We start from the raw sequence: 144,179 nt of genomic DNA on the forward strand, positions 1-144,179 counted from the left end.
AGGACATAATAACAGAAACAAATATGAAATAATAAAGATTAATACGGTAAATAAGGTAACTATATCCATCGTGTGTGAGAAATTGGGATACTGGATTAAACTTTGCAAATGTATTTGTTTAATTCTTGGTTTTATATTTGAGACAAAAGTGACAAAAAACACATACAAGCAAATAAAATGTCACGGCTACAAATACATTGCTGCACAAAGTGGTCTCAACTAACAAGCTTTTAAAATGCTAAATGACCTCCATACAAAAACAAAGCTCATCAAGGATCAATTCATTTCAATGGACAAAACATCACACACTCCTCTCTGTGGACCTGAAAACCACAAGAAGAGAGAAAAGATGATTTATTCAGGTGATTACTCAGAATTAAAGACACTTTGACAACATTCACATTGTCTGGTACCTTTATTATCAGGAGCTGTTCCTAGATTTTGACTTGAGAATAAACAGTTTATTCTATGACTGCAGGAGATGGACTTCCTGTGAATGGAGAAACGATGAGGTGGAAATGTTCAAGATTATATTTATTACATTTCAGTTAGGATTATTGAAGAACATTATTGTATATAAATATTCGATAACCCTCCATAGGACAAGCAGTTACAGAAAATGAATGAATGAATGTTAAAAGTTGACCCCCTGGTATAATCCCATCTTGTGTTTACAGCTGAGGACCAGCAGAGGGTGCCATTAAGTCATTCATTTATCTTCCTGGTCATGTGTTGCAACCAAAGATGATAATATCAGAGCTTCACTCCAACCTGTCTGCTGGATTGTGCAGTATCACAGTGAACTGCTCCATTCATTACACAAAATGAATGAATGAATTAGATTAGATTACTTTAGATACTTGATACATTAACTCCATAACATTACCAGTGAAATTGAAGGGTTTGAGACACCAACACTGACCAAGATCTCTAACTTCATGAACCTGATGAAGCCTTGTGGAATTTTCATTAATGTTAGTATTTGTATATGATTTGTTTTTTATATAAAAATCTCTCTCTATTTTTTTTTTTCTCTATTTAGTTGGTTTTGTTGATAACAATCTGTTTACTGATCAGGAGCCAAACCAAAGAACGAAAAGATACAGGATTATTCAGCAAATCAGAATGAAGACAATTGACCCCTATGTTTTGCTGGTTTGACTTCAGAATAAACTGTTTCATCAGCGGTTGCAGGAGCAGATATTCCTGTCATGAAAGAGATCAGTTTAAAATGTTTGATAGTAACAGGCAACACAATGATTAATATGATTTGCTTTTGTACAAAAGTGTATAATAAACATGTTGCACAGAAGAAAATATAAGAGACAAGATGTTCTAAGTTCTAATATTAGCTAAAGTAGGTTCCAGTGAGTCACATTACTTATTAAGATCAACCTGTTACAACCATCACTGCTGCAGGTGGACGGAGACTTGACTCACCTTTGTCTCTCTTGGCTTTACCTTTATTGTGGAAGAGAACCTGTTCATACATCAGACCGTCATCTGAAACAAAAGCCACACTTCAGGTTTCAACTGTACAACACAGAAGAAGGATCATTGTCTAGTCAGGACTGTTGGAATGAATCATACCTGCAGATGAACCAATCTTCACAGCAGAGTAAACACAGCTCTCCTCTGGTTTCTGTTTCTTCTCTGTTAAAAGGATCAGATGATATTATCTGTTATTTAGATGCTACTGGTCTAGAAAAGTGTCTCAGCTACTGTTTGTTCTATATCTTGTACGTGGTTGTTTCTACATAAAACACTCACCCTTCTTAGTGATGTTTTTAAGCTCAGTCAAAGAATATGTGGCATCCCTGGATTCATCTGAAATATAGTGACATGTTTGAACTTCAGTCATTTACAGAAAATCATCTCATACTAGTATTTAAAAATGATTCATGTTAAATACGAGTTACAGGAGAACTAGCCATATTCTAGGGATTTCTGGTGTGAACTTTTCAGGTCATTCCACAGATTGTAAAAACAAACAAACAACAACAAAAAACACTGAGCCATAAATGTACATAATCCTAAAGGATCCACTCTCATTAAAGATTTGTCAGAAACAAGAGTCAGGGTTAAGGCTGACCGTGGAGAGGAGAAGGATATTCACTCTGTTGACCTTCATCCTGGTTGATCATGTGGTCTGTAGCAGAGCTCTGATTTGTGCTCTGAGACCTGGTGAAAGCAAAACATTTGAATACAGTAGATTTAATAAGAATCACTGGAAGTAATTCTAGTACGTTGAAAATGAGACAGAGGAGTGTTGGACCAACCTGATAAAGCAGGAATCTGTGAAAATATTGATTTTAATCTAATTGTTCTATTGCTTTCACAGTACTCATAGAGTAATCAGATTACATCAGTGATGTTGATCATTAGACTATAATCAATCTAATATCAGGAGGAAATGTTCTCACCCTTTGACTGTTTGTAGAGACACAACAGCAGCAGAAGAAGAATCAGTGAAATTCCACAAACCAGTCCAACGATCAATGGAACAAGAAATGAAGAGCTTTCAGACCTGGACACTGCTGGAAATAAATGATGAGATTCAGTTAAATGTAGCATGTAAAAAATGTCATCAGCACAATTTACAAAGATCCCTTGTACTATCAATAATAACTGAACAGATTCCTCACATGTTACAGCCATCCAACTCTGTGGTGATTGTTTTCCTGAGGACTGACACTTGTAGAAGCCTTCATCTGACTTTGACACTGCAGGGATGATCAGCTCCCCTCTGGTATCACTTTGGATGAGTTTGTCATTTTGATAGAAAAACACATTAGAAAGAACATTTTGTGTCTTCAACTTGCAGCCAAGAGTAACAGAATCTCCCTCAGTCACAGGATGGACAGGGCTCACCAGGATAATATCATCAGCTGGAAAACAGTCAAACAACATGACATTTAATGTAGAGATCAGCAGATGCAGGGTGATGACAGTAACATGTGATTAAAACTCACTCAGTCCAGTGATGTTGACTGTGTTGCTGAAAGCTGATCCAGACTCACACCAGTACACTGCATTACTGTCCCCTAACCTATTAACATTACATGTTGATCCAGTCATTGTCCCCCAGGTAGAACAGTGTGACAGGAAGCCATCATCAGTGAACCTCCTCACTCTCCACTCAGTAGAGTTTCCCTCACAGCTCAGAGAGAAAGAGTCAGAGGTGAAGTGCTGCACTCTGTCAGGATTCACTGAGAGAGACGCTGCTGAATGGAAATCTGAAAACAAACCAAGATGGAGCATCAAAACTAATAACTAACAATAACTATGGAATGAATCCTTCTTGTGCATTTATTGGCTATTCATAAAAATAATGTAAAACAGTAAAACAGTTCTTTTCCAACGAGGAAAGATAATTCAAAAACTACGGGGGCAATATTGGTACACCTAATGCGATGCAAGTTAAAAAGGAACAAAATACAACATAGAAACTGACCTCCAGACCAGACAAACTGAGGTTGACTGGAATCAGTGTAAAACACTGGGTCTCCTCTTCCAGCTCTACACACATATCCTGCTGTGTGTGTCTGTCCATCAATGATGTAGGAATCTTGTTCAGTTCCATTGATGCTACCAGGAAGCAGCTCATAGTTGTAAGATGGATACTTGTGTGATAGATCAGGAACAGCTTTATACCAGTAAAACCTCCATCCTGCAGATGGATGTTCAAGCTCACAGCTCAGAGTTACTGAGGCTCCAGGACTCAGCCATGATGGAGACACAGAGAGGACAGGTTGGGGTTTACCTGTTGGAAAGAGATTTTATTAGAATGAAAACATGTTAGTATGTACTGATGGTAGGTTACATGCAACACATAGTGTATAGTTCACCTAGTTGGCATTATTTCCTTTTATAACTGTCTGTTATGTCTAAAAGTCTGAATTGGAACTTGTAGGTTCAGTTAAATAACAGTCATGAGTGGTGAAATATGATGTGACTTACTGATGAATACAGTCAATCTGAAGGAATCACTCCACTCTGTTGAAGACTGTTGTCCACTTTTCATTCTGCCTTTACACTTGTAGTCTCCAGTGTGGAGTGAAGAATCAGATTTAATCCTGAATTCATTTAGATTTGGAGGTTTGTATGAACTGGTAGATCTCCATTCATACTCCCACTCAGTGTCTCCTCCATGGATCTCACATCTGAGAGTAATCTCCTCTCCACTGTAGATCTGAGGCCAGTTGGGTTGGAAAGTCACAGTCACCTTGTTAGGAACTGTCCATGTTCAAGAATCATAAATAAAGACACAAAAATCAACATCAACCCACTTTCATAAATCCACACTGGGTGTTTCTACATTTATTATTAATATAAAACTCTCCAACTCAACCACAAACTCACCATTTCTATTGATCCTGATTGAATCACTGTACTCTGTGTAGTAAACTGGGTCTCCTCTTCCTCCTCTGCACCAGTAGAGTCCTTCCTGTGAGACTCTGGTTTGTCCATTTGAATAGAAACCAGCATGTTGTGTGGTCAGAGGTTCAGAGGACTTCTCATCTCTGTACCAGTCATATTTCCATCCAGATGATGGCTTCACTGAGCAGGTCAGGGTCACACTGCCTCCTACTGGAATGTCTCTGGTGTCAGCATTCAGTTGGGCCTTTGGTTTAGTTGCTGTTGAGTTTAGGATAAATTGTCACTGTCTCTAACTTGTGTAAATGACAATTAATCATAGCAAAGTATGTAAATTCAAAGTCTCCATTCACTGGTTTATGTGACCCCAACAATTAATGTGCTTTGAACACACACTGAATGTAATGTTATTCTCCTGTTACCATTTGTTTAATGAACTTGTAGAATAGAACAGAAAAATATAAAATAATAATCCCTACTTTTTTATATATTTTTGTTTTCTCAGGTCCTCCACTATCATACTGCGAATGGACTTTTGCTGCATCAAAATACTGGATAGATTTTAGACCTTCCCTAGAGCTTGTGTCTAATCTTTACACAACTCATTCTCTGATATCTGGTCATCACAGAGTCAACACTGTTTTGACAGTTAAATGTTTTTTTGTGTAATAAAACTGTAATTGTAATAATTCTTACATTTATTTTAACTGAAACATGACTTACCAGATACTGACAATGTGATGGCTTTACTCCACTCCGTTGAAGAATATGAGTCATCTCTGTGTCTACTCTTACACATGTAGTCTCCACTGCTGGACTCAGAAGCAGTGAAAGTCCAGTATTTATTGTATGTCCAGTCTATAGATGACCTGGGTGTTCTCCATTCATACTTCCACTCAGTGTCTTCACCTCCCTGGTCCTCACATGTCAGAGTGATCTTCTCACCACTGAATATTTGAGGCCAGTTGGGTTGTCGTGTTACAACAGCCTTGTTGGAAACTGTTTCCACCAGATATGAAAAGTTGGGACACAAATAGAAACATGAAATCAACAGAGAAAACTGAACATTGTAGGTTTCATCACTAATTGTAGTGATAATCATGAAATCATGAATATTTCAAACTAAATAACTGAACTCACAGGTTATCTCAATGGTGACTGGATCACTGTGATCAGTGTAGTAAACTGGTTCTCCTCTTCCTCCTCTGCACCGGTAGATTCCTCCTTGTGATACACTGATAACTCTGTTTTCTCCATCATTTCTTCTGACTTGAACTTCAGAGGTGTCTGTGGTACGTCTGAACCACTCATATTTCCATCCAGCAGAAGTCTCCACAGAGCAGGTCAGTGTCACTCTGCCTCCTACTGGTATGGTTGTTGGTCCTGCTGTCAGTGTGGCCCTGGGTCTACCTGCTGTTACAAAAACAAAAAAGGTAACACATACAGTAGCGGTTTTAGGCACAGGCGAACCGGGCAGCCGCCCGGGCGGCATTTTTTCATGACACAAGGGGGGCGGCACGAGCACTTGGAAAAAAAATAAATAAACAAATACATCTGCGCCGCTACATGGTTTTCTATTATCTGTCATATCTGTGTGGGAAACTGGCAAATTGGCGCCCCCTGCAGCTGCAGGCGCCCCTGCTTGCTGAGAAGGTGCCGTGCACAGAAGGTGTGTGTGAGAAGGGGAAAGGGGAGGGGGGCACAGGGGACAGTCCACCTCTGGGTCTCTCCCAAATTGAACGGACGGGGGGATCCACTGTATAAAGGGGCTAAAGTCAGTCACACCTTGACTTTCTTCCATATAATGCACATTTCATTTATAATATTATAAATACAGGCCTATAAGTCCTGCACGTTTTTGTTTTTATGAATTGTGTGAAACGGCCAAATAAAAATAGGTAGGCTAATACAAAACGATTATGTGGTCACCAAGGTGAATTGGTTTAGTCTTGACTTCTGGTCGTGAGTGACAGCATTGGAGGATGGAAATCTGTTGATTGTCGAGTGTCAAATAAACGCAGAGATGGACAGAAAAAGAAAATATAAAGGTATGCTATGTTCTCTCTGTATGATTACAGTATCATGTTATGAATGAAGGGCTAATGTTAACTGGTGGTATACGTTTGTTAGACTTTTTGCTATGATGCTTGCAATGCTTTTACAACAGTAATTCGTCTTAACAAACACCAGATCTAATTTCACCTTAAGATTGTGCTTTGCAACAAAACTGTTCCAAGTTCAGTTATTATTTACTTCCATCACGTTGGGTCCTGTAATTAGCCAATGGAATTTTCATATTTGTACATTTCCCATTTGCTACAACTCTATTTCGTGTGAAAAACATAGTTTAACCAGTCAGAACTAAAAGTTCACAGAATTCGAGGCAGTAACCAAGGAGCTAATTGTTCCTCCCTGAAAGATAGATTATCTGGAATAAAATATTTAATAACTGGTCTTAACCTATCACTTCCACTATACAATAAAAATTCCTTTGTAGTTTTTATTTTTCAGCTGTGATTTGTGTTTATTTTATCATGCTGTCAGAGCCACTCAACTCAACTTTATTTATAAAGCACTTTAAAAACCACAACCACAGCTGAAACAGAGTGCTCTACATAGGTAAGAAGAACATAAGACAAACTATTAAAAACTGTAAAACAATGAAAACAATAAAAAAAACAATAAAAACTATAATAAAAAAATAAAAGCACTAAACAATATCAAAAACAGGTTCTCATGCTAGGTTGAAAGCCAAGGAATAAAAGTGGGGTTTAAGACAAGTTTTAAAAATTGACAGTGAGGGGGCTTGTCTGATGTGCAGTGGTGGACTAGTCCACAATTAAGGAGCAGCAACAGAAAAAGCTCTGTCCCCTCTGAGCTTCCACTTAGACCTCGGTGCATCGAGGAGCAGCTGCTCAGCTGAACTGAGACACTGAGCAGAAGTGTAAGGATGGAGAAGCTCAGAGAAGTAAAGTGGGGCGAGACCATTTAAAGATTTAAAGGCAAATAAAAGAATCTTAACATGAACTCTAAAATGCACAGGCAGCCAGTGGAGGGAGGCCAAAATGAGAGTTATGTGCTCACTCTTACGTGCTCCAGTTAAGAGATGAGCAGCCGCATTATGAACCAACTGAAGATGTGTGAGGAAGGACTGGCTGACCCCAAAATAAAGTGCGTTACACTAATCCAGGCAAGCCATTAACTCTGGTCTTAGAATCAGTATTACAGTCTATCCATTATTCAGCCTGAACACTTAATGTTAACGGACACACAGTGATGCGTTAACTGCTACACTGGTCTATCCTGTTTCTGGTTTAGAGAAAAGAAACATCCTCAGCTACAACCTATCAGTATGATGAGACCTTGATGTGGTGAGGTTGCTTTTTCTTTTTTTATGTTGGATATTTGTATATTCAGTGAAAAAAGTAAGGATTGAGTTGAAAACATACAGAGGTCCTAGTCAAAGTATTCTGAATATATCCATATGGCAAGTTTTACATTACATAATGGATTTATATGTACATATGAGCAGGGATGATTAATAACTTATGTTGTAGGATTTACCTGATACAGTTAAAGTGACAGTATTACTACACCTTGTCTGATGTGATCTCTTGTGGAGACCACAGCACACATATTCACCACTGTGACCTGTAGACAGAGGATTTAATGTGTAGCGTTGATGCATGCTATAGGGAGTAAATCCTCGATTAACCTTGTAGATTTTATAATCCCAGTCAGTGTCTCCTCCTTCCTTCATGGCACATATGAAGGTAACAGACTCTCCAGTGAACAAAGGTGACCAGTAGGGGTCAGTAGTCAGCACAGCATCTAGAACCAAACACAAACATCCATACAACACTACACAGTTAACAATATAAAATACCAAACTTGTATTGTTCTCTACAATCTGTGTTCCTACATGGATTATAATAATGAACACTCTGATAAAAGACACAGAGAGAGGATGTGACTGACAGGACTACGGACTCATTTTGAGTGAATGAATGAAGTAAAACAATGCTGTCACCTTGAGCATGTCCACAGTAGAGGAGTGTATTCATCGCTAGAATAAAGGTTGAAACTTTAGTCTTTATCAAAATGAAACAATCAAACAGGGAGTGGTATTCCATAAATTACAAATAGAGCTGAATATGTTAAAAACACATGAATTATAAAATCAACAGCTATTAAACAAATATTATCTTACCTGGATGATTTAAAAATGATCAGATCTACACTACATAGACAAAAGTATTTGGTCGCACCTGACAATTACACCAACAGCAACTACACACATGGACAAAATTGCTGGTACCCTTCCATTAAAGAAAGAAAAACCCACAAATGTAACTAAAATAACTTGGAACTAACAAAAGTAATAATAAATATAAATCTACTGAAAATTATTAAAATTCAGGCATTGCTTTTGAATTGAAGTTTAACAGAATAATTTAAAAAAATAATCTAATGAAACTGCCCTCGATTTTGTCGCACAACCTTTTCAAGCAATAACTGTAGGGTGCCTTCTCCACACTGCTTGTTTTCAGCTCCTTCCTCAGATGTTGAACAGGACTGAGATCAGGGCTCATGGAAGGCCACTTTAGAACAGTCCAATGTTTTGTTCTTAGCCATTCTTGGGTGTTTTTAACTGTTTGTTTTGGGTCATTATCCTGTTGGAGTACCCATGACCTACAACTGAGACCAAGCTTTCTAACACTGGGCAGCACATTTCGCTCCAGAATGCCTTGATAATATTAAGATTTCATTGTACCCTGTACAGATTCAAAACACCCTGTGCCAGATGCAGCAAAGCAGCCCCAGAACATAACCAAACCTCCTACATGTTTCACAGTAGGTACAGTTTTCTTTTTTTAAAAGCTTTATTTTTGTGTCTGTGAACATAGAGCTGTTGTGACTTTCTATAGGGCAATCTACAGACCCCGGATGATGATAACACGTGAGGCTGCGTTGCGGTGCCCTGATCACTCCCACTATATTGATATACGAAGGTCTAATTATCTCTTGAACGAGTGCAAATGAAACAAAAGTGATATTGGTGAGTAAATGATGGCATTTTATGCTGGAAATAAGGTCCAGGTTGTAAAAAACAGTAGTTCTCCTTTAAGTCCACTTTGGCTCAAACAACGACGGATGGTGCGATCTGACACTGATGTACCTTGACCTTGGCCGCGTCTAGGGAGGTTGTCTACAGTCCTGTGGACATTCAATTTTTGAATAATATGTGCAACTGTAGTCACAGGAAAATTGAGGTGCTTGGAGGTTTTATATCCTTTACCTTTAATATGCTTGTCTATAATTTTGTTTCTAATCTCCTGAGACAACTCTCTGGGGTTGAGGTCAGAGCTCAGTGTGGGCCAGTCAAATTCTTCCACATGGAACCATGTCTTTATAGTCCTTGCTTTGTGAACTGGGACATGCTCATGTTGGAATAGAAAAGGGCCTTCCCCAAACTGCTGCCACTAGGTTGGAAGGATAACATTGTCCAAAATGTCTTGGTATGCTGAAACATTAGGATAGTCCTTTACTGGAGATAGGGGTCTAGCCCAAACTCTAACAAACAGCCCCATACCATTATCCCTCCTCCACCAAACTTCACAGTTGGCACCATGCAGTCAGGCAGGTAACATTTTCCAAACCTAGACTCCTTCATCTGACTGACACACAGAGAAGCTGTGGAGAAGATTCCTCCCGCCACAGAACACGTTTCCACTGCTCCACAGTCTAGTGTCAGTGTGCTTTACACCACTCCATCTGAAGGTTGGAATTGGACTTGGTGATGTGAGGCTTGCATGCAGCTGCTAGGCCATGGAAACCCATTTCATGAAACTCCCACCGCACAGTTTATGTGTTTACATTAAAGGTGCAGTAGGAAAGTCTTATAAAACTAACTTTCTGTCATATTTGCTGAAACTGACCCTATGTTCAGGTATAATTGCATGAAGCAGGTCATTTAAAAAAAATTCAGCTCCTCTGGCCCCACCTAGAGCCTGTAGCGCGATTTGCAAGACATCCAACGCTCCACATTCAGATGCACCAATCAAGCCCAGGGGTGTATCTAACAGAGTGTCAATCACTGCTCATGGACACGCATTTCATAGCGCCCTCCCCTCCCTCCACCACCTCGCACCACTTGGCCGTGGGCGTGTAGAAGGAGCCGGGACGTAATCCTCGTCTGAGGCCTGTGCCTCAGCTTCACTCTCAAACGTCTAACCACATCAACAGGTAGCGGTCATATATCTACCACATAGCAAATTGATAAATCTAAACTGTGGAATAAAACGCCACAATGAATGCTTCTAACTGTTACTGATAGCAAACCGATGTAGGCTACTTTCAGAAACATCCTAACCTTGGTTTTGTCCTAAAGTTGACTATTGCTAAATATTTTGACCTAAAGTATAACGACTGTATCAGTGTACTTTAGGTCAAATTATTTAGCAATAACGAAGGGTATTATAAAAACTATTTTGTTGTTCTTACGTCGGTGTGTTCCATGCTAGTTTGTTTACTCGCTCTCTCTCGGCTCGTGCACAGTATTCCAGGGCCAATATGCACGCGCTCTATCGTGCACAGCTCTCCCTTGTGGGGGGAGGGGCTTGGGAGACCGTTTTGGGCTTTAGTGGAAAGTGGGGAGGGACTGAGAAGTTGTCGATGTTCAAATTTTTTGGCTAAGTCCTGGATCTTCGCAATCCTGCCTACTGCACCTTTAATGCCAGTGAAAGTTTGGAATCAGCAGAGTGTTGGTAACTTTTACGCTCCATGCACCTTATCAGTCGTTGACCAGCTCTGTGATTTTACGTGGTCTTCTGCTTCGTAGCCGAGTTGCTGTTGTTCCTAAACGCTTCCACCTTCTAATAATATCACTTACAGATGACCTAGAATATCCAGCAGGGATGAAATTTCAGGAACCGTCCTATTACCATCCTATCACAGTCGCACACTTGAAGTCACTGAGCTCTTCAGAACAACACATTTTGTATCACAAGTGTTTGCAAATAGAGACTGCATGGCTAGGTGATTGGTTTTATACACCTGTGACAACGGGTCTGATTGAAACACCTGAAATTCAAGAATTAACATGTGTGGTCAAATTTTGTCCATATAGTAGAACAGATCACCTGCCAAAACCCTGCCTACATGAACGAAGCTAAATAGTTGGTGAAAAGTCTCTGGTACTCACAGGTCAACAACAGCACAGACAGAAAAGTGTGTCCCATCCTCACATCCAGCACTGACACTCTGTTGATCTGACTGAGAAATACTTCCTGTTTCTATCAAGAGAAAGTTTCAAACTGCAGTCTATGAAGAGAAACAGTGAACTGTGTGGACAAAAAGAAGATTCATGTCAATATGAGAAAGATAGGGTTCTGCTTTTTTCTGTCTGGTTAGTCCATCCCACTTCCTTCTGTCTGTGCAGTGTATTCTATTCAGTGAACAAATCATCCCTCTCCATGAAAAAACATGTTGGCTTCATTAAGAAACTCAAATAACACAAACTGATGATCACTGAGTTAATAAAGAGAAAGTTGAAAAGAAAGCGATCAGCAAAATAAGTTTCTGAAATACAGTACAGTAACATATTCTGTGCATGCATTGAACAAATATATTTGTGTAAATAATCACTATTAAAGGTCCAGTAGTGTATTTAACTCTGAAGCAAACCAAAGTCAGCTTCCTTCTTTTTTTATCAGAACTAACACATCTGCTCTCGGTTTGACACTTTGACATGTCCTGTCCTGCTACTGGAAATACAGTTAACTCTTGATGGTAAAGAAAATATAGAACTAGTCAAACTGTGGAAGACAATAATACTGCTGGTGTTCTACATGTACAGTTTGTGTATATATACAAACACATGCAGCAGGTGGTGAATCTGATATGATCAATAGTATCAGCAGAGCTGTATTGTGGTGGTAAATGTGAGCATGCATAAAGATATTTATCTACCACACATGTTAAATATTAAGACATTTTATACACAGCTACAGTATTCAGTGAATCAATATACTTCCAATAAAAAGTTATGGATGTTGTATTAGCAACACATCAGCCTCACCAAGCTCAAGCAAAACACTAGTGAACGGCAGACATTTAGTTTGAAGCACAGGCTGCATTTCCTCTTTTCAAGGTGGCTCAGTTAGAAATGATGAGGTCATTGATTGTCAGTAGATAGAAATAAGCCTGGAGCAGAATGGACAGTTAGTAACTCCATTCTTTCTACTCATGGAGACACCTACAGGTCAGAAAACAATGTGCTCTAACAAAAGTCTTCCAGTCTTCAGCTGAGCTTGTTGCTGCTGACTGTGACCATAGACTGTTCATTGTGACACATGGTGGCAGTGCTGCACACAAGAAAAGCACTACAAGTAGAAAGGACAGTAAGAATGCAGCAAAAGCAGCACAAGAGACACACACTGATGGATACCAAAAACACTTCCAGGAAACTCAACAATGATTCAGTCATTTAAACATTGAATTCACTTTAATGAACTGAGTTATTGATGAGACTAAATAGAAATAAAGTAGAATATATATTATGTTACAGTATATAGATAATAATAATAATAATAATAACAACAACAACTTTATTTATATAGCACATTTCCAAAACAAGTGACAAGGTGCTGTACAACAAAACAGGTCAGATACCTAGCAACAGTCATAATAAAACCACCAAGAGAAATAAAATTGGAATTAAAATTTAAAATCACCCACCCACAACAAAGTAATCATACAACAATGATAAAACAAAATTATAAAACAAAATTAAGAAAAGGCCAATCGATAAAAGTGAGTTTTAAGAAGAGAGTTAAAGAAGCCACTGAGCTCGCCTGCCTGAGATCGCCGGGCAGGGAGTTCCACAGCTGTGGAGGATGGACAGCAAAGGACCGGTCACCTTTAGTGACAAGACGGGACCTCGGGACTGTAAGCAGGGCAGCGCCGGCAGATCTCAGGCAGCGGTCAGGCTCGTATGATAAAAGCAGGTCACGGATGTAGGCAGGAGCCTGACCATGCAGGGCTTTAAAAACAAATAGTAAAATCTTAAAATCAATTCTAAAACTCACGGGCAGCCAGTGGAGACTGGCGAGGGTTGGGGAAATGTGATCACTTCTCTTAGTGCCTGTTAAAAGCCTGGCAGCTGCATTTTGAATGAGTTGCAGTCTACGTACGTTTCCCTTGCTGATCCCAGCGTACAGAGCATTGCAGTAGTCAAGTCGTGACGATATAAAAGCATGGACAACCTTCTCCAAGTCAGCAAAACAGAGGAAAGGACGGATTATTGCTAGCTGTCTCAGCTGCCCAAAACCGGATTGTACAACCTTGGTTACCTGTGAGTCAAATGATAGCTCTGAGTCGAAAATGACACCAAGGTTGCGAGCCTCTTTCTGGAGACAGAGGGTAGAGGGGAGACTGTCGGGAATGCAGGTGCTGGAGCTTGATGGAGTGAAAAGGATGACCTCTGTTTTTGATTCGTTTAGCTGGAGAAAGTTGTTGGACATCCATGTTTTTATATCTGTAAGGCATGAAAGAGTGTGGGAAACATCTGAAGAGCCAGGTTTTAGTGGAACATATAAGTGGAGGTCATCCGCATATAAATTAAAGTTTATGTTGTGCCTTTGAATAATTCTCCCCAGGGGTAGCATGTAAATAGAGAAAAGCAGGGGCCCCAAAATCGACCCCTGGGGAACCCCACAGGACAGGGGAGCATGAGAGGAACAGGCATCACCAAGAGTCACAGAGAAGGACCTGTTTGATAAATAGGACTTGAACCAGTCAAGTGCCAGACCGCTGATGCCAATAAAGTGTTCCAGACGGCTAATTAAAATATCATGGTCCACTGTATCAAAGGCTGAGCTGAGGTCAAGTAAAATTAAGATGGAACAGAGCCCCGAGTCAGCTGCAAGCAACAGGTCATTTGTGACCTTAATAAGAGCAGTCTCAGTACTGTGCTGTGAGCGAAAGCCTGATTGGAACTTTTCAAACAAGTCATTATTATCTAAAAAGCAATCAGCTGTGTAGAGACAACTTTTTCTAAAACCTTTGATAAAAACGGCAACTTGGAGATCGGTCTAAAATTGTTTAAAACTGAGGGGTCCAAAGTGGGCCTTTTTAAAAGCGGATAGACCAGGGCATGTTTAAAACAGGATGGAAAAGTGCCAGTTGACAGAGATAGGTTAACAATGGCTAAAATATCGGGACCTATTTTAAAAACCAGGTGGGCAAACAGTCTGAGAGGCAGGTGGAAGATCTCGATGCTGTAACTATGCGCTCCAGGGAGGACAAGGAGATTTCGTTAAAATTAGTTAAAGGAGAATGGAGATAAGAGACTGTGTAAGCTTCTCTAAAAACGGTGCCAAACTGCTCTCAGATCTGTGCAACCTTATTTACAAAATGAAGAAGTAATTCCTCACATATCTCTGAGGAGGGATCAGGGAACTGGCTGGGTGCAGGTCGAGTCACAGAATAAATGGTTTTAAAAAGTACCCTGGGATTATGGCCCTGACTGGCAATCAAGTTAGCCAAGTATGAGTTTCTAGCCACTTTGACAGCACGCTGGTACGAGGACATGAGACCTTTAAGGGAAATGAGGGAGCCACTATGCTTGTCCTGTTTCCATTTCTGCTCTGCCTTCCTGCACTGTCTCTTTAAAAGCTTGAGATCTTCACTCAACCATGGGCATGAAGAGGGAGTCTACTTTTTATATCTTACGGGTGCAATAGAATCTATAATAGTAGTGCAAGAGTAATTGAAATCACTGACCAGTTTATCTACAGAGAGAGGGGGTTGTAGATGGTTACCACGCATTGAGGAAAAGGCATGGCAGAAGGTTGGAGCAGAGAGTGAGCTAAGGGGGCGAGAGCGGATATATGAGGTGGGTTTAGGGACTGGAGAGAGGTGAGGGATCTGGAAGAGAACTGCGTTGTGATCAGAGGCCACAAAGTCAGTCAGAAAAACATTGTCCAGACAGAACCCGTGGGAGAGGACAAGGTTCAGGGTGTGACCTTTAACATGGCTTGGTTGCTTTACAGATTGAGTCACATTAAAAGAGTTTATAAGAGTAATAAAATCAGAGGTGAACGAGGAGGCAGATGGACAGCAGACGTGAATATTAAAATCCCCTAAAATCAGAACTCTGTCGTATTGTGACATAATGAGAGATAAAAGATCTGAAAATTCCTGTAAAAACCCAACAGTGTATTTGGGGGACCTGCAGATTAAGACATAAAATTGGCAGTTTGTTCTTTAAAAAGAAGCTGAGACACTCAAAGCTGGAGAAGGAGCCCAGTGAGATGGGGGGGCAGTTGAACGCACCTCTATGAATAACAGCGAGCCCCCCTCCTCTGCCTGTCACCCTAGGCTGGTGGAAAAATGAGAAGTCAAGAGGAGATGATTCAATGAGGGGGGCACAGTCATCAGGATTTAGCCATGACTCAGTGATGAGAAAGAAATCAATATTGTGTGTGGCAATAAAATCCTGGCAAATAAAAGACTTGTTGGAGAGAGATCTTACATTAAGTAAGCAGAAGTGGGCTGAGTTTGTGACGGGGGCTGGAGAGGTGATATTAACTGCAACAAGGCAGGACCTGTGGGGAGAGCGTACTTTTGAAATTACACACTGCCTCTCAGAAATTCTAACAGGGATAAGAAAGTTGTTTGCAGAGTTAAAACTGGAGCTTGCAGCAGAGCTGGAACAACTAGCACTAGCACCAGCACTAGCACCAGCAGGGCCCGCATGGTCCAGGGTGGAGCAAAACAAGACTGGGCAAGAGAGCTGGATGGGGACCTGCTGGTAAGGATGTCAATAAGAGCAGAAGGCAATAAAGTCAATATAATTTTTGATCAGCCTCCTTGATCCCTTCCTGTTACGATGCAGCCCATCAGATTTAAAGAGATCATGTCTGGACCAAAAGGAGTCGAAATGGCTGATAAACCCAAGGCCAGTTGCAGAGGAGAAATTCTGCATCAACAGGTGCAGGTTGAAGAGACGGCTGAAGCGTTCCGTGCTGCCATGCAGGGTGGGAGTGGGCCCAGACAGGACACACCGCCTCCCCAGGCTCTCAATTGTGAAGGACAGGGATTCCAGCTCAGCATGTAGTTTTGATGATTGCCTAGACATGACATCATCTGTGCCCGTGTGAGTTATAACAGTGTTGATAGAAGGATGGAGGTCGAGAAGTGCAGGAATAAGCTCAATAAAATCGGCTGTCTTGCCACCTGAGAGACAGTAGGTGATAGCACCCGGGAGTAGGACAAATCTAATGATTGAGTCGCCAATTATTAAGAGTTCTGTTTTTTCAGTTCCCAGGTTGACCTTGTAAACAGCTAGTTTCGGGTTGAGAAGCTTGGGAGACCTTGATGAGACAGGAGAGCACAAGGGGGCGTGACAGGTGACTGCCTTGACCACGGTTTGTGTTGGGGGAGGTGTCGGGACAACAGGTGATCTGGATGAGGTAGAGGGGTGCTCGACCGCGGTTTGCAGCGGAGAGGAGGACGCTTCAGCAGGCACCGCAGGAGGACGCCGTGTGGGCCGCGACCGCAGGGGTGAAAGACAGGGACGTTTGAAGCATGGAGATGCCAGTGGAGGGGATGCTGAGTCCGAGAGTGAGGAGACACTGACGGGCGAGGAGCGCTTTCGGATTCGGGTTGCACTGCGTGGTGGAGGTGGCGAGACTGGCTCAGAGGGTAGTTTCGCCAGTGGCGAAAAAGTGAAAAAGTTTGCCAGAGTGACATCATTGGCGCTGGCGCCAAAAGGGTCGTACAGGGGCAGAGAGAGCTTTTTTTGGCCTAACAACACAGGCCTAGGATGGAGTGGAGGTTGAGCCGGGAACGTCGTCAGGAGCCGGAGCTGCCCCCGGGTTCGAGGACCGCAAGGTATCCAGAGACTTGAGCGTTGCCAGCCGGGAACACAGCATGGACTGCAGCATGGACTGCCGCTGGAGGAGCTCATCAATGAGGCGTTCTATGGACTGGAGTTCAGTCTTAGATGGTGTATTTAACCTGCAGATTGACTACATCAATGTAACAACATTAGATCTAATAATCAGACAGTATCATCAGTGTTGACATTGATCCAGACATTAAATCCAGATGATGTCATTCTTTCATATGATCTTCATCAATGACTGTGTGTCTGATGTCTGGATGGCAGCAGTTGAAGAAATGTTGTCAAACACATGTTTACAGATGAATGTTGTTTTTCAGGTTGTTGTCCAGACTTCTCTTGTTTCATTGATGATCCTCCTCTCTTTATGGACCTGAAATGAAACAACAGTCAACATTCGTGACACGAGAGATGTACAGCAGAAGGTCGTCAGCATGCAAAGACACTTTGTGTTCCTTGTTCCCCTTGTTTATGGAAGGATTAGACTATGGAAGGATTAGACTATGGAAGGATTAGACTATGGAAGGATTAGACTATGGAAGGATTAGACTATGGCCAAAGGCTCAATATAATGTCAAAACCATAGCTGAGGGCCTAGAATATAGTAGTTTGATTCAAGCTACAAAGACTGACCCACATCCAAACTTCCTCCAAGGTCTCAAAAAGGTAGCCCCATTGTACTCTGCCAAGTGTCTTCTCAGTAGCTAAACATCAAAAAGAAAAACATTTTACCTGTAGCTGAGTCTGGATTCACATCCTAGTAGTCAGAACTCTTCCCTGGATCACCATGTTTCCCTGTAAAGATTACAAAGAAAAAAAATAATAATAAATTTACAATACAAACAAAGTGTGTTACTTTGTGTTAACATCACATGTTCTGGGCTTGACCTTGGTTTAGAAACTAAAATTGAACAATCACAGACTGCATGTACAGGTATGGTATTCAGGTGTCCACAAACTTTTGGTAAAGTAACATATGGATATTGTGGTATTGTTGTTTCAACTGAGAATCTCCAATAATTCAGTTGTATAATGTTTTGTGTACTCACTCCTCTGTCCAACATCTCTGAGCTCAGTCTGACATTTGACATTTCTGCAGCCATCGGTCCGTCCAACTGAAATCAGAACATTTGAACTGGCTTGAATTGCAATCATATGATTTTGGAGAGCTCTGAATGGATCAAAGTTTCTACTGTACCATTTCCAGTGTTTTCAGGACCTCTGATTGACTCATAGACACAAGCATCACCTGTAGGTCAGTGAAAATCACCACAAAGGAAAATAATTTGAAAGAACCTGATTTAGTTCAGCAGGAAACATTGTTATTATTAATGTGACGGCTCATGAACTTGAAGCACATTGCAGCTCTGGAAGCAAGTTTGTTTTAACGGAAAGCTGACCGTGGAGAAGAGAGGAGTATATGTGCTGCCGATTTTCATCCTGGTTGACAGTCTGGACTGTGGCAGGGATCTGACTGGTTCTCTGAGACTGGGTGGACGTGACACCGGAAAACGATTCAGGATTCACGTTATTGTAGTCAGAGCTCTTCTCAGTGTCATGTCTCCCTGTTAAGATAAATGCATCAGATTATTTAATGACACTCACACTCTATCTACTATTAGAGACTGGTAGTTGAGCTAACAACTAATATATTATTATACTTCATATTTTTAGTAGTGACTCCTCACCTTGAAGCTGAAGATGAGATCTAATATTTCTGTATTCATGGTCTGGTTCCCCTGAAATCATAATGTTCCATGAATTTAGATCAGTCACTGATAATAATCTAATGTCTGACAGCTCCACATGAATCAAAGTTTATACTGTACCACTTCCTGTGTTTCCAGAGCCTCTGATTGATTCATAGACAGAAACATCAGCTACAGGTCAGAGAAAATCAAGACAACATCCAATGAGTCACTTCAGCTTTGGTTTGAAAAAGTCAAAGTGGGTGTTAGAAATAGTTGTGAAAAGAATGATTGGAAAGGCTGACCATGGAGAAGAGAGGAGTAAACTTGAGTTTCATTCTGGTTCACTGTTTGCTGTGTAGCAGAGCCTTGATTGATGTTCAGAGACTGAGTGAGACTAAAGCATGAAGGAGTTTAATAAGGAACATGGAAAGTATTGTTATTAGGATCAAAATGAGACAAGAGTGTTGGACCAACCTGTTACTGCATGCATCTGGAAAAGAGACAAATACAAATATGACACTGTTAAATGCTGATGTTATGACATGAAGTGAGGAACATTTAGCAGATAAAACAGTGATTTTTAGTAAATTCTCTCACCTTTTATTTCTGTGTAGCAACAAAGAAGCAGCAGCAGGAGAATAATCAGTGAAATTCCACAAACCAGTCCAACGATCAATGGAACAAGAAATGAAGAGCTTTCAGACCTGGACACTGATGGAATTAATAATGAGATTCAATTAAATACAAGTAGAAATCAACTTAAGAAATGGCCTTTTCATATGACGACTGCTACTATTAAAAATAAACTGAAAACTAACTCACATGTTACAGCCATCCAACTCTGTGGTGATTGTTTTCCTGAATGTTCACACTTGTAGAAGCCTTCATGTGTCTTTGACACTGCAGAGATATTCAGCTCCCCTCTGGTATCACTTTGGATGAGTTTGTCATTGTGATAGAAAAACACATTGGAAAGTATTTGTTGTTGTCTCAACCTGCAGCTCAGAGTAACAGGTTCTCCCTCAGTCACAGGATGGACAGGACTCACCAGGATGATACCATTAGAACCTGGAAAACAGTCAAACAATGATTTAGTCAGACTTTTCAAACAGCTGACATACAATGAGGAGAATGGTTTCTATATGCATACATATTATATCAGACATTTGGTTTCTGAGTAATTCCAAACTGCAGTATGAATCTTACAACTATCCCTTCACGCCAAATAACCAACAGCTTTACTACAATGTCCTTTAGATCACGTTGGACCTGTTGAGCCTCAGAAACTTCTGAACACTCCAAACCTCCACTAAAACAAACCCTCATCGTGATAAGTACCAATATGTGCTTGGAAAGTATGAATGTGATGATGAGGATGTTTTGTTGCAGCCACAGATGAGAAGTCAAATACGGGCCCATTAGCTACAGAACAAATATGGACATACAGTATTTAATAGGCTACAGTGGTTTTAGTTCAAAACTCAATCAATGCCTCCATTTGGAAAACAGTCAAAGCATTTTAAGTTCCAGTTTCAGAAAGAGCTCTGTATTGAACGAGAAAGGGAAAACTTCAATCAATACCAAGAAGTCTCACGTTGCCCAAGAAGTTTGGTTTTAATCCTGAGCCCTGCAAATGTTTCACACCAACCTAACTAGAATATTTTAGTCAGGTTCCTACTTGACTACAGCGTCTTTACATAATAGGCTGAAGGAACACTTTGGTGGTAGAAATGTTCTGCTTTTTAGTGATTTATTACAGAAATAACAAGAAAGAAAGAGAGATTTATTGTGGGACAGTTTGGATAGAAATAGTTTTGTAAGCAGATGATGGGAGTAAAGTAAAGCCTCCAACTAAAAGTAGCATGATGCTTAGTTTACTCTGATTGCATTAAAACAGGACAGACTATGAATAACTGTTGTCTGTTTTGTCACAATTATGTAACATGTCACATAACTGGGTCATCATGATGTGATGTTTTAATCATTTACAAAGAAAAGAAAAGAACTATTCTAACATACCATGTACAGTGATGTTGACTGCGTTGCTGAACTCTCCTGATCCAGACTCACACCAGTACACTGCATTATTAGACTGGTATCTGGATAATTCACATGGGAATTCTGTCATTCTCTTCCAGTCAGAACAGGACAGGTAGCGGTCCTCAGGGAAGCTCCTCACTCTCCACTCAGTCGAGTTTCCCTCACAGCTCAGAGAGACAGAGTCAGAGGTGAAGTGCTGCACTCTGTCAGGATTCACTGAGAGAGACGCTGCTGAATGGAAATCTGAAAAAGAGTCAAAGCAAGAAGAGTGATATTAATCTGAAAAAGGCCACAATGCAAATATTTATTGGCTTTAATTCTTTAATTTCTGTAATTTAGTGCAAGCATGACAAGGTGCAGTGTTTTGGTCAAACTATGAATAATACCATTGAAGTATATTTGAATTGATATGCAACAAGCAGCAGTCTGTAAAATTAGAAACTGCATACTTTTACCTGACATCTGTACTCTGACAATCTGATAAGTAAGAGCAGTAACATGAGCTGATGAAGTATCCAAAGATGAAGAGGAAAGATTCAAACACATGCCATTCCTTACCTACTGATACCAGAATATTCAGATTATATTATAATTTTATTGAACTTTCTTTTTTCCTCTTTCATTTATTTGTTTATTTTCTTCTCCTTTTTCCTCCTGTGCATACATATACTTTCTTCCAGACTCAACATATACCCACACAACACAGCACACCCTGAGACACCACATATAACCTCCTAAGTTTTAGAGACGTCCTGGACCAATTTATTTTGTCCCTGTCATGTAAGGATTTGAGTTTGTAGGTTTGTAAAAGTCTTGTAACTCTCTTTTTGTGTTTTTCATATTATCCGATTCAATGAAAAGCAAATATAATGGTAATAAGATAATTATTTTGATGGTAGCAAAAAAGAAAGATCCTGCTGCATTAGGAGAACATAAATGTGCACAGTCAATGAATTGTAAGCATGTGTTTTAGTTTTCAAGATACTGCATGTAGGTCACAGAGAAAAAATGAAAGGTGACATATAATCTACTTATTGAGAGAACAGATGGAAACAAACTGACCTCCAGACCAGACAAACTGAGGTTGACTGGAATCAGTGTAAAACACTGGGTCTCCTCTTCCAGCTCTACACACATATCCTGCTGTGTGTGTCTGTCCATCAATGATGTAGGAATCTTGTTCAGTTCCACTGATGCTACCAGGAAGCAGCTCATAGTTGTAAGATGGATACTTGTGTGATAGATCAGGAACAGCTTTATACCAGTAAAACCTCCATCCTGCAGATGGATGTTCAAGCTCACAGCTCAGAGTTACTGAGGCTCCAGGACTCAGCCATGATGGAGACACAGAGAGGACAGTTTGGGGTTTAACTGTTGAAAGAGATTTTAAACATGTTATGTCTCATCTCTTAACATAGAATACAACTTTTATGAGAACATTCACTTTAAATTAGAAACTTTGTGAGTATCTAAATATCATATTTCACATCTCTTCATAATAACAAAAACATACTTCAATAAGCTGTTATATACTTTGACTTACTGTCAGTTACTGTCACTGTGACTGAATGGCTCCACTCTGTTGTTTTATGTTGATCTCTTTTCATTTTTCCCCTACATTCATAGTTTCCACTGTGGGACAGAGAACTAATCCTGAATTCATTTTGATTTGAAGGTTTCCTGGAGCTGCTTGTTCTCCATTCATACTCCCACTCAGTGTCTCCTCCATGGATCTCACATCTGACAGTGATGGTCTCTCCTCTGTATATCTGAGTCCAGTTGGGTTGAAGAGTCACAACAGGTCTGTTTGGATCTGGTCATGTTCAAGAGTTTCCAGTTAGAACATAGAAATACCAACAGAAGGTCGTAGATGTATTTATTTATTTTTTTACTTTCATGTTGAATCATGGGGTACTTGGAGCCAAATGCAGGAAACCACATAAGAACAAATAGGAATACAATCATTCAGCTGCCCTGAACTTCACATCTTAATTTTGTCCTTGAAACCAGATGTTGTGTGACAACAGCCTTGTTGAACACACTTCTAGATATAGACAATGTAGAAAGAAACAACAAACAAAAAACTTCTATAGTTACCAGGTGTTAATGTAACATTAATCATGATGTTATTAATCATGAATGCAGGTCACATGTGGAGTTTGAAAACAAAACACAACACTCACCTGGTTCCTCTATTGTGACAGCATTACTGTCTGCTGTGAAGAACTCTGGGTCTCCTCTTCCTCCTCTGCAGTGATAGATGCCTCCTTCTGAAACACTCTCAGTGGTGGATGATGTTCCAGCTCTTACTGTCTCAGCTCCATCAGACTCTGATCTACGTCTGAACCAGTAGAACTTCCAACCAGAAGAGGATTCCACAGAGCAGGTCAGTGTCACTCTGCCTCCTGCTGCTATGACTCTGTTGTCTACTGTCAGTGAGGCCTGAGGTTGATTTGCTGTTGTGAAAAAAAATACATTAAATGTAATATTTATGGGATTTGTTTTATATTTTTAAAATCTAAATTCTTCCTCTTCTTCAAAATTTAAAATATATAACTGCTCTCCACCCTGAGAATCCCTCTATGTTAATTAATGGTTATTTTCTCTGTACTTTCAGATATTTTGAATCATCTGTGATTTGTGTCCATTTCATCAAGGTGTCAGAGCTCCATCAACTTTGGTTTAGAATCTCAAAATAAACACAGTATGACTGCTTCTGTAATAATTAGAACTAAAAAGTTATCTTGACGTGTAATCCTTGATATGTCCAGTTCAGTCACATCTTTTTCATCTTTTTCACATGCTTATCTACAATACCTTTTATTTTATATCAAAGATCATACGTGTGGTCATTCTAGATAACAGTATCAGGAACTGAGAAAAGTAGCTCAGGTCCTGGTCAAAGATTCAAGTTTTACAGTATTCTAATAAATGTTTAGAGTGTAGAAGTAATTAAATGTTCAAAGTATTACATAATTAATATGCATATTTCAACAGGAATCATTAATTAGTGTTGTTGATAAAATATCCAGGTCTTACCAGATACAGTTAAAGTGACAGTATTACTCCACTTTGTCTGACGTGATCTCTTGTGGAGACCACAGCACTGATATCCACCACTGTGACCTGTAGACAGAGGTTTTAATGTGTATCGCTGTTGTGTGTTGTAGGGAGTTAATTCTTGTCCATCCTTGTAGCGATAATAATCCCAGTCAGTGTCTCCTCCTTCCTTCACGTCACATATGAAGGTAACAGACTCTCCAGTGAACAAAGGTGACCAGTAGGGGTCAGTAGTCAGCACAGCATCTAGAAGCAACATGAACATACAGTTAGGAATGAAAAACACTTTTAGGAAATATGGTAGACACAATCTGTGTCAGTACATACAGTAAAAAGAAACATGATGCAGTAGGTTGAGATTAGTTTTTAGAGAATAATTAAAAACAAAGACAAGAAAGTTCAAACTGTTTAATCACCTTGAGCATGTCCTTTGTAGAGGAGTGTATAGAGCACTACAATAAAGGAGGAAATGTCAGACATTAAGAGACTAAAACAAACTCTAATATTTAATAAGAAATATTTAATGTGTAACATGAGCATGAAGGATGCATTAAAGGATCACTACTACAAACATAACCAAGTGTTCCTGAGATATGAGAGGAAAACTCTCTGAGGAATCTGAGCCAATGTGATGGCAGTATCTACAGCTCCACATTTGAAATAAAATATAGAGACATGCATCCACCCTCACAACATTCAATAGAGGAAGATATGTTTATGGCTGCAGACCCTCCCACACACTGCAGTGGACCAGGAAATGGACCAGACCATCACCTGTGATGTCATGGGGGGGGTCAGTAACATACTCACAGAATAAGCCCAGCTCAGAGAGCAAAGTGTGTCCCATCCTCACATCAAGATTTCATCTGATGAAACTGCAGAAACCACAAAAAAATTAATAACATTCAGCTTGTTCTGTCTCAGCTTCCTTCCTTTTGCACAAAGTTCAAAACTCACCATAGTCTGACCACAGCCAACCGTCTCATGGCACTGCAGAAATACATAAATATATCAGACTGGATCTCACACAAAGGTCTGTGCATCGCTTTAAATAAACTCAAACATGATAGCAACAGACAACAAGACATGAACAAAACAACTTGAGCATAGAAACATCAAGAGGTCAAGAACAGCCAAGAGGTTTCTGACACCAGAACATCCACATGAAAGAAACACCAAGTAAAAAACTAGAAATGTCAATTTATACACACAGTATACAGGATGGAAGTCACATGAAGGTTCATCTATGTATCCATCTTTCTACATTTATATCTTTGTCTTGACCATTCAGACAAGTTCAGCTGCTGCTGACATGCACGGAGTACTTGATAACTCACAGAAAGTGGTGGAAGTGTTAGAGAGGACACATACAATAAGCTACAGAGAAATAGATTGGAATTTTCTTCCTGCCACAGATATGATCATCCTGTAGACTACTGCTGTCTTACAAAGAGACAGTGATTCTTGAAGCTATTGGAAAGGCTGCTGCATAAAGTCATTACAATCACATGTTTGAAAGATACAATAAATACTTTTCCATGTAGAATGAATAGAGGACCTACTGATAACAAGAGGTGTCATACTCACTAAGTTCAGCACAGCAGCTGGAGGGAATCCATGCAGGTTTTAAACTACAATCTGAAAATATGATTATTCTTCATCTTAAATCCCAAAGCTGAGCTTCACCAGTGTAAAGTCTGTCAAACTGAACACTCTCTACATGTCTTCTCCTTCTACAGAAACTCTGGAGTCAAATGTGGCCATGACTTCATTCACAGGAAGTGATCAAAACAGAAATAGTGTTGAGAAAAAGGAGTGAACATGATGATGAAGTCCTTCCCCCTCTCCCAGCTCTGATGCATTAGAAGGAGCTGTAGCTCTAATCAAATGTGGTTATCATTAAGATGAGAAGTGCAGAAGAACCTGCAGAAGCTAGACTGATTAAACTGATGAACCCCTCTATGAGAAAGTACACCAGAAACAATGACACCATTTACACCAGAAACAACCTGGGAGACTTCTTCTCTTCTTGTTTTCATGCAAATCTTGACAAATGTTTCCAAAATCACTGTTTTCACTGATTAAATCTAATTTCTCCTGCTTCAGAGAAACATTTACCGTTTGCATTTGAGGCAACAACTCATCTGCAGCATAAGAAGACAAAGATAGAACTGAGAAATGTCTCACTTCCTGTCCAGCTCCTGCAAACTTACCTCTTGATGCAAAAAAACACAATGAAATAAAACATTTGTAGAAACTGATAAATCAAGATGGAACAGAGAATATGTAGTTTGAATTTGTCACAAAACACAAAATGTTTAAACCTATTTTTTTGCACTCATTGCATCAAATCCTATTCCCTGTTGTGTATTTAACGTTACACCCACTCCACCTGCACCCATACTGCTGGTTATCTAAAGGGAGGTGTGTGCAGATACAATATGTGTATGCATGCAAACAAAAACAGTAGACAGAGTAGTTTTCTAAAATGTCTTGGATGAATTGTTGGCCTTCCTGGCCATGTGTTGGCTCCTGAGAACAATAGTTTCAACACAACTCTATCACAGAGGTTGATCTGAGCACACGTCACTTTCACACATCAGTTAGGAAGTGCTGCTCTGTATAAATAATATCAGTGAGAACAAAGAACATGTGAACCATGGGGGAGCACTTTGAATGTGTTTAGAGATATGTGAGGAGGATCTTTAAATCTGAGGCCTTTAGAGACTTTGAATGAAGAAATATCTCTCCAAGAGATTTAGTGATGCTGTCATGTTGTCTGCTTGACAAACTGAATTAATGAATGTTAAGAAAGAAATGTTACTGAACCCTGTTATTCTAGTTTAAAGGCAGATTAAATGATGACTGTGCTCTTTGTCTGCATTCCTCATTCCTCTCTGCTGTGGGCTGAAAGCTGATAGTCAGCTTGTCATCTACTGAACAGCAGACATTTAGTTTGAACCACAGGCTGCATTTCCTCTTTTCAAGGTGGCTCAGTTAGAAATGATGAGGTCATTGATTGTCAGTAGATAGAAATAAGCCTGGAGCAGAATGGACAGTTAGTAACTCCATTCTTTCTACTCATGGAGACACCTACAGGTCAGAAAACAATGTGCTCTAACAAAAGTCTTCCAGTCTTCAGCTGAGCTTGTTGCTGCTGACTGTGACCATAGACTGTTCATTGTGACACATGGTGGCAGTGCTGCACACAACAAAAGCACTACAAGTAGAAAGGACAGTAAGAATGCAGTGAGAAGGCCTAGCTCACAATCTCTGTTCCAGTTCATCCCAAAGGTGCTCTGTGGTTTGAGGCCAGAGCTCTGTGTGGACCAGTCAAGTTCTTCCACATGGAACCATGTCTTTATAGTCCTTGCTTTGTGCACTGGGGCACACTCATGTTGGAATAGAAAAGGGCCTTTTCCAAGCTGTTGCCACATAGTTGGAAAAATATGTGGCAATCGTCCACAATAACTACACTTCCGGCGCCAGCACAAGCAGGACGCCGATCCAGTAGCTCCGTACGTGTCGTGTCGTTTTTAGTGCTTAAAGTGTGTTTTTTTCAACTTTTTTTTAACTACACTTGCTGTGTAACTTTATATATCCTATGGATACATAACTTGTTTATTCAAGGGAGAAGCTGCTTTTACTCCAAACAACGGGACGAGCCGGCATTGTTCACCCCATACCTGAGGAGCTGAGCAGGAGGCGACAAGGCCGCAGAGCCGGGACGAAGGTGAAGGCTAGGCTAGAGGCTAAGCGGTGGAAGTACAAGCCCTCGGTTCCTTCGATCATCATGGGGAATGTTAACTGTCTCACTAACAAGACGGACGAGCTGGCGGCCCTTGTGAGGACCGACAGGACATTCAGGGAGAGCAGTTTACTGTGTCTCTCTGAAACTTGGCTCACCCAGAACACACCGGACGCTAATGTGGATGTACCTGGATTCAGGGGCGTTTCTCGACTTTAAGGACAACCTGGGCTTAGCCCGGCTGGACCAGATGTAAATTTAAAGATCAACTTCCTTTCTAAGCCACGTTATTAACATTAGCCTAACTTACCTTTATGAAATGAAATCTGTTGGACATTGAGTTAAAAACATGCTAAATAAACATTACACCTGGAAAATGCTGGATTCTGTACCTGATATAAAGTGATCGCTACACAAGACAAATCCGTTTCTTGAGGGATTTCTCGTGTCTGCTTCTTGAGCGTTTTATTGCAGTAATCCACATCTACCGTCTTGAAGAATCTTGGGGAATCCTATAAAATGATTTCCCCTTTACCTGTCCCCGACTATTCTGACATCCTGGGGCACAACAGCTGACGACCATTTTTGGATGGAACTGGTACAAGGACAAGTTAGTTAGTTGCTGCAGTTGTCAACGCTGCGCTTTCCTGCCGATATGGTGGTGTTGTGATTGGCGGTGCAGGGTGACGTCAGCTACCGGAGCTCTATTAGTTGCTTCACTTCACACTTCATAACGCACCACATTTAATTGTCAGTAACGGCGGTAACTACATTACCGACGTCGGTAACGGCGTTGTAACGATGGAAATAGTAATTAGTTAGATTACCCGTTAGTGAAAAAAATAACGCCGTTAGTAACGCCGTTAATTTTAACACCGTTATTCCCATCACTGGTCAGACACTGGTCATTTGTCTTCAGTTTGTCACATGTAGTGGACGTGGGCACTCATCTGTGTGCTTGTGACGCTGCTGCTTCTTCAAAGTTCACTGCTCCGTGGTCGTGCTGAAAACCTGACACTACACTGTCAGGCTGCGTCTTGGCTCATTTGCATACTGCAACAGTGATTGGATGTTTGTGTGCTACGTAGCATGTGAATAAACACACAGCGGAGGGACAGAGATACGAGAGGAAAGCAGATGCTGTATCACGTGTGTCCCTTTTTTGGCGGATTTTCCGCTAATGCAGATAATTTTATCAACTTGTAATATATTAATTTTGTGAGTATATTAAAATGTGGCGCTGCCTCCTCGTGCCCCTGCGTAGAGCCGGCACCGGTTTCAACTGTTTTTTGCTGGCCATGTCTCGTCTGCTTTCTCAACTTAGCCTACTGCAACCTATGACGCTGAACTACCAAGTGACACAGATCCACTGATCGCGCGAAGCGCCTCTGCCCTCTCCACCCACCCCCACCCCCAGCACAGCCCAGCCCAGCCCCGCCCGTTCTGCTTCTCCTTGTCAGTTTAGTGTTCGGGATTCCTTGTTCTAACAGGCTACGAGGGATAGAATGCACAACGCCCCTGCCTGGATTCATGATGGTGAGAGCGGACAGGGACTGCAGATGCAGCGGCAAACGCAAAGGTGGAGGACTCGCACTGTTTATTAACATCAGGTGGTGCAACCCGGGGCATGTTACGGTGAAGGAGATTGTGTGCAACAGAGACATCGAGTTGCTGGCGGTAGGTCTCAGACCGTATTACGTCCCTCCGCGTGCACACGCCGAGACCGCGTGTGACGTCATCCACTCCACCGTAGCGGGACTGCAAACGCAACACCCAGACGCCTTCATTGCTATCTCTGGGGATTTTAATCATGTCACACTGGACTCCACACTACCAGACTTTCACCAGTTTGTAAGCTGCCCCACCAGGAAGAACAGGACATTAGACCTCCTGTACACCAACGTGAAGGAAGCTTACACTGCCACTCCTCTGCCCCCACTGGGAAAGTCTGACCATAACCTGGTCCTGCTCACACCACACTACAAGGCAAAGATCCAGAGACAGTCCACAACCACACGCTCCTTCAGGAAGTGGTCTCCTGAGGCAGTAGAGGCTCTGAGGGACTGCTTTGAATCTACTGACCGGAACGTCCTGCAGGACGCACATGGTGAGGACATCGAGGGGGTCACCCACTGCACTACTGACTACCTGAACTTCTGTATGGATGTTGTGGTCCCCATTAGGACTGTACGCTGCTTCCCGAACAGCAAGCCCTGGATCACCAGTGATGTCAAGGACATCCTTAACAGGAAGAAGAGGGCATTCAAAGATGGTGACAGAGACGAGCTGAAGCGCATACAGGGGGAACTCAAGGTCCAGCTGAGAGAGGCAAAGGAGGAGTACAGAAGGAAGGTGGAACAGAAGCTGCAGCACAACAACATGAGGGAGGTCTGGGATGGCATGAAAACCATCACAGGCTGCAAGAAGAAGGGCAGCAGCACAGAAGAGGGGGACGCTGAGAGAGCAAACCAGCTAAACCTGTTTTTTAACAGGTTTGATACTCCAGCTCCTACAGACAGTGACTGGCCACTCCACACCACCCCCCCCCCCCCCCCCCCCCCCCCCCATCACGTCCGTCATCACCTCGGACTGCAGAGTTCCCCCACCCGCCACACCTATGGACAGTTCAACCCACCTCCCCCTCCCCACCACCCCCACAGACAGTTCAACCCACCTCCCCCTCCCCACCACCACCACCACCACGGACAGTTCAACCCCCCTCCCCACCACGGACAGTTCAACCCCCCTCCCCACCACCCCCACAGACAGTTCAACCCACCTCCCCCTCCCCACCACCACCACGGACAGTTCAACCCCCCTCCCCTTCACCATCACCAAGGATCAGGTGAGCAGAGAGCTGAGGAGGCTGCGCCCGAGGAAAGCAGCGGGCCCGGACAAAGTGTGTCCAAGGATGCTCAAGGCCTGCTCTGCTGAATTGGGGGAGCCGCTTCAGCATGTCTTCAACCTGAGCCTGGAGCTGGGGAGGGTGCCCGTTCTCTGGAAGACTTCATGTCTCATCCCGGTTCCCAAAACAAAACACCCCAGGGAGCCGGGTGACTTCAGACCAGTTGCATTAACATCCCAGATCATGAAGACTTTTGAACGGCTGCTGCTCCAAATACTCAGATGACACTGCGATAGTTGGCTGTATCAAGGATGGACGGGAGGAGGAGTACAGGAGCCTGGTCGCAGACTTCATGAGGTGGTGCAGGTCCAACCATCTGCAGCTGAACACCTCCAAGACCAAGGAGATGGTGGTGGACTTCAGAAGGAAGAAATCACATCTCCAACCTGTGTCCATCAACGGGGTCGATGTGGAGGTGGTCAGGACGTACAAATATCTGGGGCTGCAGCTGGACGACAGGCTGGACTGGACTACAAACATGGACACACTCCACAGGAAAGGACAGAGCCGTCTGTACTTCCTGAGAAGGCTGGGGTCCTTCAATGTCTGCAAAAAACTGCTGCAGATGTTTTACCAGTCTGTGGTGGCCAGCGTCCTCTTCTATGCTGTGGTTTGCTGGGGAGGAAGCAGCAAGAAGAGGGATGCTGGACAGACTGGTGAGGAGGGCTGGCTCAGTGGTGGGCACAGAGCTGGACTCTCTGGTGACAGTGGCAGAGAGAAGGACCCTGGACAAACTGCTGTCCATACTGGACAACGCCCACCACCCTCTGCACAACACCTTCATCAGGCAGAGGAGTGTGTTCAGTGGCAGGCTGCTGTCTCAATCCTGCTCCACCAACACACTGAAGAACTCTTTCGTCCCCCTGGCCATCAGACTGTACAACAGCTCTCAGTGATGGCAGGAGACACAATAGACAATGGACATATCTTTTTGCACCAAGTTACTGGACACTCTGTCATTACCATGTCCGTCTACCTCTGCTACATGTGGTGACTGTGATTTTCATTCATTTTTTCCCATTTGTAGCTCTCATATTTATTAAAAAAAAAAAAAAAAAAAAAAAAAAACCTTCTACTTCTACTGGTCACTTTATATTTTTAACAGGTTACTTTATATTTTAACATAGTTTTTAGTTGTATAAAACATTTTAATTCTAGTCACTTTCTATTTTTTATATAGCTTTTGTATTGCATGTTCAATGTATGTTACTGCTACTGGATGCTTGAATTTCCCTCGGGATTAATAAAGTATCTATCTATCTATCTATCTATCAATGTCTTGGTATGCTGAAACATTAAGATTGTCCTTCACTGGAGATAGGGGTCTAGCCCAAACCCTAACAAACAGCCCCATACCATTATCCCTCCTCCACCAAACTTCACAGTTGGCACAATGCAGTCAGACAGGTGACATTTTCCAAGCCTGCAAGGGTAAGACGAGAGGAGGGGGCTTGTGCATCTATATTAACAACAGTTGGTGCACGGACACTGCTGTTATTGAGAGACACTGCTGTCCAGACCTGGATTTCTTACTGTTAAAATGCAGACCTTTTTATCATACCAGTGAAATCACTCAAGTGTCTGTAGCTGCTGTGTATATCCACTAATGCTAACGTAGCAATGAGCAGGCTGCATGACAGCATCAGCAGAACAAACACCCAGAGGGCTTCTTCATCGTGGCTGGAGACTTTAATCATACCACCTTAAAGACTGTGCTCCCCAGATTTTACAAGAATGTGGATATTAAATCAAGGAAGGGCAGAACACTAGACCAGGTCTAGACCAGCATTGTGGGAGCCTACAAAGCCCGCCCCTCCCCTCACCTCGGACACTCAGACCATCTTTCCCTGTTCCTGACACCAGTTTACAAGCCCCTCATTTGCAGGTCTAAGCTACAGTACAAGCCAGTGGAGTGCTGGACTGAGGAGGCAACACCAACATCAGAGCACTACTCCAGGCCAGGGATGCAGCACTGAGGTCAAGAGACAGGGAGGCCAACAGGAAGGCTAGAGCAGACCTGAACAGAGGCACCAAGGCTGCTAAAACAAGGTACAGAAAGCAGATAGAGGCCAGTTTCAAGGAAAACAATCCCAGCTCCATGTGGAAAGGCATCCAGCACATTACGGACTACAAACAGTGCGACAACACCCCCTCTCTACCAACACTTCTCTCCCAGACCAGCTCAACACCTTTTTCTCCTGCTTTGAAGAGGACGGCAGACAGACAGAGGACACACAGCTGACACCATCAGAGCATGGCCAGCCACCCACCATCCAACAACATCATGTACAGCTGGTCCTGCGCGGCATCAACATCAGCAAAGCACCAGGACCGGATGGAGTACCAGGGAAGGTGCTGAAATCATGAGCCCATCAGCTTGCTGCAGTATTCACTAACATCTTTAACCGTTCAGCCTGAAAACTGTCACCATAATCCCTGTGCCCAAATCCTCTGCCATTCCAGGGTTGAATGAGTACCAGCCTGTGGTCCTGACACCAGTGATCATGAAATGCATGGAGAGACTGGTGTTACAGCATGTCAAGACCCACATCCCACCAGGCTTTGACCAACACCAGTTTGCCTACAGGTCCTACAGATCCAGAGACGTTGCCATCTCCATCACCCTCCACACTGCTCTCAGCCATAGTGAAAGCCCCCAGACATACATCAGGATGCTGCTTGTTGACTTCAGCTCGGGATTTAACTCCATCAGCCCCAACTGCAACTTGGAATCTCCCTCTGTCTGTGGATCAACCTATCATCCTTAATACTGGTGTTCCTCAGGGCTGTGTACTGAGTCCAGTCTTGTACACACTGTACACCTGTGTCTGCGTCTCAACCCATGGCTCCAACAGCATGGGGGGGGATTATCAACAACAATGACGAGACACCATACAGAGAGGAGGTCCAAGCACTGGTGGCCTGGTGCAGCGACAACTACCTCAACCTCAACACCAAGAAGACAAAAGAAATGTTCTTTGCACTAGTTTTAATACAGACAGATCATTGCGTTAATAAAGAGGAAGTAGAAAATAAAGCAATCAGCAAAATAAGTTTTTGAATAACAATACACAGAAGTGTTTCCTCTATGTTGATTTTGGAGCGGCGGCCCGCCACGGTTTAATTTTCTGCCACAGCTGTATCAGAAATGGGGCAGACGCACAATAGTCGCGGTTGCCTTTTAAATGATCCTGCCGACATAATGCACCCCCCCGTTGGCTGCCGCTCACATTGCAATTTAACAAGTACAACTATTCAGAGGTTATTGGGGCTGTCCAGTTTAACTCCACATAGCCTACTGTTGTGTTGATGTAGCTTTTTGTCAAAACGTTAGCTTTCTTCTGAGTCGACTATTAAACTTAACAGCTCCACCAAAAACGTCACCACTGTGGGTCCATTTTAATTGGACAACGTTCAACTTGTCAGTTCTGTCAGCTCACGTCCTGATATCAAAGCATCTGGAAACAACGGTAAGTGAGTCACTAATATAATACCAATTGGAAATAGTCTATAGATGTAGTAATAGACGTAATGATGTTAAAGTAAATAGTTGTGTTGTATTAGCCTACACAGAAAAGTTTAGGTTTTAATGAATTAGGCTACACACACGCACAAAGGCCGCACGACAGAAACGTTGTTACCCCTGCTGCTAAATGTGAAAATAAATTAGCAAAAAGAAACGATTGTGAAGTGCGATGAATTAGGCTACAGAATGCTTAGCCTATATGTCAAGATCAAATTAAGCAGACAGTGCAGCCTACACGTGAGTGTCCTAGCCTAATCTATAGGCAAGGATAGCCTAGCCTACTGACAATTTACAATAAATTGTTACGTATTTGGCAGTAGCCTAGCCTATTTATGCCATTTAGAACATATTTTATGAGTGGAAGGGGTCTCTTTAAGTAGCCTAACCTTGTTTCTTTAGTTGAAATAAGACGAAAATATGTGCAATATTACATTAGCTATTAGACAGTAGACAACGCTGGTGTGACCCATTTATAGCTAGTTGTGCGCTCGTCAGTCTGGCTCACTATGTAACAACAGCACCCAAACGCTATTCGGCGCTGTGTCATTTCCGTTTCATACTAGGTGGGACGTCATGTTTTAGCCTGCAGGCCTGCCCCCACTGCTAAAAAAAATTCTAGAGGAAACACTGCACAGTAACATATTCTGTATATGCATTGAACAAATATATTAGTGTAAATAATCACTATTAAAGTCCAGTAGTGTATTTAACTCTGAAGCAAACCAACTCAACAACCAACATAGAAACCACAAGTCTGTGGTGTTCTTTCTGAGAGACAAACCTCTGACACTCTGTTCTTCTCATTTGAAACATTTTCCTTCATGTATACAATTCAAAGTGAGAAAGTGATGTACTTACACAATAACCCCAGCACACAGAGCAAAGTGTGTCCCATCCTCACATCCAGCTCTGACAACGTGTCACTCTGCTTCAGAGAAGATTTCAACTTCATACCAGGAAGCAACAACTGCAGCATCTAAAGAGGAAGAAAGAACTGAGAGAAAAAAAGAAGTTAGACTTCACATCACTCTGACATCATCCTCACATCCAGCCCTCACTACGTGTCTGTTCTATATCAAGATAGTCTGTCTGCTTCCTACTTTTTGTCAACAAACCTCAGACCTCTGCAGTGGGTTTAAAACACTGACGCTTCTTGTCCTGTTTCTGATCAGTAGTATTGATCTTTGAGCTTTATCTAATTCATGCAAAAAATATTCTACAACAGAGAACAGTTATCAATACTTTCTTCCGCCATGCACATAGTCGTATGATTAAGCCTTTAAGAATGATGCATTAGAAAACCGTCTGCTTCAGAAAGTAAAGTAGTAAAACTCTAATTAAAAATATTTTGTGCAGCAATAAATGTACCTCTGCTGTGAGCTGAAAGCTGATATCATACAACAAGTCATCTACTGAACGGCAGACATTTAGTTTGAAGCACAGGCTGCATTTCCTCTTTTCAAGGTGGCTCAGTTAGAAATGATGAGGTCATTGATTGTCAGTAGATAGAAATAAGCCTGGAGCAGAATGGACAGTTAGTAACTCCATTCTTTCTACTCATGGAGACACCTACAGGTCAGAAAACAATGTGCTCTAACAAAAGTCTTCCAGTCTTCAGCTGAGCTTGTTGCTGCTGACTGTGACCATAGACTGTTCATTGTGACACATGGTGGCAGTGCTGCACACAACAAAAGCACTACAAGTAGAAAGGACAGTAAGAATGCAGCAAAAGCAGCACAAGAGACACACATTGATGGATACCAAAAACACTTCCAGAAAACTGCCACCAGAAATGACAACAGCACCACAGAAAGAAGAATCAGAACAAATAATGTGTTGCAGTATGTCTACTGCTGTTGCATCCACTGTCTGTACTGATGCAGTGTGTGTTGTGTAGACATACCTACATACAGTATGTATATAGAGTTACAATGCACACAGATAATTACTGAAAGGATCAGTATTGACCAAATTAACGTTCCAAACTAACCTTTTAATCCTTCTACTCACGTCTTACTCTGTTCCCTTTGCATTTATCTGCATCTGGCCCATCTATAAAATGGGAGTACTGAGTAGAGAGAGCAGACATTCCTCAGTGTTTAACTTTTATTTCTACAGCAATCAATTAAACAAAGCACTAAAATAAACCATGTGTTGCTCAGTTGTGCCGTCCAGTTCACTTGGTAAGGATGGCCTGTAAAGAAACTGATAGTTCCTCTTCACACATAGAGGTGTGACAGCAAGTATTAGGCATCATCACATTTAAACCACAGCTAATGTGTTCACAAGAAGACAACAGGCGTCATTCACTGTGCTTACATACGTTTGCATTTCCTGCTTTATGCTGGTGCTAAACTGTCAGCCTCAACAGTTGCCTCACAGCAGTGTAGTGTTCTGTTGAATATGTTAAACAGTGGGTGATGAACAAAGTGTCTATATAAAACAAATAAAGATTGAACAGTGATTTAGAAGAACATATTTTTTTTATTGCAGTGAAAACCAAACACAAATATACAGGATATTATGGTGAATTGTGCTGAAAGATTAGAGTCGAACGAACCTTGCCGGTTGACTTTGAATAATGACTTGGTGTTGATCTGATACTGAATAAAAGGCTGAGGCAATCACTATTTTTCACTATTAACATAGTAATTACTATTACTTTAAAAACTCCACATCAGTAAACTGAGTCTCTGAGGAAATGGTAAGACTGAAAGAACTGGATGAAGATCGTTTCTGTACAGATTTCAGAAAAGTCAACTGTGTGACAAAACCTGAGTTATCCACTTCCATGGATGGAGGATTGCATGGATCGTGTTGGAGCAGCCACATTTGTTACAAAGTCAGATTTGCTAAAGGGATGCTGGCAAGTATAATGCAGCAGCAACTTTTCAGTGACTGATGAATGTTGTTCTTTGTGGTTTGTCGTATTGTGAAGCATACCTTGATGATATAGTTGTTTGTTCTGACACATGGGATGATCTGCTCACGTTTGTCTCTGCCTGAGGAGTCTCTTCAGCAACATTTAGAGAGGAGACTGACTTTTCATTAGATGTTATCAAAATGACAGAAATATAAAATAAAGAGAAGAAATGATCAATGGCAGCTGTTATTTAGTAAGAGGCAGATATGAACATAAGCAACTTATAAGGGGCTACGGCGCATGCTCTGCTGCAACGACACTGTCATGTCTGCCGGTGTCCTGTCGGCGTCTCGTTTGGTTTGTTTGTTTTGTTTTGGCCTTCGTACTGTCTTACGTCTGTTACTGTCCAGTCCGTTATTATTTAGTTCTTCAGTCACGCACTCAGGATGCCAGATCTGTAAAGGATTTTCTGGATTACATGTACGATCCCGGATCTTCAGTAACTGCTCGGCGCTGCAACCAGATGTTGGCGAAGACACACTACTCACCTATGGCCGACTGGAGCTTCTCCAACTACGCTCTTCTGGCCTCTGCAACGTAAAACCGGCAGTCAATCTTCCCCCAGAACTCCGTCCGAGGAAGAGAGGCAGGCGAGGAGGTGTACGTACCAGGCTGAGGAAGCGTCCCTTCAGACCCCCTCTTCCCTCCATCGTACTAGCAAATGTACGTTCCCTCCGGAATAAAATGGATTTATTACATGCTAAATGCCGGGTGGAGCGGGCCTTCAGAGATACATGCATCATCGCCCTGACAGACACCTGGCTCGACGGGGATGTCTCGGACTCGGAGGTCAGTCTTGACAACTTTTCCATCCTGCGGGCTGACAGGACCAGCCAATCGGGCAAGGACAGGGGTGGAGGTGTCTGCATCTTCATTAATAAGCGGTGGTGCACAAACATCAAAGTCCACCGCACAGTCTGTACACCTGACGTGGAGATGCTGACGCTGTCACTGCACCCCTTCTACCTCCCGAGGGAATTCCCCGCTGTCATTATCAGCTGTGTCTACGTCCCACCAAGTGCTAATACCAGGGCAGCAGCGGAGCTGGTAGCCGAGGGTGCTAGCTACATGATGCCTAAATATCCCGATGCCCCGGTGTTCGTGGTGGGTGATTTTAACAGCTGTAGACTTGACTGTGTAATGCCATCACTTCACCAGTACGTGGACATTCCCACTAGGATGCACAACACTCTGGACTTATGTTATGGGAATACTTCTGATGCGTTTATTGCTCACGCACACCATCCACTCGGCTACTCCGACCACAACGTTGTTCTCCTACTGCCACACTACAAATCGGAACTGAAACGCAACAAGCCACACATTCACCGTGCCACCCTCTGGTCGGAGGATGCCATTGCACAGCTACAGGGATCACTTGCATGCACTGATTGGGACATTTTCCAGGGCGATTTGGATCACAGGGTGGCAGTGATTACGGACTACATTGACTTTTGTATCTCATGTACCATTCCCATAAGAACTTTCAGGAGATATCCAAACTGCAAACCCTGGATCACCTCTCATATCAAGAACAGCCTAAGGGAAAAGCACAAAGCTTTTCAGCGCAAGGACTGGATTGCTGTCAATTTACTCAACAGACAAATAAAGAATGACATCATCAAGGCCAAACTTCAATACAAGGACAGACTGGAAAAGGAATTCAACAGCATGACCGGTCAGTTACCCAATCATGCTCACTCCGTGTTCACTGACCCCACCACTTTTGCTGGTACACTGAACACCTTCTACACCCGGTTCGACTCCCAAGACCACTCTGCCACATGTGAGGAGCTGCTCAATGCCCTCCCCCCGGACGCACCTGCAGCCCAACTATAGTCCTGTAATGGCTTAAGTGGTCATAATGTTTTGGCAGTCTGTGTCTGTAATGCTATAGTGGGAGGGGGGGTGGGGGGGGTTGGAGTGGGGGGGTCATAATGTCAGGTTCTGGCCCCCTACAGTACTGCAGTAATGGTTTGAGGGGGTTTTAATGTTTTGGCAGATCATGTTTTCCAGCAGCTGCGTGTGTGAACGTGTGTAAGCTGGTTGGGGTCTGGTTGTCATGGCTACCAGGGTCAACTGCTCCTGTCAGAATGTCAGTTGGAAGACGGGGAGAGAGAGAGAAAATGCTGAAAAAACGCCTCGAACAGGAAGGACTTGTGGCCAAACCGTATTTCCAATCATTGAACCGACTTAACTTTGGGCATCTTGAGGCTTTCCTGAACGTCTACATATGCAATTTGTGGGTAAAATGAAGAAATGTGACCTATTTAAAGCGATTCAAAAAAGGTTACTTCTGCTTTCCTCCAGAAATTTCCCTGCCTTTTTAACATGGCAGTCTATGGAGCTGTGGATGGGAGTTGCTGGCGCATCTTTGTGTCTGACGCCAAAACTATAAGACTTACAGCTTTAGCAGACGGATATGAGTGAGAAGACAAATTTTCCTACGTTTCTATGTATAAATTATGTCTGTCGTGTGAAATTTGTGGCCATGGGAGCAGTTTCTGTACAGTTTTTTGACTAATTTTCTTCTCTCCTCCTCACTCTAGCTGATGATGTCATCCACTCTAGCACAAACATTCCGCGCAATACACACCCATTATAAACCCTGAAATTTGAGTAAAAACCTACACAACTCTGAGGCTTCATAGTTTAAAAACGGTAAAAGTTGTCGATAAGTGAAGTGAATCTCTGAAGAGAAGGCAAGAGTACCTACGTTTTAAAGTTGAAATGAAGTCTCTCGGTTAAAGTATGCCAGAGCAGTTCATTGTTGAAAATGTCTGTTGATTTATTTATTTTTTCGGGCTTCTCCATTCATTTCAATGGGAAATTTATCGCGGTTGACTATGGGCTGCAGAATCTGACACTATGACCCCCCTCCACTCCATTTAAGCATTACAGTAATAGACTGCCAAAACATTATGACCCCCTAAACCCATTACAGGACTATAGTAGGGAGCCAGAACCTGACACTATGACCCCCCCCACTCCAACCCCCCCACCTCCCCTCCCACTATAGCATTACAGACACAGACTGACAAAACATTAGGGACTCTCAGACTGTTACAATGGGGAGACGAAACCGCGGAGTTAGCCTCGAGCTAACCGTGAGCTAGCCTCGAGCTAACGGCAAGCTAACCGGGATTTAACCGCGAGCTAACCGGGACTTAACCGCGAGCTAACCGGGATTTAACCGCAGACCCGCGGGAGTTTGCCGCGAGCTAACGTGGAGGCTAGTGGGGTTAGCCACTAAAACTGTGTCAAACTGAAAAATATATTATTCCATCACATAAAGTACGAAACGTTTATGGCTTGTAACAACATTAATGATAGTATATATATATATAATTGGAGTAATTTAATATAATATGATGTTTTTAATTAAATAAATAATGAGCTGTTGGACACTCATAAGAGTTATATTAAGTATGTTACATAACATTATTTGACAGGTCTATTTGTCTGCATATAGTATTCCTCCAGCTGATCCAGACAGACTGCAGTGATGTCCAACGTGAGACAAAGAGCTGGACTCACAGGACAATTTGAAGGTCTTCACTTCATCGCTGATTCCTTGTTACAGCCTGGATGTGTTAAGTTTAATATTGATGTTTTTCTAACTGTAAGACTGTGCCGTAAACTGTTCAACTATTGCTCAGGCAGGAGTAATGAGTTTTATTGTTAAAATTATTATGATTAACGATCAATTATCACGATTTGCTCGTTCTTTGTCTGGGGATCCTAGTGAGGACACCCCTCTTAAAAGTGGGGGTGTGACGATCCGTCCCGCTCTCTTCCTTATTTGATGCTGGCTTTCAGGTGGAGCTGGGAGGGGTCTGCTGCCTGTACCTGCCCTTCAGTTTGTAGAAGGCGAAGCATAAAGGACGACCCTTATCAGTGTCTCTCTGTCTCTCAGCCAGACCTACTGCATCCTCCTCATCCTGTTTGGTTTGTTGTACCCTGCATGACATCAAACTCACACCCCTCCTGTCAGTAGGAACCAGGCCTTAAATGACTATTTGAGTTGTGCTTTCTGTTATAGCTGCTGCTCATGGTAGTAAAGACATGCTACTTAGTAAAGACATGCTAATTGCTAACATTAGTGGCTAATGCTTTACTACCAAGAGCGGCCAGCGTGCTAGCTGCTCATGGTCGTAAAGACATGCTAATTGCTAACATTAGCAGCTAATGCTTGACTGCATGTAAAGACATGCTAATTGCTAACAATTGTGGCTAATGGTAGAATTAGTGGCTCATTCACTGCGGAGGATGTACGGCAGCAGCTGAGCAGGTACAAGGCCGGAAAGGCACCCCGGCCTGATAACATCTCAGCCAAGGTGCTGAAGTTGTGCGCCATGGAACTGGCCCCTCCTCTTCACTCTATCTTCTGGGACTCCTACCGGTCAGCATCCATTCCCACTATCTGGAAAACATCAACCATCATCCCGGTACCCAAGAAACCACGCCCCTCCGAACCAAATCATTACCGCCCGGTTGCACTCACCTCCATCATAATGAAATGCCTGGAAAAACTTATCCTCCACATCATCCTGCCAGCTGTCAGACCACACCTGGACCAGTATCAGTTTGCGTACAGGGCCAAGCGGGGGACGGAGGATACTGTAGCATGTCTCCTCCACCCCCTCCTACAACATCTGGAATCACCTGGCACCTTTGCATCCATCCTCTTCATCGACTTCAGCTCAGCCTTCAACACTATTCAACGCCACCAGATGATCAAGAAGCTCCTCAACCTCAACATATCTCCACTCCTCATCCGCTGGGTTCACAACTTCCTCACCAACAGACCACAGGCTGTAAGGAAAGGGACAGTTACATCATCAACCATCATCACCAACACCGGAGCCCCGCAAGGTTGTGTCCTCAGCTCTTTTCTTTACACCCTCTACACTAATGACTGCATCAGCCCCTCATCAATCACCACATATTACAAGTACTCAGATGACACTGCCATTCTAGGACTGCTAAGTGACAATAACTCAATCACTGCCTATCAACTTTCCATCTCTCACTTCACTCAGTGGTGCACCAACAACTTCCTAGAACTGAATGTGGATAAAACAAAGGAAATAGTCATCCTCAACTCACGCACACACCCATCTGGACTGGTCCCAACCTCTATCCATAATCAAACAGTAGAACAGGTCAGCCATTTCAAATACCTCGGACTCACCATCAACAATAAACTGACATTTGATCAACACATCACTGACATATACAAAAGGTCCCAGCAGAGACTCCATGTCATCCGCAAGCTCCGTGCCCTCTATGTTGCCCCTCACCTTCTGTTAGTACTGTACACCAGCATCATCCAACCCATCCTATTGTACTGTTCCCCCTGCTTCCACAACATGCTGTCCACTACCAACAGGAACAAGCTCACAAAAATCACACACACTGCATCCAAGATCATTAACCACCCCACACCTAACCTCTCAGAACTCAACCACAGAGCTGTCACACGCCTCGCACGGACAATATCCAATGACCCGGATCACCCCCTCAACCCACATTTCACACTGCTGCCATCTGGGCGCAGATACAGAACTCTAAAGTGGAGAAGGGCGCGCTTTAACAAGAGCTTCGTATCCTCCGCTATTATGGCACTTAATAATCTGCCCCATTAAACCTTGTGCGGACCCAGCCCTCCTGAGTGTGATGATATCATGTACTGTTGTTCAATGTATGGTTGTGTTCGCTTTTTGTTTGTATGTATATGTTGGTCATGTCTGCATTATATGCACTGTTTTGTGTTTTTCTGTGACAGACTGTGGAAACAAATTTCCTTATGGGATAATAAAGGCTATCTATCTAATACTGAGCAGTATAAAACATTTGAGTCATCTAGTCTAAACTGAGTCTATTGAAGAGTGTTGAAGTTAAAACTCTTCAAAAAACTCCTCCTCTGTCCTTGTTAGCGTTCCATACTAACACATAAAATAAGGATGTACTCACAGAATAACCCCAGCACGCTGCACAAAGTGTGTCTCATCCTGATCCAGCTCTAAAACACTGAAACTGCATCAAATGAAGACGACTGTTGATGATAAAATGACACTTCACACAGAAATGAATCCAACAGCTCTAAAATTCTGGGTTTGAGTTGTCTGGAAGCTTTTAGTCTACAATGCTGCAATATGCCAAACTACTAACACATAACTAATGAGTTGAAAGTTTAAAGTTTCTCAGCTTGATATCCCTCCAGCAGAGACTACTGCACAGATGTTGTGTATTTATATTCCAGCAAACACTGAGAAATGTACAGATTAAATAAAGATGAAAAGCGTTGGGGAGGTCACATGTCTTTAAGAAACTCTAGACAGAGTATCAGCCATTACGTTTTCTGAGCCCTTTTTAACAATATGAAGGTTGAAATCCTCCAGAAGAAGAGACCAGCGCATAAGCCGCTGGTTGGAGTTGCGCATATAGGCAAGAAAGTAACACAAAGGGATTATGGTCAGTGAACACTTGGACAGGCTGTGAACTGGACCCAAGATAAACTTCAAAATACTGCAAAGCAAGCAGGAGGGTGAGAGCTTCCTTCTCTATGGCGCTGTAGTTGAGCTGGTGCTTACTAAACTTTTTAGAGAAATAACAGACAGGGTGGTCAATAGCCTGATCATCTTCCTGCAGGAGTACAGCACCTGCACCACACACGCTAGCGTCTACCTCTAATGTGAAGGGCCTCGTGAAGCTGGGCGCAGCGAGGACAGGTGTACAACACAGTAAGGCCTTGGCAGATTCAAAACCAGCCTGGCAAGCAGGGGACCAAACTAAACTTTTCAACGGGCTAACTAGACCAGTGAGAGGAGCTACCACATCTGAAAAGTTTCTATAGAAACCTCGATAATAACTACACATCCCCAGGAACCGGAGCAGCGCTTTCTTGAACTTTGGGAAAATCAATAATCGCCTGCACCTTTTCAGCTAACGGGCGCACCTGTCCCTGTCCTACCTGTTTACCTAAATAGGTTACAGTAGCCGTGGAGGGTGAGGGAGGCTTCAATCAAAGCAATAATATCTGCATGACGAGTCGAATCGGACAGATGAGCCTAAAAACCCTCCAAATCATTCAGTACCTCTGAGTTTTGCAAACGAGCGGCAGGCATCAAACCACTTTTCTCCGACAACCCGTCGTCAGAAAGATGTTACTGGAGAGGAGCAACAGATACGAACATCACAGGCACCGGAGGCAGCGGGGAAACACTCTCTCTGGAAAAGTAACGTTTTAGCATGTTAATGTGACAAACTCTGGACTTTCTCTTTTGATCGGGGGTTTGGACCACAAGATCTGTGTCGCTAAGTTTTCTTTCCACCGTGTGTGGACCGGAAAACTGGGACTGTAAACTGGATCCAGGTAGTGGAAGCAGCACCAGAACTTCTTCACCTGTGTAAATATCAGAATATACTGATGTCCAGATTTAGTTTTTGGCAGTGGACCCACACAATCTATGCATCAGCAGGAAAAAGATCGGACTGGACACATTTAGACGCATTCTGACTCTCAGTGGTGGGGGACACTGAAGAACAAAGTTCACCCTCAGCTAATGTAGCCATGAACGACTCAGACAAATCAACAACTTCTCCCAGTTTACGAGCCTGTGCCACAGGAAACACATGTAACACCTGTCTCATGTACCTATGGGGCAGGGCCTGGGTTACTCTTATGATATTCCCTTTTTTAATGCTTTTAAATAAAATATGAATATTTGAATAAAACACCACACAACAAAACTTGAAATGTAAAGACTCTTCTTTAGTTATAAATAAAATTTAAGTTCCAAAATGAATAAAATAAGATGAAATAAACCACCTGAATAATAATGTTTAACAGAGATGGTACCTGGTTTACTATTACTCAGTCTCTTATGTTTAAATCCTCAAATAAGACGAAGCAAGAAAAACAAATGATGGACCCACACACACTCTCACACACACACTTGGTCCACAACAGTCTCTATTAATCACTAAAACCCCTGGTGCAGGCCTGTGTCGTAGCTTGGGTGCGTTGAGGCCTAAAACCAACTGACCGCTTCACTTTTAACAAGCAGAAAATAAAATGGACGTGCAAAATCATGTAGGTACTCACGGCTCCTGACAGTTAGTGGTGAAAAGGGGGAATGACAATGTCACCGACAGGGCGCAGCAGCGATACACAATCCACAGACCAACACCATCCACAGCTCACACTCGCAGCAGGAATGGACGCAGTTCCTACGTAGTTCACAGGAGCTTCATGCCGTCAACATGTCCGTCTTTCTTTCCTAATTAGATACACAAGCTAAATACCAAGTCCATATGTTGTTTCAGAGTGATTTAGCATGAACACAATGCAAGTGAATCGCATACAGCGCTAAACGAAAGCTAACGGCTAGTCACGATTAGCATTAGCAGTTCGGTTTACACTGTTCCGCTTAGTCACAGTTTTAAAACACTCACATGCTCATATTTACCTCTTTGTTGTTCACAGAGTTCTTTGCGTCAGGTAACTGGCTGTTCACCATAAAAACAAGAACCTTGGTCAGTAAATCACTCCAACATTGACTCTGTCACGGTAACTCGTGTTTCTCTTCTTCTCCTCTGCTTCACCTAAACCAACACCATTCCGCTATCTCCCGCCCTCTCACCTCAGGCTGCCCTGTGATTGGTCGGAGTCACCGGAGCTCTAAACATGCCAATACTATTAAAGACATTATTGATTGACAACTCATCAAACAAGTAATAATGAAGTGACCGTAACTATCATGCAATGACTCGTATCTCACAAGAACTACATAAATGAATTTAACTCTTGTTTTTATATGAAATGACTTATTTTAACTTATTTTAACATCACTTATTAAGATTTTTAAACTGTTCTGTATTTTAACTCTATTTATGAATTTTTACACCCTTCAATAATAATAAACTTTTATGAACTATGAATTCATTCATTCATTCATTCATTTTCTATACCTGGTTATTCCTGTTAAGGGTCGCAGGTCTGCTGGAGCCTATCCCAGCTGTCATCGGGCGAGAGGCAGGGGTACACCCTGGACAGGTCTCCAGTCCATCGCAGGGCTAACACAGAGAGACAGACAACCATTTACACTCACATTCACACCTACAGCCAATTTAGAATCACCAATTAACCTAATGAGCATGTCTTTGGATGGTGGGAGGAAGCTGGAGTACCCGGAGAGAACCCACACAGACACAGGGAGAACATGCAAACTCCACACAGAAAGGCCCAGCCGGCCATGGATTCGAACCAGTGACCTCCTTGCTGTGAGGCATCAGTGCTAACCACCTCGCCACTGTGCCACACATAAGTCAGAAGAGACAGAGGCAGGGCAGCAGGTAGGCGCAGCAGAAACGGGATCTCCAACGACTTCAGGCAGAGGAAACACCTTTCCTCCGACCAAATCGTTACCTAAAATAAAGGAAATGCCACTAATCGGAAACCGCAAGACCATGGTGACTTTCACATGTCCCGACACAAGGGGTGAATGCAAATGAATCATATGTAGGGAGGTATTAAATTCACTCAGCTTAATTCCCCACACTACCAAATCAGCATTGCACAAAGTCTCTTTCGAGAGCGGTAGGACACTAGCCAGCATGAACCAATGAATGTCTAACGGTGCTTTATCTGCTTCCTCCCCCGTCAAGGAAACAAACCCGTGAGATACAAACGGTTTAAAACGGTCGTCAATCTCCACGTCTTCCTCCAGGTCAGGTACAGACTCACTGTGTGTTACAGGCGGGGACGCGGTGTAAATAAAACCAACACCTGTGGGAGTTTTAGCAGTCTTATATTGTCCCTTTTTCCTGAGGATCGGACAAGCAGCAATCAAATGACCTGGCTCATGGCAATAAAGACACTCGCGACTGATAATGTGTTTTTACGCGCAAGCTTTGGTGACTGGTTTCTGCGCTCAGGTATCCGATATGACACAAGCGGTGCTGTTTAAGAGTCAACATAAACTCGTCCACCAGCACGGCTGCCTCTGTTAGCGAAGACACCTTCTGCTCATTTAAATATACCACGATTCTGTCCGGCAAACACTTCTTAAATTCTTCCAACAAAATGAGCTCTCTCATTTCAGCCACCGTTTTAACATTACATGCTTGGCACCATTTATCGAATAACACACTCTTGTCGCGTGCAAATTCAACGTACATCTGGTTGGCAGTTTTATCACTATTTCTAAATTTTTGCCTATAAGCTTCAGGGACAAGCTCGTAAGCCTGCAGCACAGTCCTTTTCAAAACATTATAATCTAAACTGTCCTCAATGGATAAACTGGCACAGACTTCCTGGGCCTTCCCCACCAGCTTACGCTGCAACAAAAGTGACCAGAACTCCTTCGGCCACTTTAATGCAAAAGCTATTCGCTCAAAAGTGCCGAAATAGGAGTCCACCTCAGACTCATGAAATGGAGGGACTAGCGCAATGTGCTTACTAATGTCAAAAACAGGAGCAGAAACACTCCGGTTAAAAGATACCGGGCTGGAGCTACAGGTGCTGCTCTTTCCAGTTCTAGAGCCCTGACACGGAGATGCGTCGCTTGCACTTCAAGCTGTTTATTTCTATTCTCCATCTCCTTTATTTGAAGGGCTAAGCGAAGATCCTCTGTGGACACATTACCAGAAGGATCACAACTAGGCTCAGGCTCCACACCAGCTTTCGCCTCCGTCACCGGTGCGTCACCAACAGCCTCAGCCGCAGTGGCTGACTTGGGCAGCACACCTTGCTTCACCAACTTCTCACACACCTCGTGTTTGAGCTCTGCTTTCCAAGCACTGTAATGCACTTGTACCTCACAGAAATATTTCTATGGGGTGCAAGTGCACAAAAGCACTTGATCCATACCTCCCCTGTCAACCACTGGTGTGGCCTAAATGTGCACAGCTCTGAGTGGTGGATAAGGAGGTTCTGCTCCTTCATCTGTGAGGGAATAACTGCAACAACCACCTCACTGTCCCTTTTTCCCATAGTAGGGTTAACTGCAAATGAGAATTAAAAAAGTGGTGGTCTCTTGTTTTAGGCTTTTCATCACTTATTTTAATTTCTGTCTTCATGTGCCATGAGAGATCCCCAAAAAGCAAACCACTCCATAAAGGAAAGATCCCCATGTAGTTTTTAAGTAGCACATCGATAACACCAGAACAGTGGTACTGTTTTTTTGTTTTTTTTTTGTGAACAGCATCATCAGAAAGGACGTCACATTCTGCTTGGTCCCTTTGGAGTTGAAGAACTCGTGTGAAAGGCGACTTTCCAATCATGGTGTTTGCAGTTTTGTCCATGCTGATCTTCTCACCTTCCATCATTTGGTCACTTTCTTCCACCTCAAGGCCCTTGTTTTCCAAAACACACACATCAAGATATCCTTTGCTCTGGTTCACCACTTGTGTGTCCTCCTCTGAATCAAAAAGCACACACATGATAAAAAACCTCCACAGCCATCTTCATGCTAGTGCAGTTTAGAAGGTAAGCAAAGGTGTATAAGGCATATTCCTTTATGTCTTTGTTGGTGGTTTTCTTCACCAGTGCTTGTAATACAGCCAAAATGTGGGCAGAGCAAAGGTGAAGCACTGTAAAGGTTGGAATTTCTTTGGTTTGTCCCATTCTGATTTCATATGCTCTGTCACGATAGACAGAAACATTTTCTTTGTTGAATGCAATAAGTACACTGTTAATCATAGTCCAGCTATGATCTGTCTCAACCTGTGCTATTTGTTTTTTTGTTTTGTTTGATATTTTTCTTTTACATTCCATAAGCCAGTGTGATATGGCAGGAACTGAATGGCTGTTTGACACAAGTTCTGTGACAGGTAGGGGAGGGCTGTCCTTGGCCATGCCGGGCAAAACCAGAGCACAATACAGAACTTTCTTGTTTTGATCTGGTATTTTCTGGACAACACTGCCTGTAGCATCAAGGTAGAGAGTGACAGGTGATGGTTTTTTTAGGTGTTCAGTCAGAATGTTAAGTCCACCCTCTGTGTACAAAGCAAATGGATCAATTTGTAGGTGCTGAAGATAACCTTTAAATGATGCATGACTGCTGCTCTCCCAGATTACTTTTTGAGTGAGCATTAGTTCCAGCATTACATCATTGTGAAGCCTTGAACTCTTCTTCACTTCAGAGGATATTTTCTGTAAAACATTCTTGGTCATGCTGCGAGTTATGTTGCCAGCTGTTATTTCGTCAACCGGTGTATTTTTCAGCATGGCGTAATGGAAATTGCTGACACCTTTGGTTATAGCTTTTGCTATTTTTCCTCTTCGCAGGTTGAAATCTCCTTTGTTTTTTTCTGTGTAACCGCACCAACGCGAATCACTTGAAAACATATTTTTGTATCTGTTGATTTTGGCTTGTTTCTCTTAGAGAAAAGGTAGACAGCTTCACACTCATCAAAAGTGCATTTTGCTTTTGCACTGAAATAGTGACATTTCTTTTTGTAGCTATGATGTTTTTTAACATGCAGGTATTTAAATACTTGCAAAATGTGCAACATGGGTTCTCTTTCAAAAACTCATGATATAATGTGTCTGCCCATGGAGATCTGAGTTTATTCATGTCATGTTTGAACTTTTTTCATCCTGGTTTGCAATGTCTGTTGTCAATCTCTTCATCCTGTGCTGCTTCATCATCCACTCAACTGTCACCTTCTTCTGCAGCTGTGTCTCCAGTGTAACTCTTCTCCTCTTCATCCTTCTTACCATGTCTTTCCCTTTCCATGGCTTTTCTTTGCCTGTTCTTGTGTCTCATCTACAATGAAAACAAGTTTTTGCTGAAATAAAGTTAATCAGACGTTGTTTTTTTAGGTTGTAAGTGATAAGGTAGTATCATGTTATAGTGTGATATCGACAAGTTTGTTTTTCTGGCATGGTAGCAATACGCTTCCATACGAGAAAATGAATGAGTAAATAGAAAATGCTTCGAGGAGCTGGTAGCTGTTGCTGCCATTTCTGAATTATTAAGTACATGCAGTATGACATTATGTATTATTTCAGCAAAATAAGCCTTCACATATACAAGGAGTTTCATATTAAATATTAAGTATTATGTATTTTAAGCGGAAATAAAGTAGAAGAAGTTTGACATTAATATTTTATCTGTATAACTGTCCGTGGTGCTGAACACCTTGGCAACAGTAAACAATATGTCCATATAATGCTATATTAACAAAAGACTGTATTGATGTGCTTTACATATGTACTGTATGATGTACTATACGTATGATGTAGATGTATGTTCCTCCCATTCACTCACATTGTAGACACTTGAATAAAAAAGAATATCAGAAAATTTATGAAATGTATAAATAAGAAAACTAGTAGCACATATCAACGTTTTAGTTACATAAAAAAATGTAGGAGGAGATAGCTGGCGAAAAACGCACAGAATGACAAAAAGTAAATAAATAAAATTAGTCCAGTGGCAGGTTAAGATACAGATGTAGGCTATTTTTATTAACATGCAATGGTCCTCCTGTCAGCTGGTGTATATATATATATATATATATATATATATATATATATATATATATATATACACACACACACATATGTATTACACATACATACATATATATATACACATACATATATATATACATATATATATATATTTAATAGCTACCAGGTCATGTGATCAATTGACACAAAATCAATGTTGGATCATAACTTTTGGAGCTCCATGGGTTGATGATGAATTGAAACAACATATGTGTCAGAGGAATGAGGCAAAGACTAGAGCAAACAAGACTGGGAGTGAAACTGACAGAAAGAATTACTGTAAGCTGAGGAATTTTGTTACCAAACTTAACTTGAAGAAAAATAAAGCATTACAACATCAAATAGTAGACCCATTAGCTTGCTATCAGCACTTAGTAAAATCTTTGAGAAGTTGGTATTTGATCAAATGCAACATTACTTCTCTGCAAATAACCTGATAACTGAGTTCCAACACGCATACAGGAAAGGACATTCTACATGTACTGCTCTTACTCAGATGACAGATGAGTGGCTGACAGAAATTGATCATCAAAACATCTGTGGTGCTGTCCTATTAGATTTTACTGCAGCATTTGATGTAATTGACCATGGCCTACTTCTCCAAAAGCTGGAAAGCTATGGTTTTCAACCCCCAGCAATTGACTGGTTGAAGAGCTATCTGACACTAAGGTCACAAAAAGTATTTTTCAATGGTAGTTTTTCAGACAGTGTAAGTGTTGAGTGTGGTGTACCACAAGGAAGCTGCTTGGGCCCACTAATGTTCTCAATCTTTACTAATGATCTACCTTTAGCTCTACACAATATGAGGGTAGTAATGTATGCAGATGATACAACTGTGTATACAGCTGCAAAAACACCTGCAGACCTGGCAAACTCCTTAAATAGGGTGTTAGGAATCATAGAGGGTTGGGTAAAACAAAATAGACTGGTCCTAAATATAGCAAAAACAAAAAGTATTGTATTTGGTTCTAATCATTCCTTAAGTCTTGAGCCAGTGCTTAATCTCTCTATTAACAAAACACCAATAGAACAGGTAAAGGAAGTTAAGCTACTAGGTGTCATCCTAGACAGTAGACTGTCCTGGTCTAAACAAATTGACCAGACAGTGAAAAAAATGAGTAGTGGAATAGCCTTACTTAGACGCAGTAGCACATTTCTAACAACAGATTTAAAAAAGAAGGTTACAGAGACATTGGTTCTTTCTCAGATGGAATATTGCAGTATTATATGGTCAAATGCCACCAAAGAACATCTAGCTAAACTTCAGCGGGTCCAGAACAAAGCAGCACGACTTGTTCTTAGATGTCCATACAAGACAAATATTAACTACATGCACTCACACTTAAACTGGTTGAAAGTTGAAGATAGGCTGACTGCATCCATATTAACATCAACCTGGACAATCTTAAACAACAAAACACCATTGAGTCAATATAATCTGTTCTGCAAAAATTCTAATACCCATAATCATAACACAAGGTATGCAGCTGCGGGGCGATTTACTGTACCTAAGGCTAATTCCAACTCCTTTCAACGCACAGTCAGATATAGAGCAATTGCAGCATGGAACAAGTTGCCAGCTTTTTTAACTAAAATAGATAAAAAAAAACATGCATTCAAAAAACACATGAAAAAACACCTTAGTCAATCATACATAACAGCTATGATCTGAGCAGTAGGGGGTATATATGTAAGAGAAGGTTTTTTTTTTTTGTGTATATATCCTGTGTAGGTGAATATGTATACGTGTGTGTGTGTGTGTGTGTGTGTGTGTGTGTGATGGTGTGTTTGTGTGTGTGAGCTTCTGTATACGCATATGTATGGAGTCTTGTCAATCTAAGGTTTGTTGATGTGATGTAATGAATTTTAAAATTATTTATTATCTGTCTGTATTGTCGGACCCCAGGAAGAATAGCTGGGACGTAAGCCCCAGCTAATGGGGATCCTATAAACAATAAACAATAAACAATGTCACCACACTGGCTGCCTGAGATACACATATTGTGTTATCCCAGTACCTTCTGAATAGCTTTAAACACACAGTATCTCTGCTTAAATATCCCACATTTTTATTTTGAGAGCAGGCAGTCGGTACACGTTGTAGCCGTCTTCTATCTTTGTGTGCTTACTCTAACGTCTGTAGGGTGCACTTGAAAAGTTGGAGTGGCTTGCTCGGAGTGTCGAATATACTACTTAAAACTAGTTTTTTTTTTTTTTTTTTGAACAATTTATTTATTAAGATTTCGTACAACACTTCAAGGTCAGTGCAATCAATTAACATCCCACATTAACCCCCCCAGCCCCCCTCCCTCCCCTTCCCCTGGACAAGAGTGGGGAAAAACAAAAACAAAAAATCAATAGCAATAACCGCAATGGTTACAACAGCAGTAATAATCAGTAAAAAACTAGTGAAAACAAGCAAAAAGGAAAAAAAAAAGTGATACAACAAGTCAAGCAAAAACCCCAATTCACACCTATCGAAGGGGCGTTAAAAAAAAAAAAAAAAAAAAAAAAAGGGAAACAAAAAATAAAAATATATATATTAAAAATTATTAAAAACAAGATGCACAGAGATGGATTGGTACAGAAGATAGAGACAACAAGCGGCCTGGGGAAAGTTGCATCAGCCCTGGGGATCACCCAGGACTCCTGCAGCACACTGCAGTACAGTTTTCAATTTTGACCATGGACACTGCTTACAGGGGCAGCTCTATTATGTAAAAAGGTCAGAAATCCTCCCCAGCATTTATCAAAGACTGATGGTTTTTTCCTGAGATCAGGCCCGGAGTGGCTAATCAGGAGGACCGGGACAATTCCCGGTGGGCCGGTCTGACTTTCGGGCCGCGAGGGCCGGTGTTCAATTATTATTTTTATTTATTTATTTATTTTGGGCCGGTGTTCAGTCATGGCACTGAGTGGGTATCACGTGTATGCTGTTACCGCTGTCGCTGGGCCGTCTCCACTTGCAGCTCTTTTCCTTTTGTTTTTTTGCAGACGCAGCCTGACGTAACACGTCTGTGCACACCGCACACTGTCAGTGGTGTTTGGAGCCTTGCTCCAGCACCAGAAGTGCAAGGGAGTTTGCAAAATGGAAAATAAAAATAGCAAGGGTGGCGCAGAAAAAGCGAGAATTAAAAAGAGAAAAGGAGACAGATGCAGCCAAATGTGCAAAAATCGGCATCTTTTTCAATAAAACGTGCTCGCGGTCTGAAACGACCAATGAGGATGATGAAACGGGTAAGACAAGATGCTGAACAAAATGCAACTTTACCTGCACCGTTCAAGTTAATTAATTAGCCTATCAAGTCAATGAATTGCGTGGCGTTGTAACATATAGCCTGTCTAACCTAATGTTACATCATTTATATAATAGTATGATGCGACGCCACATAACTGGCCACAAACTTGGTCTTGGTTGGCCATGTTTCTTTGAACTATTCTTGTGCAGAGGAAAAAAAGATAATGGCATCATTAGAAAGTTATGTTATACTGTGAATAACAAACTTGCAGAGAACAGTGCAATACTTATTTTATTCTTTCATGTTTAAGGATTAGATATCTGTGAACACTAATTTGCTTGATATTTGATTTTGCAGAAAAGGACATGCTGATGTTGTATTTGTGAAATCTAAGTTCTGATTATAAAGTTATTACAGAGTGCAACCCTTTTTTTATTTTTTCAAATTTAATTTGTTGAAAAGGATGTTGTGTTGCAAAGAATAATGGTGGAGATTTGCACTAATGTTGAAATAAATCCACATTGTGAAGCAACCATTACTTCCACTGAATTGGAGTTATTTTAGAAAACATACACGGAATTACAAGGCTTTAGAGAACAGTGCGCTATTGTAGGCTTAACATGTAAAGTTATAATTACATTATTTTAATACAATAGGTCGTAACATTAAGTGGGCCGGTCTGAGGCATGAAACTCCAGGGCTGAAAATGAGTCCCACTCCGGCCCTGCCTGAGATTAAACATGATCTTTTCTGGTGGCAGGTATGACGAGAGCTCTTTAAGCCACAAAGAAACACCAGGGGGCTCCTCGCTTTTCCAGTTGATAGCTATACATTTGTTAGCTGCAATTAGGGCTAGTCTGACGAAGCGAGTGTTGTCTTTCGTGTTATTTGGTAAGACCGACAGGTCTCCTAATAACGTCAGCCGTGGATTGGCTGGGATTTCCACCCCCATAATTCCTTTAATAATGTCCAAAATAGATCTCCAGTACTGCTTCAGACATCCACACGTCCAAAACATGTGAAGAAGGGACCCTGTTTCAGTCTTACACCTAGGGCAGTATTCAGAATATTTACTACTTATCTTATGGAGACGATGAGGTGTCATGTAAACCCTATGTATAAGATTAAACTGTAAGAGTCTGTGTCGGCTGTTATAGGAGAATGATTGAGAGCTACTGCAAATCTCCTTCCATTCAAAGTCATTGAAAGCATAATTAATGTCCGCTTCCCACTTAGCTTTTGCAGTAAGAGCTTTATTTTCTGCCAGGCTCATTAGTCTGTTATAAGCATAGGATAGGAAGCCTTTAGAGTTATGCTTGTCTCACATCATACAGTCTACCTCAAAATCCTCCAAGGGGATAAGTTTCCCACCCTGCTGCACCCTAATAAAGTCTCTAACTTGTAGATATTTAAAGAAATGTGCAGAGGGGAGCCCAAAAGAGAATCTTAGTTGTTCAAAGGATTTCAAATTATTGTCCTCATATAGATGTCCAAAAGCACATATGCCTCTGTTATACCAGTCTCTAGTAATGCCATCTTTTAATATCCCAGGTAAAACCGGATTAAAATGGAATGGGGTAGATCTGTACAATGTGCGGACACTATGGAACTTTGTTCTAATTTCATCCCAGATTTTAGATGTAAGTTTTATCATTGGATTTTGAGTTACATTTTTCTGCTTAAATAAATGGGATGCTAGACAACACTTCCGCCGTATGGGACTGTTCAATCTGTTTCCAAGCTGGAGGGTGTTCCAAGTTTTGGATCCAGATCCAGATAGCTCTGGATTGGGCAGCCAGATAATATAACTGAAAATCAGGCAGGTTTAGTCCTCCCTGCTCAGTGGGACGGCAAAGGGTTTTGAGCTTGATTCTGGGAGTTTTACCGTTCCACAAGAATCTAGATATCAGTCTGTCCAGATTTTTAAAAAAACGCTTTCGGAATTGGAGTTGGCAGCGCTTGAAACAAGTAAAGGAACTTGGGTAGGATATTCATTTTTATACAATTTATCCTTCCAATTAGGGATATTGGAAGAGATTTCCATCTATCCAGATCTGCCTCAACTTTTTTAAATAGAGGTTCATAATTTAAAGAGTAAATCTGCTGTGGCTGGTTGGGTATTTGCAGACCAAGATAACAAAGCTTACAGGGGTCCCAATAAAAGGGAATGTCTCTCCTTGATAGTCCTTGAGCAGCTGGGTTAAGAGGCATCATGACACTTTTCTGCTTATTTATCTTATACCCAGAGACGCAGCTATATTCCTCTAACAGGGCGCAGAGGGCAGGGAGCGATGTAGCTATATTAGACAGATACAGCATAATGTCATCAGCATAAAGCGAAATGATATGCTTCTCGCCTTCAACCATAACGCCTTCTATAGCAGGATGTGCTCGAATGGCAATTGCGAGGGGCTCGACCGCTAACGAAAAGAGGAGCGGGGACAGGGGGCAACCCTGGCGAGTGCCACGTGACAAGGGGAAGAGAGATGAGAGGTTAGCATTTGTTCGAATCATTGCTGATGGGTTGAGATATAGCATCTTTATCATTTGTATCAAATTTGGACCGAAATTCATTTTTTCTAATACTGCGAAGAGATAGGGCCATTCTAGTCGATCAAATGCCTTTTCAGCATCTATTGAAAGGGCTACGACCGGCGTATTGATCTTTTCGGCGCAGCACATCACATTGAGGAACCTACGGATGTTGTCAGAGGAAAAACGGTTCTGAACGAAGCCTGTCTGGTCTTTGTAAATAAGGTCTGGTATCACCTTCTCCAGCCTAGAAGCTATAACCTTGGTGAATACCTTATACTCTGATGAGAGAAGGGCTATGGGCCTATAGGAACCACAGAGTTTCGGGTCCTTACCTGGTTTTAGCAGGAGAGTAATCAGAGCCTGTTCTAAGGTTTTAGGTAGTTGGTGTATTTCAAGTGAATGCCTAAACATGTCCATTAGCGGTGTTATTAGATTAGGTGCGAAAGTTTTATAAAAGTCCATAGAGAACCCATCTGGCCCCGGTGATTTTCCTGCTGAAAGTTTTCCAATTGCGTTCAAAACCTCCTGTTTAGTAATATCCGCCTCTAGGATCTCCCGTGTCCCTGCAGCCATCCCCGGGACATCCAGCCTCTCCAAAAAGTTAGACATTTTGTGAGTATCAACACCCTGAGAGGAATACAAGTCAACATAAAAATCCTTAAAAATGTCATTGATACGTTTAGGATCATGGATTATTGTGGCGTCATCCCTGGTCTTAACTGAGGGGATGCATCTCGAGTTTTCCTCCCTTCGGATCTGCCAGGCTAATAATTTACCGCTTTTATCCCCATGTTCATAATATTGTTGTTTCGTTCTGGCCATGGCATTCTCAATCATCCTAGTGGTTAACAGATTGTATTCGGTCCTTTTGTTACTTAGAAGATCAAAAATCGTTTCACTATGAGTCTGAGAGTTCTCCTTTTCAAGATTCCTAATTTCTGATTCAAGTGTTTTGGTTTTCAGCATGTATTGTTTCTTTTTCCACGATGTATAACTTATAGTCTCACCTCTCACATAGGCTTTTAGGGATTCCCATACAACGGAAGGTGAGGCGGTCCCTTTATTAATGGTGACAAAACTGTCTATTTTGCTACTAATAAGTTTAACATAATCTGCGTCATTAGTTAGGTGAGTGGGGAATCGCCAAAGTCTGTGACTACTCGTAGTGTTCTTTTGAACTATCTGGAGCATGAGAGGGGCATGATCCGAGTGAGTCATAGCCAGATATTCGCATGAGGATATAAGGTGGATTCTGTCCACATGCGTAAGAAAAATATCGATTCTGGAGTAGCTCTTATGAGCATGTGAGTAAAAGGAATACTCACGTACTGACTTATGTTTATCTCTCCAGACATCCACAAGTTTGAAATCTGCTATTTCCTTTTTGAGAATCTTAGCTGCTTGGGATAGGGTTTTGAGATTAGAGGATGACCGATCTTTAGATGGATCCAGAACTAAATTCATATCACCACCTATGATAAGTTCACTCGCAGAACATGTTAGTGTGAAAAACAGACTTTGGAAAAATTGAGGGCAGTCATAATTTGGACCATAAATATTTACTAACGTGATAGATTCACCAGCTAGAGAGCCTTTAAGTATCAAGTATCTGCCCTGTGTGTCTTTTTCAACATTATCCACCTGCAGAGGGACATTTTTACCTATCAGTGTGGCAACACCGCGAGATTGGGACGTGAAGGAGGAATAATAGGTCTGTCCTTGCCATTGGCGTGTCAGTCTAATATGCTCAGCATCTGTTAGATGAGTCTCCTGTAATAGAGCTACGTCTATTTTGTGATTCTTGAGAAAGTTAAGCACCTTCCTACGTTTTGATAGATCATTGATGCCGTTAGTATTCCATGTCAAATACTTAAAAGCTACAGCTGTCATTTTCTAAGCTAGTCTTCCCATATGGTAACGTTACAGTACATGTAATGCAAGAACCAGTGTAACCGATTACAGCAATAAATACAGGCTGCTGTCTCAACTAAGAAATACATTTCTATGTCTTGTATACAGAATGTAAGCATTAAAGAAAAAGAGAAAAAAAATTAAAAAATAAAATAGAATAAAAATAAACCCTTTAGTCCCCCCTCTTGCCCCACCCCCTCCCCAACTGAGGAAGTGCCAAACCCATAATCTTCCTGACGTTTTTTAGCGCAGCTAGAACCTATGTCGCTGCGTCATTAAACGGTGCCGAACATCCTGACAAAGTTAAATAATCTACTAGCCGTCAATCCAAGTTCGCAGCATTGAATTACAATCATATAGACATGAGAAGACAATGTTAAGGATCTTGTAACATGAAACAACTCCCCACGAGAACACCAGGAGAAGCACTCCAGGATTGAGGGGTTTCAGGTGGCAAATATACACATAAAACCGCAAAATCTAAGACTTGTAATTAACAGACCCTCTAATTACCAACCTATTACTGCTAACAGCTGCCCCTATGAACCACACAAACATACACAGGTAATAAAACGGAGTGATGTTTATAAAACCGAGTCATCCTATAATGGCATTGCAAATAAAAGCCATCACCTCCGTAGCTTATAAATCCCTCCAAGTCCTGAAGTGAGGTCGAGGTGTGTAAACCAGTTTACCGGGTAGAAGATTAGTCCTGATGCAGCACGTCTGGGTGATGCTTCTTCAGATAGTTTTCAGCAGCCTGTGGCGTTGTGAAGGTGCGCCGTCCCTCCTCCAGATCCACCGAGAAAGTAGTTGGATGTAGCAGCCTGAAAGTGATGCTTTTTTCTTTGAGTTTCCGTTTCAGTGGCGCAAAGGCTTTCCTCTTTTTATACAGGGCTGTTGACATATCTCTGAATATCATGATGGTCGAATTACCGTATTGTAGTGAACTTTTGTTCCGAGCCGCCTCGGTGATCTTGACCGTGTCAGAGAAGCGGAGCAGCCGGATCACGATGGCACGGGGTCTAGCGCCATCCGCTGGGCGTTGTTGCAGAGATCTGTGAGCGCGCTCCACTTCAAATGTTTCCCCCTCTAAGTCAAGCATCTTGGGTAGCCATTCTTGAATAAAAGCCACTGTATCCTTCCCCTCCACTCCTTCTGGAAAGCCGATCAGCCTCAGGTTCTTCCTACGGGCTCGGTTCTCCTGGTCGTCAAGTTGTTCCCTCAGGTCGCCCAGTTCACTCTCCGTAGTTTTCTTGTAGTCGTCTAGCTCGCGCTGTAAGGCGGTTAGCGAGTCATCAAACTCACATTGCTTCCCCTCAATGCTCTTTACTCGGTGTCCAATGGCTTCGTTGTCTCTGGCGATCTTTTCCATTGTTTCAGAAAGCCTATTTAAACGCCCTTCAATCATAGACTCGATCTTCTGTATTCCTTTCTCCATCTCAGAAATGAACCACTGAGGCGCACGCTCCGGAGGCTGGCTAGCTAGCCCGCCGTCATTGCTAGCACTGGGAGGCGGCACTTGTTTGTTCTTTTCATCCTTATTTCCGTCGGTCTTTTTCGGTGGCATTGTCTCGTTTTCAGTGTTTTCAGTTATTAAATCAAGGGTGGCGTCGAGCTGACTCGGTGTGAATTCGGCAGAAGGCCAGTTTCAGTAGTCTAGTAAAACGGAGCACGGCACCATGCGTCTGTTCCCTACGCCTCCATAACCGGCTTAAAACTAGTTTTTAGCCTTATGCATAAGGCTAATGAATCTAGCAGAAGTTAAAAGAGTAAGCCCACACGAGCGAAGAGAACTCAACACATGTCCACCAGTCACTATCTCGCGGGGAAGGCAAAGAGCACACAAACAGCACGGCCAACCCTGCTTACAGGTCGCAACTCGCTTCCCACAACCAGAACATGTCGGACAGAACCCTCGTCAGGTGAACGCCAGACAACGGTGTGAGCAGGTGACCAGTTAAGCAGGTGGCACCACTGAGCAATCAGGCCCAGGTGTTACTAATTGAGGGTGGAGGTGGAGCAGCACTCAACCTGCCACAAGAGGAAATGAGTTTAGGGAATGATTTCTGCATCCTGTATTACTCCAAACTAAAGCTCTAAGGACCTTTTAACACCTGTACTTTGTTTACTCTCATCCAAATCAGTTGATCTGAACAGTGTTTCTCCTTAGTTTGGTATCACCACAAATCATGTAAAATGTTGCCTCCACTTATTGGTCAGATGTAGCCATGGTGGGAGCAACTTAGCAACTACTGGATAAGATCCTGTGTTCCAGTGCATATTTATCTGTGAGATAAACTTTCAATTTAAAACAGAGTGATAGCAGAGTTGGAAGTGTCTGTGAGCTTGTTCATACTCCCACTCAACACCAAAAACACTGTCATTGTTATTAAGAGGTTCCAGTTTAACTGACGTACTAAGACGTTGTGTTATTTTCTGTTTGTGTAAAATGGTTTAGTGGGCTGATTCCTTTAAATTGTACCAACTTAGTTGTTATCACAGAATTATCGATACATAGCACGCCACTTCAGCCACTATTTGCTTGTCAGGTCTGTTCTCATGTTATTTTACAGTGTTAATGACACTGAGGATGGTTAGAGTCTGAGGTAGGTAGTCCTTCATCAGAGTTCAAAAACACACCAAAACAACTAAATGTATGACACAGTTAGATGATACCAGGACATAATAACAGAAACAAATATGAAATAATAAAGATTAATACGGTAAATAAGGTAACTATATCCATCATGTGTGAGAAACTGGGATACTGGATTAAACTTTGCAAATGTTGTATTTGTTTAATTCTTGGTTTTATATTTGAGACAAAAGTGAAGACAAACACATACAAGCAAATAAAATGTCACGGCTACAAATACATTGCTGCACAAAGTGGTCTCAACTAACAAGCTTTTAAAATGCTAAATGACCTCCATACAAAAACAAAGCTCATCAAGGATCAATTAATTTCAATGGACAAAACATCACACACTCCTCTCTGTGGACCTGAAAACCACGAAGAGAGAAAAGATGATTTATTCAGGTGATTACTCAGAATTAAAGACACTTTGACAACATTCACATTGTCTGGTACCTTTATTATCAGGAGCTGTTCCTAGATTTTGACTTGAGAATAAACAGTTTCCTCCATGACTGCAGGAGATGGACTTCCTGTGAATGGAGAAACGATAAGGTGGAAATGTTCCAGATTATATTTATTACATTTCAGTTAAGATTATTGAAGAACATTATTGTATATTAATAATAGATAACCCTCCATAGGACAAGCAGTTGCAGAAAATGAATGAATGAATGTTAAAAGTTGACCCCCTGGAATAATCCCAGCTTGTGTTTACAGCTGAGGACCAGCAGAGGGTGCCATTAAGTCATTCATTTCTCTTCCTGGTCATGTGTTGCAACCAAAGATGATAATATCAGAGCTTCACTCCAACCTGTCTGCTGGATTGTGCAGTATCACAGTGAACTGCTCCATTCATTACAGAAAATGAATGAATGAATTAGATTAGATTACTTTAGATACTTGATACATTAACTCCATAACATTACCAGTGAAATTGAAGGGTTTGAGACACCAACACTGACCAAGATCTCTAACTTCATGAACCTGATGAAGCCTTGTGTAATTTTCATAAATGTTAGTATTTGTATATGATTTGTTATTTATATAAAAATCTCTATATTTTTTTTCTCTATTTAGTTGGTTTTGTTGATAACAATCTGTTTACTGATCAGGAGCCAAACCAAAGAAGGAAAAGATACAGGATTATTCAGCAAATCAGAATGAAGACAACTGACCCCTATGTTTTGCTGGTTTGACTTCAGAATAAACTGTTTCATCAGCGGTTGCAGGAGCAGATATTCCTGTCATGAAAGAGATCAGTGTAAAATGTTTGACAGTAACAGGCAACGCAATGATTAATATGATTTGCTTCTGTACAAAAGTGTATAATAAACATGTTGCACAGAAGAAAATATAAGAGACAAGATGTTCTAAGTTGTAATATTAGCTAAAGTAGGTTCCAGTGAGTCACATTACTTATTAAGATCAACCTGTTACAACAATCACTGCTGCAGGTGGACAGAGACTTGACTCACCTTTGTCTCTCTTGGCTTTACCTTTATTGTGGAAGAGAACCTGTTCATACATCAGACCGTCATCTGAAACAAAAGCCACACTTCAGGTTTCAACTGTACAACACAGAAGAAGGATCATTGTCTAGTCAGGACTGTTGGAATGAATCATACCTGCAGATGACCCAATCTTCACAGCAGAGTAAACACAGCTCTCCTCTGGTTTCTGTTTCTTCTCTGTTAAAAGGATCAGATGATATTATCTGTTATTTAGATGCTACTGGTCTAGAAAAGTGTCTCAGCTACTGTTTGTTCTATATCTTGTATGTGGTTGTTTCTACATAAAACACTCACCCTTCTTAGTGATGTTTTTAAGCTCAATCAAAGAATATGTGGCATCCCTGGATTCATCTGAAATATAGTGACATGTTTGAACTTCAGTCATTTACAGAAAATCATCTCATTCTAGTATTTAAAACTGATTCATGTTAAATATGAATCACTAACTAGAAAAAGTGTGTAAATCCTTTAAAATGCAGTTCGTTGTAAAATGTTATCTGATCTTGAAGTTTAAAAACCCACTGAGCTTGAACTAATAATAATTGTAATTTTCACACACAAAACATGGAATGTACTGGTGGAAAAGCTCTTAGATTTAATAACTGGTCAAACCTCATCAGCTGCATTAAACTCGAACAAGCCTTAGAGCAGATGTGGATCAGACCTGCACAAAGTTCAGGAGGAACTTTGGAGCATTCGTCCAGAAAGAACTCAGCTTAGTCATATTCTTAGGATTTCTGATGTGAACGACACAGATTGTCTATTGAATTAATTTTATTTTAAAACACTAATGCATAAATGAACATAATCCTAAAGGGTCCACTTCTTTCCTTTCCTCACTACTGAACATACTGTACCATTTTCAGTGTCTTCAGGGCCTTTGATTGATTCATAGAGACAAGCATCACCTACAGAGTAAAATCAAGCCAAGGTTGGATTTAATATCATGATGTGAGTTATGTAATGGTTCAGATCAGATCACAAGAAAAATGGAACTGTTCTCATTAAAGATTTGTCAGAAACAAAAGTCAGGGTTAAGGCTGACCATGGAGAGGAGAAGGATATTCACTCTGTTGACCTTCATCCTGGTTGATCATGTGGTCTGTAGTAGAGCTCTGATTTGTGCTCTGAGACCTGGTGAAAGCAAAACATTTGAATACAGTAGATTTAATAAGAATCACTGAAAGTAATTCTAGTACGTTGATAAAAGCAGGAATCTATTCAGTAGCAGATACACCTTTCAGGCATAACATTATGACCACAAACTAAAAAGTTGTGACTCATCAGAGAATGAGGCCAGGTCAACACCTTGTGCTGTTCTTCATGGTTTTTGAGTTGTTCCAAAAGCGTTTTTGTGTGTGTGTCTTGTCAGGCTACATCCTGCTGGGAATGGCTGCTGCCATCAAAGAGTGTCATTGCTATGGGGTGGGGGTGCCTGGTCTGGTCTCGGTGGGTGCTACATGTCTAAGTAACATCCACATGAATGACAGGTCCAAAAGTTTCCCAGCAGAACACTAAATGTCACAAGATGGTCAACGTTATTGTCAGTGATCATAATGTTGTGGCTGATCGGTGTATGTAGCCATACAGAACTTGTACAGAAAGCCACAGAGGTTAGACTCATAAAAGACATCCTCTATAAGAAAGCTGATCACACCAGAAACTGATTAAAGTGGAACAGGGCGGACTTTCCTTTATTTTTTTTTTAAAACAAAACAGATTTTTTTTTTTTTTAAATGATGTCACTTCCATGAGTCATTTTTCATTGAGAACAAAAGGATTAAATGTTATATAAAAAGAAGCGACACCAAAGCGCTGTGCATCTGTAATATTTGAAAGCAGAGCACAGCTGCGTCAGCTGCATCAATGCTGCCTAACTCTAAATAAAGCAGAATGTGGTTTAACTGGCCGTCATTCTTGCATCTTGTTTGTCTCTTCTTATAAATGTTAAACATAATCACAACATAGATAGATAGATAGATAGATAGATAGATAGGAAATTGACATCTCCATCGCATACAGCACTGTCAGACATACATGTAGGAAACAGTATAATAAGCCCAAATACCAAACACCCAGTAAAGAATAATAATAATAGTAATAAAAATAAAAAATAAAAAAATAATAGCACAAGTGTGTGTTGTCTGTAACACATTTAAGTAGAATAATTTAGCAGATGATTAACAAACATCCTTTAGGTCAAAGTTAAACCTATACACATACTGGACAGTTCATTAGGAACACCATACAAATCCTAGGTAGGACCTTCCTTTTGTCTCAGTACAGCCTCAATCCTTGGATTCCTCAAAAGGTGGAAACATTGATATGAGATTGTGGTTGATGCTGACATGACTTCATTCCATGGTTTCTTTAGATTTGTTGGCTGCGTATTCTGCTGTGTTCTGTTGAATTCAGATCTAATATAGGTAACGCTGCTGAAGTCCAAACAACTCATTGTCCAGTTTGGTAAAGAGTGGTAATATCTTTGTGACCACAGCGCTTCTGTAAACTCCAACCAGTCTGACCATTCTCTTCTGAGCTCAAGAGGGCGGTCCAGTCCACAGAAGTGCCCCTGACTAAAAGGTTTGTTGCACCACTTTGAGTAACATCCAGAGCTTGTTGTGGTGAAAATCCCAGGTGAAGTCTGTCTGGCATCAACAATCACGCCACTATCAAAGTCACTGAGAACATATCTTGGCCTCATTCTGTTGTTTGACCCAGACGTTAACTGAAGCTCTTTAACTGTATCAGCAGGATTTAATGAGCTGCACTGTTGACACATGACTTACTGTTTGGATAACTGCATGTGATAGTTGGGTCTTTATCTAGTTTGGCTATCAAGTAAATATATACTGAACACATAAAATGGTCTAAAAGACAATGTAATAAAACCATTAAAAACAAACAGGAGTAAATAAAATACAACATCCATCATATTATACATTTTTAAAATCTAGAATATGTAGAAGATCATTGGCTATATAGTGAGATAATAATTGGAGCTTACTCATGTAACAGTTCAAAAGATGCCTACCTTAAAGCTAACAGAGACTCAAGATCCTATATTTCAAACTATTAAAAAAGAAGCAAACAAACTAAAGAGACTGTGAAATAAATGTAAATAATGTCTATACTGAGTCTATATGAATGCTTCTCATTGGTGCTGTTCATTCAACTCTCTTCAGAGACCTGGAGGACAAAGACAACAACAAAAACAGAGCCAGAGTTATCCAAGAAACAAGAATGCTTCTATGTAATATATCTAAACCAACAGATCATTTGTAGAATATAAACACTTACAGCTTGTATCCTACATGGTAGCATCACTACCAAGAGCTCATCCTAGTTTGACTTCAGAGTAAACCGCTTCATCGGTTGATGCAGGAGTAGATTTTCCTGTAAATGGAGAGATGATATATTTAGCACAACTGTCTGATATCCTGATTAAAAGGCAGTATAATAGAGTTAATGTATTCACTAATACAATGAATGATACTCTATGTATGCACTGCCAGTTTATATCAATCACTGAGTAAAAGCTATGATACACTATCCTTCAATAAAAACAGCTGTAGTATTTTACATACCTTTATTTTTCTTGGCTTTTCCTTTATTGCCGTGGTTCATCTGGGCATAAACCAAATTAGGATCTAAAACAGAACCCAGATCTCAGCATATATTTGTTTGTCAGGCATAAAATATACAGTGGCTGGATGAATGGAAGGACTCATAGAACTAGGATTTTCACAACTACTGTGACAGATATTGAAATAAAAATACACACAAATTACACTGACTCTTTGTGTATTATACTGTGCAAAGGAAATAGACAAAATGTGAGTGCAACCCACAAACTGGCAGCGAAATTTGTACAAAGTGCTAAATAACAGACTATCATCTATGATTGTGCCACTTGGTTTATGTGAGACAACATTTAGAAGGTGGAGGAAATCGTTCTACATAAAATCTATTTTGTAATCTGCAACAGCATGACTTTAGCTTTATGGGATATCTCTGAGACACAAACACATGGTAAACAAACTCCAAGAGGCCCTGGGTGTGTGTAAGATTTGACCATTTCTAACTCTGGTGACATCTAGTGATAGTGTAGTAGTAGGACACTGATAAACTGACACATAACTACCTATGTAGTGATATGACAACACATTTCACTACTGAGCATATTTGTTGGACTGTACCTTCACCTCTTTTCATCACATCATCATAAACAACACTGTCCTCTGGTTCATGATGCTTCCCTGTTAGGATAATCAGAAGAATCCACAAAAGAAAACAATGAATTCATATTTGCAGGCTAAAACATTTCTGAACTATTTATTTGTATTTTCTATGTATCTGGAGTACTCACGCTTCTTTCCAGTTTTTTTGAGTTTAATGACAGAGTAGTTAACATCTTCTCCATCTGAAATAAACATAGTTTTCTTTACGGGATTTCATGTCAATCACTTGTATTTAGTCTCCTTAAACCACCCAGTTTAACCTTTCTAACAGCTTTTCTACTGGGAAACATATACTTTACCATTTGGAGCATCTTCTTTCACTGTTTCATAGAGGCAAGCATCACCTATAAAACCAATTAAGAAAGTCAACATCAGAGTATCTGAATGTCACGCTAGGATACAAGTATCCTATTTTTTGTATCATTTCTGTTGATTTGTTGGTTGTTTTTTTGTGATGATGAGGATAAATTGAAAGACAGGAAATACTAAAAAGTAATGTTTTACACAGAACAACAACATGTCATCTATATATTCAGTGTTTATTTCTGTCAGAATGAAATCCTGTTTAGCTCTCATCTTCTGTGGTCATATAACTGAGACTGTTTGTCCAACTGGCTCATTTTTAAAGTTAATGGTCTTGTAGAGTTTGACTTCTGATTAAATGTTCTTTGCCAGAAGCCGAGCGTGAGAAATGTTACATGAGTTGCAAACACCAGAATGAAAACATATATGTGACGAAAAGTTAGTGAAAAATCTAGATAATAATAATAATCATTAGTTACTGACCATGTAGGGGAGATGTGTTTTGTCTGACTCCATGGTTTGTGATGGAATCTGGACTCGACCTGAAACATAATTATTAAATACTGTAAATACACAGAACAGGAAAACACTGCAGTATGTTTAAGAGGAGAAAACAAGGGTGCTGTACTGACCTGGGAAAGCATGAATCTGTGAAAGACACATTAGTGACGAGATTCTTTAGTCATGAGATCAGAATGGAGTTTGTAGTAAATATACTTTAGAATACAGACTCAGAAGGAAAAAGGTCTCACCCTTGGACCGTCTGTATCGATACAACAAGAGCAGGAGAATGATGAGTATGATTCCACAAAGAAGTCCAGTAATCAAAGGCACTGGGGAAGAAGAACTTTGAGCTCCTGGCACAGCTATTGGAAACAGAAACATTAAGTATTAATACTGGACTGTTCATGATATAATTCATCAGATGACTGATGAGTTTAGGCTTTAGCACAGAAAATATCAACATAAATACAATGTTTATTTTCAAACTGAAAAAATAAAATGCATTAAATGTTTTCATCCTGCTCACGTTTAACTGCCATCCAACTCTGTGGTGATTGTTTTCCTGAATGTTCACACTTGTAGAAGCCTTCATGTGTCTTTGACACTGCAGAGATATTCAGCTCCCCTCTGGAATCACTTTGGATGAGTTTGTCATTGTGATAGAAAAACACATTGGAAAGTATTTGTTGTTGTCTCAACCTGCAGCTCAGAGTAACAGGTTCTCCCTCAGTCACAGGATGGACAGGACTCACCAGGATGATACCATTAGAATCTGGAAAACAGTCAAACAATGATTTAGTCAGACTTTTCAAACAGCTGACATACAATGAGGAGAATGGTTTCTATATGCATACATATTATATCAGACATTTGGTTTCTGAATAATTCCAAACTGCAGTATGAATCTTACAACTATCCCTTCCCACCAAATAACCAACAGCTTATTACAATGTCCTTTAGATCACGTTGGACCTGTTGAGCCTCAGAAACTTCTGAACACTCCAAACCTCCACTAAAACAAACCCTCATCGTGGTAAGTACCAATATGTGCTTGGAAAGTATGAATGTGATGATGAGGATGTTTTGTTGCAGCCACAGATGAGAAGTCAAATACGGGCCCATTAGCTACAGAACAAATATGGACATACAGTATTTAATAGGCTACAGTGGTTTTAGTTCAAAACTCAATCAATGCCTCCATTTGGAAAACAGTCAAAGCATTTTAAGTTCCAGTTTCAGAAAGAGCTCTGTATTGAACTAGAAAGGGAAAACTTCAATCAATACCAAGAAGTCTCACGTTGCCCAAGAAGTTTGGTTTTAATCCTGAGCCCTGCAAATGTTTCACACCAACCTAACTAGAATATTTTAGTCAGGTTCCTACTTGACTACAGCGTCTTTACATAATAGGCTGAAGGAACACTTTGGTGGTAGAAATGTTCTGCTTTTTAGTGATTTATTACAGAAATAACAAGAAAGAAAGAGAGATTTATTGTGGGACAGTTTGGATAGAAATAGTTTTGTAAGCAGATGATGGGAGTAAAGTAAAGCCTCCAACTAAAAGTAGCATGATGCTTAGTTTACTCTGATTGCATTAAAACAGGACAGACTATGAATAACTGTTGTCTGTTTTGTCACAATTATGTAACATGTCACATAACTGGGTCATCATGATGTGATGTTTTAATCATTTACAAACAAAAGAAAAGAACTATTCTAACATACCATGTCCAGTGATGTTGACTGCGTTGCTGAACTCTCCTGATCCAGACTCACACCAGTACACTGTATTATTAGACTGGTATCTGGAGAATTTACATGTGAATTCTGTCATTCTCTTCCAGTCAGAACAGGACAGGTAGCGGACAGGGAAGCTCCTCACTCTCCACTCAGTCGAGTTTCCCTCACATCTCAGAGAGACAGAGTCAGAGGTGAAGTGCTGCACTCTGTCAGGATTCACTGAGAGAGACGCTGCTGAATGGAAATCTGAAAAAGAGTCAAAGCAAGAAGAGTGATATTAATCTGAAAAAGGCCACAATGCAAATATTTATTTGCTTTCATTCTTTAATTGCTGAAAATTAGTACAAGCATGACAAAGTGCAGTGTTTTGGTCAAACTATGAATAATACCATTGAAGTATATTTGAATTGATATGCAACAAGCAGCAGTCTGTAAAATTAGAAACTGCATACTTTTACCTGACATCTGTACTCTGACAATCTGATAAGTAAGAGCAGTAACATGAGCTGATGAAGTATCCAAAGATGAAGAGGAAACATTCAAACACATGCCATTCCTTACCTACTGATACCAGAATATTCAGATTATATTATTAGTATTATTGGACGTTCTTTTTTCCTCTTTCATTTATTTGTTTATTTTCTTCTCCTTTTTCCTCCTGTGCATACATATACTTTCTTCCAGACTCAACATATACCCACACAACACAGCACACCCTGAGACACCACATATAACCTCCTATGTTTTAGAGACGTCCTGTACCAATTTATTTTGTCCCTGTCATGTAAGGATTTGAGTTCAGTTAAAAAAAGGTTTCAAAATCTTGTAACTCTCTTTTTGTGTTTTTCATTTTATCTGATACATTGAAAAGAAAATGTAATGGTAATAAGATAATTAGTTTGATGGTAAGAAAAAATAAAGACCCTGCTGCATTAGGAGAACATAAATGTGCACAGTCAATGAATTGTAAGCATGTGTTTTAGTTTTCAAGATACTGCATGTAGGTCACAGAGAAAAAATGAAAGGTGACATATAATCTACTTATTGAGAGAACAGATGGAAACAAACTGACCTCCAGACCAGACAAACTGAGGTCGACTGGAATCAGTGTAAAACACTGGGTCTCCTCTTCCAGCTCTACACACATATCCTGCTGTGTGTGTCTGTCCATCAATGATGTAGGAATCTTGTTCAGTTCCACTGATGCTACCAGGAAGCAGCTCATAGTTGTAAGATGGATACTTGTGTGATACATTAGGAACAGCTTTATACCAGTAAAACCTCAATCCTGCAGATGGATGTTCAAGCTCACAGCTCAGAATTACTGAGGCTCCAGGACTCAGCCATGATGGAGACACAGAGAGGACAGGTTGGGGTTTAACTGTTGAAAGAGATTTTATCAGAATGAAAACATGTTACTATGTACTGATGGTAGATTACATTCAACATTTGTGTCCTGCATAGTTGTCATTTCTCTATGAATGGTTTCCTGCCATCTTTCAATATATACTACATACATTAGATTATTGGACATTTTTGTAAATAACAGTCATGACTGGTGAAACATGATGTGACCTTGTTGAATATCGTAACTGATATGAACCATCAAACATACAAGACAACAAACATTTCAAAGACAGAACAGAACAACTGAAATTTGGTTGGTTCTGTTCAGGTCATGCACAATAATGGTGCAAACCTTTCAGAACTTTCATACAAACAACATTGTCATTCCTATTTGAGTTGAAAATTAATTCTATGGAGGTTAAATTCAGGCAAATGTCTATCAACTACTGACTATCAGGTGGAACTCTGTCTGACTGTAGATGTAATACACACGTCATACTTTGGACAATAAAGAAGTTGGACAGATCACAAAAGAAACATGACTTACCAGATACTGACAATGTGATGGCTTTACTCCACTCTGTTGAAGAATATGAGTCATCTCTGTGTCTACTCTTACACATGTAGTCTCCACTGCTGGACTCAGAAGCAGTGAAAGTCCAGTATTTATTGTATGTCCAGTGTATAGATGACCTGGGTGTTCTCCATTCATACTTCCACTCAGTGTCTTCACCTCCCTGGACCTCACATGTCAGAGTGATCTTCTCACCACTGAATATTTGAGGCCAGTTGGGTTGTCGTGTTAAAACAGCCTCGTTGGAAACTGTTTCCACCAGATATGAACAGTTGGGACACAAATAGAAACATGAAATCAACAGAGAAAATGTAACATTGTAGGTTTCATCACTAATTCTAATGATAATCATGAAATCGTGAATATTTCAAACTAAATAACTGAACTCACTGATTGTCTCAATGGTGACTGGATCACTGTGATCAGTGTAGTAAACTGGTTCTCCTCTTCCTCCTCTGCACCGGTAGATTCCTCCTTGTGATACACTGATAACTCTGTTTTCTCCATCATTTCTTCTGACTTGAACTTCAGAGGTGTCTGTGGTACGTCTGAACCACTCATATTTCCATCCAGCAGAGGTCTCCACAGAGCAGGTCAGTGTCACTCTGCCTCCTACTGGTATGGTTGTTGTTCCAGCCGTCAGTGTGGCCTTGGGTCTATCTGATGTTGTGAAAAGAAATACATTAAATGTAATATTTATGGGATTTGTTTTATGTTTTTAAACTCTAAATTCTTCCTCTTTTTTTTTCAAATTTTAAAGTTGTTTTGTTACAAATGTTAATTTGGCATGTTAAGAATTTGCTTGCATTTTTCCAAGTCATTTCTCATGTTTCTGAATTGTGTTACTGTCACTTTGAGAGTCAAGGAGTAGAAGTAGGAGTGACTTATAAGACATGTGATCACAGAATCAGGAAGTAGAAAGAATTAACCAAGCATTGTCTGGGAGCTGTGAATTGTTTCCTCTCTCAATCCAGTTCAATCTGCAAACATCTTACGCCATTGATAGCATCGTTGGTATGTATTATTTGTTTGGATGTTGTTTGCCATCGCAGATCATTATTTTTGAGTTTATGTTTAGTTTTGTGAAGTTTGATGCAAGAATTCATCGAGTCACCGTAATTTACAATCAAAGCGGTCGTGACTGCTATTTAAGTCATAGGGAGAATAAATACAAATAAATATGAATAAATAGTTGATACGTTAAAAATGTGTTAAAATATAATAACTTGTAAGCATATATGTTGTTAAAAGTACAATAAATACATGAAAGCAGTAGTTAAAAAACAGGTCAATTTAGTTCATTGAAGAATCAGTATATTTACATTGTGTTTGTGTAAAAAAGGACATTTTATTATCTTTTGTTCATTACGCTGTTTGTATGTTTCAGTTTTACTCTTTTCGATGATGTCAATAAACCTGTGGACAATGGTCAACTGTCTTCAGAGTCGTGATGTCTGGAAGGAGTTTATCTAACTGCCAAGTGGTATCAGAGTAACATACCGAGGGCAGCACAAAAGTATGTAACTTCTCTCCACCCTGAGAATCCCTCTATGTTTATTAATGGTTATTTTCTCTGTACTTTCAGATATTTTGAATCATCTGTGATTCGTGTCCATTTCATCAAGGTGTCAGAGCTCCATCAACTTTGGTTTGGAATCTCAAAATAAACACAGTATGACTGCTTCTGTAATAATTAGAACTAAAAAGTTACCTTGACGTGTAATTCTTGATATGTCCAGTTCAGTCACATCTTTTCTCAGTTTATTTTCCACATGTTTATCTGCACTACCTTTTATTTTACAGAGCTTTTTGGATCACCACCCACAACAAAATGCCAAAAATCCAGTAGTGCAAAGGGTCTTCACCAGTAAAAACAGAACAAACAGGAGGCGACAATATTGTGAGACACATATTGTGAGAGATGTCACACATCATTTTTTTTTGTGTGTATGGCTTTTGGAAAGATCAGTGACACAAGTACATTTACTACTGGAATGTCAGATTGGAGGCATATGCACCATAGCACAGAAGAGCATGAAAAGAGTAGTGCACACCGAATCTGTGCCAAAGCATTTTTACTAAGGTGCTCAAAAGCAGCATGTTTGCTGGTAATCAGCTGTCTGCTCATAGGGAACCAGTCAGAAAGAGACGTCAGGTATTGGAGCGTGTTGTGGATGTGGTGAAAGTGTTAGGGAAGAGGGGGCTGAGCTACGGGCATACAGAGAATGAGGCAATTGTAGCTGATACAACTGGGCACATCATTCAAGACTGCATTTCAAGTAATGTACAGAAAGTTGGAATGGTCTTCATTCAGCTAGACACAACACAGGACATAACCTCTCAAGATTAGTGTTCAGTCATTTTAAGACATGTACTTAATCTTGTGCTGTCTGACACAAGATAAACTGTCACTGAAAGTTGATCACTGTTCAGTCTGCTGAACAACATTGCTGTCTTCATCAAGGACACCTTTCTCCAACTGGGGAGGCAAGGTGGTGGTCCAAATATGATGCTCTCAAAAAAGTGTTTGGGCATTTGGGGAAACCACAGAATGGTTCGTTCACAGATGCAGTCCTGACACAATCAGCCACAGAAGACACAGATTATGTAAAAGCAAATGTACGTGCCAAAGCACGTGGTTTTAAAGAGGGCCTCTTGAAATATGAGACCATATTAACAGCTTAGATATCCCTGAGAACATCTGAGCAAACAACAGCCCTGTCTAAATACCTCCAGACAGAAGGATATCCTTTCGGCCCATCGTATGGTGATTGCTACACAAGAGGGCCTGAAAAGTATTGCCAGAGATTATATGAGCGTGAAAGCAGCTGCGGACACTTATGTGCAATGGACAAATGAGAATATTGAGAAAAGAGAGGAAGAAACAGATGTTGAAGTTGAGAGTGCATTGAGTCAGAAAAGAGGAAAGAAAAAAAAGACAGAGCCGGAGAAATGGCTCAAGATGAGCCTCCAATGGAGGCTGACAGAGCATTTAAGTCAATGTCCGCAATAGTGTTAATTTCGTCAGACGAGACTAGACTAAATATGTTCGTCAACGACCTTTTTTTCCATGACTAAGACGAGATGATGATGAGATTGCACCATTGTCCAAAAACGCTGACTAAGACTAAATTAACGGCCATTATTGCTGACGAAAAAAGACGAGACTAAAATGTTTTGCATAAAATAAAAACTAAGATAAACTCTCTTCAGTTTTGTCTACAATTGTCTCTACTTTTTCATCATGAGATAGAGTACCGCAAATTCCGGACTATAAGCCGCTACTTTTGTCACTTGCTTTGGACCCTGCGGTTTATACAACGGCGGATGGATTTCTACAACTAACGGTCAGTAGGGGCGCACTATCATGTCATAGACGATGACACGAGGATTAAGAACTGACTTTTCTGGTATAGTAGGCTGGTTATTTTGATACAGTAAACGGCCGTGTTACTGCACCTTTACTGCTGTGTTGGCTGTTTTCGAAAAAGATGCTGCTTATTTTGTTGAGCAGCCGGGTTACTGCACTTTTGCTGCCGTGTTACAAGCAAGCACTTTTACAAACAAATTAAATTTAGCCATTTAACGTTATTGCCTCGTCAAGTGTTGTAAGCTTTGTTTTTTGTTATACTGCACTACTACAGTACTATGACTGCAGGAAGTGCGCTAGGAGCGCACCGTTGTATTATTTGTGCACTGCACGAATGCTGTTTGTAATGTCAAAGATGTGAAAGTTTGATCGATTGATTTTTTTGTTTGATTGATCAAAAGATTTATGTTTGTCAAATGTAAATAAATGGGACGCTTTGCGTTTCCAAACAGTAATTTCTGTCCCGACAATCCCCTCCGTGGTAGAAGAAACTCTTAAGGTAATTAAACATTAAAACACCAGCGGTCTATAGTCGGGTGCGGCTTATATATGGCACAATCTGTAGTTTCCCCAAAATTTTGCTGGTGCGGCTTATATTCAGGTGCGCCTTATAGTCCGGAAAATACGGTATTCAACTGTTAGGCCTTCAAAATATTCCGAATGAGTTCGTGCTGTTGCTGCCAGCCTGTGGCTATGCTGCCAACCTGTGGCTGCAACATGAAACTACATGGAGCAAGAACACCCATAGATAGACAGTAGCAAACACCAGGGATTTCTGCCAGAGTGGGTGCAGACGTCGACATGCTAGGTAGAAGGAAGAGGCTCAGTATTTGACTGAAATGGTTATCAGAAATAATCTCAGAAATAATTTGTTATATAAAAAAAGACTAAAATGTTTTGACTAAAACTTGACTAAGATATATTGAGTTTTCTTTTGACTAAAACTAGACTAAAAATGACGAGACTTTTAGTCGACTAAAACTTGACTAAGAAAAAACGATATGTGAATGATTAAATATGACTAAAACTAACAAGGACATTTGGCACAAGACTAAGACTAAATTAAAAATAGGTGACAAAATTAACACTAGTCCGCAATAGAATGCTGGACACTGCTCTTGAGGCCATTCATAGAAGGTTTGTGACACATGGCACTCTTTTCGCTGATTTGGCATGGCTGGACCCCAGGAGCTTAAGACTTAGACTTAGATAAACTTTATTCATCCACAAGGGAAATTGCTTGGTCACAGTAGCTTAGTTGTACATAAAAACTAAGAACAGATCCAGACCACTACTCTTCCCAGCAATGCTCTCGAAGTCTTGAGCAGATGTCTAATGAAATTCAACACTAGTGCAACAATGGACAATCTCCCATCAGAGCTAAAATTTTTATCAGGACAGTGGAACAGACTGAAAGCACCCCATCTTGAGGATTACATGACCAGAACAGTGGAAGATGGAGCTGAAGGACAAGAAGAGGAAACAGATATCGTGGATAAAACCTGTGCCTCCTGTAAAAAATGCCCACTGTGCTGCTACCAGATTCTCCAGCTGCTCAACATGCTCTCAGATGCCTATCATCTCCTTGCTTATAAGTTATTGCTGACCCTTTTCTTGACCGAGGTGGTCTGTGAAAAAACATTCTCTACCCTCAAGTTCATCAAAAGCAGACTTAGGAGAAACCTGTCAGTAAGCAAGCTGGAGGCGTTTATGTTGATGGCCACTGAGAAAGACATCCTGATGGCATTGGACACAGACACAGTCATAGATAAGGTGGCTGAGAAGTAGGGATGTGCGATATTTCATCGTTTACGATATATCGTCAAAAACATTCCCCACGGTAAGAATATGTCATCCCGCGATAAAAACGATAAATTCCCATTGATGACGTATATATGGGCGCGACACCGAGGTGAAGTTAGTTTGATGTTGGATATTCGACAGATATTCGGATATTCATTGTAGCCGTTTTCACCAAGTGTTGGCAGGCAGTGTACAAACAGATAGCCCGTCTCCTTGCTCCCAGCCTGTCTCCTATAGCACCCAGCAGACCTACTTCGAGACCGTCTATAAAGTACCTTCTCAATTACCTTCATAGTCTTTTTTTGTCAATAGCTTGGACATCATCTGACCTACAGATTCCAAATCAATGCAGAATCAGACACACCTTTTTCATAGCCATTGTATGCACACTCTATTTTATATGAATATTTTAAAGAAAAAACATGATTTCCTATAAGGAACTGTCTTATTTTTTCAATACCTCCCAAGCCATGTGACCTGGTGACTCCAAACCAATGCAGAACAGTTATCCTATATGGGACTAATCAGACACACCTCTTATTATAGCCACTGGGTGCACACACTATTTTATATGAATATTTTAAAGAAAAAACATGATTTCCTATAAGGAACGGTCTCCTTTTTTTCAATACCTCCCAAGCCATGTGACCTAGTGACTCCAAACCAATGCAGAATAGTCATCCTATATGGGACTAAGCAGACACACCCTTTTTTTTATAGCCACTGGATGCACACTCTATTTTATATGAATTTTTTTTTTTTTTAAATACATTATTTCCTATAAGGAACGGTCTCCTTTTTTCAATACCTCCCAAGCCTTGTGACCTAGTGACTCCAAACCAATACAGAATAATTCTCCTATATAGGACTAATCAGACACACCTTTTTCATAGCCATTGTATGCACACTCTATTTTATATGAATATTTTAAAGAAAAAACATGATTTCCTATAAGGAACTGTCTCCTTTTTTCAATACCTCCCAAGCGATGTGACCTAGTGACTCCAAACCAATGCAGAATAATTCTGCTATATAGGATATATAAGAAAAAAGAGACAACTTGGCATTATGGCAGAGCTGATGACAAACATGTCCCTGTCAGAACCACTATACTACATTTCTTTCATTTTCTGTCTGATTACTCCCATATAGGAGAACTATTCTGCATTGATTTGGAATCTGTAGGTCAGATGATGTCCAAGCTATTGACAAAAAAAGACTATGAAGGTAATTGCGAAGGTACTTTATAGACGGTCCCTAAGTAGGTCTGCTGGGTGCTATAGGAGACAGGCTGGGAGCAAGGAGACGGGCTATCCGTTTGTACACTGCCTGCCAACACTTGGTGAAACCGGCTACAATGAATATCCGAATATCTGTCGAATATCCAACATCAAACTAACTTCACCTCGGTGTGTGACCGACACTTGCAGCCCAACACGTATGGAATATTGACAAATTGACAATGGCGGAAGGCGGAGCAGATACGCCGTGCAACGAGGAGCTCGTTCCTAAACAAGACTCCACCTCCATTATCTGGAACCGGTTTGGTTTTAACCCCTTAAGGCCTGAATAGATTTTTTAATTATATAAAGACATGAAATATTTGTTCCACCACCTCAAACACAAGCACACACCAGAATATGAAGAAAGCCAGAAAATGCACAAGGATGCAGAAGCAGCGTCGACTTCATCCAAAGAGTCCAATAAAAAAAACAACAACTCAGATAAAACTTGCCGATGCATTATGGTCAAAAAGATTAGGCTGAATTGGTGTTTATTTATCGTCATTTTTATCGTTACTGTGATAAATACCAGAAATTATCGGGATAATTTTTTTAGTCCATATCGCCCATCCCTACTGAGAAGGGTGAATTACTGAGAAAGATGCTCTTGTAAGTAGGGATGCAAGCAATTAATCGATTCTCGCTAAACTGTCGATAAGAAATTACTCGATTAAAATGAATTAATTGCAGTTAATTGCATTTTGAACCCGTAATTCCCCGCCAGTCCTCGTGGGGGTGCGCTTGACGCCAGACGTACTTGACGTACACGCGGGAACACAAGCGTAGCAGGGCTCTGACGACAACAACAGACAAACGAGCAGTGTTGGGCAAGTTACTTCAAAAACGTAATATATTATGTATTACTTGTTACTGTTATTTCAAAGTAATTTGTTACATTATAATATTACTGTCTCTGAATTGTAAGGCATTACATTACTATTGCATTACTTTTAAGTTACTTTCACCAAAATAACTGGAATTATATATACTATTCATAATGTATCTTATTATGCTCCTCGGCTTAAGGCTAACAACAGAATAATGTAATAGGCGCAGTTTAAAAAATAAAGAAGAGAAATTGCATTTAAATGAGAAGATGAGGTAGGAACAATAAGTGCAAAACTAACTTAAGGTCAATAAACGTCAAAAAAGCAACCTCTAGCAAGCTAACCTCCTGACTACCAGGAAAAAAAATATATTATCCAATCACATATTTTTTTTTTTTATTCCCCAAGTAAGGCAATTAGAATGCTGAAAAAAAGAAAATTAAATAAGTTCTTTAAGATTTCATATAACTGATGGATGACATTTTCCTTAATGAGAAAGAGAAAGGTACCAAAGCTCCAACCCTTTACATTTGTTATCATTGCAAAAGCTGTAAATGTCCTCTGGAGATAGGCATAAACCTTAAACCTTGGCTTTAACATCAGCACATATGCACAGACCAAAAGCTTAATATAAACTGTGGACAGTGGTTGATTGACAACCTGCACTATTAGCTTACCAGAGAGAGAGAAACATGTCAGCTAGTAAACTCCTACTGAACAATAACAACAACAGGAAAAGTTAGATCGTTTGGTAACTTATAGGAGCCACGTTCCTCTGGTGGTCAGCCAAACCAGAGAACGTCTAATATGGGGAGAAGTTCCACTCTCACTGAACTTCCGGGTTCTGAACTGTTGCAGTTCCACTCTGATTCCATATGAGGGCGCTCTCAGGACGAGTGCAGAATGAATGGCGGTCTATGGAGCAGTACCCCTCAAAATCCACTTTTCTCAGGATATAATTTTTTGTGCAGTAATTTGAATATTGAATTTGAAAGGAGATGTAAAGAAATTACACACTGCTGGGTGTTAGATTTTTTAGAGTCACTTATTTTGCTTTAAAAAGTATTTTAAAATGTCAATGACGTCATACACATCGTACGACCAGATACTGCTTTACGGCAATCCTTCAGTCACTGCTTTGGTGCTTTCGCGCTCTGCACTTTCTTTTCTCTCGAGGCATGGACAACACAGCTGACACGGGTAAATACTCGTGCTAGAAGAGTTTCTGTTTCGTTGTTTTAAAAGACCGGGCCGAAAAAAAAAAACTTGGGCGAAAAAGTCCGTCTTAACATTCTGGTCCCGCTTCGGATGCCACGATGCCGTCAAGCGGGATCTGGTCGTAATCAGTCATTCACTGACCAATCAGCGTTCATTAGCACAATGCTAGCGTGTTATGGGCAACAACAACTCAACCTGTAAGAAAACGAAAGGACATAAGTTCTCGTTCATTCAACTTTTGACCTATAACCCATGTTGAACTTGCAAAACCTACAATCAAATCTGAGATTTCTCAACGACAATCGGGTGAAAGAGACACATTTAGCCGTTTAGCTCCATAGAGTCCCATTCATGTTGCACTCATGGCGATCGCCCCCAGTGGAAATCTGGTGGAACTGCAACCAAAATTCGTTACAATGGGACTTAATAGAGAGTGGGAAGGCTCTCCGTAGACGGGCTCTGGCCAAACCTAAGGTGTGTGCGCGCTGCGTGCGTGGGGAGGGAGGGGTAAACGAGAGAGGTGGATCATACCATGGGGGGGGGGGGGGGGGGGGGTTACGGCATTTCCTCGTTAAAATATTATTTTTTAAACCACATACTTTCTTCGATTGTGCTATTTTTTGTCATCTTATCATAAACAACCCCTTTTAAAATAAAACAACCATTTTTTAACTCTTATTTTTAGGGGTGCTGGGACAAAGTTTAGGGGTGCTTGAGCACCCCTATAAACGGGCTACTGTCCGACGTCGAGCCTGCTTCAGCCGTAGCCTACAGGAAGAAACATTTTACAATTTGCGCTGAATGTTTCTCCTCTGCTGATCTCGCAGTGTTATTGCCGATAGTATAAAAACAAAACACCACTTAATTTCGGGTGAAAATGCATTGTAAGGCACGTTACTGACCTTTGTACCGAGTAAAATATTACCCAATTTTTTTTGGGAATGCCTTACATTACCGCAAAAAGCAATACATTACAGTAATTACATTACTTTTGTAACGCGTTACTCCCAACACTGCAAACGAGAAGCAGTACACTGACAGGATGAAGAGGGCAAAACGGAGTGCAGTATGGTGCCACTTTAAGTTGGTCAATGACGACAACGACGCCAAATGCACAATATGTGAAAGTATTTTAAAGTACAACAACTCTACAACTTCGTTAAATTACCACCTAAATATGTCACATTCAGCTACAAACATCGAGTGGTTCAGAATATGTTTGATATGCTACCAAAATGTTATTCCCTGCCCTCAAGTGAGCCCAGAATAAATCTTTGATTAAGGAATATGATTTGCATTTTTTCTTTATATCATAAGGAAGATAGCATTTTATGTTCCGTATACAGTAGATAGAACCTATTCAGAGGGAAATTCAGCTTCTCAGAAAAATTGCCGCTTATCAATTAATCGATCATCGATCGATAAGATGAAACAACTATCAATTAATGAATTACTCGATAATTTACATCCCTACTTGTAAGTTAATGCGGTGAGAGGAACTTCTTGAACTGATCATCATTGATTATGAAAATATTCATTGCAATGTAACCGTTGTCTTCTGATTCCTACAAGCCTGAACCTCTCCTCTCTGACAGGACTCCAACACTCTAACGTCTTTCAAATAATTCATCATAGGAATCTGTCAATTGCATCCTTTTTTACTTGGTGAGCTCACAGCAGTCCAATGCTACCTTAATCTGGAAGACTGAACAGATCAAGTAGTTACTAATCATAGCTACTTCTGATAACAACTGGTAATGTGTATGGTTGATTATGACTATTCTCTCTCTCTCTTTCAAACATACACAGAGTTCAAGAGCTCATTCACTATCCCAGCCAATCATTAAAACACTGTAAAACACTAATATAAATGAAAGATGTTCGTCTTACCTGATACAGTCAGTGTGATGGCATCACTCCACTCTGTTAAAGAGTAGCCCCTTCTGCCTCTACATCTGTATTCTCCACTGTCAGTCTCAGTAGCTCTGTTGATCCTGTATTCTCTGGATGTTGGAGGTTTGTTTAACTTGTCTTGTTTCCATTCATACGTCCACTGAGTTCCTCCACCTCCCTGGATCTCACATCTGAGGGTGACTGTCTCTCCTCTGAATATCTGAGGCCAGTTGGGTTGGAGGGTCACAGAGACCTTGATGGAAACTGTTCACATAGAAAATATCCAGTTACAGTACTGACAGAAACATTTATTCTGACAATATTTAATGTTTGTCCACTATTTCTGAGAGTACTAAGACGTTATAATGGTTACTAGTTCTTTGATTTTCATTTGTTTTGGTTTTCAACTCCAAAGAACAGAAATATACAAATATTAATATACAATAATACTAATTCCATAGTATATAGATATTTACATTTTATTTTAAAACAAATCTTCTTTGCACCTAGTGATATTATTTTAGTGAAAACCAAAAGCTTAACTGTTTCAAAACTGAACTGACAGAAGGTGAAAGAAGGTTAAATGATGGAGCTGAGTGGTAATGAAGGACAACACAAAACACACAGAGAACATGTTCTATATGTTAATAATATTTAAAACTGAAAAGAAATATTTATATGATATAAGTCTAGTTTTGAATCTCTGTATAGAAGATGAAGAGCTGTTAAACTTCTAATTCTTTACCATCATCACAGCAGTAGGAGCTACTATGATATCATCATTATTTATTAGTGCTGATTTTTCTGATGGTACCTGAACGTTTCATTTCTACACTACTGATAAACAGATGAAACATTTAAAGAGTGAATGTTGTTTTATTCCAGAATAAATGACTAAACTCACCAGTTTTCATAACAGTGACTTCTCTGCTGTTTCCTGTGTAGTAAACTGGTTCTCCTCTTCCTCCTCTTCCTCCTCTGCAGTGGTACAGACCTCCCTCTGAGACTCTAATAACTCTGTTTGGTTCATTTCTTACGAGCTGAGCTTGAGAAGAGTCAGACACACGTCTGAACCAGTCAAACTTCCATCCAGCAGAGGGCTCCACAGAGCAGGTCAGAGTTACTCTGCCTCCTACTGGTATGATTGTTCTTCCTGGTGTCAGAGTGGCTGTGGGTTTAAGTGCTGTTGAGTTTAGAGGAAAACAAAAGGAAATCATTTGAATGTAGTTTGTCCACTTGTTAAAATAATCACCTTTTAAACATCTACTGAGTCATGGGTGGGGGCGGGGTGGCACAGTGGTGTGGTGGTTAGCACTGATGCCTCACAGCAAGAAGGTTCTGGCTGGGGTGGGGGATACACAAAAACTATCTTGTTGTTTCAGTACATTTTCAGTTCCACTACACTGCATGGAGTCTCCTCTAAACATGTTTATTCCTGAGATTTAAAACACTTTAAAACAATAACACTGATCTAAATGAAAGATGTTCAACTTACCTGATACAGTCAGTGTGATGGCATCACTCCACTCTGTAAATGAGTAGCCCGTTCTGCCTATACATCTGTATTCTCCACTGTCAGTCTCAGTAGCTGTGTTGATCTGTAGATACTCTGTAGATTCTCTGGATGTTGGAGGTTTGTTTAACTTGTCAGGTCTCCATTCATACGTCCACTGAGTTCCTCCACCTCCCTGGATCTCACATCTGAGGGTGATTGTCTCTCCTCTGAATATCTGAGGCCAGGGATGCAGCAGGGTCACTGTTGGCTTACTGGGAGCTGTTCCCCAGAAAAAATACTCAGTTTGAGTGAAAAACAGAATCAACAGAAAAACTTTTTTTTGTTTGTTTTATTCCTACTGCCAATGTGTATTATCTAAATATATGCTGTTCCCTATTCTTAACAGAACTCTACAGCTACTAAATAAAAATTAAATATCTGACATTTACCAGTGGCAAGAAATGTGCATCTAGTGTTAACTGTTTATATATTAGACCTTACAATGTGGTGTGAATATGTTCAATTTGTCTTCCTGTACACTATTTCATCAATAAATCTCTAAAGCTCAGTAGGTTTGATTCATTCCTTCACTGGTTCTGTGGGTTCTCACCTTGTTGGGTTTAGACAAAGGATGGATGCAAAAATAGAGCTCACACACACACAACACAGATAATTAAAGATGATCAATAGCAGATCGATGTAATACATAATATGCATAACATTGCATAACATCAGACTGACAAAGTGAATAACACTGATTATCTGACTCTGATGGCTCCTGTCAGTGGGATGGATATTCTAGGGAACCACTGAATATTTTCCTCAAAGTTGATGTTAGAAGCTGAATCAAGTGATGTCTAGACAACAGAGAATCTCCAAAACTGGTGCTCTGGGGTGGTACATATACTATATTTAAAAAAAAACAAAAAAAAAACAAAAAAAAAAAACAAAGGGTGAACAGACCTTTCTCATCTTGAGCGTTTCCATAGAAGAGTGTACTGATCACTAAAATAAAGATAAACATGAAACATTAAAATATATTTAAAAAAACACATAAAGCAGAAAAACAAATGACACAAATGTACACATATACTGTACACTTAACAAGAACAACATTAACAGCACTGTGTTTAACCTCTTAACATTCCTGTAATTTTTGCCTAAGAGTAAATGTTTTCTTACCCCAAGTGAATGTAAAGCTGTTCTTGAACCATTTGGAGTACATGCAAGGCTTCTTTTGAAAGATAACATTCAGAATGTTTCTTCCCAACAGTTAAAATCTGTCTAAGTGCTACTGGCATTGAGTAAAAGGAGCTTTGATTACAGCACGTATTCTCTGTGGCATTGTTTTGATAAGCTTCTGCAGTATCACAAGATTTATTTCCATCCATTGTTGCATTAAATTTTCACCAAGATCCTGTATTGATGATGGAAGAGTCTGACCACTGCACAAAGCCTTCTCATGCTCCCTGAATCACTCTTTCACAATTTGAGCCCGATGAATCCTGGCATTGTCATCTTGGAATATGCCCGTACCATCAGGGAATCCATTGATGGAATAACCTGGTCATTCAGTATATTCAGGTAGTCAGCTGACCTCATTCTTTGGACACATAATGTTGCTGAACCTAGACCTGAGCAACTGCAGCAACCCCAGATCATAGCACTGCCCCCACAGGCTTGTACAGTAGGCACTAGGCATGATGGGTGCATCACTTCATCTGCCTCTCTTCTTACCCTGATGCCCCCATCACTCTGGAACAGGGTAAATCTGGACTCATCAGACCACATGACCTTCTTCCATTGCTCCAGAGACCAATCTTTATGCTCCCTAGCAAACTGAAGCCCTTTTTTCCAGTTCTTAAGGCTACACAGCTGTTCAGTCCCAATCCCTTGAGTTCCCTTCACACTGTACGTGTGGAAATGCTCTTACCTTTACTATTAAACATAGCCCTGACTTCTACCAGAGCCCATCTACAGAGAGCCTTGCCACTCTCTATTAAGTCCCATTGTAACGAATTTTGGTTGCAGTTCCACCAGATTTCCACTGGGGGCGATCGCCATGAGTGCAACATGAATGGGAGTCTATGGAGCTAAACGGCTAAATGTGTTTCTTTCACCCGATTGTCATTGAGAAATCTCAGATGTGATTGTAGGTTTTGCAAGTTCAACATGGGTTATAGGTCAAAAGTTGAATGAACGAGAACTTATGTCCTTTCGTTTTCTTACAGGGTGAGTTGTTGTTGCCCATAACACGCTAGCATTGTGCTAATGAACGCTGATTGGTCAGTGAAGGACTGATTACGACCAGAGATACCGCTAGACGGCATCGTGGCATCCGAAGCGGGACCAGAATATTAAGGCGGACTTTTTCGCCCAAGTTTCTTTTTCAACGTAACAAAACAAAAACTCTTCTAGCACGTTACCTGTGTCAGCTGTGTTGTCCATGCCTCGAGAGAAAAGAAAGTGCAGAGCGCGAAAGCACCAAAGCAGTGACTGAAGGATTGCCGTAAAGCAGTATCTGGTCGTACGATGTGTATGACGTCATTGACATTTTAAAATACTTTTTAAAGCAAAATAAGTGACTCTAAAAAATACAATATTCAAATTACTGCACAAAAAATTATATCCTGAGAAAAGTGGATTTTGAGGGGTACTGCTCCATAGACCGCCATTCATTCTGCACTCGTCCTGAGAGCGCCCTCATATGGAACCAGAGTGGAACTGCAACCAGTTCAGAAGCCGGAAGTTCACTGAGAGTGGAAGTTCTCCCCTTATTAGACATTCTCTGCTTCTACTGTTGTTTTTCTTTGATTTGATTTCACCAAATTTTTAAGTGATCACCGATTAAGTTCCCCACTATCCCTCCAAGTCTTTAGTGCAGGTTGGCATTCAGAAACACCAGATGACTCAGCCTGGATGTCAAGTTTTCGCTTATTTCATCACTTCTTCCCGAGATGCTTGCATTTGATTCCACTAATCTTTGTAAAACAGCTTACTCCATTTAAGCTGCTCATTTTTATGTACTTAAATCTGATTTTATAATATTGCACTGTATGTTTCATTCTTATGATTTATGTATGTAACACCCGTCTCATGTACCTATGGGGCGGGGCCAGGGTTACTCTTATGATATTCCCTTTTTTTATGCTTTTAAATAAAATATAACTATTTGAACAAAACACCACACAACAAAACTTGAAATGTAAAAACTCGTCTTTAGTTATAATTAAAATTAAGTTCCAAAATGAATAAAAGAAAATGAAATAAACCACTTGAGAATTAATATTTAACAGAAATGGTACCTGGTTTTACTATTACTCAGTCTCTTATGTTTAAATCCTCAAATAATATTAAGCAAGAAAAACAAATGATGGACCCAGTGCCATGGAGAGAGAGAGTTGCGACACTCTTTGATGTCGCCGCTATGGCTGTCACGTGGTTCATGTAAACCCAATTAGTTCCAAAACATGCGCTGGCTGTCATGTTCTTCTATGGGACAGACAGCAGCGATTGCATTATTGAACGGTAAATATAAAATAAAACACACACCCAAGTACTTTTTCAGCTGTTATTACATTATTGCATTTTTGTTAATGTCAGTTTTGCATTTGGAGAGGCAGGGTGACAACGAAAAACTTATACTTAGATAGGTTTTAGGCTACATGGAGGGAAAAGCTTAGTGTTCATGTTCGCATGGGTAGTAGCACTGGCTTCAGAGGCTCTAACTTAACTTTTCCATATCATTCATCTGATGGTAGACGTCTCGTGATATTCATTTGAGCACAACTGGGCTGTATTAGGCTATTGATTCCCGTGATTTCGCTTATAAATTCCGATTCAGCTATTAGCCTACCTTCGTGATAACGCAAAGAGGTCTGCCATGGCGGTCTGTTCAGAATTCGCCTAGAAGCTAGCTCACTTCTTCTGATGAGTGGCCACCCCCAGGACCACAACGCCAAACTCGCCAGTCCTAAAATTCCCGTTATTCCTAATTAAATAACCCTCGCTCAAATCACGAGTCACGACAATGCCTTGACATACGGGATAGCAATCTATCAGCATCTCATCAAGCATCAGCAGGTAGCGCTGGGCAAATTGTACACTAGCCAAGTGAACATGGAACAGGAACAGCACAACAAATTAAGTACAGCCAACACGTCACATAATTAAAAGTTAGTATATCCCAAAATTCAATTAAATAAAAGTTGCTATAGAGGTGGTAGCGATTCATTACCGAACTACCTTCACAGCAGGGGAAGTCGCGCTGGCTAATTAGCTAGCAGGCAATGCTAGAAAATTGGTTGAAACAACCAAGATAAAATATAAGTAATTACGCTGTGCATATACAAATGAAGACCAGTATAAGCATCGCAAAGGGCCTCTGATACAATATAGACAGTTGACAATTCAAAAGAGGTCGATATTTCAGCAGCTTAGCTCTGGAACAACTCAACTCGCAGCAATGTAAGTGAATGAGGTCGAACGCCCAAATGGCAGTGTTTGGAACTAATCCGACTTTCAAATCCGGAAGTAGGCGGTTAAAAGCGCCGCCATTTTTTACAACGGAGGTCTATGGGAGTGTCGCAACTCTCTCTCTCGATGGCACTGGATGGACCCACACACACTCACACACACACACTTGGTCCACAACAGTCTCTATTAATCACTAAAACCCCTGGTGCAGGCCTGCGTCGTAGCTTGGGTGCGTTGAGGCCTAAAACCAACTGACCGCTTCACTTTTATCAAGCAGAAAATAAAATGTACGTGCAAAATCATGTAGGTACTCACGGCTCCTGACAGTTAGTGGTGAAAAGGGGGAATGACAATGTCACCGACAGGTAGGGTTGCCACCTTTCAGAAATGAAAATAAGGGACACCCACCACGGCTCCTCGGGGCCATGACCACCACGGGCCGACTCCTGTGGGCCAGGGTGCCCGCAGCAGTGGTATGTTTTATTTTGTGCTGGTGTTTTTAGTAAAGGGATGATCAAGAAAGCAGTTAGTCATATTTAAAGCTTGAAATGCTTTATTAACAATAAACACATTATTAAGTGCAGTTAATTCAATTTTAAACGAAATGTGTAGCAATTAACTCAACAAAACCTAACAAAATGTATTTATTTATTTGTATATTTATTTATTTACTGTTAATCTATTAGTATGATTTGTTTTATTAAATGTCCATATATAATATTTATATTGGCTAATACTACTGTATATTAAATAAATGATCATTCATAATCCACACATGTCAAACTCAAGGCCCATAACTGTATCAGGGTAGATAATATTTCTATCTATCAGAACTGACCCGCAGGTGTTTTACGTGCGTCAGACAGGTACGTCAATTAGCTCCTCCTCCCAACTTTATTGACAAACTCGTCAGTCTCATGCTTGCATTGGCAACCGCTCAGCGTATCGGTACGGCAGCGCATTAGAGCACTAAATACTAAAATATGTTAACGGAGATCCTGACACAGAGACGCAGTAACGATGTACCAGTTAGCAGCGTTACTACTACGTCTTTGTGACAGACGTACCAGTTACCAGACAGTTAGCACACACGGCTAACAGAAAACTGACTATAAATGACAACACCACTGCAGCTAAACACCAGTCTGGTAGCATACATGCTAACATACAGACACACTGAAAGTGACCGATAGCCAAATAACAGCAACATGTTTAACACGGTATTAGCATTAGCATGCTAACATAGCCCCGTGGTTAGCTCCACTGATTGAGTTTGACACCACTGTCCTAAACAATCAATCAAACCACAATAGTCTAAACAAAATAGGCTATGCCCATGAACTGACATCTTCTGACAAAATCATTGACCATTATTGTTAGATTTATTGTTGATGTGTGTGTGACAGATATGCGTTTTGGACATTTATGGAAATACGGAACAAATCGCCAATTAAGGGACGATTCCGTATTTTACGGGACGGGTGGCAACCCTATATACAATTCAAAGTGAGAAAGTGATGTACTTACACAATAACCCCAGCCAGGGCTCTCAAGTTTTGATCTGAGTTCAGAGTGAGATTTTGGCGGCGACGGCAGGAATTTAGTTGGGGACGGGGCTTTGATCTGATAAATGACACATAAATTCGCACAAATAAAAATATTTATTTAATTCAGCATTTCTTAGTGCAGGTGTGTGTGTGTGTGTCTGATAATGTCTGAGCTTACCAATAATATGGTATCACATAATTTAGCCCCCTGGGAAAGATATTTCTGCAACTGAGTCAAAAATGTAGCACTCAGCCTATCATGGAGCGAGGTGAATAGCTCCTGCATGAGCCTTCAAGCAAAGCAGAGCTTTTTTTTTTTCAAATCTCATCTTTGTTGGTAATGTCCTTCCTAAAAGTTGGTCTCAACTGCTTTGTGAACAACGTTAAAGAAAAAACTAAGTGGTGGACTAAGAGAAAAGCTATGTGAATAATGTGTCCTGAACTAAGACTATAAAACAAGTGTCAATAGCTGCTGAAATTAGCTGGGATTCAACTAGCGAGCTAGGCTAGTTAACACACTGGTCAACTGCTAACATTAATACTGATTATCCTGGACACAATATTCCCCAGCAAAAAAAATCAAATGATGAGATGACTTACAATTGGTTTATCAGTCGTTCTTTCCATTTTCAAATGGCAATCAAAAATCAAAAAATTAAAAAGTGACTGGTTATTTGTTTTTTTAATCTAACACAAAACGAAAAAAATATTCAGTTTTAAACGGGACACAGGACTGATTTTATATTTAATTTGTCGGGTTTACGAGACCCAGAAGTTTTGTAATGAGTGAGATGTGACTCGATGTGACGGTCCTTTTCTCAGCGAGCGTCTGAACTGGGAAAGTCTAAATCTTGCCCGGATACAGCAATCCTATTTTTTGATTGGCTGTTCAGTAGCTATATTATTTTTATTTGATTGGCTGGTGCGTGAAAGGCGCCTCTGAACTCTACGGGAACGCGCTTGATTCATACCTATTTAAAAAAAATAGCGGCGCAACTTGGTGCGCTTTATCGTGGTAATTTCTCTGCGTGAGAAATACAAGGTGTGGCGTGTGAGCGTGTGAACGGGTCGAAATGCGTGAGACTTGAGGGCCCTGAGTCCCCAGCACACAGAGCAAAGTGTGTCCCATCCTCACATCCAGCACTGACAACGTGTCACTCTGCTTCACAGAAAGATTTCAACTTCATACCAGGAAGCAACAACTGCAGCATCTGAAGAGGAAGAAAGAACTGAGAGAAAAAAAAGAAGTTACACTTCATATCACTCTGAGATTATCCTCACATCCAGCCCTCACTATGTGTCAACCTGCTCTGTATCAAGATAGTCTCTGTCAGCTTCCTTCTTTTTTTCAACAAATATCACACCACTGCTCTGGGTTTAACACGTTGAGGCTTCCTGTCCAGCTACTGCTAATACAAACTACGTTAACTCTTGATAGTAAAGAAAATACAGAACTAGTCAAACTGTGGAAGACAATATATATTATGACATATACCGTATACAGTAATACTGCTAGTTTTCTATGTGTACAGTATATGTATATATACAAACACATGCAGTGGGTGGTGAATCTGATATGATCAATAGTATCAGCAGAGCTGTATTGTGGTGGTAAATGTGAGCATGCATAAAGATATTTATCTACCACACATGTTAAATATTAAGACATTTTATACACAGCTACAGTATTCAGTGAATCAATATACTTCCAATAAAAAGTTATGGATGTTGTATTAGCAACACATCTGCCTCACCAAGCTCAAGCAAAACACTACTGAACAGCAGACATTTAGTTTGAAGCACAGGCTGCATTTCCTCTTTTCAAGGTGGCTCAGTTAGAAATGATGAGGTCATTCATTGTCAGTAGATAGAAATAAGCCTGGAGCAGAATGGACAGTTAGTAACTCCATTCTTTCTACTCATGGAGACACCTACAGGTCAGAAAACAATGTGCTCTAACAAAAGTCTTCCAGTCTTCAGCTGAGCTTGTTGCTGCTGACTGTGACCATAGACTGTTCATTGTGACACATGATGGCAGTGCTGCACACAACAAAAGCACTACAAGTAGAAAGGACAGGAAGAATGCAGCAAAAGCAGCACAAGAGACACACATTGATGGATACCAAAAACACTTCCAGAAAACTGACAAATACATTATGAAAATATTGCAATTAATGAGCTATCATTAATTAAATTTGGGAGGTGTGTATAGCAGCAGTCAGAATGTATGACTCTTTCTAGGGTGCAGAGAGACCTGATTAGCTTCAAATACAGTTATGCTGCCCATGAGAGCTCAGCATCGTATACATTAACAAAACCATAGTAGCCCCATAGCTCAAAATCTCTGTTCCAGTTCATCCCAAAGGTGCTCTGTGTGGTTGTGTTCAGAGTTCTGTCTAGGCCAGTCAAGTTCTTTCACATGGAACCATGTCTTTATAGTCCTTGCTTTGTACACTGGGGCACACTCATGTTGAAATGGAAAAGGGCCTTCCCCAAACTGTTGCCACATAGTTGGAAGTATAGCATTGTCCAAAATGTCTTGGTATGCTGAAACATTAAGATTCACCTTCACTGGAGATAGGGGTCTAGCCCAAACCCTAACAAACAGCCCCATACCATTATCCCTCCTCCACCAAACTTCACAGTTGGCACAATGCAGTCAGACAGGTAACGTTTTCCAAACCTAGACTCCTCCATCTGACTGCCACACAGAGAAGCTGTGGAGAAGATTCACCCCTCCATAAAACATGTTTCCACTGCTCCACAGTCTAGTGTCAGTGTGCTTTACACCACTCTATCTGACACTTGGCATTGGACTTGGTGATGTGAGGCTTGCATGAAGCTGCTAGGCCATGGAAACCCATTTCATGAAGGTAGCACCGCACATGGCGCTGTCACAAGTGTCATTGGATCACAATTGATTACAAGAGACTGCATGGCTAGGTGATTGGTTTTACACACCTGTGACAAAGGGTCTGATTGAAACACCTGAATTCAAGAATTAACATGTGTGACCAAATACTTTTGTCCATATAGTAGAACAGATCACCTGCCAAAACCCTGCCTACATGAACGAAGCTAAATAGTTGGTGAAAAGTCTCTGGTACTCACAGGTCAACAACAGCACAGACAGAAAAGTGTGTCCCATCCTCACATCCAGCCCTGACACTCTGTTGATCTGACTGAGAAATACTTCCTGTTTCTATCAAGAGAAACTTGAAACTGCAGTCTACGAAGAGAAACAGTGAACTGTGTGGACAAAAGAAGATTCATGTCAGTATGAGATCACTAGGGTTCTGCTAATGTTTTATTTCTGTCTGGTTAGTCCATCCCACTTCCTTCTGTCTTCAACAAAACTCAAACCACTACACTGGGTTTGACCACAGAACACTCTGACACTTCCTGTCCTCCTACTGCAAATACAAACTCAGTTCACACTTGATTCTATGAAACTGACAACCATAAGTACTTAGTGGAAATACTTATTTACAGTTTGCATCACATGTTACATTGTGTGTATATTTGTTCATGTTATATTGAATACGTCCAGTGCACTGTTCCTTTATTGTGAAGGAGTGTGTATGTGTCTGTTTTAAGGTTCAGGAGCAGGGCCACGACTCAACCACTCTTCCTTTAATATCCGTCAAGCTAACTTATACCAGGTTAACTCAGTCAGCACTGTTTGTTTGGGCTCTTTGCTAGTGAATATAACATGGAGCTACATTCACACACAGCTGATATAGTTATATAGTTGCAGTGTATTCTATTTAGTGAACAAATCATCCCTCTAACACAAACTGATCATTGAGTTAATAATGAGGGAGTAGAAAAGAAAGCAATCAGCACAATAAGTTTCTGAAAAACAACACACAGTAACATATTCTGTACATGCATTGAACAAATATATTAGTGTAAATAATCACTATTAAAGTCCAGTAGTGTATTTAACTCTGAAGCAAACCAACTCAACAACCAACATAGAAACCACAAGTCTGTGGTGTTCAAGCTTTCTGAGAGACAAACCTCTGACACTCTGTTCTTCTCATTTGAAACATTTTCCTTCATGTATACAATTCAAAGTGAGAAAGTGATGTACTTACACAATAACCCCAGCACACAGAGCAAAGTGTGTCCCATCCTCACATCCAGCATTGACAACGTGTCACTCTGCTTCAGAGAAAGATTTCAACTTCATACCAGGAAGCAACAACTGCAGCACCCGAGGAGGAAGAAAGAACTGTGAGAAAAAAAGAAGTTACAGTTCGCACCAATATAAGATCATCGTCACATCGAGTCCTCCGTATGTGTCAACCTGCTCTGTATTCAACAAATCTCACACCACTGCTTTGGGCTTAAAACGTTGGCGCTTCCTGTCTAGCAACAGTAAATACAAACTATGTTAACTCTTGATGGTAAAGAAAATACAGAACTAGTCAAACTGTGGAAGACAGTATATATTGTTACATATACCATATGTAGTAATACTGCTTTCTATGTGTATAGTATGTGTATATATACAAACACATGCAGTAGGTGGTGAATCTGATATGATCAATAGTATCAGCAGAGCTGTATTGTGGTGGTAAATGTGAGCATGCATAAAGATATTTATCTACCACACATGTTAAATATTAAGACATTTTATACACAGCTACAGTATTCAGTGAATCAATATACTTCCAATAAAAGTTCTGAATGTTGTATTAGCAACACATCAGCCTCACCAAGCTCAAGCAAAACACTACTGAACAGCAGACATTTAGTTTGAAGCACAGGCTGCATTTCCTCTTTTCAAGGTGGCTCAGTTAGAAATGATGAGGTCATTGATTGTCAGTAGATAGAAATAAGCCTGGAGCAGAATGGACAGTTAGTAACTCCATTCTTTCTACTCATGGAGACACCTACAGGTCAGAAAACAATGTGCTCTAACAAAAGTCTTCCAGTCTTCAGCTGAGCTTGTTGCTGCTGACTGTGACCATAGACTGTTCATTGTGACACATGGTGGCAGTGCTGCACACAACAAAAGCACTACAAGTAGAAAGGACAGTAAGAATGCAGCAAAAGCAGCACAAGAGACACACACTGATGGATACCAAAAACACTTCCAGGAAACTGCCACCGGAAGTGACAACAGCACCACAGAGAGAAGCCGAAAAAACAATAGCCAGGCAGCCATGTTAAAGAATTTTTCCCTTTCCTGTGTGATTGTACATGAGAGAACTAAGAGTTACTTGGTCTGGTTTTTGTCGTGGGTTTTGTGTTGACACTCTGGGTTTAAGTGAATGAAGAAACGTGACTATCGTTCATGTCGCTGTGTTTTATTGCCTCCTTAACTTCCTCAGCAGTGATGTGTGTATTTCTCGCTGCCGTGTCTGTGATCTCCGCCTTGTTAAAGGGACAGGGTGAATTTCTGCAGCTGTAAAGTTGTTTATCCGTAGCTGGTTGGTGTTCATGAATGTTGTTATTGTAGTCCTTAATTGCTCGTTGGTGTGTCGCTGGTGGGCGCTCGTTTCTATGCCCCGCGTAGGCAGCAGAGGGCGGTGTTAGATCATGTAGCCTACCTCATGTTTATATTAATAAGCGCTTGGCTGTTAGGTGATGATTATGGATATATACACTGGAGATAATTGTGCATAGACTTATGTTTAATGTCCATATGAAAGACATGTAAGAAAATATCATGGTAATATTGTTTATTATTGTTTCAGAACCGTACACGGGTGTGTCAGAATAAAGCCCCAGTGCCTTGAAGAGACGCTGGTCTTCTCTCCTTCTTGTGTTCTTACCAACACACCATCTTGGATGCTGTTCTCACCCTAAAGAATCAGCTCTTAGTCCCTTATCTCCTTTATATTAATGAACTGCGTTATTGATGAGACTAAATAGAACTAAAGTAGAATATCCATTATGTTACAGTATATAGATAGATGGTGTATTTAACCTGCAGATTGACTACATCAATGCAACAACAATAGATCTAATAATCAGACAGTATCATCAGTGTTGACATTGATCCAGACATTAAATCCAGATGATGTCATTCTTTCATATGATCTTCATCAATGATTGTGTGTCTGATGTCTGGATGGCAGCAGTTGAAGAAATGTTGTCAAACACATGTTTACAGATGAATGTTGTTTTTCAGGTTGTTGTCCAGACTTCTCTTGTTTCATTGATGATGCTCCTCTCTTTATGGACCTGAAATGAAACAACAAACTAAATGAAACCAGATCTGATGGTGATGAAGAGGAGACTGAGCTTTCTATGATCTTTCTTCTCTTAATACTTAATGCATTAACTCTGTAACATCATCGGTGAAATTTAAGGGTGTGAGACACCAACACTGACTTCCATTTGAACAACATAAAGACCTTTCATTTTATGAATCTAATGCCTCTTGGTATAAATACAGTGAATAAACACAGAATGGGAATAGCTCACTTTTGTTCAGGTTCAATTTGTAAACTGAAATCCTACCAAACTGTTGGAACAGATTGAGGATTGTGGGAATAGTAGTCGTGACACTGTTCCTTGTCTTCCCTGCTTTTACCAGGCATAGAATGACTAGACATAAATCTATGGCCAAGGGCTCAATAGCCAATTCAAAAAGAAAGGGGCTGAGGGGGGATCCCTGACCAGTTTCACGATATAGCTTAAAGGACTCAGAGTCCATGTTATTTGTCAAAACCATAGCTGAGGGCCTAGAATACAGCAGTTTGATCCAAGATACAAAGGTTGACCCAAATCCAAATTTCCCCAAGGTCTCCAAAAGGTAGCCCCATTCTACTCTGTCGAATGTCTTCTCTGCATCCATAATCTGTATTTAACAACGAGATTGGTCTGTAAGCTCCACAGTCCTAAGGATCTTTGTTCAGTTTTACCAGTAACATTATACAAGCCTGGTTTAGGGTGGAAATCTAAGGATGTGAGACACCAACACTGACTTCACCATGAACCTCATCAAGAGCTCTTATTTCATGAAAATCATGTGTATTAAACGATGATGTGACACGTCTTCATTTACTAATTTGCAAATGAAACAGCTAAACAGCTAAAAGCTAAACATTTTACTTGTCGCTGAGTCTGGATTCACATTCTAGTAGTCAGAACTCTTCCCTGGATCACCACGTTTTCCTGTAAAGATTACACAGAAAAAAATAAATCTTTTACAATATATTCATTCATTCATCTTCTGTAACCGCTTATTCCTGTTAAGGGTCGCAGAGTCTGCTGGAGCCTATCCCAGCTGTCATCGGGCGAGACGCGGGGTACACCCTGGACAGGTCGCCAGTCTAACGCAGGGCTAACACAGGGAGACAAATCATTCACACTCACACCTACAGTGGGAGGAAGCTAGAGTACCTGGAGAGAGTACCCTAACCCACGCAGACACAGGGAGAACATGCAGACTCCACACAGAAAGGACCAGTCGGCCCATGGATTTGAACCCGGGACCTTCTTGCTGTGCGGCATCAGTGCTAACCACCTCGCCACTGTGCCGCCTTCTTCTGTTCGGAGGTCACTAAACTTAATGTGGAATCGGTGTGTAAGTTTGCAAAAACTATGTCGAAACTATGTAGTTTTCTCTGGACCTCTGCCCAATCTGACCAATGATGACATTGCATTGTTTAGTTGCATGTCGTCATTCCATCGCTGGTTATCTAGGTGATGTCCAGTAAACAACGTGGCCTTCATTGATAATTGGAACACTTTCTGGGGAAAGCCTGGTCTGATTAAGCGATGGCATCTCTGAGTTTTTAACCGATGGCATCGCTTAATCAGCATCTGCTAAAGTGGCATCCACCCCACTTTAGCAGGTGCTGCTCTCATCTCTGGGAATATGGCCGATTTTATTAACACCTAGAAACCATGACAACCCAGAGTTCAGACCAGGAGGCAGAGTTGCAGTCTTACACACTTCTCTGCCACTTCTCTAGGACTGTCTCAGACTCAAAACTCTCTGAACTCCATAGATGTTCTGTCTGCTCCCAGATTATTTAAATCAAAAAACAACAAAAGAGGATTTATTCATAGGAACCTTATACAAATCAATACAAATTCACTGGTAAAACAGAAGAATAAGAAAATTGTATGTGGTCTTTTAAATGTCAGATCTCTCTTATCTAAATCTCTTTTAGTGAATGGTTTGATAACTGATCATCAGATTGATCTATTTAGTTTGACTGAAACATGGCTACAGGATGATGAATATGTTAGTTTAAATGAGTCTACTCCACCCAGTCACAGCACTTATCACATTCCTCAAAGCACAGGTAGAGGAGGAGGAGTGGCAGCTATCTTCCACTCTGATTTATCTATTAATACTAGACCTAAGCAGAGCTTTAATTCATTTGAAAGTCTTACTCTTAGGTGTATCGCCCACCTGCTCCTTACTCTGAGTTTTTAGCTGAATACTCTGAGTTTTTATGTGATTTAGTTCTTGGAACAGATAAAGTCACTACAATAGGAGACTTTATCAACCATGTTGATGTTGTCAGTGACAGCCTTAGCTCCTCATTTACATCATTATTAGATTCAACTGGCTTTTCTCAGAATGTAAATGGATCAACTCACAGTTTTAATCACACCTTAGATCTTGTCCTAACATACGGCATGAAGGTTTAACAGTATTTACTCATAACCCTCTTTTGTCTGATCATTTCCTCATAACTTTTGAATTTACAATAACGGATTACACAGGAACTGAAAAGACATTTCATTACAGTAGATGTTTATCTGATGATACTGTAACAGATATAAGGAGTTAATTCCTTCATTATTTACGTCAGTGCCATGTGCCAATGATGTGGACGACAGCAACCACAATTTAACTCCTACACAAATAGATTATTTTGTCGATGGCACTGCAGCATCACTTAGTACAACTCTAAACTTAGTTGCTCCTCTGAAAAAGAAGGTCATGAATCGGAGGAGGCTAGCTCCATGGTATAATTCACAGTTGTGCTGTTCAAAACAGGCAGTCCGAAAGCTAGAAAGAATTTGACATTCCACTAATTCAGAAGAAGCTCGCATAGCCTGGAAAGATAGTAGATAGTATTAGAACAGCATATTATTCATCATTAATAGAAGAAAACAAGAACAACCCCACAGCTCTGTTGAGCCATCTATTCCTTTGGCCCTCAGTAGTAATGACTTCATGAGCTTCTTAACTAATAAAATTGCTGGCATTAGAGAAAACATTCAAGGCATCCTTCCGACAGCTGTTAAAGATGTAAGTACAGTGACATTAGAAACTTCTGTAAGACCTTATCAATATCTGGAATCCTTCTCCCCAGTAGATCTTCTTGAGCTCTCTTCAACAATTACAGCATCTAAACCATCAACCTGTCTTCTAGATCCAATCCCAACTAAATTGCTCAAATAAGTTTTTCCATTAATTAACACCTCCATATTGAACCAGATAAATTTATCTTTATTAACAGGATATGTGCCTCAGTTTTTTAAGAGTGCTGTAATTAAACCCTTTCTTAAAAGCCACTCTAGATCCAGATGTTTTAGCCAACTATAGACCAATCTCCAACCTTCCTTTTATTCCTAAAATTCTACAAAAAGTTGTTTCTAATCAATTGTGTGACCATTTAAACAGGAATGGTCTGTTTGAAGAGTTTCAGTCAGGTTTTAGAGTTCATCACAGTACAGAAACAGCTCTGGTTAAAGTTACCAATGATCTCCTCATGGCTTCAGACAGTGGACTTGTCTCTATACTTGTTCTGCTAGATCTTAGTGCTGCATTTGACACTATTGATCATAATATTTTACTACAGAGACTTGAAAGTGAGGTCAAGATTAAAGGAACTGCATTAGACTGGTTTGAATCCTATCTGTCTGACTGATTCCATCATATCTGAAAGACCTCATTGTACCACATCATCCCAACAGATCACTTTGGTCTCAAAGCGCAGGCCGACTTGTGGTTCCTAGAATTTCAAAAAATACAATGGGAGGCAGAGCTTTCAGCTATCAGGCTCCTCTCCTGTGGAACCAGCTCCCAGTTTGGGTTCGGGACGCAGACACCCTCTCTACTTTTAAGGTCAGGCTTAAGACTTTCCTTTTTGATCAAGCTTATAATTAGGGCTGGACTGAACCATCCCTTAGTTATGCTGCTATAGTCCTAGGCTGCTGGGGGACGATGCACTGATCACATGTCCTCTTCTCTCTTCGCTCTCTGTCACCAAGCTCTTGTCCTCTAACTTCCTATCTACTACTAGTCATGCGATTCTGTGCTATTATTGTATAGCATGTTAACTGCTGTGTGTCCCTCTCCTACCTCCTCCTCCATCTTAGCGTCTTGAGACAATTTGTATTATTATTGAAGCTATATAAATAAAATTGAATTGAATTGAAATAGGGGCGGCTCAGTGGTGTGGTGGTTAGCACTGACACCTCAAGAAGTTTCTTTTGAGTCTTTGGGCCGATGGGGGCCTTTCTGTGTGGAGTTTGCATGTTCTCATCTCTGGGTACTCCGGCTTCCACCCACTATCCACAGACATGCGTGTTAGGCTAATTGGTGATTCTAAATTGGCAGTGTGAGTGTGAATGGTTGTCGGTCTCTCTGTGTTAGCCCTGTGATGATGCCCCCTGCGACCCTGCATAGGACAAGCAGTTACAGAAAATGAACGAATGAATGAATGAATGTTAAAAGTTGACCCCCTGGAATAATCCCAGGTTGTGTTTACAGCTGAGGACCAGCAGAGGGTGCCATTAAGTCATTCATTTCTCTTCCTGGTCATGTGTTGCAACCAAAGATGATAATATCAGAGCTTCACTCCAACCTGTCTGCTGGATTGTGCAGTATCACAGTGAACTGCTCCATTCATTACACAAAATGAATGAATGAATTAGATGACATTACTTTAGATACTTGATACATTAACTCCATAACATTACCAGTGAAATTGAAGGGTTTGAGACACCAACACTGACCAAGATCTCTAACTTCATGAACCTGATGGAACCTTGTGGAATTTTCATAAATGTTAGTTTGTTGTATATGATTTGCTATTTATATAAAAATCTATTTATTTTTTATTTTTTCTCTATTTAGTTGGTTTTGTTGATAACAATCTGTTTACTGATCAGGAGCCAAACCAAAGAAGGAAAAGATACAGGATTATTCAGCAAATCAGAATGAAGACAGTTGACCCCTATGTTTTGCTGGTTTGACTTCAGAATAAACTGTTTCATCAGCGGCTGCAGGAGCAGATATTCCTGTCATGAAAGAGATCAGTTTAAAATGTTTGACAGTAAAAGGCAACGCAATGATGAATATGATTTGCTTCTGTACAAAAGTATATAATAAACATGTTGCACAGAAGAAAATATAAGAGACAAGATGTTCTAAATTGTAATATTAGCTAAAGTAGGTTCCAGTGAGTCACATTACTTATTAAGATCAACCTTTTACAACAATCACTGCTGCAGGTGGACGGAGACTTGACTCACCTTTGTCTCTCTTGGCTTCACCTTTATTGTGGAAGAGAACCTGTTCATACATCAGACCGTCATCTGAAACAAAAGCCACACTTCAGGTTTCAACTGTCCAACACAGAAGAAGGATCATTGTCTAGTCAGGACTGTTGGAATGAATCATACCTGCAGATGAACCAATCTTCACAGCAGTGTAAACACAGCTCTCTTCTGGTTTCTGTTTCTTCTCTGTTAAAAGGATCAGATGATATTATCTGTTATTTAGATGCTACTGGTCTAGAAAAGTGTCTCAGCTACTGTTTGTTCTATATCTTGTATGTGGTTGTTTCTACATAAAACACTCATCCTTCTTAGTGATGTTTTTAAGATCAATCAAAGAATATGTGGCATCCCTGGATTCATCTGAAATATAGTGACATGTTTGAATTTCAGTCATTTACAGAAAATCATCTCATTCTAGTATTTAAAACTGATTCATGTTAAATATGAGTTACAGGAGAACTAGCCATATTCTAGGGATTTCTGGTGTGAACGAATCTTTTCAGGTCATTCCACAGATTGTCTGTTGAATGAAGGTTTTCAAGTAAACACAGAGACATAAATGAACATAATCCTAAAGGGTTCACTTCTTTCCTTTCCTCACTACTGAACATACTGTACCATTTTCAGTGTCTTCAGAGCCTTTGATTGATTCATAGAGACAAGCATCACCTACAGAGTAAAATCAAGCCAAGGTTGGATTTAATATCATGATGTGAGTTATGTAATGGTTCAGATCAGATCACAAGAAAAATGGAACTGTTCTCATTAAAGATTTGTCAGAAACAAAAGTCAGGGTTAAGGCTGACCGTGGAGAGGAGAAGGATATTCACTCTGTTGACCTTCATCCTGGTTGATCATGTGGTCTGTAGCAGAGCTCTGATTTGTGCTCTGAGACCTGGTGAAAGCAAAACATTTGAATACAGTCGATTTAATAAGAATCACTGAAAGTAATTCTAGTACGTTGAAAATGAGACAGAGGAGTGTTGGACCAACCTGATAAAGCAGGAATCTATTCACTAGCAGATACACCGATCAGGCATAACATTATGACCACCTTCTTAATATTGTCTAGGTGTCGCTTGTGCCTCCAAAACAGTTGTGACTCATCAGAGAATGACTCTTCATCAATTTGGGATCTAATGAATTTGGAGGCCAGGTCAACACCTTGTGCTGTTCTTCATGTTTTTGAGTTGTTCCTAAAGCGTTTTTGTGTGTGTGTCTGTGTCAGGCTGCAGCCTGCTGGGGATGGCTGCTGCCATCAAGGAGTGTCATTGCTATGGGGTGGGTGCTTGGTCCGGTCTGGGTGGATCCTACATGTCTAAGTAACATCCACATGAATACCAGGTCCAAAAGTTTCCCAGCAGAACACTGAATTATCACAAGATGATCAATGTTATTCTCCTGTCAGTGATCATAATGTTGTGGCTGATCAGTGTATGTAGTCATACAGAACTTGTACAGAAAGCTACAGAGGTTAGACTCATAAAAGACACCCTCTATAAGAAAGCTGATCACACCAGAAACCAATTCAAGTGGAACAGTGTGGATTTTATTTTTTTTTTAATACAAAACAGAAATATTTTTAAAAAATGATGACACATCCATGAGTCATTTTTCATTGAGAACAACAGGATTAAATGTTATATAAAAAGAAGCGACACCAAAGTGCTGTGCATCTGTAATATCTGGAAAGCAGAACACAGCTGCGTCAGCTGTATCAATGCTGCCTAACTCTAAATAAAGCAGAATGTGGTTTAACTGGCCGTCATTCTTGCATCTTGTTTGTCTCTTTTTATAAATGTTAAACGTATTCACAACATAGCACAAGTGTGTGTTGTCTGTAACACATTTAAGTAGAATAATTTAGCAGATGATTAACAAACATCCTTTAGGTCAAAGTTAAACCTATACACATACTGGACAGTTCATTAGGAACGCCATACAAATCCTAGGTAGGACCTTCCTTTTGTCTCAGTACAGCCTCAATCCTTGGATTCCTCAAAAGGTGGAAACATTGATATGAGATTGTGGTTGATGCTGACATGACTTCATTCCATTGTTTCTTTAGATTTGTTGGCTGCGTATTCTGCTGTGTTCTGTTGAATTCAGATCTAATATAGGTAAGGCTGCTGAAGTCCAAACAACTCATTGTCCAGTTTGGTAAAGAGTGGTAATATCTTTGTGACCACAGCGCTTCTGTAAACTCCAACCAGTCTGACCATTCTCTTCTGACCTCAAGAGGGCGGTCCAGTCCACAGAAGTGCTCCTGACTAAAAGGTTTGTTGCACCACTTTGAGTAACATCCAGAGCTTGTTGTGGTGAAAATCCCAGGTGAAGTCTGTCTGGCATCAACAATCACGCCACTATCAAAGTCACTGAGAACATATCTTGGCCTCATTCTGTTGTTTGACCCAGACGTTAACTGAAGCTCTTTAACTGTATCAGCAGGATTTAATGAGCTGCACTGTTGACACATGACTTACTGTTTGGATACCTGCATGTGATAGTTGGGTCTTTATCTAGTTTGGCTATCAAGTAAATATAAACTGAACACATAAAATGGTCTAAAAGACAATGTAATAAAAGCATTAAAAACAAACAGGAGTAAATAAAATACAACATCCATCATATTATACATTTTTAAACTCTAGAATATGTAGAAGATCATTGGCTATATAGTGAGATAACAATTGGAGCTTACTCTTGTAACAGTTCAAAAGCTGCCTACCTTAAAGCGAACAGAGACTCAAGATCCTATATTTCAAACTATTAAAAAAGAAGCAAACAAACGAAAGAGACTGTGAAATAAATGTAAATAATGTCTATACTTAGTCTATATGAATGCTTCTTTTTGGTGCTGTTCATTCAACTCTCTTCAGAGACCTGGAGGACAAAGACAACAACAAAAACAGAGCCAGAGTTATCCAAGAAACAAGAATGCTTCTATGTAATATATCTAAACCAACAGATCATTTGTAGAATATAAACACTTCCAGCTTGTATCCTACATGGTAGCATCACTACCAAGAGCTCATCCTAGTTTGACTTCAGAGTAAATCGCTTCCTCGGTTGATGCAGGAGTTGATTTTCCTGTCAATGGGGATATGATATATTTAGCACAACTGTCTGATATCCTGATTAAAAGGCAGTATAATAGAGTTAATGTATTCACTAATACAATGAATGATACTCTATGTATGCACTGCCAGTTTATATCAGTCACTGAGTAAAAGCTATGATACACTATCCTTCAATAATAACAGCTGTAGTATTTTACATACCTTTATTTTTCTTGGCTTTTCCTTTATTGCCGTGGTTCATCTGGGCATAAACCAAATTAGGATCTAAAACAGAACCCAGATCTCAACATATATTTGTTTGTCAGGCATAAAATATACAGCAGCTGGATGAATGGAAGGACTCATAGAACTAGGATTTTCACAACTACTGTGACAGATATTGAAATAAAAATACACAAATTACACTGACTCTATGTATTATACTGTGCAAAGGAAATAGACAAAATGTGAGAGCAACCCACAAACTGGAAGCAAAATTTGTACCAAGTGCTAAATAACAGACTATCATCTATGATTGTGCCACTTGGTTTATGTGAGACAACATTTAGAAGGTGGAGGAAATCGTTCTACATAAAGTCTATTTTGTAATCTGCAACAGCATGACTTTAGCTTCATGGGATATCTCTGAGACACAAACACATGGTAAACAAACTCCAAGAGGCCCTGGGTGTGTGTAAGAGTTGACCATTTCTAACTCTGGTGACATCTAGTGATAGTGTAGTAGTAGGACACTGATAAACTGACACATAACTACCTATGTAGTGATATGACAACACATTTCACTACTGAGCATATTTGTTGGACTGTACCTTCACCTCTTTTCATCACATCATCATAAACAACACTGTCCTCTGGTTCATGATGCTTCCCTGTTAGGATAATCAGAAGAATCCACAAAAGAAAACAATGAATTCATATTTTCAGGCTAAAACATTTCTGAACTATTTATTCGTATTTTCTATGTATCTGGAGTGCTGTACTGACCTGGGAAAGCATGAATCTGTGAAAGACACATTAGTTATGAGATTCTTTAGTCATGAGATCAAAATGGAATTTGTAGTAAATACACTTTAGAATACAGACTCAGAAGGAAAAAGGTCTCACCCTTGGACCGTCTGTATCGATACAACAAGAGCAGGAGAATGATGAGTATGATTCCACAAAGAAGTCCAGTAATCAAAGGCACTGGGGAAGAAGAACTTTGAGCTCCTGGCACAGCTATTAGAAACAGAAACATTAAGTATTAATACTGGACTGTTCATGATATAATTCATCAGATGACTGATGAGTTTAGGCTTTAGCACAGAAAATATCAATTAGATTAGAGACAAGAGGCAATTAATAATGACACTCGCCACCAAGTGGTCAGGGGTGTGAATTGCAATCTGTCAAAATGACAGATGGCCTTCAGATTTTTCCGTCACAGTTTAAAAAAAACGGTCAATGGCTGGAGTTATTTATGTTTTTTTTTTTGTGATTTTAATATGCAGATGACACATTTGTCAGCGTGACTTAACTAAATCAATGTCAAAACATCCTTGAGGTTAAGAGGGGAAGAGAGAGATAGAGTGGGTTAGTGTTACTATAACTCATGATCAGTGGCGGCTGGTGAATTTTTTGTGATTTTCACATACAAACGACGCATTCTGGTGCATTCTGACAAAATAATAAAGACACTAGTTAACATTCTCTCCCTGTGTCTGTATGTGTGTTTGTGAGAAAGTGAGAGAGAGAGACAGAGAGAGGGAATGTGATTCTAAAATGGGTGAGTGTGTTACGGACAATCTATTGTGTTGGTAACTTCACTCATAAATCTATCTACAGTCAAATACGATAAAATACCAATATAATATGTGCAACCTTTTATGTGCCCAACGCACACGACAACATCCGTAATGAATATTCAGGTTAGCTCAGAATTCGAGTAGTAGCCGTATATCGCGGAACTCAGGGCCGAGTACCCGGCTAACAATAAGCCTAGCTAACGTTACTAACGTTGAGGTTACAACCTCCGCTTGTCTTGCTAGCTAACATTAGCCATTTAGCTCGAAGCATAGGCTAACTTTATGCAAGGTCTACGTTCGTGCAGTACTCGGTGTTGACTCGGTCCGAAAAATACAGGAGCAAGTGCTAAGATTCTGATTGACCCAGAGAAATGTCAATTATAAGAATGATCCAATAATGTTTTCGCAATTCTAGCCCGCATGGCATGCAGATGAAATTATGTAACTGCTCTCCACCCCGAGAATCCCTCTATGTTAATTAATGGTTATTTTCTCTGTACTTTCAGATATTTTGAATCATCTGTGATTTGTGTCCATTTCATCAAGGTGTCAGAGCTCCATCAACTTTGGTTTGGAATCTCAAAATAAACACAGTATGACTGCTTCTGTAATAATTAGAACTAAAAAGTTACCTTGACGTGTAATTCTTGATATGTCCAGTTCAGTCACATCTTTTCTCAGTTTATTTTTCACATGTTTATCTACAATACCTTTTATTTTATATCAAAGATCATACGTGTGGTCATTCTAGATAACAGATCAGGAACTGAGAAAAGTAGCTCAGGACCTGGTCAAAGGTTCAAGTTTTACAGTATTCTAATAAATGTTTAGAGTGTAGAAGTAATTAAATGTTCAAAGTATTACATCATTAATATGCATATTTCAACAGGAATCATTAATTAGTGTTGTTGATCAAATATTCAGGTCTTACCAGATACAGTTAAAGTGACAGTATTACTGCACTTTGTCTGATATGATCTCTTGTGGAGACCACAGCACTGATATTCACCACTGTGACCTGTAGACAGAGGTTTTAATGTGTATCGTTGATGTGTGTTAGAGCGAGTAAATTCTCCACCATCCTTGTAGAGTATATAATCCCAGTCAGTGTCTCCTCCTTCCTTCATGTCACATATGAAGGTAACAGACTCTCCAGTGAACAAAGGTGACCAGTAGGGGTCAGTAGTCAGCACAGCATCTTGAAGCAACATGAACATACAGTTAGGAATGAAAAACACTTTTAGGAAATATGGTAGACACAATCTGTGTCAGTACATACAGTAAAAAGAAACATGATGCAGTAGGTTGAGATCAGTTTTTAGAGAATAATTAAAAACAAAGACAAGAAAGTTAAAACTGTTTAATCACCTTGAGCATGTCCTTTGTAGAGGAGTGTATAGAGCACTACAATAAAGGAGGAAATGTCAGACATTAAGAGACTAAAACAAACTCTGATATTTAATAAGAAATATTTAATGTGTAACATGAGCATGAAGGATGCATTAAAGGATCACTACTACAAACATAACCAAGTGTTCCTGAGATATGAGAGGAAAACTCTCTGAGGAATCTGAGCCAATGTGATGGCAGTATCTACAGCTCCACATCTGAAATAAAATATAGTGACATGCATCCACCCTCACAACATTCAATAGAGGAAGATATGTTTATGGCTGCAGACCCTCCCACACACTGCAGTGGACCAGGAAATGGACCAGACCATCACCTGTGACTTCATGGGGGTGTATGTCAGTAACATACTCACAGAATAAGCCCAGCTCACAGAGCAAAGTGTGTCCCATCCTCACATCAAGGTTTCATCTGATGAAACTGCAGAAACCACAATGACATAAATAACATTCAGCTTGTTCTGTCTCAGCTTCCTTCCTTTTGCACAAAGTTCAAAACTAACCATAGTCTAACCACAGCCAACCCTCTCATGGCACTGCAGAAATATATAAATATATCAGACTGCATCTCACACAAAGGTCTGTGCATCGCTTTAAATAAACTCAAACATGATAGCAACAGACAACAAGACATGAACAAAACAACTTGAGCATAGAAACATCAAGAGGTCAAGAACAGCCAAGAGGTTTCTGACACCAGAACATCCACATGAAAGAAACACCAAGTAAAAAACTAGAAATGTCAATTTATACACACAGTATACAGGATGGAAGTCACATGAAGGTTCATCTATGTATCCATCTTTCTACATTTATATCTTTGTCTTGACCATTCAGACAAGTTCAACTGCTGCTGACATGCACGGAGTACTTGATTACTCACAGAAAGTGGTGGGAGTGTTAGAGAGGACACATACAATAAGCTACGGAAGAGCATTGCATTCACTGGATAAAAAAAAAATTAGACACCTTATCTCGTAATTACGAGATAAGATAAAGAAAAAGGAAACATCTGTAAATCCTCTCTCAGTGGCAATGATGGCGCTATCGAAGCTAATCTGCTATTACTTCCTCCTCGGTTTGAGACACTGGGAAATATTAATGTTTCTTAAAAATGAGGATGGTATTAATATTAGTATGTCAACACTGCGCAGGCATCTCAAGTCTTTAGGACTGTTCAGGCGGAAAGCCCAGTCTGACGTCCTGGATGTCGCTCTCTTCCTGCAGGAGCAGTTGAACCAACACGGGATGCTTCATGGATACAAATTCAAACAATTTCCTTGAAGGACTAATAAAGTATTTTGATTCTGATTCTGATTTGAAATGCATCCAATCTGGTTTAGTAGTGACTCAGAGAACTGTACGACACCTGTTAAAAATCCTAGACGCCCAAGGGGTACAGCTAAGGCAACGGGACCGTCTAAAGCCCTATTCGCACGGGACTAGTTTTACCTGGGGACGTCATGTGATTCAGAAACGACCCCCCTGCGCCTGTGTTTCATGTGGCACATTCGCACGGGATAAGCAAACTCTGTGTTTTACTCTAATTTACTGATGTGTCTGCTACTTTCCGCTTCATTCCACTGCATGTCAGAGCACATTTTACACTTTTTGACAGCTTTAGTTACTTTGCGAATTCTAATTGATAATAAAAAAATATATTTTTAAAAATAAAACATGATGAGAATATTGATCCCGGGAAAGAAATTACGAACGACATTTCGCCCGCTGTCCAGACTTTGATTTACAGCACATCCTTCATAATTCTTAAGTGAGGAGAGGCAGAAAAAAGCTGCTAATCAAACAAAAGTCTTGAAAAAGTAAAAACACACTCCAAAATCACAGAAATGCCGATTCGCACTGGATTAGTATTATCACAGGACCTCTGTGTTACGAGAAATAGGGAAGGTAATTTGCGGGGTAATTCATTCATTCCTTCATTTTCTATACCCGGTTATTCTTAGTTAGTTAGATTAATTGTAATTAGTTAGATTACTCGTTAATGAAAAAAATAACGCCGTAGTAACGCCATTTATTTTAACACCGTTATTCCTATCACTGGATACAATAAATACTTTTCCTTGTAGAATGAATAGACCTACCTAGACCTGAAAATGACCTACTGATAACAAGAGGTGTCATACTCACTAAGTTCAGCACAGCAGCTGGAGGGAATCCATGCAGGTTTTAAACTACAATCTGAAAATATGATTATTCTTCATCTTAAATCCCAAAGCTGAGCTTCACCAGTGTAAAGTCTGTCAAACTGAACACTCTCTACATGTCTTCTCCTTCTACTGAAACTCTGGAGTCAAATGTGGCCATGACTTCATTCACAGGAAGTGATCAAAACAGAAATAGTGTTGAGAAAAAGGAGTGAACATGATGATGAAGTCCTTCCCCCTCTCCCAGCTCTGATGCATTACAAGTAGCTGTAGCTATAGTCTCACTTCCTGTCCAGCTACTGCAAACTTACCTCTTGATGCAAAAAAGACAATAAAATAAAACAGATGTAGAAACTAATAAATTCCTATTCCCTGTTGTGTATTTAACGTTACACCCACTCCACCTGCACCCATATTGCTGGTTATCTAAAGGGAGGTGTGTGCAGACACAATATGTGTATGCATGCAAACAAAAACAGTAGACAGAGTAGTTTTCTAAAATGTCTTGGATGAATTGTTGGCCTTCCTGGCCATGTGTTGGCTCCTGAGAACAATAGTTTCAACACAACTCTATCACAGTGGTTGATCTGAGCACACGTCACTTTCACACATCAGTTAGGAAGTGCTGCTCTGTATAAATAATATCAGTGAGAACAAAGAACATGTGAACCATGGGGGAGCACTTTGAATGTGTTTAGAGATATGTGAGGAGGATCTTTAAATCTGAGGCCTTCAGAGACTTTGAATGAAGAAATATCTCTCCAAGAGATTTAGTGATGCTGTCATGTTGTCTGCTTGACAAACTGAGTTAATGAATGTTAAGAAATAAATGTTACTGAACCCTGTTATTCTAGTTTAAAGGCAGATTAAATGATGACTGTGCTCCTTGTCTGCATTCCTCATTCCTCTCTGCTGTGAGCTGAAAGCTGATAGTCAGTTAGTCATCTACTGAACGGCAGACATTTAGTTTGAAGCACAGGCTGCATTTCCTCTTTTCAAGGTGGCTCAGTTAGAAATGATGAGGTCATTGATTGTCTTTTTAACTTCCTGATTAACAGACCCCATCATGTCAGGATGGGCACCCCCACATCCTCCACTATCATCCTTAATAAGATAAAATAAGATAGGACTTTATTCATCCCCGTGGGAAAATTAGGGTGTTACAGCGGCAGGAAACAACAGTGCAAGATGGAAAAAAGATACAAAAAAGATAGAATACAGCAGACAAATATGTTATGTGCAAAAAATATTTACATACTGCATCAGGTAAAAATGACAGTGACTAGTCAGAAGTTGAAACAACCAACTTGGGTTGAGGTGTTAAGGAGGTTAAACATATATATATTGACACTGACATTCATGAATATCATGAGTGAAACAACAAACTCCAATGGGAGTTGTATTACCAAGTATTGCAACTAGAAAGATGTGAGATAATGGTTGTGTATACTGTGTGTTCCTCAGGGCTCTGTTCCGAGTCCAGTCTTGTACACACTGCACACCTATGTCTGCGTCGCCACCCATGGCTCCAACACCCTCATCAAATTTGCGTACGATACACCCGTTGTGGGGCTCATCAGCAACAATTACGAGGCAGCATACAGAGAGGTGGTCCTAGCACTGGTGGCCTGGTGCAGCGACAACTACCTCAACCTCAACACCAAGAAGACAAAAGAACTCATCATCGACTTCCGGAAGTCGAGGACTCAGGCCTGAGCACCAATGGGGAAGAAGTTGAGCGGGTCACAAACTTCAAATTTCTCGAACTGTACATCTTAGAGGACCTGGGCTGAACTGTGAACACCACATTATTAAAAAGGCCCAGTCGCGTCTCTTTTTCCTGAGAACGCTGAGGAGGAACAAACTCCCTCCACCTCAGCTGAAAAACTTTTACCACTGCACAACAGAGAGTGTCCTGACCTACGGATGTACAGTGTGGTATGCCATCCGTGCCACAAAGATCCAGGACGACCCCACCCACCCAGGACACTCTCTTTTCACCAGCCTTCCCTCTGGCAGACACAGAGTCATGCGAGACCACACAAACAGACTTAAGCACAGCTTTTTCCCCATGGCTGTGAAAAGACTGCTGCTGGAACCAACAAATCATCCCTCTAACATAAACTGATCATTGAGTTAATAAAGAGGAAGTAGAAAATAAACCAATCAGCAAAATAAGTTTTTGAAAAACAATACACAGTAACATATTCTGTACATGCATTGTACAAATATATTAGTGTAAATAATCACTATTAAAGTCCAGTAGTGTATTTAACTCTGAAGCAAACCAACTCAACAACCAACATAGAAACCACAAGTCTGTGGTGTTCAAGCTTTCTGAGAGACAAACCTCTGACACTCTGTTCTTCTCATTTGAAACATTTTCCTTCATGTATACAATTCAAAGTGAGAAAGTGATGTACTTACACAATAACCCCAGCACACAGAGCAAAGTGTGTCCCATCCTCACATCCAGCACTGACAACGTGTCACTCTGCTTCAGAGAAAGATTTCAACTTCATACCAGGAAGCAACAACTGCAGCATCTGAAGAGGAAGAAAGAACTGAGACAAAAATAATGTTGCACTTCACACCAATATGAGATCATCCTCACATCCAGCCCTCACTATGTGTCTGTCTGTTCTATATCAAGATAGTCTCTGTCTGCTCCTTCTTTTTTCAACAAACCTCAGACCTCTGCAGTGGGTTTAACACATTGATGTTTCCTGTCCTGTTTCTGATCAGTAGTATTGATCATTGAGCTTTATCTAATTCATGCAAAAATATTCTACAACAGAGAACAGTTATCAATACTTTGTTGTACTATGCACATAGTCGTATGATGCAGTCAATAAATATAAAACAATAACAATTAAGAATGATGCATTAGAAAAACCTTCAGAAAGTAAAGTAGTAAAACTATAATTAAAATATTTTGTTTAGCAATAAACCTTCCTCTCTGCTGTGAGCTGAAAGCTGATAGTCAGCTAGTCATCTACTGAACGGCAGACATTTAGTTTGAAGCACAGGCTGCATTTCCTCTTTTCAAGGTGGCTCAGTTAGAAATGATGAGGTCATTGATTGTCAGTTGATAGAAATAAGCCTGGAGCAGAATGGACAGTTAGTAACTCCATTCTTTCTACTCATGGAGACACCTACAGGTCAGAAAACAATGTGCTCTAACAAAAGTCTTCCAGTCTTCAGCTGAGCTTGTTGCTGCTGACTGTGACCATAGACTGTTCATTGTGACATGTGGTGGCAGTGCTGCACACAACAAAAGCACTACAAGTAGAAAGGACAGTAAGAATGCAGCAAAAGCAGCATAAGAGACACACATTGATGGATACCAAAAACACTTCCAGGAAACTGCCACCGGAAGTGACAACAGCACCACCGAAAGAAGACGAAAAAAACAATAGCCAGGCAGCCATGTTAAAGAACTTTTCCTTTTCCTGTTTGATTGTGTGTATCACTCAAATGCTTGGTGTGGACTAACTATTTTACTGGAGGACATTTACTGGACCCCAGACAATGTAACAGGACCACTTTGTTTGAGTTTTATCTGCTCTTGGAATACTGTAATGCTCAGAAGATGAGTTGTATACAGTTTTGTGTTTGTTACCAAGTGTTGTTACTGAGCCTGCAGTAATGATTATATCCTGAAATGTTGTGCATCATTCTAATCTCAAAAAATCAAGCTTTCCAGTGATATATAACCAGTGTTGGCACATAGACAGAGGGCTGAGTTAATCCCCAGTTAGACAAAGTTAAGACACAGGAACCAGGCTCCATGTTGCTAAAAGTCTGCTCTGTTCAGGCTCAGAGACAAATTAAACCAGTGATATCTGTAATCCTCACCATTCACTGACTTGATCTGCACCGTTCAAAGAGAAAAAGTCAGAAATGTACTTACAGGATAAGGCCAGCACACAGAGCACAGTCTGTCCCATCTTCACATCCAGCTCTGCTTCACTGTGCTGCACTGCTCATGTCAAACTGTTCTAAGAGAAAGAAATGCAAAGTGATGAGACAAGTTACACTTCTTTTTTGTCTTTCGTAGTACAGCCTCTCTGTGTTTACTTCTCTTTTACAAAAAGCTGAAACAACTTCTATAAACTTGACCAGTTGTTTGACACCCTACATTTCCTGTCCACAGCAGATATTGTTGTTTCTTCTGCAAAAGTTGATGCCTGGTCCAGTTAAAAAATGACATTTAGACACGATAAACAATAATCATTGGAAGAAACCTAAGACTATCAAACTGAATAGAATCAGAACAAATAATGTGTTGCAGTATGTCTACTGCTGTTGCATCCACAGTGCCTGTACTGATGAAGTGTGTGTTGTGTAGACATACCTACATACAGTATGTCTATAGAGTTACAATGCTCACAGATGTTGGGATCTGAACCTGGGGGTGAGCTATGGAAGCTCACCATGCATAACCAAGTTAATCACATGTCTTGGAAACAAAGGGAAGCACCAGAACTCCCACAATCCTCCAGGTGTGAAACTGACCAAGCAGTTCACTGGCTGACAGTGGCATGTGACCTCTGAGGTCATCAGGTCATATAAAATGCGCTGTTTTGCCAGTGTCCTCTCTCTTATTCTCTTATCCTCCTACCCTCTACAACTCCACACCTCCACGTGGAGACCCCCCCAGCTGCTTGGCTGCAGCTGGGTGCCAGGCCTGTTCTCCTTACAGCAGCGAAGCGAGATCCTGCTGAGGAATCTACACCAGGTCTTTTAGCCAACAAACAGAAGGTTTGCAGGCTAAACTCCCAAACAACAGGAGCCACACGGCTAGTTAGCACCGAGCTGCTAACAAGCCACTTCAAAGGACTTCAAGGAGCGGCCAGTTTCCCTCCAACGTCTGCCGTCAGGAACACGCAGCAAGGACTTCAACTTTTTCCCGGTTTGGCTTTCCATCAGGAACCGCCAGCCGCAGGAGCAACACACCAGAAATTGACTTTCCACCAAATCTGGTAGTATGACCTGGGCCTAGACAAGCTAAGCTAAGCTAAGCATAGAACTTTGATTTGATGTGATATTTGTTTTTATTGAGTTGTTTAGTATAGTGACTTGATGTTAGTTTAGATTATGCAACACACAGACTCAGGGTCTCTTGCATGCTAAACTAACCATCCTTTCTCTAACCTGGCACCTCTTATCACATTCCACATCTACTGGCCAGCACATGGTCTGAGTGTCCCCACTCAGCAGCCATTGTTTCCTTTGTGTTCAAGACCTCAAGGCCCGGCGGCCATCTTGGCACGCCCACAACCGGCGGCCATCTTGGCACGCCCACAACCGGCGGCCATCTTGGCACACCCACAACCAGCGGCCATTTTGGCTCACACACACACACACACACACACACCTGTATTGAGTACACTGTAGTTAGCTTGTATGTTTAATTTTATTCTTGTTAATAAATGTCTTTTAAACATACCTGTCTGTTTAATGTTGCACAAGAGTGAATATTGCCAACCTCTACACTGCCAAGAACTCCAAACTCCTTCAACTGTAACTAGTTGTTAACGTGGTAATTTTGGTTATAGTTAAGTTAATTATTAATCCGAACTCCAAATTGACAATTTAGTATAATTTATGAGACTGTTTTGATTAATTGGCTATCTTTTCCCTTCCTAGAAGGGTGGTGCCCCGAGGTGATCTAGTAATTCAGATCCAATTATTTAATAATAAATAATTATTTTTGATAATTATTAATTATTCATGATAGCCAAACCCCAATACTGAGTGCCTTAGTACCCAGGCCCAACACAGATAATTACTGAGGATCATTATTGACCAAATTAACGTTCCAAACTAACCTTTTAGTAGAGTACTGAGTAGAGAGTGCAGACATTCCTTAGTGTTTAACTTTTATTTTTAAAGAAACTTCAGAGATTAGATACATAGAGTGGAAATCAATTAAACAAAGCACTGAAATAAACCGTGTGTTGCTCAGTTGTGCCGTCCAGTTCCCTTAGTAAGGATGGCCTGTAAAGAAACTGATAGTTCCTCTTCACACGTAGAGGAGTGATGGCAAGTATTAGGCATCATCACATTTAAACCACAGCTAATGTGTTCACAAGAAGACAACAGGCGTCATTCACTGTTCTTACATACGTTTGCATTTCCTGCTTTATGCTGGTGCTAAACTGTCAGCCTCAACAGTTGCCTCACAGCAGTGTAGTGTTCTGTTGAATATGTTAAACAGTGGGTGCTGAACAAAATGTCTATATAAAACAAATAAAGATTGAACAGTGATTTGATACTGTTCATCTGTCCTGATCTAAACCAGCACTTCCAGCAGAGGAAAGTCTTGATTCTGGGAAAGTAAAAGCAACGGTGCTTAGAGCGTATGAACTGGTGCCAGAAGCATATCGTCAGAAGATCTATAGGTTAAAGAAGTCGGTCTTAATGGAGAAGTTTAACAATTAACTCCCAGAGAGGGTGTGTGGCACATTGTCCTGTATTGAAAAGCGACCAGTAAAACCAGTAGCTCTGGTAAATACATTTGATAACACTTTAGACAAACCTGTGGTGTCTGAAGAGCTGGCCACTGATTTGACAGCTCCATGTGTTATGGATGGTGGTGTCTCGTTGCCTGGTAATGATCATAAAGTCATTACCAGAGTTTTTTAGATTTGGCTGCCTCTCAGTCTTTCATTTTGGAGGGAGCTTTACCCTTTGATAATGGATCTGCTGTAGGTGCTGATGTGCCAGTGGTAGGTTTTGGTATGAACGATGTTGGTGTTCTGTTGCATAAAGTCCTTGTGGAATCAGTCTTGGTGTCAGGTGAAGTGGCTGTGGGAGTTCATCCCAGTTTTCCGATTAAGGGGATTGACTTTCTAATGGGGAAAGATTTAGCAGGTGGAAAGATTGTGGCTACACCTGAAGTGACTCTGATCCCTGTTAGACAGTCTCCAGATGAGCTTGCATAGAAGTTTCCAACAGTTTTTGCAGCTTGTGCTGTGACTTGATCTATGTGTAAACTGGACCAGGACCAGGTTGAGTTGAGTGACAGTTTTCTTTCTGATTCTAGTGTTGGTTACTTGTGTTCTTCAGGAGTGGTAGAGGATGTCAGTTCAAAGAGTGTTACTGAATTGGAGCACCTGTCTTTGTCTGGTGAACAGCTGATTGCTGAGTAAAAAGGTGATGCTAGCTTATCTGCTTTACTCAAAGCTCCAGTAGTGGGAGATGGTGCTCAGTCTTTGTCAGTGGGTTATTTTGTGAGATCCAGATCCACAACTAAAGCCTGAAGCAGAGACATGTGAAGCTGATGTGTCCCCTGTGATGCTGTCTGGTGCTGAAGTTACCTCCCCTTGTGTGAGCCTGGCAGTAGAGAGGGGTTCAGAGGAGCTGTCTGGTGCTGGAGTGAGTGGCTGTGGTTTGTCAGTGGCCTTGACTCAAGGAAATTTCAGATATTTTGAACAATCCCTCAGGTTACTTGGGTCATCTTTCTGATGAGCAGCGTTCTGATCTGGTAGAGTTAATTGAGTCTAGTAAATCCTTGTTTGCTGATATCCCAGACTCATTTGCTAATGCACGATATCAACGTGGGTGACTCCCAGCCAATCAAACAGCATCCATATCGAGTTAACCCTGACTAACTAATCATCGTTTTAAGCAGCAGGTAGAGTACATGATGCAGCATGGCATTGCTGAGCCCAGCTGTAGTGTTTGGAGTTCTCCATGTTTGCTTGTTGATAAGAGTAAAGGTGAAGATCGTTTCTGTACAGATTTCAGAAAAGTCAACTGTGTGACAAACCAGAGTTATCCACTTCCATGGATGGAGGATTGCATGGATCATGATGATTTGGAATATTGCACATTAAAAGGTGTTGCACAGAGGTTTTTTTAAACAGTGTTACAGTGGAGATTGAAGAGAGTCCATGAAAAAATCAGTGCATGTGGGAGTTCAGGGTGGATATTGCTTTTCGGAAAAAAAGCTGTTTTTCAATCTGTTTGTTTTCGTCCTGATGTACCTGTAGCAAATACCCAGAGGGCAGCAGGTCAAACAGGTCAGAGCCAGGGTGGGAGCTGGCCAAAACCTCTGCTCTGATATGAAACCACCAGAGGAGGGCGCTGCTCCTCCAGGACTAACACTCCTTCTGTCTCCCTGCAGACATGAGGAAAGCTCTGTCCAGAGACACAGAGAAGAAGTCCACCACCCCGCTGCCCCACCCTGCCCGACCAGAGGACACAGAACAAGAAGGGTGGGAGCTGAGGCAGCGGGAGGTGTAAATATCAGGGAGGGGAGAGGGCAGCCAATGATCTTCTGTGCTGCCTTTACGACTCTCTGCAGCCTCTCCCTGTCTGCAACGGTGCAGCTGCTTTACCATACTGTGATGCAGTATGTCAGCAGGCTCTCAATGGATGAGCGGTAGAAGGTCAGCAGCAGGTCGGAGTTAAGGTTTCTTCTCTTTATTTTATATTTCTGTCATTTTGATAACATCTAATGAAAAGTCAGTCTCCTCTCACTGTACAGGAGCACGATGTCAGACGGGTGCTCCTGGCAGTGAACCCCAAGAAAGCTGCCGGGCCAGACGGAGTTTCTGGCAGGGTGCTTAGAGCGTGGGCCTACCAGCTCGCCCCCACCTTCACCAGGCTCTTCAACCTCTCCCTGGCCCAGGCCTGGAAGCACTGACCAGGAGATGTCAGCGGAAATGAGGACGTCAATAAACCTGAAGGTGTGGACCCTCTCCACACGCTCGCCATTGATGTAAAGGGGGGCTGGGTCAGTGCTGTGCTTCCTGAAGTCGATGATAATCTCTTTGGTTTTCTTGGTGTTGAGAGTGAGGTTATTCTACGAACACCAGGCTGCTAGCTTCAGGACCTCCTCTCTGTAGGCAGCCTCATCACCCCTGGAGATCAGTCCGACCACTGTAGTGTCGTCAGCAAACTTGACGATGAGGTTGTCGTTGTGGGCCGGACTACAGTCGTGGGTGTAGAGGCAGTACAGGAGGGGGCTCAGCACACAGGCCTGTGGGGAGCTGATGCTCAGCGTGCGGGTGGAGGAGAGGTGGGGGCCAAGTGTCACAGTCTGGGGTCGGTTGGTGAGAAAGTCCTTCATCCAGGCACATGTGAGAGGGGGAAGGCCGAGAGTGTCCAGTTTCATGATGAGTCTGTCCGGGATTATTGTGTTAAAGGATGAACTGTAATCCATAAAGAGCATCCAGACTTAGCTCTGCTGCTGCTCCAGGTGGTTCAGCACAGAGTGGAGAACTACAGCTATGGCGTCCTCTGTGGATCTGTTCGCATGATATGTGAACTGGTGAGGGTCGAAGTCAGGGGGGAGATAGTCCTTGATGTGCTGAAGAACTAGTCTCTCAAAGCACTTCATGATTACCGGAGTAAGGGCCACTGGACGGTAATCGTTCAGGCTGGTGATGGGAGACTTCTTTGGCACCGGGATTATTGTTGCTGATTTTAGGCAGGGTGGAATGACTGCCTGGGCCAGGGAGAGGTTGAGGAGGCTGGTGAAGGTGGGGGCGAGCTGGTAGGCCCACGCTCTAAGCACCCTGCCAGAAACTCCGTCTGGGCCGGCAGCTTTCTTGGGGTTCACTGCCAGGAGCACCCGTCTGACATCGTGCTCCTGTACAGTGAGAGGAGACTGACTTTTCATTAGATGTTATCAAAATGACAGAAATATAAAATAAAGAGAAGAAATTATCAATGACAGCTGTTATTTAGTAAGAGGCAGATATGAATATAATACTGAGCAGTATAAAACATTCGAGTTATCTACTCTAAACTGAGCAGCGTTCCATACTAATACATAAAATAAGGATGTACTCACAGAATAACCCCAGCACGCTGCACAAAGTGTGTCTCATCCTGATCCAGCTCTAAAACACTGAAACTGCATCAAATGAAGACGACTGTTGATGATAAAATGACACACAGAAATGAATCCAACAGCTCTAAAATTCTGGGTTTGAGTTGTCTGGAAGCTTTTAGTCTACAATGCTGCAATATGCCAAACTACTAACACATAACTAATGAGTTGAAAGTTTAAAGTTTCTCAGTGTTAGGGAGGAATTTATGGTGATGCCGATGAAGAAGAAGAAGCACCAGAGTCCTGTATGTCTTATGCTGAAGGAGTTTATTTAGGCTCGTACGAGGAGAACAGAAGCTTCGTCATCACAACATAAGTGCATGAGTCCACCTCAATTCTAAGGGACAAATAGTGAACTCAGAGATGTGTACATATCCATTGGCTATTGTACATAAACATGAAGATAAGGACTCTCACCAACTAGGAAATACAAAGTGTCTTCCAGGAACGGAGGACATTATCATCTAACTCTACAGCTGTGTCTGTTGACAGCCAGAGATGAGATTGAGATTGGAGACGCCAAAGGGACCATGGCCTTGGCATGTTCCTCAGAGAGAAAATAGATCAGATAACTGACCCCAGCAGTAATCTAACATTAACTACACATAGGGAAGAGAAATTATTCTCTAACACTCAGCTTGATATCCCTCCAGCAGACACCGTGCAGATGTCATGTATTCATATTCCAGCAAACACTGAGAAATGTACAGATTAAGTTACTGAGATAAAGATGAAAAGCGTTGGGGAGGTCACATGTCTTATGAGGCTTTAGACAAGAAGTCATTTTCATTTCCTTCCTGAGATAAACATTTATCGTCCTCTCAGCTACTGCTCTGAGTGAAAGTGTCAGTGGCTGCAGGTGCTGCTGTTACGGTTTAGTCCGAGGGGGAGTTGAGGTTGGACCCAAGTGCAGGACAAAAGATGACGAGGCAGGAGTGAAAGAAACGGGTGTTTAATAAAATAAAAAGGGAACAAAAGGCACTGCTGAAAAAAGCAGGAATTCCAAGAAACTAAAATCAAAAACTCTCAAAAGACAAAATAAATGAGGCAAGAGACTCAGGCAAAAAACACTAGAAAAACACTAGAAACACATCGGGGTGGCAAAAACACAGAAGACCAAAAACCATGAGGACACAGGGTAACAAACCATAGGGAATGACGCGACAGGAACAAAGGGGAAGGCAGGGCTATATATGCACACACAAGGAACCAAGGGGTGACGAGACACAGGTGACAGAAATCAAGAGGCACAGGGTGAAACCAATTACACAATCACAGAAACACAGGGAGTAAAACAGGAAATCAAAAACTCAACAAAATAAAACAGGAAACAGGAAGACAAGAAACATGAACAAAACTCAAAACGTGAACACAGAAACAGAACCATGACAGCTGCAATGTTGCTTTGCTGCTTCACATGATAAAAACTGGAGCTTTAATTTAAACATAGCATATAGAAATGTTGTTTGGATGCATGCATATGTTGAGGCATGTAATATACTTTTTAAAATAAAGTGGCATAAGTTCTGTTATGAGTTATCTTTTTTTTTTTTTTTTAATATATTTTTATTGATTGACAGGTCTAATACACAATACATCCAAGAGTGTCACATTTTCATTTTTCTACCCAACACCCATCCCACCCAACCCGAAGACCTTTAGGTTATAATATCAGCAGGTTAATGCACTCAAATCATTCTTACATAACAGCAAGTACTGGTAACCAAAAAAAAACAAACAAAAAAAAACAAACAGAAAAAACCAGACAAAACAGAACAAAAAAATATACATATATATATATATATGCAAAGTAAAACAGAGTAAATAATGACAATAATAATAAACGAAAAGAGATTGTTCCATGGATTGCTCATTTGCTGCCTGCGTCTCTACATGATGCTCAGTAGTTTAGCCCCCTGTTCCTGAGCCCGTCTGGGCGCAAGGGGTCCTATTTAGGGGGGTTGGTGGACCGAGCACAGAATCATGGGGACATTTCATTAGCAGGGAGTTTATTGATATAATCGAGTAGCAGTTTCCAGTGTGAGTAAAACTTCTTGGGACGGCCTCTGAGTCTGAATTTGATTTTCTCGAGTTTCAAAAGAAATAATAGGTCATGCAGCCAGGATTTAAAGGAAGGTGGCTGGGGTGATTTCCATAAGAGAAGAATTTTCCTACGTGCAATCAAGGATGCGAAAGCTATAACGTTATCCTGCAAAGATGAGGTTACAAGTTCATCAGGAGCCACACCAAAAATAGCTATATGTGGCGAAGGACTAACAGATATACCTAGGATATCCGAAATAGATTTAAAGAAAGATTGCCAATAGTTAGATAGTTTAGAACATGTCCAGAACATGTGCGCCAGATTGCAAGGCACCTGAGAGCATCTGTCACAAGCTTCAGTAGTCCTGTCTGGATAAAGTTTGAAGAGTTTGTCCCTGCTATAATGCAGTCTAAAGAGTACTTTAAATTGAATGACGGAAAGTCTGGCACAGCTAGAGGAGGAGTTAACAGCTTCCAACGCTTTTTTCCATAGGGCATCAGAAATACTTATTTGGAGTTCGGTTTCCCAGTCAGTCCTGCTCTTATTCACAGCTGAGTCGTTAGCTGGGGATAAGAGGTTATAAAGATATGAGACATGGCCCTTAGGGAGAGATTTAGCCTGCAGTACTAAGTCTATGCCACTGAGGGGTAGGGCCTGGGGAAACTGAGGAGAGTACGTTCGTGCGAAGTCACGAAGTTGGAAGAAGCGAAAAAAGTCTGTATTACCCAGTCCGAAAGTTAAGCAAAGTTGGTTGAAGCCAGCAAACAGTCCATCTATGTATAAGTCTCCCAGGCATCTCAGGCCTTTTATTCCCAGGACTAAAAAGCGTGAATCAATCTTAGCTGGTACAAATAAATGATTGTTACAGAGAGGTGTAGCTTGGGGAAGGGTAAGCCATCCAAACCGCCTCCTAATTTGGGTCCATATTTTTAGCGTGTTGGTTACAATAGGGTTGGAGGTGAAATTCGCGAGGGAGAGGGGAAGGGTGCTACATACTAGCGCTTGGAGAGACGTGGAACATGAGTTCGCCTCCAACTGGCACCAACTATATTGAGGTGAGGTGAACCAGAGTAAGATCTTATGTGCGTTGGCTGCCCAATAATACCCAAGGAGGTTGGGTAATCCCAGTCCACCCAATGATCTGCCCCTCTGGAGCAAGGATCTACTTGCCCTGGCCCGTTTACCTGCCCAGATGAACGTAGATATGATGCTATTGATAAGATTAAAAAATGATCGAGGGAGGTAGATTGGTAGACACTGAAAGAGGTAAAGGTATCTTGGCAAGATATTCATCTTCACTGTCTGCACTCTACCTGCTAGGGACAGTTGTAAACGATTCCATTTTTGAAGATCTTGTTTGACTGCTGCCGTCAGTGTAGAGAAGTTTTGTTCCTTCAGTGAGCGCATAGATCGTGTAACCATTATTCCTAGGTATTTTATGCCCACGACAGCAGTCTTGAATGGTATGAGATGAGTTGGGATTTCTGTAGCCAATTGATTTATCGGGAGACACTCACTCTTGGAGATGTTCAATTTATACCCGGAGAATACACTAAAAGAGTCTAAGACTGAAAGAATAGGTGGAATGCTTGACAAGGGATCGCTTACATATAGAAGTAAGTCGTCAGCGTACAACGAGACCCGATGTTCCTCTCCCTGTCTCCTTATTCCCTTGAATCCTCCCTCTGATTTCAACGCTATGGACAGCGGCTCAATGGCAAGCGCGAACAAAATTGGAGAGAGGGGGCACCCTTGGCGTGTGCCACGGAAGAGGGGGAAGAAATCGGAGCGCTGTGTATTCGTGCATACTGACGCCTGGGGAGAGGAGTACAATAATTTGATCCAGGAAATAAAGCAAGTGCCGAACCCAAAGCGTTGCAAGGAGGAGAAGAGATAGGGCCATTCCACCCTGTCAAAGGCCTTCTCGGCATCAAGTGATATAACCACCTCCGGATCTGTAGGAGAAGATGGAGTGTGAATAACATCAAGAAGTCTTCTGACATTAGAAAAGGAGTGCCTCCCACTAAGGAACCCCGTTTGGTCTTCTGATATAATCGAAGGCACAATGGGCCCCAAGCGACGAGCTAAAATTTTTGCGAGTATTTTCACGTCTACTGATAGGAGGGAAATTGGTCGGTATGAAGCACAATTTAAAGGGTCCTTGTCTTTTTTATGCACAAGAGAAATAGAGGCTTGCATTAAGGTGGCTGGTAGAGAGCCATGACTGTATGAATAGTTAAACATCTCCAAAAGTAGAGGGGCTAGCTGGTTAGAAAATCGTTTATAAAACTCAACTCAACAGTAATCCACGGGAACGGAGAAGTAGTCGTTCAGCTTCTGTTGAGAGGAGTAAGTCAAGTTCTGTTTTTAGTCTAAGCCTCTCTTTATACAAGTCAGTACTATGTTCAGGAGTATTTGTTCCTGCAAGTGATCGGTCTAAATCTGAAAATGATTTTTCTAGTTCTTCCTTGTGCATTCTGCGTTTTATATTATCATGGGATGCATATGAAATAATTTTGCCTCTGAGAAAAGCCTTTAGGGTATCCCACAACAATGAAGGGGAGGTCTCTTTATTTTTGTTGGTATCGCAGAAGACTGTGATTGAGTCTGAAACATAATTATAGAAGTTCTCCTCTGCAAGTAAAAGAGGATCAAGACGCCAAGTCCTAAAATGTTTGGGTTTTAGGTCAAAACGAAGATCTAGCACTATGGCTGAATGATCTGAAACTGATATTGGTAAGTACTGTACAGAGATAATTGAGGAGATGAAATTTTTGTCCACTAGGAAGTAATCAATACGGGAAAAAGAGCGATGGGCGTGCGAGAAAAAGGAATACTGGCGGGAAGATGGGTGTGTGAATCTCCAGGGGTCGATGTAGCCAAACTGATCCATAAAGGCAGACAAGGTTTGTGACATTTTTGAGGGCGGAATAATTCGGGAGCTCGATCTATCTAGAACTGGGTCAATGACGCAATTCAAATCCCCACCCAGTATTAAAGTATGGGAGTCCAGATTGGGAATTAGAGATAATACTGAGTCGAAGAAGCTATGATCATCCCAGTTAGGGGCATAGATTGACGCCAAGACTACAGGCTTCTGGTATAATATACCAGTAATAATTGTATAACGTCCTTCCGGATCTGCAATGACTTTACTGGAGGCAAATTGAACGTTTTTCCTGATCAATATAGCTGTACCTCTTGTTTTGCAATTGAATTGAGAGTGAAAGATTTGTCCTATCCATGGCCGGCTCAGCTTTCCATGTTCAGACCTTAGCAGGTGTGTCTCCTGGAGAAGTATCACATCAGCGTTCAGATTTTTGATATACGTCATAACCTTTGTTCGTTTTAATGCGGCATTCAAGCCCCCCGTGTTTAGAGAAATAAACCTTACCATTTGTCCACCGGTAGCACCTCCATCTAATGAACCAGTCATGTTACTGCGAATGGTAAAAAGGGTAATGGGTCGATTCTAAGACGCAGGCAGCAAGAGAAACGTATAATCATAACAAATAATACCAAAAACTTGGCAAACCATAAGACGGAGCAACATGCCGATACGAAACAAATAAAAAAGGTCCTTTTACCAACCCCTCTACTAACTCCCCCTCCCCATCCGTGAAGAGACCTGGTCTCCTGCCCTTGCCCCCATCCATGTACCCCCTGGCCCCTACTAATGTCCTCAGCTATTAACCTAACTTGCTCACACTTCCCTTTCTGAAGCATCTTACCTCAAAGAGTCATCTCAGACCCCACAACCCCACAAATGACACAATGCGTTTTACATAACCCTTTGAACATTTCACAAAATACTTCAATGTACCCTCTCAATATAAAATTGGGGATATATACAGCAGGAAATTCTATATAACATGTAGAACATTACAAAGCAAACTATGATCCGAGCAACATTTTTGAATATAATTATTCAACCTTACTGTATTAAGTAAACTTTCAGGACAGAACAAACCAAGTCTTATGCATGGTTAAGTTCAACTTCAATCAGAACTTACATTTACTGTGCATTTCTTTTGTCTCGAGCTAGTTTTGATCCGGGCTCCGTTTGTAGTTTGAAGCGAACACCGCAGCCTCTTCTGGGGAGAGAAACCTCTTCTTCGTCCCGCTGTTGAGTGTTATTTGAAGGCGAGCCGGGAAGAGGAGAGCGGGCCTCAGAGAAAGGTTGTACAGTTCTGCCATCACCGTCCGATATTTAGCACGTTCTTCCACCACCTCCGGAGCATAATCTTCAAAGATCTGGACGGGGGCTCCTTGATACTGTAGTTTCCCTCTTCTTTTGCGGGCCTCTCGTATGATTAGGTCCTTAATCTGATAGCGATGCAGGCGGATAATCACCGGTCGCGGCCTCGATCCTGGCTGTGTATTGGCAATCAGCACCCTGTGCGCTCGGTCAAGTTCGGGAGGGGATTCTAAGATTTCCTCCCCGAATAGATCAACTAACAGCTTCGAGAAAAATATGGTGGGTGTGGGCCCCTCGATTGATTCTGGGAGGCCAATGATTCGAATATTGTTCCTGCGGCTCCGGCTTTCGAGGTCCGACGTCTTCGCCAACAGCTTAGCGTTGCTATCAGCCAAAGCCGCACACCTCACCTCCAGAGAACGAATTCGCTGGTCATCCGACTCGGCACTGGTTTCCAGCGAAATGATACGTTGTCCGTGATCTAACACCGTGGTCTGCATTTTTTCCAGTCTCGACTCCAGGGCAGCGAAGGAGTTTTTAAGATCCGCCGCGATGCTATCTCTGTGTTTTTCCAGCAGACCTTCGATGCTAGCTAGGCATGTGTTAGCACAGGCAGTTGGAGTTTCATTTTCGCTGTTCTTTGACTGTTTCGTTGCCTTCGACATCATTCCAGGTGGCACGACTTTGTTCAGAGTCCGTAGAGTGTCACTTCTTACTCGGGTCGTTGAGGGTGTAAAAGAAATACGGGTTTTTGCAGAGTTGAGTTGCGAGAGACGGAGACTACGTCGCTCTCACATGCTCGCCAAACCGGAAGTCAAACCGCAAAAGCCTGTTATGAGTTATCTTTGATTTTACTTTAATAAAAATAATCTGCTGTTTTAACAGAGGTGTTAACTGCAACTCTAATTTGAATCAAAGACTTACAAATGTAAACTAAAAAGTATGTTTGTGCATTGTGGAAGCTTTTAGTCTACAACACAGCAATATGTCAAACTATACTATAAAATAACTAAAGGGTTCAAAGTTTGGATGCACAGCCCTCTCACCTGTGAGTTGACAGCTTGATATTCCTCCAGCAGGGACTATCACATAGAAGTGTTGCACCCACTGATAAATGTTCAGATTATGATATGAATGTTAAAGCAATTCTTTGTAGAAAAACTAAGGAGAAAGCCATTAAACCAGTCAAATGTTCATTCAGAGCATCTCTGGTGGAGGTGGCTTAGGTGGAAAGTAGACTGCCAGTATCTATTTCACAATCCTGTATAGGAAGCAAGAAACACGTTTGCTTGTTCACAGCTTGACACATACTTTCAGGTGTTGCCACAAAGAGATGTGTCTTTTTTCTGTTTAGTTTTTTTTCCCAGTTAATATTCAGTATAATTACATAAAACGCCAGAATCATATAGATTGTTTTCACTGTGAGAGTCATGGAGTCCATTCAGAGTGAAAATATACAAAGCTATACAGTATAACACAACATGACATAGGATTAACTTCTCAGCTGTCAGCTAAAGTCCAATTTTAAATCCTTGGGAAAACATACTGTATGTTTTAAATCTGTCATAACTTGTCTCCATATATACACACATTTATTTTATTCCAGAGGATTTTTATTTTTTTATTTTGTATACAAATGCCACAGATGCATGAACATAGCACATGCACAAACTATATTATCAAGCAAATATACATCAATCAGCCATAACAATATGACCACCTGTCTAATGTTGGGTGGGTCCCCTTTTGCTGTCAAAACTGCCCTGAGCCAGCGATGCATGGACTCCATTAGATGTTTGAAGCTGTGCTTATAGGACTATTAATCAAAAGCTATATAGAAAATCTGTAGCTGATGATTTTACACAATATAAAATTATCAAAATCAAACGTAAAAACACGTCATAATGTAACTGACAAGACAAGCCATGCATGTAAATAACAATGACTGAGACGTAGAAGTGTATAATGAGCACAAACACAAATCACTTGAGCAGTCTTGACTTTTCGAGTTGTGTGAGATCATTTAAATCTTTCACATGGTTTGTTAAGAAACTGAACAAAACACTGTGTATCCATCAGAACAGAAAAGACGTACTAAACTGTTGTAAATACTACCTGGCCAAAAAATTTAAAACAAATAAAACACTGCCACCAAAAAAATGATCTTGTATCAATGATGGGAGAGTCTGACCACTGCACAAAGCCTTCTCCAGCACATCCCAAAGATTCTCAATGGGGTTAAGGTCTGGACTCTTTCACAATATGAGACCCATGAATCCTGGCATTGTCATCTTGGAATATGCCCGTGCCATCAGGGAAGAAAACATCCATTGATAGAATAACCTGGTCATTCAGTATATCCAGGTAGTCAGCTGACCTCATTCTTTGGACACATAATGTTGTTGTTCTTCGATTTGATTTCACCAAACATTTAAGTGATTGCCCATTACGATCCATCAGGATTTTTTTCCAATCACATTTCTTCCTAGAAGACGATGGTTCTCCACTATCCTTCCATGCTTTGGACAGTTCTTAACCCAATTTTAGTAGTTTCTTCAATCTCCTTAGATGTTTTCTCTGCTTGATGCATGCCAATTTGACCCTTCTCAAACAGACCAACATATTTTCCATAACCACGGGGATGTGTCTCTTTAGACATGGTTGTTTAAGAAATGAGAAGCTACTCATTGCATCAGTTGGGGTTAAATAACTTGTTGCCATCTGAAAGATAATCGTAATTATCCAGTAGGAGGCTCGTATCTATTTGTTAGTTAAATCCAGGTGGTGACGTTTTTTTTTTTTTTTTTTGGCCAGGCAGTGTATGTTGTCAACACGGCTTAAAGACAAATGTCGGCTTTCATGTCATCGTCCACTAGTCTCTTGCTGTGCTGATGATGCTCTTCTCTTTATGGACCTGAAACAAAAATCACTATCAGTAAAAGTATGAAAATGAAAAACAAAGACATAGTGGTACATTTAGCCAATAAACCTAATTTGCAGTAGGGGTTGAATCATTTTGATTGAAACTGTAGCACTTTTGAACAGATGGTCATAGCTCAAAAACTACATCATACAGCTTCAGTATTTGTATCAATCTGGACAATTTTGTCACCATTTTGATTATGATATGTCACAATACTCAGTTTGCAGTACGCAGTTTGACTCTCATACACACAACTACTCAAAGCTATAGAGGTTAATTTAGATAACTCTTTTGAACATCTGAGATAGATCAAGAGATAGATTATTGTTGTATTGTTGTATTTGCTGCAGTAATGTAATAGTAATCATGATGTTTGTTTCTTATAATCTTTCAGGAATAATGGACTGTTGCACAGTTTATAATTCTGAGCATTGTTGGTTAACATTATGATAATATATTACATTGTTGGTTTTGTAGATTATTTAAAGGTAAGAAAAATAATATTTGTTAAATAAATTAAAGGTTATTTTAACAATCTATTCTCTCTGTGATGAAAATGTTAAAAGTTTGTTGCAGAAATTAAATAAATCCATTCTGGCGCATAATGTAAATAAATGTAATTTGATTACTACTGATCTAGAGGGTGTAGTGTTAACATCTTTACCTTTGGCTGATTCAGGATTCACATTACTGTAGTCAGAGCTCTCCTCTGTCTCATCATGTCCACCTGTTAAGATAAATGCATCAGTAAATGCATCCATAATGTTCCATGAGTTTAGATCAGTCACTGATAATAATCTAATGTCTGACAGCTCCACATGAATCAAAGTTTATACTGTACCACTTCCTGTGTTTCCAGAGCCTCTGATTGATTCATAGACAGAAACATCAGCTACAGGTCAGAGAAAATCAAGACAACATCCAATGAGTCACTTCAGCTTTGCTTTGAAAAAGTCAAAGTGGGTGTTAGAAATAGTTGTGAAAAGAATGATTGGAAAGGCTGACCATGGAGAAGAGAGGAGTAAACTTGAGTTTCATTCTGGTTCACTGTTTGCTGTGTAGCAGAGCCTTGATTGATGTTCAGAGACTGAGTGAGACTAAAGCATGAAGGAGTTTAATAAGGAACATGGAAAGTATTGTTATTAGGATCAAAATGAGACAAGAGTGTTGGACCAACCTGTTACTGCGTGCATCTGGAAAAGAGACAAATACAACACATAAACATGTCATCTCATATTATCACAGTATTAATAAGAAAAGGACTCACCCTTTCTGTAGCACCTCACCAGCAGAAGAAAAACAATAATTAGTGAAATACCACAAACCAGTCCAATGATGAATGGTACAATGAATGCGAAGCTTTCATGACTGACACCTGAAATGATGAGTGAATTTTCATTTTAAACATTTATAAAATTATATTTATTCCATTCTGAATAAAATAATTCAGGATAATGTGAAATGTTATATGACACACTGGGATGTTCAGAATTAGTGTTCTATGTGAAAGGATAAAAAATAAGAAATGAACACCTACTACTAGACTGTCCAGTGATGTTGACTGCGTTGCTGAAAGCTGATCCAGACTCACACCAGTACACTGCATTACTGTCCCCTAACCTATTAACATTACATGTTGATCCAGTCATTGTCCCTCAGGTAGAACAGTGTGACAGGAAGCCATCATCAGTAAACCTCCTCACTCTCCACTCAGTAGAGTTTCCCTCACAGCTCAGAGAGACAGAGTCAGAGGTGAAGTGCTGCACTCTGTCAGGATTCACTGTGAGAGACGCTGCTGAATGGAAATCTGAAAAATGAACCATGATGAAGAGTCAGACAACATGAAATCTATTGTACAATAACATTAGAAACACAACAGAAATTATTATTTTCCACATCAGGTCCAAAAATAAAATGAAGTCAGATACAATTAAAAGAATAAATAAAATACATGCATAAAAGGAAATTAATAGCTGTAAAAGTAAATAAGAGACATGTCCCAAGCAGACTGAAGAAAAAATTAAACAGAAAGTGTTAAAAGGCAGTAAACAAAACAAAAAAAAAGAAAAAAATTGACCTCCAGACCAGACAAACTGAGGTTGACTGGAATCAGTGTAAAACACTGGGTCTCCTCTTCCAGCTCTACACACATATCCTGCTGTGTGTGTCTGTCCATCAATGATGTAGGAATCTTGTTCAGTTCCATTGATGCTACCAGGAAGCAGCTCATAGTTGTAAGATGGATACTTGTGTGATAGATCAGGAACAGCTTTATACCAGTAAAACCTCCATCCTGCAGATGGATGTTCAAGCTCACAGCTCAGAGTTACTGAGGCTCCAGGACTCAGCCATGATGGAGACACAGAGAGGACAGGTTGACCTGCTGAAAGACATTTTAAAGATATTCTCTTTAAATTAGAAACTTTGTGAATATCTAAATATCATATTTCACATCTCTTCATAATAACAAAAACATACTTCAATAAGCTGTTATATAATTTGACTTACTATCAGTTACTGTCACTGTGACTGAATGGCTCCACTCTGTTGTTTTATTTTGATCTCTTTTCATTCTGCCCCTACATTCATAGTTTCCACTGTGGGACAGAGAACTAATCCTGAATTCATTTTGACTCCTCCATGGATCTCACATCTGACAGTGATGGTCTCTCCTCTGTATATCTGAGTCCAGTTGGGTTGAAGAGTCACAACAGGTCTGTTTGGAGCTGGTCATGTTCAAGAGTTTCCAGTTAGAACATAGAAATACCAACAGAAGGTCGTAGATGTATTTATTTATTTTTTAACTTTCATGTTGAATCATGGGGTACTTGGAGCCAAATGCAGGAAACCACATAAGAACAAATACGAATACAATCATTCAGCTGCCCTGAACTTCACATCTTAATTTTGTCCTTGAGACCAGTTGTTGTGTGACAACAGCCTTGTTGAACACACTTCTAGATATAGACAATGTAGAAAGACACAACAAACAAAAAACTTCTATAGTTACCAGGTGTTAATGTAACATTAATCATGATGTTATTAATCATGAATGCAGGTCACATGTGGAGTTTGAAAACAAAACACAACACTCACTTGATTCCTCTATTGTGACAGCATTACTGTCTGCTGTGAAGAACTCTGGGTCTCCTCTTCCTCCTCTGCAGTGATAGATGCCTCCTTCTGAAACACTCTCAGTGGTGGATGATGTTCCAGCTCTTACTGTCTCAGCTCCATCAGACTCTGATCTACGTCTGAACCAGTAGAACTTCCAACCAGAAGAGGATTCCACAGAGCAGGTCAGTGTCACTCTGCCTCCTGCTGCTATGACTCTGTTGTCTACTGTCAGTGAGGCCTGAGCTTGATTTGCTGTTCAGTTTGAAGTCAAACACAACAAGTGTATGATCAGGATTAGATACAGAAACAAATGGTTTCGCTACATTGTTATAGAAAAGATTTAAAACATTCCAAGATGGCGGTGAGCTGAGTCGTTTTCCATAACAATGTTTTGAGAGTGTGCCTTTACAATTTAGTTCACAGTTTAGTGAAAATGTCTTAAAAAGACAGATGTGTAAATATGGTAGCACCAGAGTTCAGGGTTAGTTATATAGTTATTTTTTCTGGTAGCTCAGTGGTACTGGTCCTGCCTTTAGGGTGGAACAGTTAACAGCTATTTGGAAGTCAACAGATTAAGGGGAATAATATTCAGGTCAAGGGACCTGAAAGGGTTATGTTTTTTTTTTCTTTCTGTCATTGTATTAGTTGTGGTAATGTTCGTGTTTGCCCAGTGTTTGTTTTGTTTTTTCATTCGTTTTTCATTTCTTTTTTTCTCTTTTTCTTTTCTTTTTTACAAATCCTTTAAGATGGTGGGGAAATTAAATGCTGGCTACATAAAATGTCCACTGAAATAAAAAGTAAACTTACATCATGAAACAGCAGGGGCTACAAAACCTTATTAAAGAAGGTTAAACAAGTCATGAATAGGATTAAATCATTGCAGTGTGTAGGAGCCAAATTAAGTTTTGTGTTGATTTATGTTTCTTTCTTGTGAATAGTAGTGAGTGCATGTGTGTGCGTATGAGTGAGTGAGAGATTATATATGGCCACAGGTTGTCTGTTTACCCCCACCTAGTGGACTTGAAGGTCAGTGGAGGCTGAAGGTGGAACCCAAGGGGAACAAGGCTTTAAGAACAGGAAGCCACAGCATCTGGGTGTGGCTGAGAGGGCAAACAGTCTTTTGACCGTGCTGCGTGGAGACGTGACAAGCCAGTCAATCCGTTTGATAACTAAGAGACTGCTTTAGTTTAATTTTTTATTTTATTCTTATTCAAGTTCTGTACCACCAACAACAACAATAAATGGTCATTGGAACAACCGGATCAACCATCATTACTCATCTTCTACACTACACCATCACGCGTCAGGATATCTCAGTCACCAGTAGCAGTAATTCAGGGATCAAAAGGGAGAAACAGAAAAGCTGCTATATTTAGTCAAAAGACTGCTCTGAATGGATGTACTTGGACCAAAGGAATCTTGGATACTCTGAACAAAGGAACACCAGACCAGGAAGTTCAAGTGACATCTTGGATTGTTTGAAGGCCGAAATCAATCCTGGACAATCCAAAGGAATCGGTACGTTAAGCAAAGAACTTTTTAAGCAATCTTGCTCTACTTATTTATAAGAATTCATTTTGATGAATATTTAGTTATATTTTTGAAAGAAAAAGTACTTTTTGAGTTTACCCATGGAACAAAGAGCTTCAATCAATATGGAGGACATTAACACTGATGTTGCACCTGTTGAGGTAGAAAAGCAAGAAGAATTGACTGAGTTAGAAAAGAAGAAGAAAGAAGCAAAAAATGCAAGAAAGAACAAGTGTGCTGCATTAACTCGCAAAATGAACCAAACAACTGAGCTTATGACTGATACAGTCAATTTGCATAAAGTAAAGGAGAGTGTTCAGAAATACAATGACATGTTTGAAGAGTTTAATGACCTGCACAAACAATACCAACAGTTTTTATCACAAGATGAGTGTGCTGCAGACACCAAACAGTGGTATGAACCCAAGTTAATTAACATCAATGAGTTCAAGATTAAGGCTGAGTTATGGATACAGTCATATCCTGTTCAAACGCTACCAGAAAGAGATGAAATTGGTCCTAAAGACAGCATCTCTCTAGTAAGTCAGGGTTCACGTAAAAGTAGAAGTTCGCATGCAAGCTCAGCGTCAGCTCGTCTGGTAGCACATGCTGAGAAGGCAGCGCTTTTAGCTAAAGCCACTGCTTTGAAAGAAAGGCATGCATTAGAAGAAAAGGAAGAGCTCTTAGCTAAAGAAAGAGAAGAAATAAGAAGACAAAAGGAGACTCTGAACTTCGCAGCTGAGTTGTCTGCAGCAAATGCAAAGCTCGCAGTGTTGGATAGCGCAGAAGAACAAGTCTATTCCACCCCAGCGGATGGCATGAACGCATACTTTCAGGAGAGGAACTTGGAACTTGCCAACATGGAAACTCTGCTAAATGGGGCTCCAACCACCAATGTGCACGAACATAGGAGTGTGCGTCCAAGAGATGGGGTACAGCATCTACAGCATCTGCCATTGTATCGACCACCATACACAGAAGATCGTTCCCATGGTGACCGGAGAGGACACTGGTTATTCCAGGAGACCCAGGGTGTTATAGGGATAGCACAAGGGCAGGCACAATCTCTGCAGGCAGACAGTATAGCTCAAGAGGGGGCTAGAATTGCTGAAAAATCCCATGATCAATCTGACAGAGCAGAACTCAGCACAGAATATAGACAGCTGGATGATGTTCTTCAATCTCATGCAGACAGAGCAGGTCCTACATTATCAGAGCAAGAGCTTGAGCATCGTAGACCATTAGAGGAAGGGGCAGCTTCCAATAGGTTAATTTCTGTCTTAAACAGACAAAATGAAATTACGTATATGCTTCTCAGACAGCAGCAATTGTCATTATTGCCACCTAAAAGTGTCACTGTATTTGATGGGGACATTTTACAGTTTAGGTCATTTATGACGTCTTTTGCACACAACATTGAGACGAAAACTGACAGTGGACAGGATAGGTTGTTCTACCTGGAGCAATTTACTAGAGGACCAGCTAGAGACCTAGTAAGAAGTTGTCAGCATATGGGTGGAGAACAGGGCTATCTCAGGGCAAAGCGCTTGTTGCTTGAACATTTTGGCAATGAGTATAAAATTTCCACTGCCTATATTGAAAAGGTTCTCAATTGGCCAAATATAAAACCTGAAGATCCCAAAGCCTTGAATGAGTATTCCCTGTACCTCAAAGGATGCTGCAATGTCATGGCGAAGATGAACTACATGGATGAACTGAATGTAGCCTCTACCTTGAAAGCCATTGTTATGAAATTACCCTACAAGCTGCGGGATAGATGGCGGACTAAAGCTCAAGAGAAACTGGAAGACAACAACAGCAGGATTACATTTACAGACCTTGTGCAGTTCATTGAGAAACAGGCCAAGATATGTTCCAACCCGATATTTGGAGATATACAAGAACCAGTTGCAAGCAGGAATAAAAGGCCCAATGTAAGTAAGACCCTTTTTAGGCCAAAGTCTACCTATGCAACTAATGTAACAACACTGAGCACTCCAGCTGCTCCAAGCATGAATAGTAATGTGAAAACTCCATGCCTCTGCTGTGATGGTGCTCATTGTCTGGAGAACTGCACTCACTTTAAGAAGAAAACACACAGGGAAAAATTAAACCTTTTAAAGGAAAAAGGACTGTGCTTTGGTTGTTTGTGTAAAGGGCACATAAGCAAAGACTGCAAAGACCGTCTTACATGTAACATCTGCAATCAAACACATCCCAATGTGCTGCACATCAACTTTGGGGCTAAAGGTCACGCCTCAAGGTCGGCAGAGCAGCCACAGAAACAGATCAGCAAGGTGTCATCAAATGCTTGTGGACATACAGGGGCCGGATACAGTAAATGTGCACTATCAATCCTTCCTGTGCAAGTTAAGTCTGTCAAAGGCAACAAAATCAGTCAAACTTATGCTCTTCTTGATCAAGGCAGTTCGGCAACATTCTGCACGGAGAGGCTGGCGCAGAAGTTAGGTCTAGAGGGGAAACAAACAACCGTACTGCTGAGAACAATGGCACATGAGAAACCCATAAAAAGTGTCTTAATATCAGGTTTAGAAGTCAGTGAACTTAATGGTAAGACGTTCATTCCTTTACCTGATGTCTACACACAGGAATCCATGCCTGTAACAAAGGAGAACATCCCAACACAAGATGATTTAAAGCAATGGCCTTACCTTAGTGAAGTCCAGTTACCTCACATAGACAGTGACATTGACCTGCTCATAGGAATGAATGCAGCAAATGTTATGGAACCATGGCAGGTAATCAACTCACAAGAAGATGGACCTTATGCTGTAAGAACATTGTTAGGTTGGGTAATCAACGGTCCATTGGGAGGTAGCAGCAAAGGTGTGGAAATGGCCACAGTGACTGCAAACAGGATCTCCTTGGTTGACCTGCAAGAACTCCTGGTGAGTCAATATAACACAGACTTCAATGAGAGAGCCTATGAAGAAAAAAGTGAAATGTCAGTGAATGACAAAAAATTCCTGAACATAGTCAATGAATCTGTAAAGATGAAAGAGGGTCATTACTGCATTAACTTACCTTTCAAGGCAGATAACATCACAATGCCCAACAACCGCGTTGTTGCAGAACAGCGCCTGTGTAACCTGAAAAGGAAGTTCAAAAGGGATCCAAACTATCAGAGGGAGTATGCAGAGTTCCTCAGTGATGTCATTCACAAGGGCTATGCTGAAAAGGTTCCCTCTGCACAACTGAATAGAACTGATGGAAAAGTTTGGTATATCCCCCATCATGGGGTATATCACCCAAAAAAGAAGACCATTAGAGTAGTGTTTGATTGCGGTGCGACCTTTCAAGGGACATCCCTTAACTCTGAACTACTCCAAGGCCCAAATTTGACAAACACACTGATTGGAGTACTGACACGTTTCCGAGAACAACCAGTAGCACTGATGGCGGACATACAGGCCATGTTCCACCAAGTCAAGGTGACTGAAAGTGACACAGACTTTCTGCGCTTCTTATGGTGGCCACAAGGAAAGGTGGATGATGCTCCAGTGGAATATCGCATGACAGTGCATTTGTTTGGCGCAGTCTCTTCGCCAAGCATAGCCAACTTTGCTCTCAAAAAGACTGCACAGGACAATGCAAGCAACTTCCCTCCTGAGGTAATAAACACAATCATGGAGCACTTTTATGTAGATGATTGCTTGAAATCACTAGCCACTGAACTAGAAGCAATGGAACTAATTTCAAACATCACTGTAGTCTGTCATAGAGGAGGCTTCCATTTGTCAAAGTGGATAAGCAATAGTAGAGCTGTCCTTGGTGCTGTTCCACAAGAAGACAGAGCTAAAGAGATAAAAGACTTGGACTTGAGCAAAGATCAACTGCCCATGGAACGAGCCTTAGGACTTCAGTGGTGTGTCCAACGTGACTCTTTCAAGTTCAACATCACCATTAGTGAGCGTGCACTTACCAGAAGGGGCATCCTATCCATGGTAAGCTCTGTATATGATCCATTAGGCTTTCTGTCTCCACTTACCTTGCCAGCTAAACTGTTGTTGCAGGAATTGTGCCGACAGAACCTTGGATGGGACATGACCGTTCCCAACACAATTTCTAACCAGTGGACCAAATGGACCGGGAGTCTCTCACAACTCACAGACTTTGAAGTTCCACGCTGCTTCAAGCCAAATGATTTTGGTGAGTCAGTGCATAGCCAGATCCACCACTTCTCTGATGCCAGTGAGCTAGGCTATGGTACAGTCAGCTATCTCAGAATGACAAATGCAGAAGGAAAGATCTATGTAGCATTCTTGATGGGCAAGTCAAGAGTAGCTCCATTAAAGCGGCAGACCATCCCAAGGCTGGAGTTAGCAGCTGCAGCTTTATCAGTTAAAGTGGATAAAATGTTGAGAGAAGAATTGCTGCCACCTACAAATAGGTCAGTATTTTGGACTGACAGTACATCTGTTTTAAAGTACATCTCAAACGACCACACACGTTTTCATACCTATGTGGCAAATAGGACATCTAGGATTAGGGAGGCTACACAAATCTTTCAGTGGAGACATATTGACACAAAGAGAAACCCTGCTGATGACTGCTCTAGAGGTGTGAGCGCAGAGAGGTTCATGAAGAACCCAAGATGGATCTCTGGACCAGAGTTCCTTTGGTCATCAGAAGAGGACTGGCCGAACGAATCTGCGGACAATGTTGAACTGTGTGAAGATGATCCAGAGGTGAGGAAATCTGCAACAGTGAATGCAATTATTCAGACATGTGAGGAAAGGCCCACAGACAAGTTACTCAATCACTTTTCAGACTGGTTGAAGTTGAGGGTAGCTGTTGCATGGATCCTCAAAGTTAAAGAAGCATTAAAACACCTTGTGCAGAAAAGAAATGATACAAAGAAAGGTTGTAAGATAACTCAAAGGGTAACCAGAATGACTAAAGGGTATGTCACAGACAACATAAAAGAAGCAATAACTGTTGATGATCTAATTATGGCAGAAAAGGCTATTCTCGCTTATGTACAAAGGCAAAGTTTCCCTGAGGAGATCAGCATACTGCAAGAGGGTGCTTCCAATGTCAAAAAGGGCAGTAGCATATATAGACTGGATCCAGTGCTGGACAATGGAATCCTCAGAGTGGGTGGTCGCCTCAGAAGAACAGCAATGCCTGAGGAAAGAAAACACCCTGCCATTTTGGCCAAAAACCACCACGTGTCCACTCTGATCCTGCGCCACGTCCATATTCAAACTGGACATGGAGGAAGGAACCACATGTTATCTGAGGTACGAAAAACATACTGGATAACAAATGGTAACTCTGCTGCTAGAAAGATTCTCTCTCACTGTGTGACTTGCAGAAAGTATAGAGGTAAAGCCGGCGAACAAAAGATGGCTGACCTGCCAAGTGAAAGACTGGTCCCAGACTTACCACCATTCTTTAACGTTGGCCTTGACTACTTTGGTCCTTTTGAAGTAAGAAGGGGAAGGAGCGCAGTGAAGAGATACGGCGTCATCTTTACCTGCATGACCAGCAGAGCAGTACATCTAGAGGTAGCATGTTCTTTAAGTACAGACTCATGCATCAATGCCATTCGAAGGTTTCTGTGTCGAAGAGGGCAGGCACGACACCTACGATCAGATAATGGCACAAACCTTGTAGGTTCAGAAAGAGAGTTAAGAGAAGCACTCAAAACTTTAGATCAAAGGAAGATCCACCAGACTCTTATGAAGGAAGGAGTTCAGTGGAGCTTTAACCCCCCTACAGCTTCTCATCATGGTGGGTTGTGGGAACGCCTCATCAGAATGGTAAGGCATGTCTTATGCTCAGTCTTAAAACAACAAACCTTAGACGATGAGGGGCTAAACACTGTCTTTTGTGAAGTAGAGGCAATTCTTAACAGTCGTCCCATTACCAAGGTATCTGGTGACCCACAAGATCTAGAGGCCATAACACCAAATCATATTCTGTTGCTCAGGACTAATCCACTTCTGCCCCCTGGAGTCTTTTCAAGGTCGGACCTATACCACAGGAGACGCTGGAGACAGGTCCAGTATATAGCAGAGCTGTTCTGGAAGAGGTGGCTTCTGGAATACCTCCCTCTTCTACAAGAACGACAAAGATGGTCAAGAGCAAGAAGAAACTTCATCCCAGGGGACATCGTCCTGATCGCAGACAACACCGCTCCTCGCAGTTCGTGGCTACTGGGAAGAATTGTTGAAGCCAAACCTGATGCCAGAGGTCATGTCCGGATTGTGAAGCTGAAAACAAAGACAAGTGTACTGGAGAGGCCAGTGTCCAAAATCTGTTTGCTGTTAGAGGGTGACGAAGGTTCTGTAAAGAAGTCCTGAGCATTCAAGAACATTGAAGATAAGTAGACATTCATTTGAGTTTAATTTTGAATTTTACTTTAAGATGTAAATAATTCTGGAAAAGTTAAGTTGCAAGTACAAATGGCTCCTTTATCATTTAAAAAAGTAATTGTTTTTGCCACAACAAATACAATTAGGGGCCGGTATGTAGGAGCCAAATTAAGTTTTGTGTTGATTTATGTTTCTTTCTTGTGAATAGTAGTGAGTGCATGTGTGTGCGTATGAGTGGGTGAGAGATTATATATGGCCACAGGTTGTCTGTTTACCCCCACCTAGTGGACTTGAAGGTCAGTGGAGGCTGAAGGTGGAACCCAAGGGGAACAAGGCTTTAAGAACAGGAAGCCACAGCATCTGGGTGTGGCTGAGAGGGCAAACAGTCTTTTGACCGTGCTGCGTGGAGACGTGACAAGCCAGTCAATCCGTTTGATAACTAAGAGACTGCTTTAGTTTAATTTTTTATTTTATTCTTATTCAAGTTCTGTACCACCAACAACAACAATAAATGGTCATTGGAACAACCGGATCAACCATCATTACTCATCTTCTACACTACACCATCACGCGTCAGGATATCTCAGTCACCAGTAGCAGTAATTCAGGGATCAAAAGGGAGAAACAGAAAAGCTGCTATACAGTGTAATATAGCTTTTCTGCAAGAAACCCACCTGATGCATAAAGATGATCTGAAAGTTAGGAGGAGGTGGAGAGGTAATACACTATATTACCAAAAGTATTCGCTCACCTGCCTTTACTCATTCTATGAACTGAAGTGCCATCCCATTCCTAACTCATAGAATTCAATATGATGTCGGTCCACCTTTTGCAGCTATTACAGCTTCAACTCTTCTGGGAAGACTGTCCACAAGGTTGAGGAGAGTGTTTATAGGAATTTTTGACCATTCTTCCAAAAGCGCATTGGTGAGGTCACACACTGATGTTGGTCGAGAAGGCCTGGCTCTCAGTCTCCGCTCTAATTCATCCCAAAGGTGTTCTATCGGGTTCAGGTCAGGACTCTGTGCAGGCCAGTCAAGTTCATCCACACCAGACTCTGTCATCCACGTCTTTATGGACCTTGCTTTGTGCACTGGTGCACAGTCATGTTGGAAGAGGAAGGGGCCCGCTCCAAACTGTTCCCACAAGGTTGGGAGCATGGAATTGTCCAAAATGTTTTGGTATCCTGAAGCATTCAATGTTCCTTTCACTGGAACTAAGGGGCCAAGCCCAGCTCCTGAAAAACAACCCCATACCATAATTCCTCCTCCACCAAATTTCACAGTTGGCACAATGCAATCTGAAATGTACCGTTCTCCTGGCAACCTCCAAACCCAGACTCGTCCATCAGATTGCCAGATGGAAAAGCGTGATTCATCACTCCAGAGAACGCGTCTCCACTGCTCTAGAGGCCAGTGGCGGCGTGCTTTACACCATTGCATCCGACGCCTTGCATTGCACTTGGTGATGTGTGGCTTGGCTGCAGCTGCTCGGCCATGGAAACCCATTCCATGAAGCTCTCTGCGTACTGTACTTGGGCTAATCTGAAGGTCACATGAAGTTTGTAGCTCTGTAGCAATTGACTGTGCAGAAAGTCGGCGACCTCTTTGCACTATGCGCTTCAGCATCCGCTGACCCCTCTCCGTCACTTTACGTGGCCTACCACTTCGTGGCTGAGTTGCTGTTTTTCCCAAACGCTTCCATTTTGTTATAATAGAGCTGACAGTTGACTGTGGAATATTTAGGAGCGAGGAAATTTCACGACTGGATTTGTTGCACAAGTGGCATCCTATGACAGTTCCACGCTGGAATTCGCTGAGCTCCTGAGAGCGGCCCATTCTTTCACAAATGTCTTGTTTCACAGTCTGCATGCCTGAGTGCTTGAATTTATACACCTGGGGCCAGGCCAAGTGATTAGAACACCTGATTCTGATCATTTGAATGGGTGAGCGAATACTTTTGGTAATATAGTGTATCTTCTCAGCACCATTTAACTCCCAAGCAAAATGGTTTATTACTTTGGTTCATGAGTCGATCCCATTACAGGTGAATTAGGTTATTAAAGACAAGTTTGGATGATACCTTATCATTCAAGGAAATTTACCAAAGGAGCAAATCATTTTGGCAAACATTTAAGCACCAAATACTGATGATTCCGACTGTTTTCAAAATCTGTTTCTTACTTTGTCCACTTGTATAGTGGCAGGTGATTTGAATTGTACATTAGATCCACTGTTGGACCAGAGCACTGGAGATGACCAGTCTCACCCTCGCAGTAAATCCATAATATAATATCATCTGGATTAAGACATAGAATTAAAGAATGCTCTTATGCTGCTATTCTAATTTCAGATCATGCTCTAAACTCAATAATATATCATGACTCAAAATTGGTGACTGCGCTGCAAACTAAAATGGCTTATGGCTAATTATCAGCTTCCTGGATGAGCAAATCAAAGTCTATTTTAAAATTAATACAACAGAAACATCACCAGCTATAAGATGGGAAGCCTTCAAAGCCTTTATCAGAGGCCAAATAATCAACATTACTAGTTCTGAATCAAAACAGACATTTCAAAGGGATAAAATTCTAGAAACTAGAATAAAGGTACTTCAACCTGAATACTTCCGTTCAAAGTCCCCAGAAGCTCATCAGAACCTTCTACTGCTTAGAGCACAACATAATGAGCTATCCGCATCCAGAGCGATGGCCAGTCTTCTGTGACTTAAACAAACTTTCTACGATCAGGGAGAAAAACCTGGAAAAGTGCTGACCTGGTGCATCAAGCAGTGACAGACTGAGAGAAATAAATGAAAATTTTAGAAAACTTTACGAGAGACTGTATAGTTCGGAAATAATTGAGAACAATTCGGAATTAAAAGTCTTCCTAGACAGAATAAATATACCCATTGTACCAGAAGCTCTGAGGGCTAATTTAGAAAAACATACGACAGTAGCGAAATTATCTGCAGCAATTGATAGTATGAAAACAGGGAAATCTCCAGGGTCCGACGGGCTACCAATTGAAATTTACGAGAAATTTCAATCTAAACTACCGACTGCACTTTTACAAATGTTTACTGAGTCCTTTCAAAATGAAATCCTACCGTCCACTTTAAGAGGAGCTTTAATCACCTTGATTCCAAAAGCAGGCAAGCCAAATGATAAATGTGATAGGCCAGTTAACCTATTAAATGCAGATTTAAAATACTCTGTTAGATTTTGGCATGAAGGATGGAAGGAATAATACCAAAGATAACTGGGGAGGATCAGAACGGTTTTCTTTGTGGCTGACAAGGATTTCATAATGTCAGGAGACTTTTGAATGTTGTATATAATCAAAAGGGGGCACCAGATGCTGTCATTGGACACTGAAAAGGCCTTTGACAGAGTCCAGTGGCCCTGTCTGTTTGAAACTCTAGCACGCTTTGGTCTGGGGGTGACTTTTTGTAATTGGATTAGATTACTTTACTAAGAATCATATGCAGAAATTTTAACAAATAATATTTCAAAAACTATCAAAATAACTCGAGGTTGTAGACAAGGGGGCCCTTTGTCCCCGCTGTTGTTTATCAGGGCTTTGGAACCATTTGCAAGTGTCTAAAACATCAATTATGCTATTAAACCTTAAAGAAAGAGAAAACCCACCTACTACAGTAGCTGCACACATTTAAAGTTGCTGATTGCTTCACATATTTAGGCATTCAAACTGTACCAACACTCAGTAATATTGTAGAAGTCAATTGTATGACTTCTACGTCTAATAATAGACGCACCAGATTGCATCTGTCACTATTGTACTTGCCCTATGATGGAGGGGGGCTTAAATGTCCAAACCTACTCTGGTATTATTGAGCTGCCCAGATGAGAATGCTGATGTTCTATTATACAGAAGAGGACGCTCCGCTGTGGAGAGACGGAAGATAATGCACTGAATCTGCCTTTACCTATTTACACGTACTCAGCTAATATTAAAAAAAAAAAAATACACAAATATTAACAAAAAAAGCGATGGTTAGAAACATGATTAGCATGTGGCACCAGGTTAGAAGATACCTTAAAGAAAAAAAACGGTCTCTCCCTTTTTAGTCCAATATGGGGAAACAAGTCTTTCCCCCAGGAAGAGGAAACGGAGGATTTAAAATCAGGGCTGACCAGGGGCTACAAAATTAGGAGACATCTACAATCCAGGCAGTAATCCTGATGTCCTTTGAAGAAATCACTGTCAAATACAATGTAGTACGTAGCCAGTTCTTCAGTTACTTACAAGTGCGAAACTTCATTAGAACACAACAAAACCAATCACTATCCAGACCAGTGTTGTCCACAATAGAAAAAAAACATGGTAAGAGAGGCTTGATCTCCAAAATATACCACCTTCTGGTGGATGAATCCCAAGAAACATCAGTACAAAGGCTGGAGGCATGGAGAGAAGATTTGCAGGAAAACATTAGCAATGAGGAGTGGAAGAGAGCCTTTGCCAAGGCCCAGTCACAAACAGTTAACACATGCCTTAAACTATTGCAGCACAATTGGTTAATGCATACATATCTGACTCCAGATAAACTTAATCAATTTAACAGTGCCAGATGTTTGTGTAAAATGTGAAAAGGAAAAGGGCACACTTTTTCACTGTTGCTGGCAATGTCCTCAAATAAAAAAGTTCTGGGTAGAAGTGAGACAGTACACTGAGGATATATTAGCCATACAAATACCTCTAGACCCTAAGTTCTTTTTATTGAGTACATGCCCATCTACCTTCAACATAAGAAGAAGTCATAGAACATTTTTAGATAAAGGCCCATTGTTGGCCAAAAGAGTCATTGCATTAGTGTGGAAGGAGGTGGATAGGCCGTGGATAGGTAAATGGATTTCAGAACTATCTACTTCTCTGCCCTTAGAAAATATTACATATGATATTAAGGGCAAACAAGCAATCTTTGAGAACATCTGGGGCCCCTTCACCGAACCAACTTATCCCGTGTGGTGGAAGTACCTTGAACTGATTTATAATGTACCTCTCTGTAGCCTACCTGGATGAGATCTATAGTAGTGGTTAACGATTTGGCATGGACACAACTTGAGACAGTCCT

At 40.9% G+C, this 144,179-nt stretch overlaps 1 protein-coding gene across 1 annotated transcript; it reads right to left on the reverse strand.

The window, feature by feature from the left end:
- Positions 1-4,973: 4,973 nt before the first annotated feature.
- LOC311486562 (Fc receptor-like protein 5) lies at positions 4,974-74,006 on the reverse strand (the record flags this gene model as incomplete). Its single annotated transcript, XM_084542464.1, has 5 exons — positions 4,974-5,376; positions 5,518-5,790; positions 71,219-71,494; positions 71,636-71,905; positions 73,976-74,006. 5 exons carry the CDS (start codon positions 74,004-74,006, stop codon positions 5,081-5,083), a joined length of 1,146 nt encoding a protein of 381 aa, XP_084398590.1. The 3' UTR covers positions 4,974-5,080.
- Between the last annotated feature and the right edge of the window lie 70,173 nt (positions 74,007-144,179).

Source organism: Chelon labrosus (assembly GCF_963514085.1).
Source record: "Chelon labrosus genome assembly, chromosome: 1".
In the NCBI taxonomy this organism is placed as follows: Eukaryota; Metazoa; Chordata; class Actinopteri; order Mugiliformes; family Mugilidae; genus Chelon; species Chelon labrosus.